Source organism: Toxorhynchites rutilus, chromosome 1 (assembly GCF_029784135.1).
Source record: "Toxorhynchites rutilus septentrionalis strain SRP chromosome 1, ASM2978413v1, whole genome shotgun sequence".
NCBI lineage: Eukaryota > Metazoa > Arthropoda > Insecta > Diptera > Culicidae > Toxorhynchites > Toxorhynchites rutilus.
The window spans coordinates 73,382,891-73,527,069 of NC_073744.1; the positions used below are offsets into that span (position 1 = coordinate 73,382,891).

Here is a 144,179-nt window from a genome sequence, read left to right on the forward strand (position 1 = left end):
ATCCCGGCGCAGAATTGTTACATGAAAGGAGAGCAAGAGAGAATTCTACCATCGAAAACTCGGAATCAAGATCGCACCTATCTTGTGAAATATCTCGAACAATTTTTTGTACAGGAACGGAATCGGGACAAACCTTCCGTGCAAAATTTAAAATCCATCGATGTGAATATTCCTCGCTTTCATTCGTTGAAGAGCGATTTCTCATGTTTCGAGCCACTTTCCATAATTTTTTCATTGACGTTTCTCGTGACAGACCTCCCACGAAATTTCGCCAATAAGCACGTTTTTTCCCTTTGATCAAGTTTTTAAATTGATTTTCAAGGGATAAATACGTTTGAAAATTCTCAATGGTTCCACTTTTCCGAAAAGCTTTAAATGCATTCGATTTATCCTGATAAAGCTTGGAACATTGGCTATCCCACCATGGATTGGGAGGCCTTCGACGAATAGTGGAACCTGGGATGGGTTTCGTTTGAGCGCGAACCGCGCTGTCATAGATCAAACGAGAAAGGAAGTTATACTCCTCCAATGGAGGTAAACCATCTTTGGAATTGATGGCTAGAGCAATCGCGTCCGCATATTTTTTCCAGTCAATGTGTCTTGTGAGGTCATATGCCATGTTTATAGATTCAGAAGAATTCGACCCAATGGTGATGGAAATTTCGATTGGCAAGTGATCACTACCGTTGGGATCCTGGATTACATTCCACTTGCAATCTAACGATAGTGAATTCGAGCAAAGCGAGAGGTCAAGAGCACTTGGGTTAGCAGGAGGTTTAGGTACACGTGTTGTTTCCCCAGTGTTCAAAACGGTCATATTGAAGCTGTTACAAAGGTCATATATCAACGATGAACGATTGTCGTCGTACTGTTCCCCCCAGGCAGTTCCGTGAGAGTTGAAGTCTCCCAAGATCAATCGTGGCTCAGGAAGGAGTGAGCACATGTCAACAAGTTGCTTGCGGCTAACCGCAGATCTCGGAGGCCAATACAAGCTGACTATACAAAGGTCTTTGCCTCTGATGTTTGCATGACAGGCAACAGCTTCGATCCCTCCAATAGGTGGAAGGTCAATTCTAAAAAAAGAGTGACACTTATTGATCCCCAATAGTACCCCTCCGTATCTGTCATCGCGGTCCAAGCGTATTGTATTAAAATCGTGGAAAGAGAGATCATTTTGAGAAGAGAGCCAGGTTTCGGACAGTGCAAAAACATCACAATTGACTTTATGAATTAGAAATTTGAATGTATCCAATTTAGGGGTAAGACTACGACAATTCCACTGTAAAACAGTGATATCTCCGACCTCTCTATTTAAATTAGACATCAAGAGAGATAATCATTGCAAGGAGGGGCCATGTTTGCATCAATTGTTGCAAAATTGTCTTTAATACTGGAAGCATTGAGATGACAATGGTTCTGATGGAGTCGGAAACATTAAAACACTTGAAGATTTGATCCAAAAGGTCAGACAACTTTATAAATCCCGATTGGGAAGTTGAGCTGGACGGAAAAATAGGGACAGTTGGGGTTTTTGATGTCCCCTCATTTTTTTTTTTAGGATAATGTTTAGCATTATTTAACAATTAAGGGTTGTAGGTCAACGGAATTATCGATCACGATGATACTGCAGATGTTTTGTTTTAACTAGGTTCATCAGAGCCATCAGGCACTACCGAACCTGTGAAAACGAAAGTCATTGATGTTTAGACGAGAAAATTTTGTTTTCAAACAAAGTGCTTGATTTCATTGTCTGATTTTTTGAAAACTCAAACAGCCAGCCAGCTTTAATAAAAATAATCGAGAATGAAATCACAATCGATATTTTAAAATGGATATGGAGATAACGTAAATGAAATTCGGAAGAAAATAATGAACTCCCGGACAATGTTAAAAAAAATCGATGATTTCAAGACAAATCATTACCATTGGTAAGACTATAATTTTTATCAATAAAAATATGGAATAGAAAATAGAAATAAACTTGAAATGAAATTTAAGCGAACAAAATAGAATTTCTTGATTTTTTTCCTCAAAACCGGAGGAATGTCCACGTGGACAATAGGGGGAGGGGTATAAGGAATGTCCACGCTTGTCTGGGTGTCTAAAATCATGCTTTTTCTGTCCACATGGTATGTGGACAGCCCCGTAGAGGAACGACTCGATGTGTTCGTGTTTGGGCCGTGCTGTTGGAAATGAAATCGTACGACAAGGGGTTAATCATTCATGGTTCTGGATTCTTTCTGCCACTATAACTCTTACAATCCGTTGGACTTCTGTTGAGTTCGTAAAACAAACGATTTTTTCCAAGGAGTTGGAGTATTTAAAAGCCCCGGCCGGATTCGATGCAAACGTGATGTTTGCGAGGCTGTTGCCCGGCAACATGTAGTCACGTCTTGCCGTATGCTGGGTCCGCCGTAGAGTTTTATTTTATTTTTACAAACATCAACAGGCTTAACATGTTTGCCCTAATGACCGATAATTAATTATAAAATGAAAACTAATAATAAAACTATATAACTAAATATTAAACCTATAACCTTCTAACTACTTAAGAACAACAGAATATAGCCCTTTGAGGGACGAACGGGAAAGGTGGTAATCAAAACACGAACTACAAAGATTGAACAAACGACACAGACTGGTTACGGGTTCATTGTAGCCGTAATTTGTTCGAGATGGTGGAAGGTACAAGTAGTTACTGGTACGCAAATTGCGACGGCTAATGTTAAAATTAATTAGGTATAGCAATTCAGGGCAATCGATATTTGATAAAATAATATCAGATACAAAGAGCGCTTTGGCAACATTCCCATATCATGGTTCTCCTTCTCCATACTCCGTTTTCTTATACACTGCCGTATAATGTAATGCGAGTGGCCATGCTTCATATTTATAGAGGACTACCAGCTTTATCAGAGATGTGTACATGATACACTACGTACGGGGTTTGTTGGACCCGTACGTACACTGTCGGACAAAACATTAAGACCACTGCTCAAGCAAATGAAGAAAGTGACAAAACTTTGAGAAAAAAATAATCCAATCCAGTGCTTCAATCCATTTATAATAATTTATTTGCATTGTTCGAAGAAATTCATAACATATGTAGTTAAAACAATAGTCATTTTAAAAAAAATAACATCCCTTAGAATTTGGATTAATTGGTCCTAAATCACTACAAATTTTCTGATCGCATGGAAAAGACAAGAAAATATAACGCACTGCTATTCGGCAGTAGACTTTATTTGGGTTTCGGATCAATCTTAAAGACCTAAATATGTAGATGGAAAACAAATAATTCTAGTAAACATATTCATGCCTAATATTCCGTCGCTCACGAGTTCGAATTTCTGCTAAATTTTCGCAGTAATGCCGTAATGTTCTCAACTGTACCGTTATGACCCCGGCAATGTTTAGAGCAACATCAATTCAAGCATCACCCGGATTGTACGCAGTGATCATTCCATTCTCTCTCTCCCTCTTTTTCTCTCTCTCTCTCTTTCTCTCTCTCTATTTCTGAGTATTAATCATTTATAATGTAACCGATTCGCACGAATCCTTGAGCACAATATAAACAAGTGTGAAGGGTCACTGCGTCTTACTCCGGAATACGTGCCACATTGGGAATATCTGCTGTTTCATAGTGTGTCTCACCACTGGTACTGGATCAAAATAGATCGTGTCAAGAACCTGATTGAAGTCTTCCGATTCAGCTGATTCTACATAGATCATTTTCCAGTGAGTTCCTCTTCCAACATAGGTAGGAGCAACTTTTTCGATTTAACCTAGCATGTTGAGTCGCGCGCGATATTTGCGATATGTGCAATATAAACCATATATAAAATTATTTATCAAAATAAAAAATACTTATACTTCGTTCTTATTTTTATAAACTGGACAAATCGTGAAAACAATGTTTGTTATTACAACTGACAGATATTGAAACTCAACGAACGCAGACATCAAGGGTGGCATTGCGCATTTCGAAACGAGTAACGAGTCGAGAAAATTCGAACTCAAATCGAAATGGTTTCAGTATTATGTATATTTTTCAAGTTCATATTTTCGATGTACTAGATTTAGAGCAAAATTTGTATCGTAGAGAATTGTTAAATTTTTGGATTCGTAAACAAAGCTGGTCAAAGGCATGTAAAAATGGTCGAAACGAACGAAAATTACTCGTTTCGAAATGCGCAATGTCACCCCAAATTTTCAACAGAAATTGAACGGAAAAGTTGCCAACATATATCGCGCGCGACTCGACATGCTAGGTTGAATCGAAGAAGTTGGTCCGACCCAAGTTGCCAGTTGCCTAATGTGTATGCTACCATTTGATTAAACTCTAAACTAAGCTCTCAACTTTTTTGCGATCTTCGTTAAGTTAGTTTCCAACCCAGGTTACCTAGTGTGTATATGAATTTTATATACACACGATACATACATCGATCGATATTTTATATGATTATGATTTGGTACGAATTTAAATGCGACCTAAAATCGTATAACTTTGGACGTGCTAGGTCGCATATAAATTCGTATCATAGTACAATCGTATAAAATATCGATATTTTGCGGGAGTAAACTAAAAGGGACCATTATGATATTAAGAAAAGATCACATGAAACCTTACCTGCAATAAAAATCCGATATACTATCGTATTTGTCGTTAAATTAGCTTTAAGTGTGTCACTTTTCCTTAATTTTCAAACAAGCAATAAAGCACAATATTTGAAAAGCTTTTCGACGTCGAACAAACTGGGATTTTTTGTTTAAATTAGCTTCTTTTTCTTCTTTGACACAGGCGATGTAACATACCTGGTATTCTATTTATATATTTATTTTACACTAGCTGACCCGGCAAACTTCGTCCCGCCCAAAATTCGTTTTTTGTTATCAATACCTTCACACTTTCACGTTTCCTTACTATGAGCAAGGGTCCAATCGCAGAACTTTTCATTGATTGATTTTCTAATCGAGCCCGTTGCATTTACCTTTGGTTGAAATATTTTTGGTTGAAATATGTGTAATATTTTTATGGGACCCCTCTCCAATCTAGAGGAGGGAGGGGGTGGAGTGTTTAACCACCATAGAAACATTAATTGCACCCTAAAACCTCAATATGCCTAATTTGGTTTCAGTTGCTTGATTAATTCTCGAGTAATGCAGAAATTCGTGTTTCATTTATATGGCAGCTCCCACTTAGAGAGGGGAGGTGGAGAGTCTACCCACCATAGAAACATTTATTGCACCCTATAACCTCAATATGCCAAATTCGGTTTCATTTGCTTGATTAATTCTCGATTAATGCAGAAATTTGTGTTTCATTTGTATGGCAGCCCCTCCTTAGAGAGGGGGTGGAGAGTCTAACCATCATAAAAACATTTATTGCACCCTAAACCCTCAGTGTGCCAAATTTGGTTTCATTTGCTTGATTAATTCTCGAGAAATGCAGAAATTTGTGTTTCATTTGTATGGCAGCCCCCCCTTAGAGAGGAGAGCCTTACCATCATAGAAATATTTATAGCACTCTAAAACCTCAATATGCCTAATTTGGTTTTATTTGCTTGATTAATTCTCGAGTAATGCAGAAATTTGTGTTTCATTTGTATGGCAGCCCCCCTTTAGAGAGGGGTGTGGAGAGTCTAACCACCATAAAAACATTTATTGCACCCTAAAACCTTCATATACCAAATTTGGTTTCATTTGTATGATTCATTCTCGAGTAATGTAGAAATTTGTGTTTAATTTGTATGGCAGCCCCCCCTTAGCGAGGGGGGAGGGGTCTCAAACTATCACTAAAACCTTCCCCGGCCCCAAAAACCCCTACATATCAATTTTCATGTTGATCGGTTCAGTAGTTTCCGAGTCCATAAGAATCAGACAGACAGACAGAAATCAATTTATATATATATATATATATATATATATATATATATATATATATATATATATATATATATATATATATATATATATATATATATATATATATATAAGTTAAAGACCCGATCCGGGCTTTCGGATTTAAAGAGTACTCTACTCTACGACATTAGGACTAAGACTGATTTATTTACAGATTTGCTACAACGTTCAACCTTTTCTTCTCTTGCCACGCCAACATGCTTATCTCCGTCTCCTCCGTTGTTGTGGTATTGCGCTTCGGTTTGTGTTCCTCCAGTTTCCATCTTCATCGGTTTGTTTAGGATTCCTGCATTCTCGCTTTCGTCGTGGGAGTCCTTATCGCTGCTGCTTAGATTGTTGTTGGCTATTTGCAATCTTTGGCCTATCTCATGATCCTTGTCATGAATGCGTTGAGAGCATGCATCTTCTAATGTTCCCATTCTTTGTTAACAGCCAGTTGCACAGATGTTTCCTTAACTTCTCCCTTCTCCGAGTCTGAAACGTTCCGTTTCAGTAGGGTTTTGACTGCGTTTTCATCATTTTTTGACTGCGAAGTGTTATGCCTCTTTAATACAAACAAGTTCAAGTCGGACTCAATATAAATCCATGGCAGAATGTCCGGTACAATCATCGGCTCTAGTTGATGAGTTAGGGAAACACTCGTTCTTGGTGAAATCTTCCAGACGGTTCTTATCGGATATGCGGCTACACTTCTTAGTGGGAAAATTCGTCCGGTTTTGTTGATGATGGCGATGGTGGCGGGCATTTTTAGTGTTGTGTTTCTCACTTGTAAAGGTTTAACAAAAAATATATAATAACTCGTACTATCTAATTGTAGAATCGATACAATGCGAAAAATTTCCATATGATCGTGAAATGCTGATGGATTTAGATTTGATCTAAATTTGTTAGAAAAAAATTATTTTTTTTTACTTTACTTGTTACGAAATTCAGTTTTTTTATGGGAAAAATTGTCAGGTAAATCGAAGTTTAACTAATTATATGTTTGGAAGATATGCTGTACGACTCTAGGAATACTCAATTGAAAATAATTTAAATAATTCAGTCAAATTTAATAATTCAAATTCGGCAAAAAAAAATCAGCCCTTTTTCTGCTTCTTTTTGTTTCATGCTTATAGGAATAATTTTAAACCTAACTTACTCATTGTTTTTCAGAAGACTACTTTCAGTCTGTTAGACTATTTATGATTTCGCTAAAATTATTGTTATCTAGATGTTTTATTATTTCTTCAGTTTATGATCTTATACAATTCGGTGATTTTGATCTTGTTCTATATTTGGCAATAGAATGTGAATTGAAACATGAATTTTTTTTTTTAAATTTGCCGTTCTATTTTTATTTTATAAGGTACTAGAAGAGTTTTTTTAGTCGATTTTAGGGCACATTTTATTGACTTATATCGCTGGGGCTTTTTTATGATTAGTAGAACAGAATTTCTACTAGAATCATTGGATTGTATGGATATAGTTGATAGAAGCGGGCAGAAAGAATTTTAGAATTTCCTGGAAAGGGAAAGAATATGATTATTGTTATGGTAGAAGTAATGTTTGGTTCATTTAACATTTTAGATGTGTTCGGTTCGCATTTATTGTGATGGTTGTTTTACTTTGAGATTTGTCTTATTTTACCACAACATTCATATCGCATTCGTTTCGATATCAAAATAATTTTGCCAAGTTGAATGATTTTTCTTCACTATCCTTGATATCGTAAGGAGCTTCTAGACGCTTGAAATCTGGGGGAGATAATATTGTATTATTATGAAATATAGATGATTTTAAAAACATTTCATTAGTTGTCAAGTTTCCGAATTTGTGTCTGTAGCAACGAGATATTTCGTTGCTTGTTGAGCGGAACCTTTCAACGGTTCCATCGCTTCCGTTGTTTTTATCAAGTTTATGTGAGGGTTGCTGAGTTCTGGATTTCGTATAAGTAAAATTTTCGATAATTTCTGCGTGATTTTGATTGATTCCCGTTTGTACTGTTCTATTTATTCGCTCTTTCCTATAATTATGCTCTTGTTTGTTTTGGAGATTTGTTCGATTGCTTGAATACATTTTGTTGTGTAAGTCAGTTTCTAGAATAACTGGATTACTACTCGGGTTGAATAATGAAACATTTTTCGTATTAATTATGCTTGGATCGATTTGAACATTGTGATCAGTATAAGAATTTTGTGTTTTGTTCGATATTAGTGTTTTTCCGCCATGAATATTATTGATCTGAAAGTTCGTTTCAGTTCCGTTAAAAGTTTTTCTGTTCATAGGAATTCTCAAACTTCCTATTAGTAGCTCGTTGGATACGGTATCGATGATAGCGCCCAATGATTTTAAAGATTCGTATCCGATTAGACCATCAAAAAATTTATGAAATCGAAATAAAAGAAATTTCTGCCTTGGTAGTGATTTATAGTTGAAGAAAATATTGAGCTCACTAAAATTGTCTATATTATGCGATCCGGAAATGTTTTTAATTAGATGAGGTACGCAATTAATTTTCATTGTGGGGTGAATATGCTCTGGTGAAATATAATTTTTATTAGAGCCAGTGTCGACAAGAAATTTTAGATTTCCAATTTGTGTTTTAATATTCAGATATGGGAGAAAACTGTTTTCTTTATCATATGAAAGAGGTCTGAATCCCTCTGAAAATTTTAGATTTTGCTCTGAGAAATTATGGTTTTGTTTGAGGCCAGATGAAATATATTTGTGGTTGGGGTATGAATCCCACTGAAAATTTAGGTTATCCCTTAATTCAGGAGTGTTTTGAGTAATAGCGGATTTATTTAATGAATACTCGTTATAGTTAATGGCATTACTGTCAGGAGATACTTTACCTACGTGTTCCCTATTCTGGATCTCTTCTTGGTAATGAATTCGATTGTTTTGAAAAGGTTGGAAATTGGGGGTAGAACGTTGATTATAATTTGTTTTTGTGGGTTGTTTTTGATTAATGAATCGCGAAGAACCTAACTGATTAGTATTAATCAATGAAGGCCGATTTTGTTTGTGATCTGTTCTGAAAGGTTTTTTGTGCATGAAATATGATTGCTGCTGTGATTGTTCTCTAAATGAATTGTTTTTCGTAAAAGGGACCATTCTTTGTGGAAAACTTTCACGTCGTCTTTGTATGGCGTTGTATTGATCTAAAGCACTTTCGTAGGCTTTTAAAAGACTATCAGGTGCGAGTAATCATCCGTTTATTAAGCTAGTTCTATTTGTATAAAAAAAAGCATAAAACTTTAAGACTGAATACGCAATAAATGCGGTAAATTGATCACGTTTTTATTGGTCTTAGTAGTAAATAGTAGAAATATATAAAATATTACTTACTTGGTGCTCCGGCGAAGGCGAAAGATGTGTTTTCCTCACTATATCACACTCGTTTTACACGTTTAATGTTTAACACACACCACAGTTCAATCAGTTCTTAAAGTTCATCGGTATTCCCCCGATAAAAAAAAACACTTAACCGTTTCGCGGCCGGAACTACCGACTGCGCCAGTTAAAGACCCGATCCGGGCTTTCGGATTTAAAGAGTACTCTACTCTACGACATTAGGACTAAGACTGATTTATTTACAGATTTGCTACAACGTTCATCCTTTTCTTCTCTTGCCACGCCAACATGCTTATCGCCGTCTCCTCCGTTGTTGTGGTATTGCGCTTCTGTTTGTGTTCCTCCAGTTTCCATCTTCATCGGTTTGTTTAGGATTCCTGCATTCTCGCTTTCGTCGTGGGAGTCCTTATCGCTGCTGCTTATATTGTTGTTGGCTATTTGCAATCTTTGGCCTATCTCATGATCCTTGTCATGAATGCGTTGAGAGCATGCATCTTCTAATGTTCCCATTCTTTGTTAACAGCCAGTTGCACAGATGTTTCCTTAACTTATATATATATATATATATATATATATATATATATATATATATATATATATATATATATATATATATATAGATTGCATCTGGCATAATTTTACATGGTTTTGGTAATATAGTAGCGTCAAAGAATAATTGATTTTCAGGCGGAATGAACACGTTTTTAAAATTGTGAATGAAAATTACCTTTTCCGTTTCAAACTAGTATTCTATTCAAATGAAAAGCACTTTTTTTTTTGCAAGTGACAAAAAAAATCTCATAGGAAAATTGTTTTTGATAACAACTTTATATAATAATTAAAAGCTTCAGTAACAATGTTGGAAAAATATAGACAAATGGTTAAATAATAGACAGAATAGTTAATTACATGATGTAAAAATTTTCATTCAAATTTTAACATTTGAAAACTGGCTTCTTGTCATCTAATCTGATAGAGCTTACACTAACGAGTTTGAGACCCAAGTTATGACCCTTAATTGAAAGTCGCCTCCAGACATCGACAGTGTTCCACTGTCATTGTAAATATTTCGACTTTTAAAGATTTGGTAACTGTATTGATGAATGTTTTCCTCCAGTGTACAGTGTACAGTTTAAACTAACTTCTTTGTATTGAAGAGTGTATGTATCACACAGGCGATGTAATATACCTGGTATTCTAAATACTTTGCACTTTGACAAATTTACACTCAATTGTCATAATAATTAAAAAACAACTTTCGTGTTTTAGAATCTCGGACTCATACCAGACTGTAAACTGTTGCCTTATCATTTTTGATAAGATCATCGACCACTTTTTGTTGTGGCGAGTTGTTGTTATTGTAGTAACGCTTAAGATTCCTTGTGAAAAATATTTCGATACACTAAAATGGACACAGGTAAGCATTGAACCTATGGCGCCATCGAAAGCCATAGACTTTTTTTTTTCTATTCTATGATGATGAAAATCCTTTTATTGTTTTTGTGTGGTCTTATTTTCAATATAACAGCTCGTACGCAGGGCGATGGGATGGAATATGACGGTCTGGTCACAGGAACAGCTGCACAACAGCAAAAGTCTTCCAGTGTTCCCACGACAGTAGGTTTGATTAAATTGCCAAGCGATATAGAACTGCAACGGCTACTACCTCACTCTGGTTCTAATCCAGTGTATCGTCCAACTGAACTAATTACCACAACGAATGCATCTCTCCCACCAACAGTTCCCAAAGGTAAAATCTTCCATTTAGTGCCAAAATTGGTTCAGATTAACAGAGCTGCCGAAAGCTTGAAAAACAAAGAACCAAAATTCGTTCCTTTCGAGCCGTATAAGGGTGCCGTAAATCCGATTATGCCGTACAAGAATAGAGAGAACAAAATTAAAATCAACGCAAGGAATAATTTGGATTTAAGCGTATTGGTATCACAAATGTCGACGATAACGAGCAAAGAATTGAAACAAGAAATTTGTACAAAATCAGAGTTTGATCTCGAGAAGCAACAGTATGAGAAGCAAATTGAGGAACTGAAGAAGGAACGAGATTATTACCAAAGCCAGCTAAAGTTTCAGGCACAAGTTAATTCGGAGTTGAAAAATCTGCTTGTGGCAGCGGTTGGTGAAGATTTGCAGACGAAGGTCAATGTTCTCACTGAAGACAAATTACATTTGGCGAGAAAATTACTGAGCTCTGCTGAAAATTTATCTTCTCACACGGAGCAGATTGAATATCTGATAGGGCAAAGCGAAGTTTGGCGCAGCAAATTTCTAGCTAGCAGCCTGATGGTCGAAGAACTTGCCCGATGGAAAACTAGTCTCCTGCAGAAGAACAAATTACTATCAGCTTCCGCAAAGGAAATGTTGGAAGTGAACTCAAAATTACGTGATATGCAGATTGATATTTTAAGAAACCTAAAATTCCTCTACAGCAAGAAAGATTTTTCCCTTCAGTCCGCTAATATTCTAGATTTGACAGCAGAGAGTGTCAATATCTCACAGCAATTGGTACTTGGTCATTCGGCCCTCGGAATGCCAGAGCCTCTGAACTTGGCGGGATTGGAACCGATGACTGACGCCGAAAAGCTAGCGGTTCAGGCATTGCAAAATACTAACGAACCCCTAATGAGCACCGACGAAGCATTCAGGGCCATTGTGGGTCAGGCATTTCCCTCGATCCGTTCGATGAAAAAATACGTTGAGCAGAACCTGCAGGATAGGGTCGATGATGGGGAACCAACTAGGGAACCTCCTGCTGTGGAAATAACGATGTAAGTAGATAAAGCAATTCAGATCCGTTCTGATCGCAATTTTTGGATTTTTCTAACATGGCAGTTAAACAGATGCCTTTACATAGTACATTGGAAATGCTTTTTTCGAGAAAAATACTTTTATCGTGTGGTTTCTTACTTTGTTATCAAATGTATGATGTTGTTTTGATTTCGGATATTTTATTTCAAAAGAAAGCCTCATATAATGGACCTATTCAGACGGGGGAATAATTTGAAGCATCGAAAAAAAAAGGCTTGGGACGATGGGCGAAATTTAATGTAATCGTAGTAGCATAGTACCGTGATGTACCCACAGCGTAAACTCCACCATCTTGCCCACAGCTAAGACAGACAATATTTGACATTTGTATACTCTAAAAATTAATGCTTACGCGTATATGATGTTTTTAAATGTGCTACTTGCTTGAAATTTATTCCATTACTGATAAACATAGGGATGAGAGCGTTCCTGCATTCATACTTCCTATAATGATGGAAAACATTTTACACCATTTGGTTCTATTTTCAGCCGTCAAAAACATCATTTTCCTAATTCCGTTAATTAGTGTTCCTAATTCCAATAATCAAATTGTTATGACAATGAAAATAGTTTCAAATAGTGGATTTGGCAATGTTTCACGTTGTAAACAAGGTCAGTGAGTTGAAATCAATAATCGAATGAATTACAGTTGTAATAGGTCATTTATTTCTTTTTTTGTGTTTTGGCGACAGGTTGTAGCTCTTTTTTTGCCTTTCATCTCTTTTCTTTTCTTTTTCCTTTTCAATTTTTTTCTTGGCTTCTTCGAGGTTTTCCACATACAAACGATAAGCCTGACTGGTAGCTATGGCAGGTACAGCTGGCGTTGCAAAACCTCGTTTAGTTGGGACTTTTGAAGATACAGAAGGTATACTAAATGAAACATTAAATGCATCATGTTATACGAGATCTTCTTTCTCCGGGTTACTTCCCATCGATGATTCCATCTTTATGGATGTTACATTTTCAGTTTCTGAAAATGTTGATAATCTAGAATACAAAAACGAACTTACAGAAATTTTATACAGTGGAACCCCGATTGTCCGCGGAATAGTCGGGCTAGCTCACCGCGTGTAGAGAAATGTATATAATAGCAGGCCATGTAATATCTTAGGAATAGATAAATAAACGAAAAAAGGTATTCTTTCTCGGACTCTAACGAAGAACGATTGTTCTCCGTTGAAGATTACAATATCTGGATGTAAAACATTACTGGTTTCTACAATCTGGCGACGAGGTGAAACAGAAGGTAATTAGTCAATGTTTTTTGCATCCAATTATTAAGTGAATTCAGATTGCCCGTGTGATTCATCAACGGTTGAAATTGGATGGAGTTTCTACATTGAGTAGCGGTATGGAGATTCTACCTTTCGGTAGCGGTCGGACTTCGAGTCCAATGAATGGAGTTCTTCCACCAGTTTGGTAGCGATGGAGTTTCGGACTCAAATAATGGAGTTTCTACCATTTGGTAGCGTTTGGATTTCGAATCCATACTATGGAGTTTCTACCTATATGGTAGCGATGGGATCTCGGATCCTGTAAAAGGAGATTCTACCTTGGTGGTAGCGATGGTATTCTGAATTCCTAATGTTTCTACCTGCTGGTAGCGAAATTTAATTTTTTATAATTAATTTAAAATTAGAAAAAATAGTTGTTAGGTTAGGTATTTACCACGGGTCAATATGAGCCTTAATAAAAATATATATTTTGGGAAAAAGGGTCAAACTCTTTCACAAATCGAGCCTTTAGAAGTTATGAATGAAAGTGGCGATGAACAAGTTAAGAGTCTGTCTAGCTCTCAACTAAAAGATAAGAGAGAGTATTATGTTGAAGAGCAGAAAATTGGAGGATTGCAGGCCCCAAAATTCGATGAGGCAGTTCACCGGACTGTGAAAAGTTCGATGATCCGCAGCAACCAAAATCCACATGATCGTGTAGCGTGTTTCATTTACGGAAGACACGATCATTTTTCGAATTATCCGCATTGTCCGGCCCTTAATCAAGAATGCAGGATCTATAAAATGCGAGGTCATTTTGAGACGGTGTGTCGTAAAGAAAAGAAACGTATTCCACTTGTTCAGAAATATGAGGCAATTTAAGAAAGTACGGCTTGTTGAATCCGCTGAAACGAAATCTGATACGGAAGTTGAAAATGTTGAATCTGATAAGACCAAGCAAACCATTTGTCATGACAATTGTCATGCGAAAATGCGAAAACAGAATAGAAACTGAGAGAGGTTGGCGTCGACATCATGCCTCATACCGTATGTTTCTATTCTGTTTTCGCTTTACGCATGACAATTGTCATGACAAATGGTTTGCTTGGATAAGACGTATTATGCTTTTTTACTCCGGAAACAAGTCTAATTTGGTTTCATGCTGCATTGGTGGCGTTAGTGGATTTTGGAGCCAATCGCAATTTGATTACACCGGAGGCTTGGAACCTGTTGAAGGCTGTTGGTATTCGCCAACGAAAGGTTGTGATCGGAAATTGAAAGCTTGTGGAAGCGAAAATTTGTTGTTACACGGAGAAATGGAGCAGACTGTATTTTGAAGTCTATGAAAAAAAAGAGTAGAATATAAGCGTAATGTTGCACATTCGAAGAAAATTGGAGGCGGATATGAAGATAAGGACGAAGAATTGAATGAAATAGAGGATGAAGAAATAGATAATAACCCAAATAAAGGAATGTGTAAAGAACCTCATTACTTCAAGGATTATGAGCTACATTAAATTATTTTCAATAAAAACAAGGAGGGATTGTAGAGAAATGTATGTAATAGCAGGCCATGTAATATCTTAGGAACAGATAAATAAACGAAAAAAAGGTATTCTTTCTCGGACTCTAACGGAGAACGGTTGTTCTCCGTTGAAGATTACAATATCTGGATGTAAAACATTACTGGTTTCTACACCGCGGATCACGAAAATCACGGATAACACAACAAATGACTAAAAATGAGGTGCAAACACAAAAAAAACCGATATTTCACTATGAAAACAATGTTTCATTAATACAGGAATCATTGAACTATCCATCTGTAAGGTCGTGTACACCAGTAGTCAAATAATGTGAAAGGCATGACCAAAACAGAAGAACAAAAACCTACCACTCATTGTCAAATTTAGGGTAGGTTCATAGAATTACTATGGAACTCGCTTTCGCGGATAAACCGCACCGCGCATCATCCGCTCGCGGATAATGGGGGTTCTACTGTAATTATCTCCTTAAAATATGTCATCGAATCCGTAAACTAGTGATTCAACTGAAACTGCTGTGACTCCTTTAGCTTTTGCCCACGCATGACATAGATTTGTATCTACTACAGCCCCTTGCCACTCTCCAATGGAACGACAACTTTCGAAAATACTCAACTGATCTGATGATAAGATCAATTCGAGGCGCTTCACAAACGATTCGTTGTTGCACTCATCATTACCTTCTTCTGTTTCAATCATTTCCATTGTTGGCAACACAGCTTGTGATGAAGACGATTCGCTGGATTTCTCAATAAGACATGATTAATTAACAGCATCAGGATCTAACGGATACAATCCACATCGCCGGAAACCGTTGATCAATGTCGATTGTAGGTTCGCCATTCTATCCACAGCTTGTTTCAAAGAGGTGCAATTTCGTTCATCGGGAGTATTTCACCGTTATTTTCGGTTCTCCATTCTACTAGAACTCGGTTACAAAAGTTTTTGAGTGGTCGGAAAAAGCTGACGTGATTTGAGTGGAACTTGGTGGAAGATTGCGCATTTCGAAACGAGTGATTTTTGTTCGTTTCGACCACTTTTGCCATTATGAATTTCGAAGTGAGCTCGAAACGAGCGAATTGAAAAAGGCAGTAGTAGAGTTTCGAGCAAAGTTTGACATTACGTAACATTGTGTTCGAGCATTTTTTAACTCGAAACGAGAACAAATGTCTCGACAAGAAATGATTGATCGTCGTATGGGAAAATGTTAGTCAAACATTGATTTTAATACTAAACCTTACATCAAAGAAAATTTCAATTGCATTTCCTTTGGTTTTGACGTCTATTTGTACAAGTATGTGAGTATAAATACAATACTTTTATTTCAGCACAATGGAATCACAAAGAAATACAATAAGCGTCACATTTGCATTACATTTGTTCATTTTCCGTAGGCCTTAGAATGGGTATATGAGTACCATCAATACACCGGGTATCTTGAATTTGTCGAAGAAATATTGCTTTGTTCCATTAAACGATGATCCAATCCGATTCATTTTTTGCATAAACTTCTTTCTAGAAGTGACATCATTTCATTGTACACCGATGGTTTTCTCCTTCATTACATTAATTTGGTATGACCAGAAGCCAGAAGATTCAAAACGGCCGCTAATTTCAAAGCTGCAGAAGTAGCAGTGCTTCTGAAAGTTGTTTGGAACACAGTTGTGTCCGAAATATTTTTAAATGCTTCTCGACTAAGTCTAATATACTGCCGAAACTCTATATCGGAAACGTATATAAGACAAACTCACCCACTTTCACTTAGCGAAAGAGTCACTTTTATCCCTCAACTCCCGCCTCTGTGGAATCAAGGCGCCTAGAAGTATATCCTAAGGTGGGCCAACTTGCTAAAATCACTCTTCAGCCATCTTGGGAGTCTACTGTGTTTTGTTGGTAAACAAAGCACAATACGCCTGTGCCCAAGCTCACTCATGATCAGTCTGTCTCTTTCACGCTTCAAGCAAATAATTCCCCTTCTGCTTTCTTCCGTACTGTTTTCATATACCGCTCCCCTAACCAACTTAGTGACGAAACGGCCTCACCTAGTACCATAGACCCATCTTGTGTGGAATAAGCGTACTCTCTTCTTCACTATCGCCATTGTCAAATATCATTTCGCGATCTTTTCTTTTTAATCACAATTCTAATATAATATAATATCAAATTAAATTTGTTTTTCGGCATTGATATTTGCAATAGTCGTGAAGTTCGCTCTGTTTACAAACCCAAAAATTTGACATTTCTCTTCGAGACAAATTTTGCTCGAAATCTAGTACACTGAAAATAATAACTCGAAAAAGATACATAATACTAGAATCAATTCGATTCGAGTTTGAATTATCTCGAAACGCGTTACTCGCGACGCTTGCTCAAAGATGCGAAATGATGGTGAATCGTTGTCCTACATGTTCCCTGAAGGACAAAACGCCGGAAGAGGCGTGGACTGGGGCATCTCATGACTTTTGGTTCAAGAGTTATGACCCTGGTTCTGAAAGTGAAAAGGAAGAAACTCGATCCCAAATCCGAGAAGGGTATTTTCGTTGGTTATTGTGAGGACACGAAAGGCCATCGGGTGTATGATTCTAGGAAGATCTGTTTCCGCATCAGCCGGGACGTCGTAGTTCTTGAGGAAGATGTCGCTATTCGTACGGGGAAACAACCAGTGAAGCTGGTGGAGTTTATGGAGCTTTGTTGGAATGAGTTCGTGACCGTCCTGCGTGTGGTCCAGGCAAGTACAGTGATTTTGTTAGTTACAGTTCATTTCCTGGCGATATCCATTCACCTCAGTTACCTTTAAATACGACGAGCGATGAGGATGTAATGGATGATCCGACGAGCTACGAAGAGGTTCTGAAACGATCCGTCCGAGATCGTTGGATGGTGGCGATGCGCGGAGAGATCGCTTCCCTTAGCGAGAACAGGACATGGGTGCTTGCAGATCTGCCTGAAGGGCGAAAAGCAATCCGGAACAAATGGATGTTTCAAACCATGAAAGGTCTCGACGGAAGGAGATACAAGATAAAAAGATACAAGGCCCGACTCGTTGTGAAGGGCTGCTCTCAACGACCTGGTCTGGATTACAACGAATTATATTCTCCGGACATGCAATACGTGACTGTCCGATACTTGATGGCTCTGGCGGTGCGATACAATTTGGACATCGACCAAATGGATGCAGTCACAGCTTCTCTTCAGGGCGAGCTGAAGAATGAGGAGATTTATATACTTCAACCAGAAGGGTTCGCAGCGGAAAACGGGAAAGTGTGCAGACTCAACAAGGCGCTGTATGGCCTGAAGCAGTCTAGCCACGAATGGAACGCGTAATTGAATGGGGTGTTGCATGAGTTCGGACTGAAGCGGTCGAGTGTAGATCCCTGCTTTTACAAAATAGAACGTGTAATTGAATGGGGTGTTGCATTTCGTGCATGATAGTCTGCAAAATGGTGTCGTGAAACTAAGCTTTACGCCTACAGCTGAATGGACACATGGACAGGTTTGTAATATTTACGTTCGTACGACCAGGGACAAACCAAGTAATCCAAATTAGCGCTGCCGGCGCCAAGCGAATATTTTTTTACGAATCGTGCGGACGCCAAAGTATATTGAATTGTGTAGAATCGGAACGATATATCATCATAAATACGCTCGAAAAATCTTGTAATACAAGGATTGCCGTGACTATCTTCCTCACTGTGATTTGAAAGGTAATCGGGCCGAGTTAAGTTTTTCGGTTTATGACTCTACTCTGTGGGTAGCTAACTGATTCAAGGTTTAAGGTGAACGGTCAGATTCGTCCAAACCGCTGTCGGTAGATCAAACGCTTCTAGTAATCCAAGTTGTATGGCTGCTTTGAATACTTTAAAGAACATCTGATAAAGAAAGGCTTTAGTAATACTTTGCACTACCATTTGTTACCTCAGCCCAGCAGGTGGCCTAGGAATGGTACACCAGGTACATGTTGATAAACTAATTTGAGGACAAAAAATAAAAAAAAATAGAAGCAGCAACTGTTATTATTTATTAATTTATTAGTCTTCGATTGGAACGCACAGACTACTAATTACTTGGAGTATAAAATCTAAAACGGAATCTTATTCCTCCCACGCTTTGCGTTTAAATGATTACACCTTACCCTTACAAATATATCAAATGCACTCTTGGTTGGTTTGCCAGTACTGCTCATAGATTGGATTTCACCTCATCCTCAAATACCAGTTCATCTCCATCGGGCAGCGGTCCGAAAAATCGTTCCACCTGTTGCTCGGATACATCGTTTAATTTTATTGGTTTCCATTTCGGGGCCTGATCGCGATCGATCAGCATCGCTCGGACTCCTTCCTTAAAATCGCTGTCGATTACGCAATGGACCGCCATGCGGAATTCCATCTTGAGGCAGCTTCGAAGATCAAGGGTTCTACCGATGTCTAATTGTTTCATGGATACTTTCAGGGATGTGGGAGACATTTTGGCTAGCGTTTTCAACGTATTTTGTGCCCAGACACTACCATCCGATTCGAGATTGGCGAGAATATCTTCAACGGTAGAACCAGCAAAGCATTTATTTATTTGTTTAATATGCTTTTGTAGCACAAATTCCGAACTATCTGTCACGTTGAATCTATTAAGCACGTCATTAACATCCGCACTGTTCCTGGTTGTACAAAGTTCCTTTTCGAGAGCATCTAGATTCTTGCTCTCCACATAATGGGTAGCAATCCCGGCTTTCGTAACATCCTGTCCTTTCAATCGAAATCCAGTAAGTCCCAGATACAACCCTAGCTTACCTTCTAGCCTAGGTAAGAAAAAGCCACCTCCGACATCGGGAAACAAACCGATCGCTGTCTCGGGCATGGCAAACATGGTGCGTTCGGTTGCCACGCGGTATTTCCCGTGAACGGATAGTCCTACACCTCCGCCCATAGTAATTCCATCTACAATTGCTACATAATCCGGTTTGTAGGATCCAATCAAAGCATTCAATCTGTACTCTTCTCGGAAAAAGTTTTTAGAAGATTGTGTCAGACCATTTTCAACTAAAGCGCGCACATCTCCTCCCGCACAGAATGCCTTCTCACCAGCACCTTTGATGATCACTAGACTTTTGTTGTCTTGCCAACTTTTCAACGCTCCATAAATTTGTCGGACCATGTCAAGATTGATGGCATTCAATGCTTTTTGTCGGTTAAGAGTAATAATCCCTTTGTCTTTGCCCACTTCTTCGCAAATAACCGTACGCTCGGCCATTGAAGACATTGCCCTATGAACAAGTGATAGATTCCTCTGCATCAGCTGCAATGCGAAGAGAAGGGAGAAAACATCAGTTTACACCTGTTGAATATGTTTTTGGATTATTGCTACCATATTTTCTAGTTCTTCTACAACTTTTATAGAATCAAAACGATTGATTATGCAATCAATTAATCTCACAACGTAAAATATATACAGACTTTAGCTGCTTAGAATAGTAAAAACGTGTGTAATGAAATTAGTGCAAATATTATGATAGAAAAACAACTTTTGAATTCGTATTTATCAATAGTGAAAGTGATTTTTCAAAGCATCAGTTTAGGGGTCAACCGATTGATCGTGAGAATTGACCTAACAAATACACTGAGAAAAAATGATTTGCATATATTATAATGGCTAAGAAGTTGAAGTCTTTTCAGAGCACATTTGAAACAAATCCAAAGATTTTGCTGAGTAACATTGTTCTCGTTACAGGAAGAAAAGTTTTAGAAGGAGCAAAAGTAAAACTTAAATAGATTCAGTACTTATATCACTACTGTGAGCTTGCTAATACCAGGGACAGACATATAGCTGTACTTGCGTTGTAAGAGTACAGCGTTGTACAGGTACTATCGTACCATGACAGACATACTTTGGTTGTACATTGTACCGTACGTCAAACTGAAAATCAGAATTTTTCCAATTTTCAAAACATATTTCAATGAAAAAGGTTTTTATATAGCGTCTAAACTATCAAACACAACAAATGTTTCCAATCTGAGTAATTGACTCAAGAGAAAGTCAGTGAAAAGAATGTTTGCCAAGTGTTTTGATTCGATTTGTTCGTGCTACCCACCACTAACCGTCTATGGCGCTGCGCACAGTACAACTGTAGCCATGTACAGCGGTAAAATAGGTCGGTACAGGTACAGCGATTGTACCTTGCATGGTTCTAGCGCTGTACATAGTGACAGACATACAATTTTCGAAGTACAACGCTAGTACAGTTGTATGTCTGTCATAAGTATAAGCTAAACAAGATCCATACATACACAGTACAACGGATTCTTTTTTACGCGATTTTTATTTTCGTGTTTTTTTAAGCAATGTTTTTACGCGATTTCCCCAAAATTATGCGATTTTTTCGAAATTACGAAATTTCGAATTATTCATATCCTAGCCTTGATTTTTTTTTCCAAAATATATATTTTTATCAAGGCTCATATGGCGTTAGCCTCACGGGGCCGTGAGTTAAATACCTTGACAATTTTTCTTATTATCTATGTTAGTAATATGTAACCGATTACTCGCGGTTGGCTCGAGGTTAGTATTACAAGTGTTAGCGTAATCCTAGCCTTGATATCGTTGGATATTTTTTGATTGTATGGAATTTATATTTTTGGAATCACGGGGGAAATAAAAGGAATTTTTTTCAATGGCGCAAACTTTATGTGAAAATATGTTTACCAGCCGGAAATAGTATTTGTATATGTAGTTTGATTCGTTAAAAATATGTTCAATTTTCCATATTTTCTGTTGGGACGAGACATAGATTCTATGAAAGATCATGTTACATAATGGTTCCATTAGAGAAAAAATCTAGTAACGACCTTTTTTCTATTTTCACAAACATTCAATCAACACACGAAACACGATACACGTACACGCAATAGGCCAAACAATGGATTGAAAGCAACAAATATTTTTGTTTTCCCATTAGACTATTTATGTTTACCTAATTCATGAATTGACCCAAAAAAAGCGTTTGAATGACACCAAGACAAAAGTCTCCATTTATTACTAAGAACGGAAGTAAATAAGTGACACTGATAAAAAGGCAAAAGGATGGCACTGAGGTCAAAGACTTACTTTTTTGACGACATTTTCGGCCAATAGTAGGGATTTTATGGAAATAATATCTCCCAAAAATCCACACACAATATCATACTGAAATGTCTTCATATACTTCATAATGATTTCAAAATCAAATGTATGCACAGTTAATCATATGCAGCATCAGAGCATCCATATACTAATATACATAGTGATCCCCGATAATCGTTCGATTAATCGATTAATCGAATACTTCCTACAGAAATCGATTATTAATCGAACGAATGCTACACAACCAATAATCGAAGCGAACGAATAATTTACGTCGAATAATCAATTCAAACCCAGACAGAAAAAAAGGTACGGCCGCTTCAGTTTTATCATGAAAACCAATCATTATCTTTGACGCTCCCCTAAGTTCGTAAACGAAGCTCAATGCCGTCAACGCGAATTCAGCTTAGTTTACGACTTTAGGGGAGCGTAAAAGATAATAATTGATTTTCAGGCGGAATGAACACTTTTTTGATTCCATATGGCTTTCTAGCAAATGAGAAATATTAGTCTAACTAATCATTTCTTTCAGTGTGACGATTAAACGATTATTTGGGTCGCCCCAAAATTAATCGTATCGAATAATAAACTGCTGAAAACTATTCGATTAGCTGTTTAACGATTAATTTCAAAATTCGGGGATCATTAAATATACAGCATGTGACAGCGTCAAAATGCAATTTGCGACCACTGTCACATTTTAGACTGTCACTCGCGAGAACTGCCAAAATCAAGGCTCTTAAAAACATACTACAAGGTGGGTTAATATATCAAAACCAACCTGGTGCTATGATTGATGCTAAGATCGTTAGGGAAATCTAAAGCAGAATTGTCAGTGAGGAACCCACTTCAGGACAAAATAAAGGGAAAATGTCAGTGGGAAACTCGATATGTTGGCCTCTGTCAGTTCAATAGGGATTCAATTTGGACTTCACCGACGTGATCAAAACCATCTGCAGCAATCTTAGAATTTTCATATTTTTGTACACAAAACAACAAAATTATATACGGTTTTGCGAACTATATTCAATACGGCATTTTGTGTTGCACACGTTTCGTTGTCTAAACGTAAAACGTCTATCTTTGAATAAAGCTTGCTTCTGTACTGCCTTCGTACACCGCTCCCCTAACCCACCTATCAGCCAAACGGTCGCACAATGAACCATAAAATCGTCTTGACTTCACCGATTAGTTTGGCGATGACAGCTAAATTGACGACACAATCTTGAATCGCGAATCATATTTTTTTATGGGCACTTTACGCGATCAAAATTATTGACAACTAGCTGACCCGACGAACTTCGTCCCGTCCAAAATAGATTTTTTGATTTGAATACTTTCAAACACCCACGTTTTCTTACTAAGTAAACTTTAGTGAGTCCAATCACGGAACTCTTCATTGATTGATTACCCTTTGACTCTTTACAATTTACTTTTACTATAAATTGTCTAGTACTTCTACAAAAACTCGTCCTTATAATATAAAATTAGTTTCAGACAGAATTCTCGTTCAAGATTCAAGCATTTGGAAATAACATGTTTCTCCGTTGCATGGAATTCATGTTTGATACAGAGAATATTACAAAATAAAGACAGCTCAAATCGGACCATTCCTTCCTCGGGTTTAGGGCATACCAACACATTTGGCCTTCCATTTTTGTTTATATAGATAAAAGATATAGGAATGCGTTATTCCGTTTGAAAATCCTTTTCCAGTTTCGAACAAAAATCATTTTCGTTAGCGCCAACATCAAATGGACTAACAACGCTTAGCTAATTGTAGAACGTATGGGAATTCAATTTTCCGAATTTTCCGATTTTTCTTTCCGCTATATTGATCTACGGGAAGAGACGAATACAACGAAATATAGATAACTCAAATTGAACCATTCCTTCCTCGGGTTTTGCGCTTACCAACACATTTGGCCTTCCATTTTTATTTATAGATATAAGAAATGGAAATGCGTTATTTCGCCTGAAAATCCATTTCCACTTACGAACAAAGATCAATTTCGATAGCGCAAATATCGAATGAACTAACAACGCTTATTATGATGTAATTTTCGAACATGTGGGAATTCAATTTTCCGAATTTTCCGACCTTCCTCCAGGATTTTCCGATTTTTCTCTCCACTATATTGATCTACGGGAAGAGACGAATACAACAAAATACAGGAGGCTAAAAGCGGACCATCCCTTCTTCGGGTTTTCCGCTGACCAACAGATTTTGCCTTACATTTTTATTTATATAAATAAGTGTCTTCAATATCGTGACAACCAGGCTTTCGACATCCGATCGATCCGACAATCAATATTTTGCCATCACGATCAATACGGCCATCAACCTGGGAGTACGAAAGTATCCGCAATGACTAGTGGTGACATTCGAGTTTGGGATCAAAACTTTTCTCCATCAGATTATGAGACTCTAAAGCAATATTAAATTGCTCAGATTTGAATGAAAATTCCTACTTAGCGTTATTTAATTACTTGAAGCAAGAAGTCTTGACGCTAACTTAACCTATTTCCTCTAAATTTTCCGATGTTCCTACTAAAACTTATTATTATAATATAAAATCAATTTCAGACACAATTTTTGTATGAGATTTCCTCACCACTTGTAGAAAAAAAGTAATTTGCGTTCACATAGAATACTAGTTTGATTCGTAAAAGTTAATTTTCATTCATAATTTACACTTTAAATCCGTTTTTCCTTCTCAAAAATACATCATAATACTCGCTTCACAAATACAGGCTGATCCTTTCAGTTCCAGAGATGCCAGCTTTTTTATTTTGCAAAAATATATGCAAGTTATATTGTCTGCAAATAAATATTTTTATTCTATGAATAAGATTATATGAGGGACCGTATGTAACATGTTCACTTACACCTCTTTCCTTTTGAGCCCCTCATATATAATTTATAGATCATATTCACTCTATACCTTGAATTAAGGCCCTTTTTTCCGCCTGCGATTTTCCCAGATCTTCTCATTCTCCGAATTTCAGAGCGGAATATGAAGTAACACACAACTTAGGCTAAAGTGGATGCCCCGTTTGCTAGCGCAAAAAAAAATATGACCGAGTCTAGAACGAAAAGAAAACTCCTAAAGTGCGATTCACATACAACATCCACGTCACGTTCACGTTCCGACTCGTCACGTTGCGTTCATTATTCTTCTAAGCAGTTCTTATGCAAACATTCACATACACCGGCAACGGCAACTACGACTTGCCGTTGCTGGTGTATGTGAATGCTTCAATAGGAATTGCATGGAAGAATAACTGACGCAACGTGACGTGACGGACCGTGAACGTGACGTGGATGCTGTATGTGAATCGCGCTTAAAACGCTGTTAAGTTTCATCCACTCTCTCAACATCATATTGTCAGTTTACTTTGAGGTTTTCATTTGTATTGCGAAAAATACCGTATTTTGCTATTAAAAGTATCAGTTTTCCAAGCCAAATGCTTTCATTTATGCTTCCTAGAATTTCTGAAGTTTATAAAGTTCAATTGCAATCGCAAAAAAAAAAACAAAATGTCTTTGAATCTACAGGCACGCTTGCAAATCTGGCAACTCAGTCTCCAAGTCCGTATGGTAAAACGTCAACATCATGGATTTATATCAAATGCCACGATATTGATGATCGAATATAAAGCGGACCTTACACGTTCAAATTTATTGACAATATGATTTGAGAGCATAATGACAGCTGAACATGGCCGACAACGCAGAAATCCGGATTTTCTGATTTTCGGGCATCAATATCGTGACATTTCATATGGATGCATGATGATGACGTTTTACCTTACGGACTTCCAGACTGAGTTGCCAGATTTGCAAGCGGACATTTAATGTTTGTTAGTATTTTTTGCGATTGTAATTAAAATTTATAAACTTCTGAAATTGTAGGAATCATAAATGAAAGCTTTTGTTTTTGGAAAACTGATACAGTAATTTACATTTAATGCGACATGCCGAGGAACCACTCAGTGTCGCATTGGAGGCGATTTGACCTGTAATTGGACAGTGAAGATGAGAGTGGTACAGCGTCGACTACTGGCGGCGAATTTCAATGTGGGGCCATAATTTGGGCCCGAACTCGATGTTTACAAAAATGTCTAACTAAACGTGTCGCATACAGGTCTGTCCAATTAGAAAAATGTCGCATTAAATGTAAATTACTGTACCTAAAATAGCAAAATACAGTACTTTTCGCGATACAAATCAAAACCTCAAAGTAAACTGACAATGTGATGGTGAGAGAGCGAATGAAAATTAACAACGTCTTAGGAATTTTTTAACATTGAACTCGGTCATTCTTTGCGCTAGCGAGCGGGGCAGCCACTTTAGTCTAAGTTGTGTGTTTCTTCACAGTCCGCTATAAAATTTGGAGAATGAGAAGATCTGGGAAAATCACAGGTGAAAAAACATCACGTGTTAATTCAAGTTACAGTAGAATCCCGATTATCCGCGAATAGTCGGGATGATGTTTAAACATAGAAACTATGTTTTATCAATATAGAATTAGATACAGATACAGATAATCGGGGTTCTACTGTCATAGTCTCATTTATCGAATAAAAACATTTGCTTGCAGATAATATAATTTGCATATACTTTCGCAATCTAAAATAATCTGGCATCCCTGAAACTGAAAGGATCAGTCTGTATTTGTGAAGCGAGTATTATGATGTGTTTTTGAGGAGGAAAAACGAGTTTTAAAGTGTAAATTATGAATGAAAATTAACTTTTCCAAATCAAATTAGTATTCTATGTGAATGCAAATCACTTTTTTCCTGCAAGTGGTGAGAAAATCCCATACAAAAATTGTATCTAAAAAACGTTATATAATAATAATTAATTTTAGTAGGAATATCTGAAGATTCTTAGAAAATAGGTTAAGTTAGAGTTAGGACTACGCGCTTCAACTAATTAAATATTACTAAGTAGATATTTTCATTCAAATTTTACCAATTGAAAATTGCCTTTTAGCCTTCTAATCTGATGGAGAATAGTTTGGATCCCAAACTCGAATGTCACCACTAGCCATCGCGGATATTTTCGTTGTCTCGGGTTGAGGGCGATATTGACCGTGTAAGGTGGCAAAATATTGATTGAGGTTAGATCGGATGTCGAAAGCTTGTCATTATACTCTCAAATGTCATCATATTGTCAATAATATTGACCGTGTAAGGTCCGCTTTAGCCGGGGCCTGATCAAATCTCGCGTAACTTTTGAAAAGGTCCAATGTAACATGTTCGCCAACTCGAGAAAAACGTAGTTGAAGACCCGAACATTATTTCGCGAATTGTCTTAAAAGCTATCAATCTCTATCACTGTTTTCACCACTAGCTGTCAAGAATAACTTCGTAAAACCAATCGTAACTATTGTTCCGTGATTTGAGATTAAGGTTGAAGCCTCGGAGCGAAAAATGTTACAGTGGACGTTTTGACTGCCCGCGTTTGCACATTGGACATATTATTTTTTTTTTATCCCTTTTATTTATTTTAGGCTCATTAGCATTTTGGCTGTAACAGAGCCGAATTTTAATCGTGTACATGTCACATGTGTATCATATCTATAATTAGCACATTACACAGTTGCCATTTTTCGGCGTTAGACTATTCCCTACTATACCATTGCATATGGTACACATTTACACAGTAGCCATTCAGGCGTAAGAGTTTTCTATCTGTTCTTCCATTATCCAGTTAGACCGAACAGCGGAGACAGTTGATTGATCATTGTTGAGTTATTTATAGAACAGCAGCCCGATGTTTCTTGCAGAGCAGAGCAGTTGTATGGACGAATCGATCTTTATTCGACCGTGGATCGATCTCCATCGCTGATGATTGTTGCGTAGACGTAGCTATTCTGTAACAACACAAAGATGGTCAATGAGGGCCCTGAGTTTTGAACTCACGATCGATCGCTTACTAAGCGAACGCGCAACAAATGTGGCTACGGAGACCCCCTATTGGACATATTACGTTGCACTATAAAAATTTGAAACTAACTAATAAACAACAATCCAAATATCAGCATTTCGTTCTAAAGACTGATTATTATTGTTATCACTCGTTGAATTGCACTGAAATCGATAACAACACCTGTAAGAAACAAATTCCAAAACGACCGAAGTACGACTGCGAGTTGTTTTGACTGCTTTGTTACTTCGGACGTTTCGGCCGTCGGAGGAAAGTGGCATCCGAAGTAACAGCCGGGTGCTTAAAATTCGAATCTGTACATTGGATATTTTTTGTATCGGCGACAAAAAGATGGAGAAGATAGATACGTGAACGATTGTTTTTGTAATACATTCAATGATTGAAAACTAATAGCGTGCAACCATTAACTCGATTTGTTTACATTTGTTACATAGGACCTTTTCAAAAGTTACGCGAGAAATGTCTTCATGAAGACATGTCTTCAAACCTGGCATCTCTGGATACGAGACTTCCTGACATTGAGAAACCACCAACCCATGTGTTTACGTTTTTGTTTACATGTTTGTTTTTCATTATGCTTCAAACGTTTACCAGACGCTGTCGGTCGTGTGCGCTATTATTTCAGTGATTTTTACCGGTTGTAAAACCAATAAGTTTTTAGAACTTATTTAAACCAGCATAATGTCCGACGAGGAGGAATTAGTTTATGCGAAGCGATCGAAAACGATCCACTATGGATCACTCGAGGATTCGGAGCGTATGCGTCAGCTGAAGGAATCCATTCAAGAATCGTTCGGCGGATCGGGAGACACTGGGCAGATTTACACATCCAGCGAATATTTTGATCTGGAGAATGAAGTCACTAAGGATAAAGCAGCGCTTTTAGAGGAATTCGAGCGGAAGAAAAAAGCCAGGCAGATTCACGTCAGTACAGATGATGTGGAAGTGAAAAGGAATTTGCGGTCGTTGAACGAACCGATTTGTTATTTTGGAGAGGGGCCGGCAGAACGTCGAATTCGTTTGAAGGAACTGCTTTCTGCTTTGGGTGAGAATGCTATCCCACAGAGAAGTGCCAAAGATGATGAGAAGAAGCAGCAATCACAGAAAGAGCAGGAATCTACGTGGTACCACGAAGGTCCAGAGTCCCTTCGAATTGCCCGTGTTTGGCTTGCAAATTATTCGCTTCCACGAGCGAAGGAACGGTTGGAACAGGCCGCTGAGCAGCTCAAGCTTCCGAGTTCGACAAAAGCTGGGAGAATGGTTGAGCTGCAGAAACGAATTCAATCTCTCGCGCCATTATGTAGTCAAGTGGGAGACGTTCGACCTATCACCAATTGCTGCTTCAATTATGATTCCTCATTGCTGCTCACTTCAAGCTTGAGCTCACTTTGTAAGGTTTGGTCTGTACCTAATTGCACAGAAGTCCAAACGCTGAGAGGTCATCAATTTTACGTGAGTGCTATAGCGTTTCGGGGCGGCATTCCTACCGATTCGAAAGGAATTGTCGCTATGGCATCGGGATGTCACGATGGAGCCGTAAAGTTATGGTCTTTCGATAGTGAGGAATCTATAGCGGACATTAACGGTCACGTACCGCATCGAGTTTCGAAGCTTGCGTTCCATCCATCGGGTCGGTTTTTGGGAACTGCATGCTACGATGCGTCCTGGCGCCTGTGGGATCTGGAACAGAAGCAGGAAGTGTTGCATCAGGAAGGTCACGCTAAAGCTGTTCACTGTATTGCTTTTCAGATCGATGGGAGCGTTTGTGTCACCGGTGGTTTGGATGCATTTGGCCGCGTTTGGGACCTACGAACGGGCCGTTGCATAATGTTCCTCGAGGGACACCTCAGCGCCATTTATGGGGTGGATTTCTCCCCAAACGGGTACCACATTGTGACCGGTAGCCAGGACAATTCTTGTAAAATTTGGGATCTGAGGAGACGACACCCGGTGTATACGATTCCAGCCCACACGAACTTGATTTCGGACGTGAAGTATCAGAAAAATGGAGGACACTTCCTGGTGACGGCTAGCTATGACAACACGGCAAAAATTTGGTCCAACAAAACGTGGCAACCACTGAAGACGCTGTCTGGTCATGACAGCAAGGTAATTAGTGTGGACATTTCCCCAAATTCACAGCATATTGCAACGACTTCTTACGATCGTACTTTTAAACTGTGGAGTCCAGAGTGAATGAGAGATAATAAATGTTGCAATGAGGTTTGCTTTTGGTATATATAATATGGACTCTTGATGAATTATCCGAACTTTGACCATCCACCGATTCTTTCTGAAACATGAACTTTAGAATATACAGCAATCCATTTATTTTTCCCATAAATAAAATAAAATTTAATAACATGCGTTCAACCGTCAGGCCATCAGATTCTGTACAGTTGTACAGATTTTCTGTTCGCCGCAGAACCCTATTTTGGCTAAAACCGGGACTCGGTAAAGTCGCATTCAACTGAGGATAGTCAGGGGACTATGAGAAAAATACTATGGACTGAATTCAGGTGGAATGAAGAGGAGATTTGTATTCATCAGTCACGTCAACTAGTATAACCATTTGCTAGAATAGTTCATCGGACATTTTCGCTCGTCAATTCAAGGTATGTTGACGGCGAACGTCGAGGTAGTCCTAGTCGAAGCGAAGCTACTGAGAGGAGAGTCGAGCTTCATTTTTCATCTTCGAAGATTTCGGGCTCTGGCTAAAATTACTGATCACTGATAGCGACTATGTACAACGAGCGGAGATAGCGGCCCGAAGTTGGGACCCAAAAATATGTATTATTTCAAACAAACATCATCAAATAATGGAGAGGAGAATGCGTTCGCGAGAAACGGAAAATTGAACAGGTCACCGGCTCGTGCGGCCGCAACGAGTGCCAGCAGTAATAAACTACAAGAAGAGCAGCAAGCGCTCCAGGAGGAACTTGTACCAATCTCAACCAACACCACATCCCAGAAAGGGTTCCAACTTTGGAGATCCAATCTAACGGATGTCGAAAGAAAGGTGAACGAGCTATATGATTTTGTGAAAGATAAGAACGACGTCCATCTAAAAATCTAGCAGCTAGTGACAAGCATTAGATCCGCTGTTATGTCCGCCGCGAACGAGAGCAGAAGGAGCTGCAGCTGAGAACAGAGGCTGCTGAAAAGGCACTGCTCGTGCCTTGGCCAGAAAATCGTAGAGGTACTGGAGGGTTCTCTGAGTCCGCGATCGGACAAGAGAAGGAGGGACACACCAGGAGAGGAAGAAGACCTGAAAAAGACCAAGAGCGACAATCTGGGAAATAAAAAAGAAGGTGAAAGCAGCGGTAAAAGTATAAAACAGAGGGAAAGGAAAAAAAAGCGGAACAGGAGGAGAGGAAATCCGTACCTCGAGTGGAGCAAAGCAAGGGCGATGCCCTGATCGTTGAAGTGACAGCTGGGGTGTCGTACGCAGCAATCGTTCGGAAAGTGAGAGACGATCCGGAGTTGCAGGGGCGAGAACGTCATGAAAACTAGGTGCACGCAGAAATGCGAGATGTTCTTCGAGCTTAAAAAAGATCCAGCGGTTAAGAGCTCTGCTTTCAAACATTTCATAGAAAATTCATTAGGCGAGGAGGCGAAAGAGAGAGCTTTCACCCAGGAGTCAACCATCGAGTGCCGGTATCTGGACGAGATCACGACCGTGGAGGAACTGAAGTGCGTCGCAGTCAAAATGTGACCTTGGTGGTGTGCCGATGACAATCCGGTTGAGAAAAGCGTACGCTGGGAAACAAAAGCTGCGAACAAATTGGTGGAGGAGGGTAAAATAAAAGTGGGGTGGTCCGTGTGCCCGTTGAGAGCTACCCCTCGTGTGACCGAGCAAATGGAGAGATGCTTTCAATGTGGTTCTGACAGATCCAAACTGTGCAGGAAGTGCGGCGAGGAGGGTCACGTTGCTAGATACTGCACAATAATGGAATACGCAGTATTATAATGACAGCAGAGCTCAAGCTGTGTTCCAAATTTCAGATCAATTAGTCAAAATTGCATTTAATGTGGAACAACCCTACAGACATACAAATAGGACTAGTTAAATGAAACCGTTTAAAACAGTGATTGGTTATTTTGTTACTGCGACCATCTTGGGTTTTAAGTTTCTATAAATAGCCGTGTTCTACTGGTCAAGCCCCTTAATTTGATACCCATTTTGATGGAGTTAGGAAAAAAATATATATGACGCCATTTTGTGGTGGCTGTCATTTTGGATTTGCATTTTTCATAATAACTGTGTTCTACTAATTAATCCCTTTCATTTGATATCCATATTGATGGGATTTCGATAAAATATGCAATCCGCCATTTTGGCTTTGGATTTTTCATAAATTACTGTTCTACTAATCAATCTCTTTCATTTGATACCCATATTGATGGGGGTTTCGTAAAAAATTATAAGGGGTTGTATCCAGGACACGACCGCATATTTTCGACGTTGAACTACGCAATTATATTATGCAATCCACTTGTTTACCATTTCGAATATTATTTTAGAATGCATCGAAATTTTTGTAATAGATTATGTTCGTCGTTACAAATAAATTTGATGAATGTCCTTTTACGTTTGATATGATGCCTAGGACTACCAAAATATGTGAACGGAAGAATTGTCAAACGATTATCCCTCTGAAATTATTGCACATCTCATGTTTACATAGTTCTCGAACCGCGAAAGTTCATTCACCTCTAGTATCTGAAATGACGATTTTCCCAGGCTTCTCGGTTTAAATGTACGTTTTAGGGAAACATATTTCGGTCTGCACAACGACAAGCGAGTACAAAAGTATTCCCCGACTTGCATGTATTTGCAAAGCGGATTCCCCCAGGCAGCATCATAGTTTTGAAGTCCGTGTTAGGGAGCACAGCTCAGTGGGAAAAAATATCCCCGATTTGCTTTTTTTTGACAAAACAATTCCCCCAGGCACATTTATTTTGAAATCCGTGTGAGGGAAACACAGTTCGGTGGGAACAAAAATACCCCCGAATTGCATGTATATTTGCAAAGCGGATTTCCACAGGTACGTCGATTTTGAAGTCTGTGTTGGGGAAACCGTAAGTCGGGCCAATAAAAACTTGGCAGTTAATGCGTTTAGATAACGCTTGACATTTTACAGATATTCAATTGTTCAGCTCATGAAAAATAACATTTTATTAGTTGTGGTAGACGCGTAGAAATATTTCCTATCAATTGATGCAAACATCTTTTCGATCTGTTAAGAAATGTTCGAGTTATAAGGATTCGAAATATGGGTAGGTTAGCACACAAATCGGCAGAACAAATGCATGGGAAAAGGAAGTTCTTCCAGTTTTCATGAATGTATAGCATATAAAACATGTATCTTAGAGAATTTTCGATTCGTTTAGTATGCAAATCATTGGAATGCGTACACAGTGAAAATAGTTATTAACGTTAACTTTATTTCATAAAAACGTGACCTGTTTTCTGATTTGGCACCCTTCCTGAAAGACGTAGTTCTACGTCAAAAAATATATTAGGTTGTCAAAAAAGTCCTGCGGTATTTCCGCGAGGTGTCGTTGTAAGCGCGTAGTTCTAGTTGTATTCATTGACAGTGTTTTGTTTGGTTAAGTCGTTCGTGAGTTATAGTGTCGCAAATATGGAGCAAAATAAAGAGAAAATCCGACATATTTTACAGTACTACTATGACAAAGGCAAAAATGCATCTCAAGCTGCTAATAAAATTTGTACAGTTTATGGACCCGATACAGTTTCCATTTCCACCGCACAACGATGGTTTCAACGTTTTCGTTCTGGTTTAGAGGTCGTCGAAGATGCGCCACGCTCCGGAAGGCCTGTCGTTGAAAATTGCGACAAAATCGCTGAATTAGCCGAGAAAGACCGGCATAGTAGCAGCCGTAGCATCGGCCAAGAGCTGGGGATAAGTCATCAAACCGTTATTAACCATTTGAAGAAGCTTGGATTCACAAAGAAGTTCGATGTATGGGTGCCACACACGTTGACGCAAAAACATATTTGACCGTATCGACGCGTGTGAATCGCTGCTGAATCGCAACAAAATCGACCCGTTTCTGAAGCGGATGGTGACTGGCGATGAAGAATGGGTCACTTACGACAACGTGAAGCGCAAACGGTCGTGGTCGAAGCCCGCTGAAGCGGCTCAGACGGTGGCCAAGCCCTCATTAACGGCCAGGAAGGTTCTGCTGTGTGTTTGGTGGGATTGTCAAGGAATAATCTATTATGAGCTGCTTCCCTATGGCCAAACGCTCAATTTGGACCTGTACTGCCAACAACTGGACCGCTTGAAGGTAGCACTCATGAAGAAGAGGCCATCTTTGATAAACAGAGGCCGCATTGTCTTCCATCAGGACAACGCCAGGTCACACACTTCTTTGGTGACGCGCCAGAAGCTCCGGAAGCTCGGATGGGAGGTTCTTTTTGCATCCGCCGTATAGTCCGGTCCTTGCACCAAGTGACTACCACCTGTTTTTGTCCATGGCGAACGAGCTAGGTAGTCAGAAGTTAGCCACAAAAGAGGCCTGTGAAAATTGGCTATCCGAGTTTTTTGCCAATAAGGAAGCGAGCTTCTATAACAGGGGTATTATGAAGTTGGCATCTCGTTGGGAACAAGTCATCGAACAAAACGGCGCATATTTGACTTAAAACAGATGATTGTAACTAATTTTATGAACAAATGAAAATTAAAAAAAAATACCGCAGGACTTTTTTGACAGCCTAATATACATATATCGTAATTTTGTGGTGGCAGCCATTTTGGATTTGCATTCCTCATGAATAATTGTATTCTACTAGTCAAGTCCTTCATTTGATACCCATATTGATGGGGTTTTGAGAAAATATGCAATCCGCCATTTTGTAGCGGCCGCCATCTTGGATTCTCAAGATCATGAAATACGCAGTTTTATAATGACTGCAGAGATAAAGGTGTGTTCCAAATTGCAGATCAATCGGTCAATAGGAAGGGGGGCAAATTTCTATTAATGTGGTACAGCGCTATAGACAAATATGTTACACACAAACATGTTACAGCTGAATAAAAGCGTTCAAAAACTCCAGCATTCTATCAAATCGAGGGCGATTAGTCTCTCCTTCACCCGGCGCAACGTTTCCACCGCTTTTAACACACTTCGATAAGCGATTAGGCTCTCCTGCTCCACATCCCACAGAAACTCCCGTCTCTTCTACACCGCACACATCGCCTGCAAATGCATCGATATCTTTTATATTTATGTTCAGCTCGTCCAGCAACGATGTTGTCCAGTCGATGTCCACACAAAGAATGTGGCCAAGCACCACCATCGTTCTCGTTATATAGCCATATAGTTAACGTTGTAGCGACCGCCTATATTTATTTATAATCTCTCTTTTGTCCCCCGCCTTCACCTCGTCCATACGTTTTGCCCGTACCCGTTGTTGCTTGTAATGGATAGCTGTTTGCTGCGGGAGCGTAGACAGAATGTATGGGAAAGTAGGGATTTCTTCCTTCCAATTTTTCATCAAAGTTCAAACTTTATATGAGCTGAAAAACCGTAATGTATAGCATATAAATGATTGCTGAGGATATTTCCTATTAATGTGTGTATTTGGAATCAAAATCCGTTCATTAATTGAAGAGGTATTAACGTTCAAAAACTGAACACTTTTTCACACCGAAATATTTTTATTGAACGGTTAGACGTAGTCCTACGCCAAAACTATGGATGGGTTAAACTTATGATATGACCGCAAGGTTGACGTAGGACTGCCGTTGGCTTAGTAATCATTTGTGTTTTTTCAATTACGATATACTGATACGATACGAGCTATCTTTTGTTTGTATTGATTAAACTAGTGAATGAATGAAACAATTTACGAATTCAATTGCAAACAAATCCCATTTCAGGTCAATTCATGCATTATGGTAGTGGTTATCGCAGCAAATAGTTATCAACATTTTGCCTATTCATCAAACGGTATGCGTAGAAGATCAGTGAGTTGGCGACATGAAGGGATATGCAGTCTTAGGCGGCTCGCACACCGGAGCAATGAGCAACTAGCAACTGTCAACATGCAATAAGCAATATTATCACCAATGGATTTTTCCATTTAATCTTTGTTGATCTCGCACACCGACGCAATACGATATCGCTGTCGCCTTTACAGAGCAACACATGTCGCTAGCAACACGGCGTGTCGGTTGAATAGCAACTTATCGCTCATATTTTGACAAGTTTCGTACATTAAGGCGATTGTTTGCATAATGTCAGGGGTTTTTATTGCTCTGGTATGCGAAGAACAACAAAATATGTTTCCTGTTGCATATTGTGTACTGCAGTTTGCTAGTTGCTTATTGCTGCGGTGTGCGAGCCGCCTTAAATAACCGAGCCAAAGCGTTGCATTTGTACCCGCTTTTGTAGACCGTGTTAGCAAAACGAATTCCGGAGTGTAAAAACGCATGGGGGTATAAAAGTTCCCGTTGATTGCATCTAATTTGCAATACCAGTTTCTTCAGGCTCCATAGTTTTGAAATCTGTGTTAGGGAAGCATTCCAGTTTGCAAAAACGCAAACGAGTACAAAAGTACCCGCTGCTGCATATATTTTGCAATGTCGATTTCTCCAGGCTCCATGGTTTTGAAATCTGTGTTAGGGAAACATCAATCCATTCCAGCGATCGTACCTCAATCATAACTGAGTGGATTTCTTCTTCTTTTTATTTGGCTTTGAGCGGGTTTAAACTTTTCAGTTCATTCGCTTCTAGACTGAGTGGATTTCCGAGCAGCACTCGCTTATATACCGATTGGTGTGATTTCAATAGCCTGTTTTGCAAGCAATTTTAGGGCTATTGAAACAAGTTTTTTGATAAAAACGTAACGAGCATATAACGCGTAGACATTTTATCTTTCGAATGAAGTATTTATCATACCATTTCGTTCAGTTGTTTAGGAGCTATTAACGCTTGAAATCTCGTTCTCCAGCGTAACGCTTTCGTTTTCGAAACTTTGAACTTACACCCCAGTATAGATATGAATACATAGAATTGTATCAGTGTGGTTACATTGCTTCCCTCTCGTATGGTTAAAATTCATCTGCTTGGAGCGAACAAAATTGTTTTTGACGTAGGACTACGTCTTTCATTTCTATACCGGGGTGTAAAATCAAAGTTTCAAAAACGAAAGCGTTACGCCGGAGACCGAGATTTTGAGTGTTAATAGCTCCTAAACAACTGAACGAAATGGTATGATAAACACTTCATTCGAAAGATAAAATGTCTACGCGTTCTATACTTGTTACTTTCTGATCCAAAAACTTGTTTCAATAGTCTTAAATTTGCTTTCAAAATAGGCTATTGAAATCACCAATCGGTATATAAGCGAGCGCCGCTCGGAAATCCACTCAGTTCTAATTGAACAGCGATTGGAGCATGTTGTCGCTGTTGTGGTGAAGCTCTTCATTTATCATGAAAGCGCGGATGAACGGTGTCACCAAGAGCCTGTTCGTGCACCTTGGGCCAGAAGGGAATCCATCAGGAGGAGAGTGATGCTACAAACGGTTCCCCGGGAAGATCTCGAAGCAGCCGCTACACACACACACATACACGCACGGAATTCTTTCCGTTTGGATCGAGAAAGATCCGGAAAATAATCTGCCAGTTCCTCTAGGAATTTAAAAATACATTCATGTGAAAGAGTTTATTTGAATGTTTTCTATCCATGTTACACTGTGACCAAATATGTTTCAATCAAGTGCTATTAACAGATGGTTATCGATTTAGCATTAACCACTGGTGGGCTTCCAGTATCGAGGAAAATGTGGAAATATCTAATCGTTACTGAAAATAATCTGCTAGTTCCTCTGGGAATTTAAAATTACATTCATATGAAAGAGTTTATTTTAATGGTTTCTATCCATGTAACACTGTGACCAAATACATTAGGTTTTGTGATTTTTCAATCAATCGCAATCAACAGGATAGCTTCTGAAGATTATTCTTCCCCATCAGTAGGATATTTCCGTATCCAATATTGGATGCATAAAACCTTGTGCCTCCAACGTAACGCTCTCGTTTTCGAAGTTCTCCAAATATTCATTCATTCAGAATGAATTCAGATTCAACTTCATACAAATGATCTCTAAATCAACGATAGTCCTACGTCACCCTTGCGGTTATACCATAGATATAACCCACTTCCAGTTTTTTTCTCTTCGTCAGTTACCCTACAAGTAAATTTTCGTAAGAACTCTTATCCACTGTCACCGTAACCTAAGTTCTACCAGAATTCGCTGTCGCGACATACGGATTTCGAACATTGAACCAATTGCAGTATTATATTTAAAAATTGTGGAGGATTTTGTTTATTGATCGGTAGATAATATTCCGGTTTGCCTGATTATTTGTCTTCAAATTTTGTGGTTTGTTCTGACCCTTTCTTCCGACACACCCTCTTCCCCGCTGGTTGCGCGCGATAGTCTGTCTTTTTCTTTCAGAATGCGTTGTGTTGAATGTAAACTAAATGCTATTTTTTTAACACAGAACGTGGAAGATAGTACAGAAAAAACAGTACAAGTTGAACAGATGATGAACATACAAACGATAAAAGGTTTCATTGCTCTATAAGCTATGGTTTCTGTTTGTTTCCAGTTTAGATTTAGACGTCTTCAACATGTCAAAAAAAAGTTGTCTAAAGATGTGTTTTTATCACGCAGATTTGCTGTTGTGATTCAGTGATGATGCTTAAATTGGTTTCAACTATTAGTATTAAATATCACGCTCCCCTAAATACTTCTTTATCCCAACGCCTGAAACATTCTCTTTTTTTTCTAAACTCCGCCAAAGCACCGCTGATGCTGCTGCCGTTGCATTTTGAAGATGTTACGGTGCTTATCCCCACATCCGCCTCGTTCATTTGCACAATCGTTGTTGCCTGTTTTGCTGCTATTGTTTTTGAATTTGTTTAGTTCCAACTAAGTGTGCAAATCTAGCTTCCCAGTATTAATCGATGTACTGAGCGAGCCAACGGAATCCCTCTCCGTATCCTTGCCTTTTCAGCACAGAACACATGAACAGCTCTAGTGGGCGTCCAGGCAGCTCATTGCGTGGTACTTTGCCCTACAATATAGCAAGTGTTAGCAGTGAATCAGCGAGTGGCATGCGTGGCATGTGTAACTTACCTTGCCAGTGGTCAGTTGATACAGGGCAAAGTGATTCCTCAACTCGTCTTCGCTAGCCGCGCCAGGTTTGTCGATTTTGTTCCCGAGGATCAGCACCGGGCAATTCGAAAGGGCCTCGTCGGTTAGCAGCGAGTCCAGCTCGTTCTTGCTCTCTGTGAACCGGCTGCGATCCCAGGCATCGATCAGGAAAACGATCGCATCCACCGCCGGGAAATAATCCTTCCAGACACGACGAGCTGGTGTACGAGAAAATTAGTACCAACTGTATCACCTCAGCGTATTGACACTTACCCTGTGTGTGACCACCTAGATCGAATGTGGTGAATCTCATGTTCCCGATGGAAAGCTCTTCCGACGCTGGAAGAGAACGATAGGTCAATATGATTGTTACACCGACAATTATTGAGGGGAAGTGAAAAATGAGCCATCTTACTGGGATGTAACGTTGGTACGTGCTGTGCTAGTCTGTCGTCTTTGAGCATATGCAGCAGCGTCGTTTTACCAGCATTGTCCAGGCCTAGGAATAGTAATTTGCCCGATTTCTTCCATAAACCTGCGAAAGAGAGCCACAGCGTTATCAAAATATGCCTGAAATCCACCGCTTCAGCACTACCGCTTACCTAGATAACCCAAAACGCCAGTGAACCAGTCCCAGATGAACATTGTTACGTTGGTTAGATTTCAGTTTATAGTGTTGAGCAGTACTATCGAAAGCGGGTTAAGGCGTGCGTGGAGCAAGTAACTGTGCCATGGAAAGAAATTAAAATTGAAAAAAGACGTAAATGGGCGTTTCACGATATAAACATAGTTACGGTACTTGTGGACCTTGGGTATGAGCTATTTTTTCTTCGAACGGATTTTGATGATTTGCATTTGCATTGGGATATTTTTAAAGATTTCTTTGATATGCTACAATTTCCCAGTTCCTCAACCCTTTCCCGTACAACATCTAGTCTTACTCGTGGTGTACTTGCATAACAAAAGGCGCTAGAGCAGAGTAGTGAAATCACTTGATGTGTGAAGTATTAAATAATACGGGAAGGGGTTAATAGATTAAATAGACGAAAATTTGAAGCATTCCCGTTTTGCTATACATTGGTCACAAGACACAATTCAACAAGCCAACAACTAGTCAAAAGGTGTTCTAAAAATTTTGCAATTGATCTTTCTTGACACGTTGAGTTCCGTGTCGGTTTGTAAGAACACATTGCACAATGGTCCAGAAGGGGCATTTAAGTGGAAATTATCAATAAGAGCTCGACAGTTATTCTCTAGACAAAAGCTGTCTTCGACAAAGTTGTTACATATAATAGAGCGCTCATTTTTATGTTATCGAACATAGGGTGACCAAAATTTCCGATGAAATAAAAAATCTAACTTTATTATCTTTATAGATAGAGGTAAACATAGTTCTACAATGTTGTAGTCCCTGTTATTCGACACATCTTTGGAGAACAAAGTTTTTTTCTATCTCTTGAAATAATCAATATAGCGCTTTTTTGTATGTTGCGTTAGGGTCACCTAAAAACTTTTTTTTGCTCTAACTTTTATATTTCAAATTCTACATGCAAACTGTCTTCGAACCTAAGAGCTTACTAATACAGACACTTTGCGATACAGAACTTGTCAATATCTCAACTTCACTCAAAGTTAGTAATATTTCTTTCCAAAAAATACGCTGTCTTCAATTGTTTGTCATTCATAACATAAACAAAGTTTATAGGCGTTATTTGAAAGAGCATATTTCACTGTACATGATGTGTAATTTTAGAAACTATGTTATTTTGGGTAAAAACCATCAATAACTTTGAGTAGCATTAAGAAATTAACAAGTTCTGCATAGCAAATTGTTGGGCTTGGTAAGAGAATTTCGATGTAGAATTTGACTCACTATGTAAGTTAACGCCCGTATGTAGGCAACCAAATTGCTCGTTGTATTATGGGGGGAAATGAGTGTCTAGTAGAATCGGAATAACATACCCATTTAATCGTCAAATTGTTTAATTTTGAACTATATTCGCTGTTTGTTTTAAGCTGCAAGAATTTTCTGACTAATGATATACAACATAGCATATATCACAATAACAATTTTGCGTAATATACGTTTGAAAACTCTTAATGAATCGTTATATTTTTCGTGACCCCCCTATATAGAAATCAAAGACATGGTTCTATGTCAAAAAAAAAAACGGTTTTTTCATGGTCACCCTAATGCAACTTAAAAAAAAAGCACTAAATCGATTAAAAGATAGAAAAAAGCTTTAGAACATAAAGTTGTTTAAAATTATTGGGTCTACAACATTGTCGAACTACATTTATCTCTATCTATAAAGATAAAAAAATTAGATTTTTCATTTCATCGACAATTTTGGTCACCCTATTTTTGATAACATAAAAATGAGCGCTCTATTATATGTAACAACTTTGTCGGAGACAGTTTCTGTCTTAAAAATAAATATCACCCACAAAATTGTTTTTAGTGCTTTTTATCTTAGTTGCATTAGGGTAACCATGAAAAAACGGGTTTTTTGCTAACTTTTTTTTATTTAAAATTCTACATTAAAATTATCTTCGTACGACTTTTAGAGCATATCAATATCAACATTTTGCGGAACACCCTGGAGCATAAATATTGGATATTCCTGAGGCAAATTTTCAGGATCGTTCTATATACGAAGTAAAGAACATCGTTTGTTCTTCCTTGTTTTGCGTCATCACATGTCTTCTTTTCGGATTGAGCTGTGGACGCGACCAAATTACATACCCGCTGATGTATCTGGCATTGCAATCATTACATAAAACTGACGCCATCTTATTAAAGTTTTGAACTACACAATTGTGTGGAGAATCATCAAACTAGGCTACCATCGGCTTACCAAGAAAATAATTGTTCAGGAATTTTGTATGTCATGACAGTAGCGAAACTATCTCCACCAAGGATGACAGCTAAACTAATTGAGACCGGAAATATTAATAGAAAGGCTTCTGTTGAGTAGAGCGCAAAGCGGAAATAAGTGTGTGTGTGTGTAAAATAATATCCAAAGTTATTAACAAGCGACTTGAACAAAATAACAGCGTAGATCTACTTAAACAAAGTGGTTGTGTCTTGGACATAACTTCCCATAAGTTTTTCTCATCCTAAGACTTCTAAAAGTTTCTGGCAATACTCCAATTTTTTAGGGCTGCTAAAAATGTACGATATTAATTTGGGAGTTATTTTTATGTAAATAAACGCGATTTCAGAGCGCCGGCAAAAAATTCTGTTCAATTTTGTTGAACATGCAACAAGTTGATTAGTTTTTCACTGTAATTGTTTTATTTAGAATCTGCTACGTAAGTTCATGCAGGGGCAACTATATTGCCATCAACTATTTCGATAGTTTATTTTTATCAATGATAATGTGTTCTTCCTCATGTAAAGATTATGTTCTCTGAAGTTTGAGTCGATTCCTTGCCTAGTTTCCACCGCTTTATAAAGGGTTAAGTCAGGGTTGCCAGGTGTATTCAACAGAAATCTGGATGTTGGAAAATCAAAAGTCAGGATTCGTCTGGATTTTGTCGACATTTTTTATACAGTACAATCCCAATTATCCGCGGTATAGTCGGGCAAGCTCACGGCACATAACGAAAAAAAAACGAAACCATGAAAAAAGATGTTTCAGCATGAAAACTATGTTTTATCCATACAGGAATCATTAAACTATCCATCTATTAGGTCGTATACACCAATCGCCAAAAAACGTCTAAGTCGTGACCAAAATAATAAGACTATGAACATTCCACACACTGACAAATTCCGGGAAGGCCTATTGATTTGCTATGGAACTCGCTGTCGCGAATAATCCGCACCGCGGATCATCCGCTTGCGGATAATCGGGGTTCTACTGTATTTTATTGCGAATTCCATTAAACATTTTCACGAGAACGTCGTTTGATGTTTGTGGAAGCGGACACGGTTTGCTGACGAGCAATGACAATATAGTGTCTTTCTCAAGGCAGGTGAAGGAGTTTGGATTGAGTTTGTCCACAAAGGCCCTTCTCAGGACTAGTACTGCAAAAGTTTAAAGTCTCTATAATTGAACACAATCAACACAAACTTTTACTTCTGATGTGTAGAACATGGTTTAACAGTTATTCCCATTCCCATATTCGAGGCAATATACTTAAACTTGATGGTTGCAGACATGTGCACCAAACCACTTTCTTCGGTGTTCAATAATTTTTTGGAATAAATTTTCTTAATTGCGTTAATGCCATTTCATCACCACGGGTAGCTGTAGCTAGAACATTACCCCAAAACATGATCTCATTGGTTCGTTCATCCAGAGAATATTCTGAAAATCAACATTGCGCAGCTCTCTGAATTTGAATTGGCTGAATCATTTCTCTGAGAACCAGATTAGGAAAATTTTCAGTAAGCAGTAGAATGGTTTGATGTTTTTATTCTGTTGAATAGCGGCCCAATTCTATGTTTTAATAAGTTTACCGCAAAGTCATTGGAATAGCTTTGCTGTTGCACTCAAACAGACTCTCGCAACAACGCAGACGCACACACTCTCTCACACAAAAAACGCATCGCAGCTGCTCACTGCTCACTCTCTCACTATGTTTGTGTTTACGTCAAGAATACGAACATTTACGACCGTTTACGACTGTTCACGACGACCGCGCTTTATTTTTTAGCGATTTTATTTATAGTAAGAATCCAATACCGTGCGGAAAAGTCGTGAAATGCTTGAATGAAGAATCGGTAGGACTCTCGCTTCGAAATAGCTTGTTCGTGTTGTTAATCATTTTGAGTATGTATGACAACAATGTCAAATAAATATTAGTCTACCACTTTGGCGTTCTCAACATGATTAATATGTTTCACAAATCCAAAGTAGATTCGGAGTGGTTCGTATCTCTCAAGCACTCTTTGAACCCTTGCCTTCAGTGAAAGCCATCTAGTCGCGAATGGATGCAGCAATTTCAAGGGTTTTGACGTAGGACTACGTCTTTCATTTCTATACCAGGGTGTAAAACTAAAGTTTCGAGAACGAAAGCGTTACGCTGGAGACCGAGATTTTGAGCGTTAATAGCTCTTAAACAACTGAACGAAATGGTATGATAAACACTTCATTTGAAAGATAAAATGTCTACGCGTCATATACTTGTTACTTTTTCATCCAAAAACTTGTTTCAATAGTCTTAAAATTGCTTTCAAAACAGGCTATTGAAATCAAAAATCGGTATATAAGCGAGCGCCGCTCGTAAACCCACTCAGTTATGATTGAACAGCGATTGGAGCATGTTGTCGCTGTTGTTGTGAAGCTAATTTCGTTTATCATGAATGCGCTGATGAACGGTGTCACCAAGAGCCTGTTTGTGCACCTAAGGCCAAAAGGGAATCCATCAGAAGGAGAGTGATGCCACGGTTCCGCTTGAAACATCGGAGCAGCCGCCACACACACACACATACACGCGCGGAATTCTCGTTGCTATCATCTTTGCTGAAAAATAATCTGCCAGTTCCCCTGGGAATAGGCAGATAGTTTATTTTTATGTTTTCTATCCATATAACACTGCAACCAAATACATTTGGTTTTGTTATTTTTCAATCAATCGCAATTAACAGGAAAGCTTCTGAATATTTTTTTCCCCATCAGTGGAAATTTTCGTATCCAATATTGGATGCATAACATGAAAAACGGAAAATGTTTCACATCGCGAAAATCAAGTCATTTTCGAGCGATTATTTGCTTTCTACTCATATAATGCTTCGACCAAATACATTTCGTTTTGGATTTTTTCAATCAAGTGCGATCAACGTAAGACCACGTCTTTCGGCAATTTATTGGAGGTGCAATGAATCTTTAAGAATTCCCGCTCTACGCGCACTGGCAAACAATGTTTACTCAACAATTTCTCAAACTAGAAATGGGTGTTGTGAGAGAGGATTAGCGAACGCGAAAACGACAAACGGGAGAAAGATACGTTTGGAGGTTGAAGGAAATTGGCAGAAAACTTCTTCATTCTATCATTCAAATAATGTGATTCATACCACATCGTTTTGCCAGAAAGAGATTATTAATGCTCAAAGGAGGAATCGAGTCCTCCGAGGAAATTACCCAGCGCAAATTAGAGTCGACTATCGATTGCGGCATTCGTACACAAATAATTTTATAATGCAGTTTCACCAAAGTGATTTCTTCGGATATATTCACTACATCATGTCATGTATTTCATATTCTTCATAAGGAAATCCATATCCATGGCACCTATCGGTAACGAATTATTATCGAAACCACGATTTTCGCTAAATGCTCCTTTCAGTTCGGCCTGTAAAAAACTTTTCTGTACTCTAATCCATCAAATTTGGAGCCCTGAAAAGGGCCGTTGATTATATGCTAAGCTAATATAGCACGCTCTTCTCGGATACGATGGGCCAGCTGGATGTCCTTGGGCATGATGTGACGCGTTTTGCATGGATAGCACACAAATTGGTATCTTCGAATAAGCCTCCTGCAGCGTCATAACCGCGGAACTTTGGAAGCGCAAGTCGGTTTTGAAGTCCTGAGCAATTCCACGAACCAAATGCTGCAAAGGTAGCTTGCGGATCAGCAATTCGGTCGATATCTGATAGCGACGAATTTCATGCGAAGTTCCCGGTCGATAGCGATGTGACTTCTCCACCTATCCTGCTACTGGTGCGCTTATCCGAGCTGACTTCGTGTGCCTTACCACCGAAAGACTAACGAGCTGTCTGCGAAAGACTAACGAGCTCGAGTCCTCACGGTGCGAGAGTAGAGTAAGAAATGAACGAAAGCAAAGGAAGCGTCATTTTATAAACCATAAAAGTATAGAATCTAAATCCCACCCTTATTATATTCGTGAGTATACAGTAAGCTTATACAATAAAGAGGGTGGGGTTTACATTCGATTCTTTTATGTTTTATAAAATGACACTTCCCTTGCTTTCGTTCATTTCTTACTCTACTCTCGCACCGTGAGGACTCGTTTCATCGGGACTAAGCAGACAGCTCGTTAGTCTTTCGGTGGTAAGGCACCACGAAAGCAGCTCGGATAAGCGCATCAGCCGCAGGAAGCGTGAAGAAGCCACATCGCTATCGACCGGGAACTTCGCATGAAATTCGTCGCTATCAGAAGTCGACCGAATTGCTGATCCGCAAGCTACCTTTGCAGAATTTGGTTCGTGGAATTGCTCAGGACTTCAAAACCGACTTGCGCTTCCAAAGTTCCGCGGTTATGACGCTACAGGAGGCTTATTAGAAGATACCAATTTGTGTGCTATCCATGCAAAACGCGTCACATCATGCCCAAGGACATCCAGCTGGCCCATCGTATCCGAGGAGAGCGTGCTATATTAGCTTAGCATATAATCAACAGCCCTTTTCAGGGCTCCAAATTTGATGGATTAGAGTTCAGAAAAGTTTTTTACAGGCCGAACTGAAACGAGAATTTTCGTTTGGATGCCATACAGCATCGAGAAAATTCCGGAAAGATTTAATCGTTGCTGAAAAATAATCTGCCAGTTCCCTGGGAATTGAAGAATACATCCATGCGAAAGAGTTTATTCTAATGTTTTCTAATTATATGGCGAACACAGCGACCAAATACATTTGATTTCGTAATTTTTCAATCAAGTGTAATTAGCTGGAAAGCTTCTGAAGATTATTCTTTCCCATCAGTAGGATATTTTCGTATCCAATATTGGATGCATAACATGAAAAACGGAAAATGTTTCGTATCGCGAAAATTATATAATTTTCAATCGATTATTGCTCAGTCGCCGAAATTTTCATACTCAGAGAGTTCATTCTCCTCTAGTTTGCCTTCCAAATTGCCATCGTAAACCACAACTTCTCTCGATTCAATCACGCACGAAAAGCATACTGAAATAATATTCTGGTGGTGAAACCGATTCATTTTTCGTGAGGCGTCGTGCACAAATTACGTAACGCGATAAGGGGGGGGGGGGGGGGGGGTAGATGTTGCGTTACTTTCTGTTTATTAGAGATAGGAAATTGCGTTACGAAAGGTGGTGGTGGAGAGGTGGTTCAAAATTCGGATTTTTAGCGTTACGTAATTTGTGCACGACGCCTGAGGACATCGACAAGACAACATCGTTACTCAACGAGCTGAACGGCGAGGGATCGAGGGATTCATTACCTGGCCTGACCTGACCTGAAATGCAATCAGTTTGTTTTAACTGTGAGGGAGCGCAGAAAAGCCGATGCTGATACTCTCGTGACCAAGAGAGTATCAGCATCGAAATACGGTTCCTCGGGAAGACATAGAAGCAGCCGCCACACACACACACGCGCGCAACTCTTTTCGTTTGCTGGTTATCGAGAGGAAACCTGGAAAGAAATGATCGTTGCTGAAAAATAATCTGCCAGTTCCCCTTGGAATTGAAAATTACATTCAAGCGAGTTTATTTTTATGTTTTCTATCCATATAATACTGCGACCACATACATTTGGTTTTGTGATTTGTCAATCAAGTGCAGTTAGCAGGAAAGCTTCTGAAGATTATTCTTCAGAACAAGGTTTTTTGTATCCAATATTGGATGCATAAAACCTTGAGTCTCCAACGTAACACTCTCGTTTTTGAAGTCACCCAAATATTTATTTATTCATTCATTCAGGATGGATTTAGATTCAACTTCAAACAAATGATCTCTAAATCAACGATAGTCCTACGTCACCCTTGCGGTTATACCATAGATATAACCCACTTCCTGTTTTAATTCAAGAATTTCCTGAATCTCATCAAACTTACTAGTAGGCAAGGAACTGCAGCTAAGACAGTTATTGGTTTGTTCAATTTCATCTGGAATATGCTTACTCGCATACGAAGAGCATTAGGCAGAATTATAGCAAATACACTTCATAATGAAGAGCGATGGACAATCCCTTGCAAAGCGCCAAGTTGCCTGGTGAAGTCATGGTCCTTGCTCCATCAGCCCCATATCCAATCAAATAAGTTTGGTATGCAATTTTGTCCCTCTTGAATAACGAAACCATCTCGTCATACAACGTTCTAGAATCCGTTTTGGTAACCTGTATGAGGTCATTAAAACAATCATGAACGAACAGTATACCATCTTTCCAATAGCTAGTTCTGGCTAAGGGTGCCCATACACTGTTTGACCGAAGCCAAATATTTGACTCTTTTTGACAGATAAAATTTGATCGACGTGTACTTATCAAATCTATTCGACACCGAGATATTTGATAAATTTGCGTTACATTATTTTGGTTTGATTCGATGTCTGAAAGTGGAGTTACTGATCAAGTATAATATAAATCCTATGTTATTCTACTTTCGCATGCACTTCCCGTTATCTGATCGAGATTGGAACAGTTTGGGACAGGGTCAAAAACGATCAAGCATATATTGTTGATCATAATTTAATAAATAATACTGGATAAAGAAATTTTCTCTCATCGTTATGCGGTGTTAGATTCATCAGAGCTACAAAACTTTTACAGTGAGTAATATGCAATGTGCAATAGCCACAATAGAAATATGTTCAAAAACTTTTCCTCACCCAAACAGTAGAGTTACTAAATCTGCACTAAGGTGAGGCGGTGATTACAAAAGTTCGCTATTGCAAAAGGCATTTACTTACAACAGAACATCACTCCTATAGAACGGGTATTTTCTGTAGCCAGCTACAAAATGAATGAACAAAGTAGATTTGTTTACGTTCTCTCTACTATAAGCGTTCAAAATTAAATAACGGAAAAACAAACGATTTTGCTTTCTTTTACTGTAAATCGTTAGCACTTTTTGAGGAGAAACCTTCATCCACACAATGTTCAACGTAAGGTTTAATCACACAAAAAATTATAACTTAGTGTTGTTTCGACATACATTCAGCGTAGACTTGCAACTCATCCTCTTCCTAGATTGAATCGTAATTAAATGCTTTTTGATAAGTCTTCTACACAAAGAAACACAAGGGCACGTTTACTACATGTATAAGCATCTCTTAATTTATTTGGGGCACGATTATGAATTAATTTGTTTCGAGTATCTCTCTAAAAACTCGTCGCGATTTATACAAAAATAGAAAGAAACTCTTCCTCCAACGCTCATTCAAGGGATGGTCCTGCTTTCGAATCCATTAAATCGGAGCTGTTTGCCAGCTAGCAACCACTGTCAACTGGGAGCAAATCAGGCTCTCACACACAACACATTCGTGGTGGAAATTCTACTTACCTGAGAACAAAATTATGCTCGACGAGGCTAGTTCCAGTGGCAAATGGATAATCCTTTCCTGGGAGATAAATTAACAAGCGCTTCCGTGGTAAGATATTTACACCCCGAACACTTTTTGATGAGGATAAACGACACTCAACGCACACTTTTTCCGCTTTTCGACTGGACGACTTCGTCGTCGTCTTCAGTTTTCTCGCTCTCTCGATGGCAAATTTGACGTTTCTGGTGTAATTGAGAGATGGATCGCGCGTGAGAGAGTTTGACGTGGAACTCGCGTAGAAAGTGTCGCCATCGTGTGATGAGCGATAAAAATTGCTCGGACCGGGGGTTCACAGGAAGAGTATGAATTTTCAAAAGAACGGTTGGGAATAAGTACCGTTTTGTCTCATATTCCAAACAGTCTTAAATTCCGAACACTTTATTTTTAAATGTAAATTACTAAACGTTCATGTTATAAACCATTGAATAATGAAAACACAGACATTCTTTGAGATATAGGCTTTATTTTGACATCATTTATAGGTATCGATACAGCCTATAATTTATAATATTATACATTTGCATAAAAGTGACAGTCAAAAACAATGATAAAATGTTTGCGTTAGCAAATTCCGTAAAAAACGAACATCGTCCAATTTTCAGTTTTTGTAGTTGTTTCAACTATTTTGTTTGTTGTTTTCATGTTAAGTGCTAGAGAATCTATGAACCTACAATAAATGGGTGAAAAAAATTATATTTTATGCAGAAATCTTCTTTAAAATTAATGCTGAAGTAGTGTTCGGAATATGAATTAAGTTTTGACGTGTGATTCAAATTCCGAACACTTCATTTTCAAATGTTATAAATAAATGAATAATCAAGACCCTAAAATTTGGGTTTTAGCATTCATTTTAACATCATTTACAGATATCGATAGAGCCTATAATTTTTATTTTCAAGCATTTGCAAAAAAGTGACAATCAAAACCAATGATACAATGATTGCGTTAGCAAATTCTGCAAAAAAAAAAGCATCGTCAATTTTCCAGTTTCTGTAGTTGTTTCAACTATTTTGTTTGTTGTTTACATGTTAAGTGCTAGAAATGGTAAAAATCTACAATAAATGGATGCAATAAAATGATATTTTATGCAGAAATGTTCATTAAAATTAGTATTCGGAATATGAATCAAGTTTCTACGTATGATTCAAATTGCGAACACTCCATTTTTAAATGTGAATTTACTGAACTTTAATTTTACAGATAATTTCCCCTGACATTCTTTGGGTTATAGACTTGAAATGAAGTTATCATCATTTACAAGTATCGAAACCGATATAGCGCCCTTGGTTCCGAAACCATGTAAACTATAAGAAACAAATACAATGAATTTTGAATGATTTTTTTCTAGTGAATATGTTAGTTTAAAGTGACCAGATGGTCAAAGGTCTAACGCGGGACACAAAAAACAAAACGTTATGTGAAAATAAACCATAGTTTAGCGAGTCTCATTTATTCGTGAAACACTTAACATGTGTCCTTGCAATTAAATCTGATCTGTATTATTTCTTTCTAAGTATCGTCATTCAGTTGTGATTTTTCAGTGGTTTAGATTTTATTTACGCCTGAAAATCACTCGCTCAGTTAGAGCATTAACGCCTGGCAAGCACGATTCAAATTCAACAATTTTCTTCAAATTACCGGATGGAATGCTCGAAAATTTCAATCCAATTTAGTGTTAACGTATGCATTAAAAAAAGGACTATTTTCGGATGGCGATGAAAAAAAAACCACAAAAAATAATTTATTAGAACAAATTTCCCTTAAATATTACGTTTATTAAGGCTACAACAAAAAATTATTCAAGGCTGTTGATAAGCAGCAGCAGCACTGTCAACCAACTTCATGATTTTCTCATACTATCAGCTTCACCCCACAGCAAAGGAGTTGGACATCCTGAGACACTTTGTGTCCGCCAGACATAGCCGATCTGGTATTTACAACATCCTCTCTCTGTCGCTCCTTAAGCCGGGAGATCGAAACAACCGGCCAAACGGTGAAGAAGAATCTGGCCAAAATGGACATTTTCAAGCGGAAGCGTCAGACGAGACCGACAGTATCTGAGCAGCAGGCAATCACCCAGAAGGAGTAGCTTCAGGTGCTGGTGAAAAACTTCTTTCCGGCGAAAGAAGTGAAAAACTTTACGTTACCTAGGTAAGCGATGACGTCGAATATAGCATCCACATGAAGTTCTCGAAGAAGGTACTTCTCTGACAGACGAGAGGGGAATGTCCAAGCCGTTCTTTTTTCGAGTCATATGATGCACGAGGAACGAGTACGAAGTGCTTGCCGAAACTTGCGAGGGTAATGTGGTCCTTATGCCGAAACGGGGATCAGCCCATTATGCCAAAAGATGACTGTAGAATGGATAATGGATCGGCTGGAAATAAACATTGTCGCGTAGACCGCCAACCTTCCCAACATACCTCAGCTGCGGCCTATAGAAAACTTTTAAGCGAATGGCCAAAATGGAGAGATAGCTGACTACCAAACCCACGGAAAGTTAAAAGAACATGTCGACATACATTTTTTCATTAAGGTTCCGGCGAACATTTGTTTCATTTGCGATACTTCATCAAACAACCCTGCCTCTTCCTGTCCAGCATACACTTGTTCTTGCGGCATATTTAACACGTTAAGCCCTGAGTGAGCTAGAGGACCAAAGATGAACTTTTCGTTTGATTCACGTTGGTCTCTCGAGATCAATAGGGGACTTTTATAAAAATCATTATAAATCTTTATAAAAATCTTAAAAATAAATCTTTATAAAAATCAATTTTCCCATTTTGTTACTGTCGTTTCCTGTTGACGCTCTCTAAACAAAAAGTCCACTGTCGGTGCGATGAAACCAGCTCAACGTATTAATCGTTGAATGCATTGGAAGCGCTCTTGAACAGTCTGACAAATAATAGTTTTATTTTGAAGTTCATCCATTTAAGAAAATCAACATGATCAAATTGTAATACTGAAATATATTGATATCGCGGGACATTTTCGTTCCTTTTGTCAAACGGGACGTTTCGCGGGAAGTAATCCTACGCGGGACATTTTGTTGAAATGCGGGACTGTCCCGCGTAACGCAGGACGTCTGGTCCAAGATGATGGACTATAGGTGTTTCGTTCTTGACACTTTCAGGACATGACGTGAGACGAGTAGCGAGACGTAACTTTCAGAATTATTTACTTTTTGTTTGGGTGTGTGGTTATGATTTCAATGTCAACTCGCTAAGGAAAATAATTGAAGGAAAAAATAAGCAAATATATATTCGTGGAATATAGTGCAAACCTCCTTTTGCTCTAGCCAATTACTTGTAACGGCCCTTTCCGGATCTCCTTCCCGGTATATGCACAGCATTCTCCTCCTTCCTGAGCGAAATCAGTGGAGCCACAATCAGCGTTATTTTTGTCACCATCGCCGTAAGCTGATAGTACTCTTTTCCCCGCCGATGGGAGCCAAACAGAAGTACATTTTGCTTGGAAAGATAGGCGAAAAGATATATCAAAACATCCTTCTGCACTGTTATGATTCGACAATAAAGCGCGAGCAGCTATTTTGCCAACGAATGCATTTGTCACCAAAAGATACGGCTTGTTTTGTAAACAAGTTTTTGTTTTTTCACGAGCAATGGCCGAACAGCAAATTTGACATTGCGGTCCACCTATAGTACAACGCCTTGGTCTGGTCAGTTCATGTTAGTTGATAAAAAAAAGTCACAGGAGGGTTGTGTTCAAGACACGATCGCATAGTTGACGTAGGATTCCACTAGGCTATCTGTTACATGCTGGTTTTGGATATGTTTGTAAAATGACATTGTTAAACTCATCGATAGTGATTTGGTGGCCCTGAAAAGGGCCGTTTGTCTGGTTGCTAGATATTGTTTGTTCACTCCTCCAGTGTCCATAACCGAGTGATAATGATAGAAAGATGGTGATTAGTAATTTGATGGGGCGTATCACGAAAGAAGATGCCTAAGTGAAATGAGATGATGAAAGCCGCCCTCTGTGGTCCTGGACGAGGTGGCTCCTGTGTTATGCATGGATGAAATAAAGATAAAAAACCTCATCAATGTGATATAAAATAATTATCATTATCGAACACAATTATCAAGTTTTCTCACCAGAAAAAAAGTGTTATTTTTTTATAGAGAAAATATATTTGAAATGAAAAAGGTAATTTCATTCATAATTTTTACTTTTTGAGTGTTTACTCAACCCATTTCCATTTTCGTTTTAAACCCAACGGAAAACAATACTACATGCATCAATGCGAATTTCAATTGGACATTGATATCGGTCATTGATATTCGGTGGGAACAAAAGTTCCCTCTACTTTGATGTGCCGATTTCTCCGTATCTTCAATTTCGATCAATCAGAACGAGGTATTTCCGTTTGGAGATTTTTTGATTGTTTGCTAGTTAGTTTCATATGATATTAATATATTATCAATTGTGATGAATTGTTATGGGGTGCTCAGATCGATTGATGCAAATGTCTCGTAAATCCATCAGAAAATAACTGACCAATAATTGTAAGTACATGAGCCGCCGCATGTGTCGTCAATTTCGACCAATCAGAAGTGGGTATTTCCGTTAGGATAGGGGTTGAGATTTTCCAATTTTTCGATGGTTAGTTTCATGACATATATAATTTTGTTCAATGTAAAAAATTGTTATGGAGTGGCGGAATAGATTGACACAAAAATCTCAACAATCCATCATGAAATGACTGAGCAACAAGCGTTTGAAATTGGACAACTTTCACAATGTGCTCTATTTTGGATTTTCAATTTGTCAATATGTTCCCGAAAGACGTAATCCTACGTCAAAATATGAATAAAGACAAGTTCAAACAGTTTTTTCGAAGTTCAACTTAGAAGTTATCTTAAAAAATCACAAAATCATTAAATTGAAATCTGTTTGCAGCATATGATGACTATGGCAGATGGTTTTCGAAAAAGATCAAATTTCAAAAATTTTAGTTTTCATATGCATTGCATACACATGCATACACATGGGATATGGGGGAGAATTCTGATACACGCAAAATGGACACTACATATTAGGCATTAATATACGGTAAAATCAAGAATACTATTATAGATGCTTTCATGTCAATTTAAAAAATTAACAAATTCGACTTGTTCATGTCGTACAACATACTGACCTGGCAAACATTAAATCGTATAACTAGCGTATATACATCATCATATAACCAATATTTTGGGTGGTATATGATGCGCTTAACTAGCATATACATGCAAAAGTGGAAGAGATATACATACTTGGCAAATGCTTGTGAATTAGTTTGGATAGATAAATTATTTATATTCGCATCTTATACGACAATTGTCATACAAAAAATACGATTTCTTACAGACAGAGAAAAAACAAGTGTCGGAAAATATTTGTGAGGTTATATAATTAAATTTATACCCTCACGAAACGCCATAGGAATAGAAACTATTCAATCGGTTTCTAGTTGAGAGGAATATAAGCACATGTTCTCACTGCAGCGGGGCGTCAACGTGGCGTGAGCGGGGCGTGTTCATTTCTCGCAACGATATTTTAATTCACTCACATTGCACCGTGCCAGCGGAGTGTCTTCGGCGTGTTTCATATAAATTGTCAATGTGTGTTTTTGAATGAAAGAATGAAAATTGGTTTATTTTTAAATATTCCAACGTATCCGGGACAAAAATCGGACGGTGAAAAACGTTAAAATTTAAAAATGCGCGAAAAATTAAAATTATGTCGCTACTACAAACAACCATATGCAAGAGAGAAGCGGAGAAGTACAAATATCGCCGGCGTGGAGTGTTTTCGTTTGCACGCCAGCCACACGCCAAAACTACGCTCACGACACGTCAGCCTGGTGTGAACACATCGGTAAGAACACACACGATTAATCGTAAGCATCACATGCCCCGCACAAGCCACGCTGACGCCCCGCTGCAGTGAAAACAAGACCTAAATGTTTCATATGAGTGATGGTAATGATGATTGAGAAAATTGCTCCGATGGGGTTCGAACTCCGGTAGTTGGATTGTCAAGCGGCAGCTACCTCGCACGGCTATCTGTAATATAATACTTGAGCAGATAAAACTCGTACATATGAATCGAAAGAGATGCTATCGGATACGTCATTCCTGGTTGCCGATTTCGCTTATTTTACTGTGTATTGGAAGCCATCCCAATAAAATAAAACAAATTCGTTAATCTGAAATAATAACTCACGAAATACATATGAACGATTTCAATTCTAAATAATTTTCGTTCATTCATTATTCTGAGAACAATTTGTTGTCTCAATCAGAACGTAGTTCTACATAATTGGATACTATTTGTAAACTAACTTGGCCACCTTGTAAAACAAAATAAACCAAGTTCAACGAGGGTCGTTAAAAAAATAAGTTTTAGTGCCTCAGAAATCGCGGAAAAATAGAGTTAGGACAAAAACAAAGGTGATTTTAGTAATCTACGATTTATTTTCTATTTTTCTACATAATCGCCATAACGTTCGAGGCATTTTTCATAGCGTGGCACGAGTTTTTATATTCCGAGTGTGAAGTGCGTAGCGTCCAACTTTTTGAAGTACGATGTAACTGCGTCACGAATTTTTCCAGTGTTATCGAATCGTTGACCGCCGAACGCCTGTTTCATAACCGGAAATAAGTAATAAGAGTAAGAAGGATGCTCGAACACAGTCCATTTGAATTTTTTCAATTTCTTTTGAGTTACGCGAGCAGAATAGGGCCGCGCATTATCGTGGATGAGGAACACTCCTTTCGTCAATAAACCTGGCCTTTTGTTTTTAATCGGTCCAAAACATCACAATAGTACGGTGATGAAACAGGCGTTCAGCGGTCAACGATTCGATACCACTGAAGAAATTCGTGACGCAGTTACATCGTACTTCAAAAAGTTGGACGCTACGCACTTCATGCATTTTTTGCCCTAACTTTATTTTTCCGCGATTTCTGAGGCACTGAAACACATTTTTTGAACGACCCTCGTATATTACCAGGTTAGTCAATATGACAAAACCACTCTTGAAACTCCAGTGTGTTTTGTTTTGAAAATAAAGTACAAATCTTAGTAACAGCTGAACACCACTGAACGTAATGAGAGAATGCAGAATTTCGCTGCTTCAGGTAAACAATTTATTTCGTACTGTTTTCATATACCGCTCCCCTATTCATCTTAGTGACCAAGCGACCGCACATTGTACGGTAGTTCCGTCTTGAAATTAACATCAACAATCTTTAAGTGTCAACTTCATAATATGATGTAATGTGTCCTCAATTGCGATCTAATATGATTTACCGTTGAATGGTATTCCACAGCATGTAACACGATTTTTCCCAGTACTACATTGATTCAAATTATATGTTTATGTGACTTTCGAACTGCATCTGCCTAATAAGCATATATGATATCGATTAATCCTATTTTATGATAGAGTATATCATAAAACCGATGCTTGTTATACCCAATTACGACTTAAATTGTTTTGAGAAATTAAATCAGGTTTTTCGAATTTTATACGATTTTAGATATACGCGTATCCTTTGATCGAGTTGAGTTATTAACCAAAGAAAAAGTTTATGAAGAGAGATCAATCAAGTCACTTCCACCCCTTTCATTCTGAGCCCCTCATGTAATTGTGATTCGATTGCACTTTTATACGACTTACAATATACAGTAGCACCCCGATAGTCCGCGAAAATGTCTGGCTAGCTCACCGCGAATAACGAAAATCGCGGATAACGCAATAAAGGACTAAAAATATGTTCCAAACACAATAAAAAAGATATTTCAGCATGAAAACTTTGTTTTATCAATACAGAAATCATTAAACTATCCATCTACAGCAGGGGTTCTCAAAGTGGTCGATATCGACATGAACGAAAATTGATTTTGGGGGTCAACCAGGTCTAAGAATTGACCCCCATTAATCAACACAAGTTCTTGTTTGAAACTTTCAAGATACAGTATAAGTTGTGTTACTTAATCCAACTTGATTTCTAGTGGAAAATATTATTGTTGTTCTTTTCAAAAACTCAATAAATAGACGAGCGCGCATAAGTTCGCATAAAATGAAAAATTTGGCAAGTTCATTTGGCCTTTGCGTTCTGAATTTGTTGGAACTTGAATATACTCATTTACTAATTTAATACAAGAGATTACTTTAGTAGAAATAGAAACCAGGTTCATCTCATAACACAGTTAAAAAAAATCATTAAGGTGCGATTTTTATATTTTTTTCAAAAATTTATTGCCTACTCTAGTATTTGTGAGTAATCAACATATTTACAATTAAATGAATATTTATATAATTATACATCTATCTATTTTGTTGAATTTTGATGAGAAAATAATGTTGCCATACTTCCATTTTTGTCTGGAATCTTCCAGATTTTGTTAAAGCATCCAGATATTCAGAATGTGCTTTGTCTAGTAAAGGCTTTCCGCATTTTGCCCAGATTTTTCCAGATTAAAAAAAAATCTGCAATCACATTTGACTTTATTCAGTTGGTTTAGAAAGCTAGTTTGTGCTAGTTTTATTGAAACAGTTATTCAAAATGGCATTACTGATTTCACCAAAGAGATTGGGAGGCCAGATTAAGCTGGCTTTCTCAGAGCACCGATAAACATGTTGGGATCTGCAAAGTATGTAGTAAAGACATAAAGTGTCTTGGAGGATTGAAGGATTTCTTGAAGCATGTTACGACTGAGAAGCACAAACCGATTGCTGTAATTACGAATGTTCTTGGAGATGGTCAACACGTGAAGCATATTATTCATCTGCGAAGCAATCCGTTCAGTTTGATTGCCGACGAATCGAAGGGTCTGTCGAAGAAATAGTCACTAGCCTTGAGGTAGCCGTACACTCTTTGTTCGGAGGTAAAATAATTGACACATTTTGACAGATAAAGTTTGGTTTAAAATTTGTACAAACACTATTTTTTCCACTCTTCAATTACCAACAGTGGCAAACAATATCAAACATCAAGCATGGAAAATATTCGACTGAAATATTTAAGGTAACCATTTACCATTTACCGATAGGTTCGAAGAACAAACCAAAAAAAATATATTTTATCTTTCAAAAGAATCAAATAGTTGGCTTCGGTAAAACAGTGTATGAGAACTCTTAAGGTACACTGTTTGTCCGGAGGTCAAATATTTGACACTTTTTGACAGAAAAAATTTAGTCAAAATTTAGTACAAATTTCATGTTTGACAAAAATATTTTACAACCATAATTACACCAATTTGTTTTTGTCAAAAATTTGACATAAAACTATTTGGCGAAATACAGCTATTTGGAATGAATGACAAACACGGTTATCACATAGTACACTGTTCGTCGAGTTGGATAATATTTTGTGTGCGTCCGCTGCCATTGACGCATTGTCGTCATGTCGCTGTCAAAATATGTTTAAATGAAAATGGTTACTGCAACTGAAGACGTCATATGGTGCTAGGGCAGTTGTCCTAGCCGCTGCACTTAGGATAATTGCAGAGGATCAGAAAAAAACGAAAGAGGTCCATAACCGCAGCATGTGAATGAACGAGTGGATCAAAAAGCGCGAAACGCGATTTCACTTGAACTGGCCCGAGATCTACGAAATGAGCATGCACAGATATGAAAGAACTTCTTTCGTATGGAGTTTGAAGATTTCGATTATCTTCTTTGGTTACACTCTTAATTGAAAAAGAGAATACGCAAATGCGGAAAGCGATGTGCATTGACATTAAGATTTTTGGCAACTGGAGACAGTTTCACGTCATGACAGTATCTTTTTGAAATCCCGAGAACAATTGTGTCCCATATTGTTCCCGAGGTACCGAAATGCTTTTTTCATAGCCATGAAGAATGAGTCTGTGAAAATATATTTATTTTGTTCTGAGCCCTCTATTTCTGTGTACTTTGTACTAATCATATATCCAAGAAATTTTTATTTTTATTATTTATATTAGTTTTATTCAAATTTAATTTATTACATTGCGTTCTTTCGAATAGAGATGATTATTATAAAAAAAAACTATCGCACACCTATGTACATATATACACATACACATACACATATCGACCCAGGTTTAATTGATAACGGCCGAACGCTTGTCACGGTTCTTCCGGCTGGTGATTGTGCGCATCTTGAAGGCAGCCGCATTCATGAACTTTTTTTTTCGTCTTGCCCATTTTGGTGTTGCCCTGGACGTCGTCCAATCGGATCCCCAGCAGCAGCACATCTCACAGAAAGCCGATCTCCGACAGATGCACGTTCATTCCGAAATCCAGCGCGTTCCGGAGACAGATTTACTTATAGTGGAGAGACTACATGCCCAGCAGCAGTTTTCTTGCCGAACTTGATGCAAATCTCCGGCAAGATGTTTTCCTCCAGATAGCGGTGGACGTCGCGAAAGGTCGCACGCTGCAACTTGCGGCAGATTAAGCGCGATACTTGTGGGCATCGGTGGCCAACTTCCTTGTGGCTTCGATCAAATCGGAGAGTTCCTCGCGAAGGAAGCTGATGGGGTTGAACACTAATGGGGCGGGATTTCTACAACGGGTTAATCACTGGGATTTCTTCGTGCAAATGGGGGACTCCAATCTCGATCGCTAGATGGACCGCAGATGGTTTCGACGGGGAACACTCGGGGAACACTCGGGGGACACTCGGGGGACACTCGGGGAACACCTCTATTACAGCAGTAGCGTTGAACAACGAACGATTCGTTGAACTATTTCGGGATATTCATAAAAAAACTCACGGAGTTTTTAACAAAACTTCAGTCCCTTTAATACGTCTTCCATTCTTGAAGGTTCGATACAAAGCAACAAACTGGGTGAAAAAACGTTGCTATAGGAGCGAAAAACATTGGGTTGCTAGTGTGCACAAATCGCAAGATTACTAGATGGCTAGATTGTTAAACTGCTAGGTTACTAGATTTCTACATTTCTGGAAAATTCTACTTCATATCTAACATTAACCGGCCACCTTGAAAATTCAATTTTCAATAACAACTTAAATCTACGTCCAAATTCAAAATTCTCCTGCTTTGGGTAAAGGACAAATCTTCGATACAGATCGCTTCAGTACACCTCCCGAAGTTTGAATAGTCACCACGCGGACGATGCCATCAGGTCCGGGATGGACTTCTAGGATACGCGCGAGGGGCCAGCGCGTCGGTGGAAGACTGTCGTCCTTCAGAATTACAACACTCCCAACTTCGAGGCTGCATAGTTTCGGGTTTGTTTTGTATTGTATCTGCAGTTCCTTTAGGTACTCTGACCTCCATCGGTGCCAAAACTGTTGGCTGTGGGCTTGAATCCGTTGGTAGTAGTTTAGTCGATTCATCGGTAGATGGCGGATATCTGGTTCGGGGAGTGACCTAATCATATTCCTGACCAGGAAATGAGCCGGAGTAAGCACAGTCAAATCGTTGGGATCATCGGACATAGGCATAAGAGGACGCGAGTTCATGCATCCCTCAATGCGGACGAGAATGGTAAGGAGTTCTTCGTACGAGAGCAAGGAATTGCCTAGTTGCCTGACGAGTTGCTTTTTGGCCACTTTAACCGCGGCCTCCCAGAGGCCGCCGAAGTTTGGGGATCGCGGTGGAATTAGATGCCATTGAATTCCGTCTTGGGCTAAATATTTACTGATTTTATCATTTTCCGGGCCTGTCTGAAGCCTAGAATACAGCTCATGCAGTACATTCTTGGCTCCGATAAAATTTGTTCCGTTATCGGAATATATATGATACGGTTTGTTTCTCCTATACATGAATCGATCCAAAGCCATTAGAAACGTGTTAGTGCTCAAGTCGCCTGCCAACTCGAGATGGACCGCTTTTGTGCTAAAGCACACAAATACACATACGTACACTTTTTGCGATGCTGCTCGTCGGTGCGAGGGCTTAAGATAGAGGGGCCCACAATAGTCCACTCCAGTGCAAGCGAACACCTCGTTGGCCGTAACACGATCATAGGGAAGTTGACCAACAGGTTGTTCAATCGGTTGAGGGTTTGTTCTATAGCAATTTAAACAGGTTCGAAGGACACTTCTTACAGCTCTCCGGCCATGCAATGGCCAGAATTCATCCCTGAGAACTGCGAGGGTTACGTTATTGCCACCATGGGCAAGCTTCTTATGGTGGTGCATAATTAGCAGTTTTGTGAACGGGTGAAAACCTGGGATGACCATTTGATGTTGAATGTTGTAGGATTCAGAAGATAGCTGTAGCCGGCCACCAACTCGAATCACACCTTCAGGATCCAGAAACGGACTGAGGAGCCGAAGTTTGGAATGTTTCGAAACTGGAAGTCCTTTGCGCAGAGCCTTTAACTCATCGGGGAATGATTCTGATTGCACTAGTTTCGTCAGATACAACTTAGTAACGTGTAGTTCCTTGACGAGAAGCACTCGGTCCGGGATTCGAATATTCTTTGAGCGTGTATTTTGGATGAATCGGAATGCCCATCCCACCACATTCAGCAACATATTGTATGATGAGAATCGCAGGAACAATTCGTGGGGAGCAGAAGTTTGGAGAGTCAGCACAGCTGCAGTACGTTGTTCCAATTCTTCCACTGGGAGCTCGGTGCGCGGGAGATTTTGAGTGGGCCACACTTCCTTGGGTCCGTGTAGCCAGCTTGGTCCGTGAAGCCATTTGTCACAGGTGACTAGTTCGTCAGCAGGGAAACCGCGGGACAACAAATCAGCGGGATTTTCGATCCCTGCAACGTGCAGCCAAGGGAATCCATGGGTTGTCGCTTGTATTTCGGAAATACGGTTGGCAACAAAAGTTTTCCAGGTCCGCGGTGGCGCCTTCATCCACTGCAGGACCACTGTTGAGTCTGACCAGAAGTACTTCCTAGAGGAAATCTGATCCAGAGCAGCAACTACTTTTTCAAACAAACGGGTAGCGAGGAGAGCTGCGCACAACTCGAGCCGGGGAATGCTGATTGGTTTCAATGGGGCTACCTTCGATTTGGAAGCCAGCAAACTCACTTTGACGTTGCCATGGGCGTCTTCGGATCGGATGTAAATACATGCTCCATATGCAGCTTTTGATGCGTTTGCAAATGTGTGGTATTCGGCGACTTGATAATTCCGAATGAATGCATTTCGATCAATCCGAAATTTTGAAAGAGTGGGAAGTTGTTGGCAGAATATTTTCCACTTACGGTGAAGATCTGGAGTAATTTCATCATCCCATTCTAAGGACAGAAGCCAGAGTTGTTGCATTAGGATCTTTGCTTGAACGATGACGGGGGACACGAGCCCAAGTGGATCGTACAGCTGGGCAATCGTTGACAACACTTCCCGTTTAGTTGGTACCGGATTTATTACGTTGACGGCAATATTAAAACGCAGTTTGTCGGTCTCTGGTTCCCAGCAGATGCCGAGAGTTTTAACTGTTTCCTCGGGATCGAACTTCATGGGAGATCGGGTGCCTTGGAGTTCTTCAGGAATTTCTGATAACACTTCGAGGGAATTGCTAACCCATTTTCGCAAACGAAATCCACCTCGCTTCAGTAGTTTCATCAAATCATTTTGCAGTTGAATAGCTCGTTCCACAGTGCTTTCGCCGGAAATTAAATCGTCCACGTACACGTCTTTTCTCACTACTCGGCTGGCCTCGGGAAAATGTGCACCTTCATCTTCTGCCAATTGCTGCAGAGTTCGGGTCGCCAAGAACGACGACGGAGCAAGACCGTACGTAACGGTGGAGAGTTCGTAAGCTTTGATGGGTTCAGTGCTGTCGAATCTCCAGAATATTCTCTGGAGTGGGCGATCGGTTGGATGTAGCAAAACCTGGCGGTACATTTTTTCAATGTCCCCCACTAGCGCAATTGGAAACTGTCGGAAACGCAGAACAATAGTGAGCAATTCGTCTTGAACGACTGGTCCGACAAGGAGGGCTTCGTTGAGAGAATGTCCGGAACTCATTTTCGTTGAGCCGTCAAATACGACACGAACTTTTGTCGTCGAACTGTCCTCTTTTACGACTGGATGGTGGGGAAGATAGCAAGCATCTGGGCGATCTACATCTTCATTAGGTACTTCCTTCATGTGCTTAAGAGCTATATATTCCTTGATGAAATCATGATACTGCGGTTTGAGATCTGGCTTTTTCTCTAGCATTCGTTCTAACCAACGGAATCGTTGAAGAGCTGTCAATTTTGAGCTTCCAAACATTTGTTTGAATTGAGGATGTCTGGGCATTCGTACGATGTATCTACCAGACTTTTCCCGAGAAACGGTTTCACGATAAAAATTCTCACAATTCTGCTCATCTACAGAATAGTTCGTTCCGCTTACCTCTTCAAGTTTCCAAAAACGTTCTAACAGATCTTCGATCGACGGGATTTGAGCCACATGACAAGTTACTGTTTCTCTTGAATCGCCGTGCTCCATTTGACCAGTTACGATCCAGCCAAAGACGGTTTCTACCAGCATGGGAAGATTATGGGTCAAATGGATTCGTCCATCACGCAAAAGAGTGTAAAAATGACCTGCGCCAATTATGAGGTCGATTCTTCGGGAAATATTAAATTCAGGATCGGCTAACAAAATTGATTTCGGGATTTTCCAATGGACAGCAGAATATGAAACTGCTGGGGTATGGCTGGTGACTTTTCGTAGGACGAGAAAATCCATTTGCTGCTTGAAATCGTTCACTCTGGATCGAAGCTCAGTAGTCACCTGGTGCTTAGCGCTCGTGAGGGTGCCATCTACACCCGAGATGGGGACGTTGACTGTTGTGCGTGTAAGATGCAACTGCTGACACAACCGTTCACTGATGGCATTTGGCTGCGAACCTGTGTCCAACAAAGCTCGAGCCAAGTGTTCTTGTCCATATGTATCTACGATTATTAGAACCACGGTAGAAAGAAGTACACTTATTTTGTTCCCTTCTACAGCTGCGTTGGATGTTACTATTTGAGTATTATTGTCGGCAGCCAGAGTCTCGGTGGTGGCAATGGCAGTTACTATGCGGGAGGGACCAGGCATGGGCTTGTTTCCCAACAAGATTGTCTCTGACTTAGGTTCCGGATGGGATTGAGTTTCGATATAGCCGGGGTGTATCATCGAGTGGTGCCGCTTAGTACAATGTTTGCACACAAACTTTGAGCGACAAGCACGAGCAAAATGGTCGCTACGAAAACAATTACCACATAACTTTTTGTCGTTTACGACCCTTAGACGATCTTGAACATTCATTTCGTTGAATATGGGACATTTCATTAGCAAATGCCTCTGCTTCTCACAGGCAGGGCACATCGGATAGACTTTGCTGTCAGTTTCACTCATAGCATTGGAACTGACACGGGTAACATTTTTCTTTTTGATTCCAGAATTCGGATTCTCGGTTTTTGATTGAGATGGATTGGGGCGGTTGATCATAATCGTCTCCAGTACTCGAGTCCTTTTCTGCAGGAACTCAACCATTTTTTCGTAGGCCGGATTTTCATCTGATGCGATTGATTCCTCCCATGCGCTGTGGGAGGCGTCATCTAATTTGTCTACCAGCAGCTCTATCAGAATGGAACTAAATTGTTCGACAGGTTCTCCTAATTGCTGCAGTACCTTGGTGTGCCGTTGAAAATCATCAAGAATGCGGTGGAGCGCCTCCACTGAATTATTCGAGATTTTTGGGTATTTCAGGAGCGCTCGTATGTGCTTCTTCCGTAATAGACGCTTATTGGAATAACGCTTGACAAGCGTGTCCCAAGCAACAGAGTAGTTCGCAGCCGTGATGGTGATTGATTGAATGAGATTCGCTGCTTCTCCCTTTAGAGCAGCGCGGAGATAGTGAAACTTCTGCACACTTGATATCTCCGTGGACGAGTGTATCATGGAAAGGAAAGTGTCATGGAAGGTGAGCCAACCATTAAAATCACCATCGAACTCAGGCAGCGTGATCGTCGGCAGTTTAACGTTCGACAGCGGGGTGGGAAATGGTAATCGAGGGGGCATAGCTTGAGTAGAGGTTGATGCCACAGGCGATTCATGAGTGGGGCGCTTCGCCAACAAACCAGCTTTCACTTGAAAATATTTTTCCTCGATATTGGCTCGCATTTCGACATTTTCTAGTGCAAAGTTTTCATCGTCCAGCTCTTCGTACTGTGATTGTACTGTTTCGAAAGACTCCATCAACTTATCGATACGCTCCAAACGTAGTGGAACTTCGTGGCCATGTTCATCAGGATCAAAATTCCGTAAAAATGTCTCCAAACGGGTAATCGAGTCAATAATGTTCTTCCGCTTCAGCTCCTTAGCTTTCATCCTTTTCTCGTTCTGGTTCGACATCTTGACGGTAGCTCCGAATACAAATGGACAGCTAAATCGGTCGAAAAAGACCCAGCAGTACCGAAAAATTGAGTAAATCTTATTGGAACGGTACTCACCTTGTACCTCTTCCAAAGAGGCCTTGTATGATTAATTCTATCAGCAACTAACGGGAAATAACAGGTTGAGATAACTGGACAATGGGCAGTTATACACGGGTAATGTGGGTGGCAGCATTAACGAATTTTTCCAATTTCGTTAGAAGTTCGGGCAACGGGGTTTATCTCTGTTAATCTTCTTGATATCGTGCGGATACCGGATGCTCTGGGTAGTGTCGGTTTTCAGGTTATGTGACCGTACGTCTTCTTGTTTGCGGGGCGAATTGTGTGACCTTTATCCTGGTCACGGCACCAAAATGATGGGGTTGAACACTAATGGGGCGGGATTTCTACAACGGGTTAATCACTGGGATTTCTTCGTGCAAATGGGGGACTCCAATCTCGATCGCTAGATGGACCGCAGATGGTTTCGACGGGGAACACTCGGGGAACACTCGGGGGACACTCGGGGGACACTCGGGGAACACCTCTATTAAAGCAGTAGCGTTGAACAACGAACGATTCGTTGAACTATTTCGGGATATTCATAAAAAAACTCACGGAGTTTTTAACAAAACTTCAGTCCCTTTAATACGTCTTCCATTCTTGAAGGTTCGATACAAAGCAACAAACTGGGTGAAAAAACGTTGCTATAGGAGCGAAAAACATTGGGTTGCTAGGGTGCACAAATCGCAAGATTACTAGATGGCTAGATTGTTAAACTGCTAGGTTACTAGATTTCTACATTTCTGGAAAATTCTACTTCATATCTAACAGAAGCCGTCATCGTGAAAGCTGCTACTATCCATGATGAGTGCGGTGGTTTCCCCGGCAGTCATTCTTACGTCAAACTGGGAACTCTGTAGTAATCCCCCGAGCGAACTAGCGTGAGCAGTAGGACCCGAGCGCTGAGAGCGTAACTGTGAACGGCAGCGGCATTGGAACCGCTCGAACGTCTCTTTTGCAATACCTGATGGATAAGATTCCCTCGAAGCTCTTCACCAGGTACAGCAAGTCTCCAATATCATACGAACCATGGAAATTGAGCAAACCCAAAACCATACAGCACTTGGTTCGCACATCCTGCTAGACGGCGGTATCGTGTGCGACCGCTAATAGAACCGGCTTCAGCACCTTGATCAGCTCGTTAATATCGTTGACTTCCTCGAGCTGGATCACCAACATGATGCGTGCAGTCCACGCTTGTTCGGTTCCCTTGCCCTTCTTAATGGACTTCTCGATCGCATCCACTAACGAGAAGTTAATCTTGAATAAGATAATAAACTTATAGAGAAAATTACGAACATACCTTCCTGCCATATTGCGAAATATAGAACTAATGTTCACTATCGAGCATGAATGCCAGATATACAGAATAAAATGTGCTGCACCAATTTTAAATACTTCTTAGGCCTAACATTCATTGATTAATTTCAATGGGGTAGATGGAATTAGAGGAATTACAATCTCAGCTGAGTAATTCAGGTAGAAAATACACGATACACAGATTATCACAGATTTTTCAACAATAAGTTAAAATAAAAAGATCTGGCATCGCTTTAGGCAGTTTTATTTGCCACTTACCACTTTGTTTGCCATTTTTCAATTATCAACATTGGCAAACAATGCCAAACATCAAAAATACCAAAAATTTGATTGAAATATTTAACGTACGTCAGTACATTGTTTGACAAATTGGTCTAAAAAAGTTTAAGCAAAGAAGTACTAAATATTTGCTCGTCGTGTTTTGTGTCGAAAATATTTGATCAGTACACGTTGACCAAATTTTATCTGTCAAAAAGAGTCAAATATTTGGCTTCGGTCAAACAGTGTATGAGCACCCTTAAGCCAGCGCTACACGATGCTACGAACACCCTCGAATGTTGGACGCTCGATGATTCGACGCATCGTGTAGTCGACTGACGAGCTATGAACCTCCAATGTCGAGTGTCGAATATTCGCGTTGGAAGGTAATCCGTTCGTTGTGGATAACCTTCCAACGCGAGTGGCACGAGTCAAAGGATTTTTGTCATTCGTTGTCATTCGACACACCGCTACACGCTTCGTCCGAATATATCTTTGACAGATTGGTTTGTTTACAAGTTTTAGATGAGGGAACTATGAAATTGATTCATAAAATTCAAAATATTCGGCAAAATATTGCAGTTTAATAATATTGATTTCAAGCATTTTTAATTTACAGCCCGATATCAGTACAATCGCTACGGCAGCAATTTCAATACTCGCATCGTCATCAAGTTTCCTAACGTTTTTGATGGTAAATAAAATCAATGAACGTTCGATCCAAATACTCGCCGATTGTTTGAACCGATTGCATTGAATCGAACATTCACTTCACCGTGTAGCAGCACATTCGTCACAACATTTGTCGATTCATCGAGTCAAATGTTTGAGTCCAACATTCGAGTAAAACGTTGGACGAATCGTGTAGCGCCCGCATTAGTAGCCAGAACTAACTATTGGAAAGATGGTATTCTGTTCGTGAATGATTGCATACCAAACTTATTTGATTGGCTATGAGGCTGATGGAGCAAAGACCATGACTTCACCAGGTAACTCACTTGGCGCTTCGCTTAAAAGAGATTGTCCATCGTCTTTCATTATGAAGTGTATTTGTTATAGTTCTGCCTTATGCTCGTCGTATGCTTGTAAGCATATTCCAGATGAAATTGAGCATACTAATAACTGTCTTAGCTCAGGCTCGGTGTGATAAGATTCAGGAAATTCTTGAATCTAATTGCTGCATCCTTGCGCGACTAGATGGCTTTCACTGGAAGCAGTGATTCGAAGAGTGCTTGCCAGATATAAACCACTCCGAATCTACTTTGGATTTGTAAAACATGTTAATCATATTTTTTATTATATTTTTTTCACAAATGAGTTTATGTAAACACTAAAAGATCTGAATAAAGTTGCGTTTGATCAACAAAATTACGAGAGCTTGGAGAGCTAACCATGCTGGACCAGTCCAATGCCATCTGAAGAAAACATTAAACCATTCTACCGCTTACTAAAAATTTTCCTAATCTGGTTCCCAGAGAAATGATTCAGCCAATTTATGAAGAAATCAGAAAGCTGCGAATTTTTCAGACTATTCTCCGGGTGACCGAAACAATGTAGTTATGTTGTGGGGTAGAGTTCTAGCCACAACTATCCGTGGTGGTGAAGAAATTGGTTTGGTGCACATGTCTGCAGCCATCAAGTTTAAGTATAATGCGTCGATATATGATAAGAAGAAATAACTGTTTAACCATGTTTTACACATCAGACGTAAAAATGTTATAGAAAGTTCAAACTTTTGCAGTTCTAGTTCTGAGAAGAACCCTTGTGGACAGACTCAATCCAAACTCCTTCTTCACCTGCCTTGAGAAAGACACTTCATTGTAATCGCTCGTCTACAAACCGTGCCCGCTTCCACAAATACCAATCGACGCCCTCGTGAAAATGTTCAATAAATTTCTCAATTAAAAAGAAAAAATGTGGACAAAAATTTAGCAGAATCCAGACTTTTGATTTTCCAACACCCAGATTTCTGTATAATACACCTGGCAACCCTGGTTTAAACCCATATAAGGCCATGGAAACTAGGCAAAGAATCGACTCGAATTTCAGATAACATAATCCTTACATGAGGAAGAACACATTATCTTAGATAAAAAATAAACTTTTTAAACAGTTGAAAAAATTTGTGGCAATATAGTTACCATTGCCCGTTAACCCCAAAAACACTGCCTGTCGCTGCCTTTAGTTGTACAAAAATTGAAACAATATCTCTAGTGCAGCGAAAAGATTCTTTTTTATATAAAATTTCAAAGAAAAAATATAAAATTTGAATTTTTCATCAAATACATCAAAATTACCAACTTGTTGCATGTTCTACGAATTAAAACAGAATACTTTTAGAAGTCTTTGGTTAAACAAATTATTGAAATAATATTCCAAGTGTGCAAAAAAAATATTTCTGTGGGTGGCAATATAGTTGTTACAGCCTTATATCAGATTAACCAAAAGCAAAGTCTTTAAATTAGTAAGATTTGTTTTATCAATAAGACAGAAACGAGAAATAGATTTTTATTTGAAAAATTTGACTAAAGGGGTCTGAGGTATCACTTAATTCTGGAAAAGGGGTCTAATGCCCAAAATAGTTTGAGAACCCCTGATCTACAGGGTCGTGTACACCAGTGGTAGGACAATGTGAAGGTCATGACCAAAACAAAAATGCATGAGCCTGTCACTCACTGACAAATTCCGGGAAGGCCTAAGGGTTTGTTATGAAACTCGCTGTCGCGCATAACCCGCACCGCGGATCATCCGCTCGTGGATAATCGGGGCTCCACTGTACCAAGTTATACCATTTTACTGTTTGCTGTTTATTTTACCTGCAGCGAAGTGTAAAAAAATAGTCGATTTTCACTGCTGTTACCCTAGGGTTGAAGAAACATGAGGTGAGTTGGAATGCTCAGAGCTACACGGAAAAAATAATTTTCAGTTTAGTTTCCAAAACCACTACAGTTGATTATCACTATTTAATTACCTGGCGTGCAATTCTGAAGATTTTAAATCAGTGTTTTCGGACCAATTGAGCCAGCGCGCAAATTGTTTTTTTTTATTTCACGAACGAGTAAAAGTAAACAAACCCACGGATTGTGTTAAAGCATTCCAATATTTTGGTTATGGCAGTCATAAGGAGGATTAACAGCTACTATATACTGAAAAAATATATCACGTAATTCCATCATTCCTAGTAAAAGTTATGGGTTCCGTTTCAACTTGCCACGGTGTATCTTAATTTTTTGTTAGCGCAGAATTCCAAATCTGCCAAAAACAGCAAATTTTAACCCGACCCTCTCCAAACTACCTAAAATCATAATTTTCTTTACCATATGACAAATTTCAATTACGACTAATTTTTAGAAAGGGCGTATTCAAAATCATTGATCACTCTTTAAAAAAATCGTAACTCAAAATCCGGATGTCTGATCAAAATAAGATGTTTGACATAAAAGTTTCAAATATTAAATTCAATTTTCGAGTTAGATTTTTTAACTGAGCATTTCAAATGTTATTTTTACTAGATAGTTCTTTGATTTACCAAAAACTTTGTCGAACATCATATTCCAATCAGACATCTGGATTTTAAGTCACTGTTTTTTTTTAAAGAATTACCAATGATTCTGAATACGATTTTTCAAAAAATTTAAATTGGTCATATGATAATCAAAATTTTGATTTTAGGTAGTTCCTATCAAAATTTCCAAATTTAAAAAAAATCGAGGAGGGTCGGGTCAGCGGCCGGCTGATTTGATGTGGAATTGCTCAAGCGTGTTTTGATGTTTCAACAATTTATAAAATTGATCGAATGTGATAAAATAGAACGAATAAAATGATTTGAATGAAAGTGTGTTTGATGTTTAGGCTCCCGGATATTACGGTACGCATTGTCATTTGATGAACAAACGTAAAATGTTCGTGACTCTTGGGTTTTATTGGGGAGAAAAACCCACTGAACGGCTCATGTACTGTTATCAAAAAATGCACCTACAAAAAAGGTCGCCAGCGTGCAAAACTCAACTCCGATCACTACGCATAATACCACATTTTCATTAGAAACAATCATGTTTTTATTCGGTTTTCACATGTTTTTGAAAAGTCTGTGGATGTCTTCATATATTTTAAAATGTCTTCACAATATTGAATGACTCTACAAAAAGTCAAATGTCTTCAAAATAATGACATATATTCGAATCTGGCATCTTTGGTTCTGATGCAAAAAACGACGCCGCTTTTATAAAGCTTTAAGTAATGATACTGAAATTTATTGGAAATGTTTATTATTGATGTACTACAAGGAAACAAATTATTAGAAATTTCAGGCATCTGTACATGGTGGAGGGTGCTGACTCAAAATCCTTCTGAAGTGTTAGAGTATCATATTTAATGAACAATCCTTCCACGTATATGGTGGTATCTCAACTATGACAGAGTTCTTGAACTTTTCTTGTTTGCACGAGAGTGAACCTCAAGCGCTTCCAAATCGAGCCTGATTCTGGTGGCAGCACCTCTCCGTTGAAACCTATATGAGCACCCATAGGAATCCAAACTTTACCTATCTTGTTCTCTATGAATTAGATATCAGTTTGGATGAAAGTATATGAAAGCTTGATAGAACGCAACAGAAGATGTAGATCCGAAGCATAGCAAAACAATCCTGGTTGATGTAAGCTACTGATATTGAGGCTCACTGAACTGAAACCAGAAACTCACCAAACAATGAAATCCCGTAAACATCAAACAAAAACGAATGACGTTTTCAGCGAACTTTACCCTGTCATATTCTATATTCTATATGAATTTACTTCACTGGATTCAGTATGACCTGGCTCTAGAAAAGCTGATTGTATCCAATTATAACTTAACTAGTCAATCAGTTTAAATAGGAACCCGACCGCTTACGCTTCGTTCCTGTCCCAATCGTTGAGAAATTAGCTAATTCAATCTAAAACCAGCTTCGCGTTGTAATATATTATGGTTTACACGTGTATGCGCTCACAGATTCATATCTCACTCGGTATATGTTGGCAAATATGAGACAACGAGAACCCACAAGAAGCTCTCCAACGCCCCTACCCAATAGGATTTTCGGTCAATTGAAATGATTCATTTTCACTGACTGAGGTCACGTAATAATCGAATCGGGTTCAGTTTTAATTATATATGAACATCTCTTTACTTTCTTCCAATATCCGTCGATGAGCAGAGAACGTTACTCAATTTTATTGGTTGTAATTAATGAAATTGTTGTACCCTTGTGCTTGGTTTCATTGTTGTTTTGCCGTTAGGGTTTATGAGATTCACGTTGCAGCTTCTATCAGAATTGATTCTCATTCGGGGACCGGAATAACTCCTGGCATAACAATCAGCTCTTCGATCTGCAAGCAGAATGAATGTATTTTTGAGTGGATTGAAAAACAAACACATATCGGAAATAGGAAATATAGGAATTCAATTAAATGGGTTCGTTGGCATCTGGCAATGTCTTGTTTGATATGCACAGCAGTAACTAAAATTACAAAGAAGTTACTGAAACGAGTATCTCAAATGCTCATAGCGGAAGTTAGCCTTCATACAAATTAAAACTAACATGTCCATCCACCTGTAATTATAGTTGAATAATGTCAAGTGGCTGTAACAAAATACGTGCACAGCACTTGAAACTCGTTGTAATTCAATCGGACAACCTCGTTGTGCGGTTGAATGATGATTAAAAAAGACACCTTTCTCAGCATAGCTGTCGGTTGCATAATGTCGCGCTTGATTAGTTTAACATCCCTTTTTACTCACATGTACTTCCGTCGGTGCCTTCAAACTGTACAGAACATTAGCCGTTATATCGTTGACCTTCAGTTTTGGGAGTCGTTGCGCCAGGGCGGAATCAAATACCTTTATCATGTCCGTTTGGACCATTCCAGGATGTATGCTCTATAAAATAATGCAACATGCAATCGATTGGCTGTTCTATCCCCTACCATAAATACTTACAGTCAATTTGATGGGAAGTTTGAAAAACATTAGTTCTTTTCGAACAACTTCGGCCAGACCGGTCAGAGCATATTTCGAAGCTGGGTATACTCCAAACATTGGGACTGCAATATCTGGAATTCGTTTTCCGAGTATACTGTTGATTATGAAAATATGTCCTGGGACGGATCGATCCTTCATATCCTTCACGGCTTCACGGATGCAGATGCAAGCGGCAACTACGTTGACGTTGAATGTTTCTCGGAAATCAGAGGAATCGCTTTCTGAAAGTTTTATCGAAAAAAATCAGAAACCTCCCTGAAATTACATATTTTTTTTGACAACAATAACTGTTATAACATATGTTGCTACAATACGACCAACACGATTCAATTCTTCTAACTCTTCGAACACATCTGGTTTTTTTGACACTTACGTGTTATAAAGTTACACCGAAAAACCCCTGCATTGCAAATCAGAACGTCGACTCCGCCCAAATCCTTACGAATCCAATCGAATGTTTCCATTAATTCTGCCTCGATCCCAACGTCACATCTTTTGGCATATATCCGTCCACTTCCGGTGACTTGACTCGCTAGGGCATCAACCAATTCCGCTCGTCTCGCTATTCCCACTACTAACATACCTGCGTTTGCCAAGGCTAGGGCGATATCCTGACCGATGCCTGAACTGGCGCCAGTTACCAGAGCAACTTTACCAGACCACTTTTCCATGTGTGTCGTCTACTGTCCGCTTTATTCTAAATTGCTGATCTGTTTATGGATTCAGTGCTGAATTTGAACTGAATCAACTGTAGGAAGTCATAGGAAATATATAATAAGTTTCGTTTGCTCATGGGTTCACGTTGTTGCCTGTCTGCTGTTGTGTGGTGTTGAGTTACACTTAGCATTGGAGAGTGCAATCGGTGCGTGGTATAGATGCATGTTTTCAATGTGACGCCGTCTTTTCCAAATATCGTAATGCAGTTGAGATTGTTTTCCACTTCGTGGTATATTTTTTCCATCGATTTCTCACTTTTTCAGACATTCAATCACGAATTACTTCACGTAATCAGAATATGGGACTCATCTTCCAAACTGCGAGGCGTGAATGATAATGGCTATTCAGGTGGAATCAATGCACTTTTAGTATAAAAATTATGAATGAAAATTAACTTTTCCGTATCAAATGTGTATTCTATTTAAAAGAGTAATATATTTTTCTGCAAACATTATCGGAATTTGGAACCTAAGAACCTATGAAATCAATAATCTAAACTTCTATAAAGGGTGTTCCATATCAAATTGCATCACGGAAAAAACGCTGTAGAAAATTATCGATAAAATTAGTTCTTTCGATAGTAAGTGTCTTGACCAGAAACAAGACCAGAAGAATTCCATTGATTTTCAGCAACGAAATTTTATCCGAACAATCCTATATTAATACTATTTGAACAGAAGAATTGATTCAAAAATCCGATTTCTAGGTTTAGATGGTAAATTAAGGGTGTCCCACATCAAATTGCATCACGAAAAACGCTGTAAAAATTATCTGGTTGTGCGTTGTCCCGAAAAGCAACGTCGCGAATCGATTCTGTGCAAGCACCTGGATAATCCTCAACTTTCTCATCGGGACATCGGAAAACAATTCGGAATCGTGCAGTCAACGGCGAGTTGTGCGATTAAACGTTACTACGAAACTCTGAGCAACGAGCGGATGGAGAAATGCGGTCAAAATGGATGTTCTATTAGTGATCAGGAAGCAAGCGTCGTGATAGCGTTTAAGCGGAATCCCAATGCTTCGTTCAGGGATTTGATCAAAAAGTTGAATCTGTCCGAGTCTTTCACTCAGAAAGCCAAGGACCGGGAGGTCCTGCATACGTACAAGGTGAAGAAAGCACCAAATCGCGACGAACGACAAAATACGGTGGGAAAGTCACGGGCATCATGGATGATGAAACTTACGTCAAGGTGGACATCCGGCAGCTTCCGGGACTACTGTTCTTCACAGCTCAGCATAAGTTTGATGTTCCGGAGGATGTAAGGAAGCAGGAACTCTCAAAGTTTGCCAAGAAGTACAAGATTTGGCAAGCGATCTGCTCATGTGGCAAACGGAGTGTGCCGTTCCTGACTATCAAGACTATAAAAAGGCAAATCTACCTCTGCAAGTATCTACAGAAGCGTCCTCTGTTGAAGCAACACTAGGGCTCTACGATCCTCTGGCAGGATCTACCTTCGTGTCACTATTCAAAGGATGTCCTGGAATGGTACGAAGCCAACGGGGTCACTTTCGTACCCAAGTACATGAACCCCTCAACGCACCGGAACTAAGGCTCATCGAAAAATACTGGGCTATTATGGAGCAGACACTATGGAAGCATCCCAAGGAGGTCAAATCTGAGGAAGACATGGAAAAAGTGGGTTTCCGTACAGAAGAAGCTGCAGCCAGATGTACAGAACATTATGAGTGGATTCAATCGTAAGCTGCTAGCATAGGTTATGGTATTGAAGTTAAATGAAATAAATATGCCAAAAGCTTACTAATGGATTATATTTTATTGTCTGAAAGTTTGAAAAGGACAACGCACATCCAGATAATTTTTACAGCGTTTTTCGTGATGCAATTTGATGTGGGACACCCTTAATTTACCATCTAAACCTAGAAATCGGATTTTTGAATCAATTCTTCTGTTCAAATAGTATTAATATAGGATTGTTCGGATAAAATTTCGTTGCTGAAAATCAATGGAATTCTTCTGGTCTTGTTTCTGGTCAAGACACTTACTATCGAAAGAACTAATTTTATCGATAAGCTTCTCATCAAGAAAGTCTTGAATTAACCTTTTAATTTGCTACTTATATTGATTTACGGTTTTATCTGCTACTAGCTGACCCGGAAAATTTCGTTCCGCCCAAAATGGATTTTTTTTGTTATCAATACCTTCCAACAATGGGGCCAATCCCAGAGTTGTTCATTGATTGATCTTCTAATTACCCTTTACAATTTCTTTTTACTATAAATTTCTTAGTGCCACTGATCATTCAACAAGAGCTAAAGGTTGTACCGCTCATGACAACTCTACACAACTCTACTTATCGCATCGGGTCATACGGCTATTCAAAGACGACAATCTGTGCTACAAGTGTCGTTTTGACAGTGTTGTGATTATCCTTTTCAGTCTCAAGTTATAGCGCGTCAAAGATGGAGTCCACCAAGCAAGAAATTCGCCATATTTTACGTTTGCTACCTGCGAGGTAAAACTGCAACGAAGGCGGCCGAAAAAATTCGTGTAGTTTATGGACCCGACTGTAACGATTCGCACAGCACATCGTTGGTTTGATCGATTTCGTTCTGGTGTAGTGGGGAGGTGGGGGGGGGGGTTTACCTAGTACTTCTACTAAAACTCGTCATCTCAAATTATTTTCAAATTTTTTTATTCAATTGCAAATAACATGTTTCTCCCTCACATGGAATACATATTTGATACAGAAAATATAATAACATGACGACATCTCAAATCGGATGAGTCCTTCCTGGAGTTTTGCACTTACCCCTTTGCTAGATTAGTTCTCGGGATATGCAGAAATTTGTATTTCATTTGTATGGCAGTTGATTTTTTGGACAGCCCTAAAATGGGAATGTTCACCTTAATGTAAAAATAAAAAAATACGGGTCAAATGTTTTGCGATAAAGAACAAAACTACCATTTTTCACGAAAATCTGAAAACCACTATATCGGTTTGGCATTAGGGATTGTTAACCGGTTTTACCGGTAATACCGGATCATTTTTCATTACCGAATTACCGGTAATTTTACAATCAAGAACCGATAATTTCGGTAATTTTCATGTTTGGGCCATTAAAAATATTTCCTTTTATGCCGCTTTGAAATATTACTCGAGAATCAAAATAAGATTGTAAAACACAACTGGCAATGTTACGCTGATTCTACGATCTCCGAACCTCAGCTCAAAAATCGCTGCCCGATCTGAAAACGAAGCACGGGATAAGCTTCAGCGATAAAGGTTGATGCCCTCAAACCAGTTCTGGTCGCTTTTTGACTATGTCGGAAGAACTGCACCCTTTATGAAGTTGACGTTGGATTACAATTTATGCTAGAACAGCTATCGGAGAAACCATCAGAAATTTAGGAACAGATGTCTGAAGCCTTGATTGAAAGGACTGCAGAGAAACGTTTCGTATATGCAGATTTTTTCGTCTATATGAATAATCATTCTGCTCGTGGTCGGGACACCATTAATGATGACTTCGGCGTCTTCTATTAAAAGTCGGGATGCAATAATTAAGCAGGCATTTTGGGTTCGAAATTTAAAGATTATGGTATTGATTCAGTAGCTAGACAACAGGAGGGAAAAAATCCACTGGACGTTGCCGAGCCTGCGAAACAGTTGAGCATCAAGGAAAAATGTTAACCACGATTGCAGCAATCAAAGGTATCAACATCCAACCCAAGCTCAACGTCTATGAATGGATTGATGAAAACCCTCAGACAAGAGTTTTCGTACAGAGGGCGTCAAAGGCAAATACGTGAAAATGTTATTCGATGCTCTTCCTACTGTACGGCCAACATCATAGGATTCTGAACGTGCGTTTTTCTCTTCTGGAAATTTCGTTAATGATATCCGATCTGGATTAGAAGACGACAAAATTAACACTGTTTGTGTATTACTTCAACCAACAAACTAAGTAGCAAAAGTTTGCAAAATGTTTTCTTGTAAACTAATCCTTATCAATAAAAACCGTTTCATAAAAAAATACTTTATTTTAAAGTATTATTTTTACCGGTGATTTCCCGGTATTACCGGTAATGAAATTTTCATTACTTAATAACCGGTTATTGAAATTTTAGCAACCTTTTTTTCATCGGAGCCACAAACACATGTTAGGCATGGTGTCGCGGGCCGCAAAATAAAAATAAATGTACTACGAAACTATAACCGGCGAGAAACAAACATTATAAAAAATCAAGAATGAAACTCTTTAGTACAAACATTTGGTAGCGCTGACAAGGGTCAATGTATGAATGCTTTAACCGAGTGAGGGACGCGGATTTGCACCAATATTTATAGATTTTTGTGTGTGAATTCCAAACATCATACCTACCAGATTGGCCAACCAGAAGAGCCCACCGGGCCATATGCGGCCGCAGGTTGAGTATCGCTGATATAGACGAACAAATCTGCGTATACGAAACCTTTCTCTGCAGTCCTTTCAATCAGGGCTTCAGACATCTGTTCCTAAATTTCCGATGGTTGCTCCGATAGCTGTTCTAGCATAAATAGTAATCCAACGTCAACTTCATAAAGGGTGCAGTTCTTCCGACATAGTTCAACAGCGACCAGAACTGGTGCTTCGTTTTCAGATCGGGCAGCGATTTTTGAGCTGAGGTTCGGAGATCGTAGAATCAGCGTAACATTGCCAGTTGTGTTTTACGGTCTTATTTTGATTCTCGAGTAATATTTCAAAGCGGCTTAAAGGCAAATATTTTTTATGGTCTAAACATGAAGATTACCGGAATTACCGGTTATTGATTGTAAAATTACCGGTAATTCGGTAATGAAAAATGATCCGGTAAAACCGGTTAACAATCCCTAATTTATATCGTGGGACATTTTCGCTTCTTTTACCAAATGCGGGACGTTTCGCAATCTAATGTAATCTAATGCAAAACACTTTGTTCAAATGCGGCACTGTTCCGCGTAACGCGGGACGTTTGGGTTAGAATTGGACGATCTTGGATCGATATTTATAAGATTTTTGGATTGATTCTTTGTACTTTGCAAAAATCGATCTCTTCTTTTCAATCTTTCCGATCTTTTTGATCGTAGAATTGTTTTTTAAATTTTTGTTTCTCAGAGAACAGCGAAGTTCTGGATGGAAATCAACTGTTGAATTCCCAATAATAATTTTGAATTAATTTATTTAATTAAATTATTGCGTGACGGTAGATGAATGCCCTTTTTTTGTGGGCTTTAAATTGTTTTTATGACCTTCATGCTCAGAATCTTCAGAATCAAAATGAAATACCTTTTATGTTTGAATAGGAATGTGAAACACTTATATAGAATAAACAATAAATTGGAAGAAAAGCATTTGATTTTTCAAAGATCGATTCTTTGGTACCGATTTAATCAGGGAATCGATCCCTACGCCATTTAGAAAATCGATCCATAAAGATCGGTCTTTTCCTAAAGATCGCCCAATCCTAGTCATGTCAGTTTAGACAAACCTGAAGAATAGTAGTTACTTTTTCAAAAATCAAGTATTGTTTCGAACATGATAATTTTTTTTAGTATTCCCACTCCCCAATAATTTTATGAAGTTCATGTCAATGACCATAAATTCTTTGGCGTTACTCACACCTGTTGTGACCTGCTCTAAAACATTCATTCGTGTTATCTCGAAGTGTGCATATCGAGTGTTTTACAATAGGGATGATGTAATAATAATAGCTAGTAGCTTGATTTCGGCTGGCCATTTAATTTAAGATCATCGATTGCAACGAGAGTTTGCCGAGTTGGACTTCGAAAGAGATGTAAAGCGGTCTTATGTTTTTTGATAAGGCGTATTTTTGGTTGAACGGCTATGTCAACAAACAAAATCCTCGTTACTGGTGTGATTCAAACCTTCAAGTGATTGGTGAATGACCATTACATTCATAGAGACTCACGGTTCGGTGGGCTTTGAAAAAAATAAATGTTTAGGATCTCAGGGTAACCGTGAACAGCGAACGCTATTGTACAATGTTAACTGGAGTATTTTCTCTTAATACTCATGAAATCGTTGGTTGTGACATTCTTCTTCGACAATATAATGTAACATGCAACTCAACCATGCCCATTATGTATTTATTGCGCGGGCAGTTCGATCATGTCGCATAACATCGCAAAATAGCCTTCGAAAGTGTCCACCGACCAATCAAATAAAGATACACCCAGTAAAATCCTGGGTGTGTTCCTATTCTTATTTATGGTAATTTCTCAAACTCTTTCATAATCAGCTGTTTGATTATTCATTAATTCGAACGCACACTTCGTTGGAACATCACAACTACAGATTAGATTGTGTTGTTTCTTGTTTCTCATTCGTTTCAAAACCAGAGAGGTTTTTCTGATCTATAAAATTATCATAGTATTGAATGCGAGGGAGCCAAGCCAAGGTATGTATTCCCTCAGATAGTAAACATTCTTGCCGGCTGTATATGTCAGTCACACATTCGATCGGTGATGCCAGAACATTTATTTCTAAATTTATAAGCGTGTGTGTGTTTTGTATCTCGCGATTTTGACCACACAAAGTGGTTGGAATCTGGTGTGCACTACGCCACGTGCACCGAGAAAGTATGACGATACATCGTGAGATCATTTCCTCGTTAATAGTTTGCTTTGCGTAGTTGTTGTGCGAAGAAGAACTCGATCAGTCGAGGCGCACTGTCTAGCGCGAGTTTTCGTTCTACTTGCTCCGACAGCATAATTTAACGATAGAACCTAGCGTCCGATTGATGAAATTCTAACATATGCAGGTGATAAGACTATAAGCTGATAACAGCAGGTATGTTTTATCGCACTTCCTGCTGTCTATTAAACCGTCACCTAGCGGAGGATTTGGATTTGTTTAGTGTATTGTGATGAGGCCGAACGAGCAGGTTGTCGACTGAATAAGGTTTGAAATTAAACATCTCTTCGAAATGGCGGCACCAGATGAGGCATTCGATCGAATCATGGAAAGCGTGGGAGATGATGGACCTTTCCAGAAACGATATAATTTGATCTTCAATGTCATCGCGGTTATTTTCTTCTCCATGACGGTGGTGAATGTGTTACTGATTTTAACGGTACCAGACCACAACTGCTTGGCACCAGGAATGGATATGTACAACATAAGCAATGCAGAACAGTGGAGGAACTTAACTTTGCCTAGGTATGTTAGCATTGATTAAATTATTATAATTCAATACACTCAATTTTTCAGAGAGGTAAACAGCCGTGGAGAGCCAAGTTATAGTTCATGTACAATGTATGACTTGTCGAAGTATCCGGTTGGCACCAAAGCTGAAGAGTTGATTTTTGAATCGAACGAAACAACATCGTGTATTCATGGATATGAGTATGATAAGGAGTATTTCGATAGCATTCCCATCACCGAAGAGGATTGGGTTTGTGACAAGGAGTTGTACGCTACGAATACGTTCGCTTTTATCCGAGTTGCTGAAGTGAGTGGAACTTTTGTGCTTGGACAGCTAGGTGATCGGTATGAATTGATAAACGCAGTTTTTTTTGGAAAATTGTTTTGCCAATAATTTCATTTCTCCCATTCCATTTAAGGATAGGCCGTCTCCCGGTATATCTCATAAGCATTATGACGACGACAATAGGCCGGACATTGGCCGTGTTTGCAGCACCTCATTACTGGATTTTCGCTGGGCTTGCATTTCTTGGGAGTTTTTCCTCGAATACCTCGTTCCAATCACCGCTCATTGTAGCGATGGAGATTTCGAAAGATGAAAATCGAGCCGCCCTCTCGATGTGGCAGCTGTTTGGATGGACAATTGGAGTCTGTATTGCTCCGTTAATTCTCTGGTGGTGTCGCAACTGGGTTTGGTTCATGCTGATTACTTCGATTCCCTGCTTGCTTTTCTATTGTTTGCCTCATTATAACATCGAGTCGCCCCGCTGGTTAGCTGGTCAAGGTCGCTATCGGGATTGTATTCGCGAGTTAGCGAAAATTGCCAAAGTGAATGGTAAACGATTTCTTCTGACCGAAGAAGATCTTAGAAAACAGATTCCGGAGAAGAAAGTCGAACAAACTTATGGTATGGCTTCGCTCTTCAGTGGACTACACATGGCAAAATTAACCTGCCTGTTGATAATAAGCTGGATTTGTAATACCATTCCGTCGTTTACATTATTTTTGCTAAGTATGCAAATGGGAGGAAACCCATTCCTCAACTTCTTCTGGCAGGGTGCCATCGAGTTGCCGGCATATTTCTGTGGTCAGCTGTTGTGCAATCGGATAGGACGACGGTTCACAAGTGGAGGAGCCTTCCTTGGAGTTACGCTTTCTTGTGTTCCCGTCGTGTTCATCATCCATCACCCCGGAACTGAGTTGTACGCTACGATATTCGCCGTGATTATCAAGTTCTTCACTTGTATCACTTATTTTGGACTATCCTTGTTGTCATTCGAGGTCTACCCCACTTCCTTGCGGCAAACAGGCGTATCATTTGGGGTTATCATCGCTAACGTGTTCGGAGCTGCTGGTCCGTATATAGTTTATCTTGGCACCGCCTTCGACATTCGGCTTCCGTTCGTCGCAATGGGGATAATAGCTATGGTTGGGCTTGCTGCATCTATGTGTCTGCCGGAAACACTACACCAGAAACTACCAGATACGATGGAAGATGGCCGGCGGTTTGGTAAAGATCAGCTCTTTTGGAGTTTGCCCCAGAAGAGCGACCGACTGCAGGCTCGTGAAACGGAGAGACTCAACTGCGGTAAAGTGGTAACGGAATTTCGAATAGATCAATAGCTTGAACGAGATGATATGCAGCAGGCAATACAGGGAAATTTATGTTAGAACTATCATCTCGAATTGATAAAAACTGGGTATAAAGGGGATTAAATGTTAGGGGCTATGTAAAACTTTATCAGTCCACCGTTTATGTATAGAGATTAATAAAACGTATATCCAATGAGATTGAGAAATTTTATAGAACTAGCTCCTATCGTGATTTTATTGACTATGCATTCCTGTTGACTATTAATTTAAATTTCGTGTCACATGTGTCACCGTAAACATGGGTCATACTTCTTTTTAATTTTTCACGGAATATACTCAGGGCAATGAAAAAAGCACTAGGGTAAATGATCTTGATTTTTCCGATTTAGGGTGTTTTCACGTACCTAATAAATGCAAATCGGTTTTTCTTCATGAAAACCACATATAATCAATACGAGTTTGGGTTTGTTCAAAACCCCCAAATTTCTAGTTGCTAATACTAATACTGAGGCGTTGAAAATATTCAAATTTCTAGGTTTTTAACGATTTTCCTCAAAGAGAAATTATGATCATGGTTTGTCCATCTCTGATTATGGTTTGTCCAAAAAATGATCATGGTTTGTCCGATTTTAGAAATCACCATTTTTGAATGAAAAAGTTCGAATTTTCAAGTCGATTTTGCATTTTTCATTGCCTGAGTTTACAGTGATCATATTGATCCATTCATAATTTAGGCTTTCTCCAGAATATTGCCTTTTCTTGGGCATTTTAAAAGTGTTCACCTCAACACACTCAACACAGAGAAACTTTGTTTCTGCTATGCGCGAAGGGCACCATAAACAAAACAAACAAACTGCAGCGCGCCTAGCGGTTGCCATAGAAATCATGTGGATAAAACAACATTAGTGAATCGGACAACTCTTGATCAGAATTGAATTCATCTAAATGCGTTTATTACATGGTTTAGCTATGTAAATCTGATACAAATGGTTTGCAAGCATGATGTTTACAATATTTGTAAGTGTTATAATCCAGAAAAGGTCTGATTGATTAATAGTTAGTTCGAGTGAGGAGCGCATTGACACCAATAGAAGGTTGATTTTATAATATTTTAAAACATCTGAATCCGTAAAAATATACTATAAAACGACTGTCAATCATGATAAAGACAATTTCATTTATATGTTGTGAAACATTTGAATACATGAATTAGAGCATTCAAAAAAGTGGACAAACCATGATCATATTTTCGATTGGACAAACTAAAATCATTTACCTTATATGTATTTCTTGAAAATTTCTTCCAATTGAATATATAACAAGGTGCAGTCTAAAGAAGACAGTAGCCGTTGTGCGAGGTTACTTTTGCAGCTGTTTTTTTTTCTTCAAGATAAAGTTCAAGATAAAGTTGGTTATACGAGGGTCGTTCAAAAAATAAGTTTCAGTGCCTCAGAAATCACGGAAAAATATAGTTAAGACAAAAAACGAGGTGATTTTCGTAATCTACGTTTTATTTTCTATTTTTCTACATAATCGCCGTAACGTTCGATACATTTTTCATAGCGTGGCACGAGTTATCGAATCGTTGATCGCCGAACGCCTATTTCATCACCGTACTATTGTGAAGTTTTGGACCGATGAGGAACAAAGAGTCGGGTTTATTGACGAAAGGAGTGTTCCTCATCCACAATAATGCGCGGCCCCATTCTGCTCGCGTAACTCAGGAGCAATTGAAAAATTCAAATGGACTGTGTTCGAGCATCCTCCTTACTCCCCAGAACTCGCCCTAGCGACTATCACTTATTCCCGGTGATGAAACAGGCGTTCGGCGATCAACGATTTGATAACACTGAAGAAATTCGTGACGCAGTTAGAATAGAAAAACTCGTGCCAAGCTATGAAAAATGCATCGAACGTTACGGCGATTATGTAGAAAAATAGAAAATAAAGGGTAGATTACGAAAATCACCTTGTTTTTTGTCCACACTTTATTTTTCCGCGATTTTTAAGGCACTGAAACTTATTTTTTGAACGACCCTCGTAGAAACGAACTTTTACGATCAGCACGAAGAGATTTTTTTCGTTTGAAGATGTCTGCCATTTTACCCTTTCCCATCGCTGTGAAAAATTCCTGTCCTGGAACCTGCTTGAAGTCCGATTTCGTCAACTTCTCAATTTAAATGAACAAACTTTATTAAGATACAGTAATCATTCGATTGTGCTCCCGTGGCCGAGTGGTTAGCGTCATAACTAACATGCCGGGTGTTCGGGTTCGATTCCCGTTCTGGTCGGGGGAATTTTTCGTCAAAGAAATTTCCTCCGACTTGCACTGTGATCACGAGTATTCTAGAGCTTGCCACTCAGAATGCATTCAAGGCGTGTTATTTGGCATAGAAATCTCAACTAAGTACTAATAAAAATGACGCAAGTAATACTACGTTGAGACGGTGAAGTTCCTCTAGGAACGTTAGTGCCATTGAAGAAGAAGAAGAATCATTCGATAACTGGGCGGGAAGGGAAGACATTCACTTTTTAACTGGAACGGTATGTAAAACAAATAAAATCGAGGAGAAGATCATGAAATTGGATAAACAAAAGGTTTCCACTGAATGTTTTGCATTGAGTGCGACAACAAGTATGATATATAATTTTGGGGAAATTTTTTTTCTGTAAGTTTATCAATGTTTTGTCATGCGAAAATAATTTTTATTTTTATAACATCTCAAATTACATTCCAATGTCTCTCACAGCAAATCTTCAAATTGAAAATGGTGTCAATTGTTTACGAAATTCTGCTTTTTAACTGGTCCAAAGACCACCTCCACTGTGTATTTTTATCTACTTTCTTACTACTTACTTTTGTAACTCTCCAACTAGGAGTAGGAGTGGGAGGAGACTCTGTAGGTCGAGCAGTGTTTCGTCCCAAACCCTATTGGGACCGATAACACAGTCAGTAAGTTGGAACGCACAATGACAAAACACGAGTCCACAAGTCAGAACTCTTCGTGGGTAGATTTCCCAATTCCGTGGGGATTACTTGAGGTTTCTCTGTTGACCAGTAATTCTGTCGATTGTCTCTCTTCAGGGCCTTTCCCTGTGCGTCCATATGAAACGTCCCCTGGCGAGCCTATAGGGAGGAGCCAAGACATAAAGGCCCGTTGGTCGGTTCTGACCAACAAGTATCATTAGTACATGTGATGTCAGCATTTCATTTTATCGACCATTATATAATATCTAGACCAGTTTACTACCGCGTACTTCTATTCTTGGGGACAGTCGAGGACAGAAAGAACTAGCACAGTTTAAACCGAGAATAAATAAGTGGCTGTCCACATAGCACGATATTAGACACCCCCTCCCCCTCCGTGAACAAACGTGGACATTATCTATACCCCTCCCCCAGTAGTGCACGTAGACATTTCACCATTTAAAAAAAAAATCGGAAAATAATTGAATTGCGCTTAAATTTCTATTTCAGTTGAGTTTCTATTTTCTATAGATGGTTTGATATTGATAAACATGTTAAATCTATAAATAGCAGCGGGTTGTTCTTAATTCTTTGATTTGTTCCCCATCATTTCCCGTGAAGTTATTTGTATGACTAACTGTTTTTTTTTTCTAAATTCCATTCACGATGTTGTTACGTTATATTACGTTATTTATTCTTAATTTTTTTAGACTTTCAGTTATCCTCTCCTCTTCTGAGACTCCTGGGCTGGCAAAAACGACCCGCGATCCGTGAAGTGTGTTTACAATGAACTAATTACCAACATGAATTGATTTTACATACATATACGAATAAACATTTTAAAATGTATATATCACGAGAATTTCAACACATTTAAACATTGGTTTCTTTTCCTTGGTCGTTTGATGAAAATATTCGATTGCTAAGATTCCTGGCCAAAGGTGGTGAATCCCCTCCGTTCGAAGATGCCGACTTTTCTTTTTCCCCTTATCGCGAAGGGGAAGAAACAAGGGTCTTTGGATTACAATTCCTTATTAAAATTTTAAAATACAAGTTGGCATCTTTTAAAAAACAAAGCAGTGTAGCAGTTTATGACCAACGATAACCACAAATCCTCCCACTGATCTCGTAAAAGCTCTTCTATTGAAGTTGTGTGATATTTTGCAGAAACGGATTCTTAGTATGTACAGAATTCGCTGCTCCCTCATCGCTTTTACGTCTTCGAACCTGGTTATGGAGCTTCTGATTCTCCGCAGGATCATCCTCACTTCAACGGACCATTTTCGTGGTATCCTAGTGAGACTAATTCGACAAAAGCTGGAAGTTGTTGCATCCTCCATTGGTCCCAAAATAAAGTTGTTTAGCTATCGGTGGGAGGACTCATCTGTTGTAACATGTTTTTGTTAAGACAGTCAGGTGCGTCTCCTCATCTCCGTTGGTTTAAGCGAGGAAGCTCGCCGTTCTGGAGACTATCGCTACGTCCGTCAAAATCTTCGATGTCAAACGGAGGTTCCAATACTTCAGCGCATACCGAGACTTCTGGTATTGATAATAGCAGGTCGAAGGTAATCCGCAGTGCATTTTGTAGGAGTTTATCTCTGGCCAGGCACGTCAGTTAGAGACCACCTTTAGCCAATCGTAAACGGGTCATTCGGTTATTACTCCAGTGAGGTTTGGTATGGGAAAAAAGATTAAACCGGTAGGCAGAGCTCTTCCTCACCTCGTCGACATGGTGCTGGAAATTCAGATTGCAATGGATCTCCACCATATTTTCAACGTTCTACGGCGAAAGATGCGTTCGTTGTTAATTTGGGCTCCCGGACGCATCCCCGTTGTAAATTTTGACTACCATGTGACCACTCTATTACCTTTACAGCCGGAAACCTCGTTCGAAAATTCATTTATTTTGCTACGATAATTAAGTAAATTTAAATTATCTTGATATTACTTGATATTATTTTAAATTTTTATTTTTGAACAGCATATAGCGCTCTTTCCTTTCAGTTAAATGACCTTTTCAAGGGTGACGAACCTTTTATCTCCTATTTCTATCTTCATCTTATTTTGCAGCATCTCGAGTAGTCGTTCTGGAGTAGAGAGTGCACGCAGATTGCATTTGTTATCGTGGAGGTCAATGGCAATTCATCTGGAAAATAGAAAAAAAAAATCAATAATGAGGTCTTTCCACTTACTATTTGTATTTGCGGCGCGGCTTCGGTATTGTTCGAGTTTTTCAATTCTCTGGGATGTTAAAGAAAGAGCAAACAAAACTCTATTTCGAGAGCAGTCATAAATTGTACCAGCAAAGAAGTTCAAACAACATTATTGATGTTCTTTCAACCAACTGCTGCATGTTAGAATTCGTTCAAATTTCAACGTTCTTTCAAGATGGTTTTGGTTTGAAGGTTCTGGTACAATCAGTTTTGTAAATAATTCAATTGAGCTCTCATGTATCGTTGGTAAATCAACAAAATTGTGTGGTTCTATAGTTATGCATTATAGTGTATGAACAGATGCTCTAAGATACTGTTAACCCAGCTCGTTAAACCCTTCCAAAGTTAAAACAGAACGTTATTGCTCGCTGTCGATGTTGCTCGATGCTGAAACAAAGACACAATTCCTCGAAGAAAAAATCCACATATTATGCTATGCAGCACCTTTTTTACAACAGCAACAGAAAATCCGAACCGAATCGATGGTGTGGTGGTAGTGGCCGCGACAGCAACCGATGCGGAACACATTTTCTCCTTCAGCTTTCCTACGATGTTCTCACCGCTAAAAAATACTTTCTTCACATTCAGCTTGAAATGCGGTGCACATCAACACCACTTTTACCCGGAAACAAAGAATCATTCAACAAACGATTCATCAGGCATCCAGCTAGCGACCAGCGGCAGTGAGGTTCTCCAAATGGCCTTTCTCAAGGCCATTGTAGTGTAGTTTAGTTTCTCAAATTGACATTTTTCAACGTTAGGGGCATACGAACTGAGAATCCTCTATAATTCAAAGCAACATCATTATTAATAAGTTCGAAAACACTACTGTGAATTTAGCACATGTTATTTTCGGCAGTGTTTGCCGATTGACCGTTTTACTGAATAATCCGCTTTCGTTTGTTCAAATATGATCTTACAGAAATCATTTCCCCCAGTGGCATTCTTTTGCTTTTTCGTGCTACAAACAATGACACAAAAGAGAACAAAACAACTTTGCTTCGGCCCGCACTTCATGATACACAAGTAGGCAAACCAAAACCGTCACAAACGGTTTCGGTGCAAAAAGTTCAAATTCTTCTTTGCCTGTAACTCATTACATGTCGAACCTCTACATGCATCATGAAGCAGCAGGTTCATATGGACTACGTAAAGCGAATGATTCGTATTCAATCAATGATCCTGACCCATAAGTGTCAGAGAGTGCAAACTATGTGAATATTTAGCTAGGTAGATGCTCAGGGAAGGGTAGTCAAATTACATTTTTCATTTCTAATGCTGTTATCCCTTGCAATATATATTCATATAGACCGCAAAGTTATACTAGCAACACCACTCCAGTGAGAAATAAAAACTCTCTCGTTTTAGCTCTTTTCCCATTTGCCGCTTTCCGCAAATGGTGACCAAATGATGACGTAATTTTTCTGTATCATTTTTCGCTCTGCACTGCAGCGGTTATTCGCTATACCTGGAACGGAACGATATATGCTGCTCAAATTTGTATACAGGCATAGAAAGTGGTGTGCGATGTTTGGTACAGCTCGTATATGCAACCAACAGGCTTTGTTCCTCGCTTCGTATATTCATTTGGTGCAACAAAGTGAATACTGTCATTCGGTCAAGCATTTGAATCATCCATCCATGTTAGGTTATACAGTGATAGACATTCGTTTAGCCGCACTTGAAAAAAAAACTTGAAACACTTACAATACAACTAGGAATGTTCTTTTTATCGGGATACTTATTTGCTGTAGTGGTAGTATATTTAAGTTACTTTTATTGAAAGGACGTCGTTTTTCCCGAGACATACGTTTAGCCGCAGGGCATACAAATCGAGTTTTCGCATAATCACCAAGCCTTTATCTGTGTTTTTTGAAAAAATACTTGGGAATGTACAATTTACAAGATAAATATTAGATGTGCAATGTAAGAAGTTGGTCAGATTAGAATTTAAAGGAATGGCGAAAGTATTCTATTGACGGAAGAGGGGCGGAAAATAATAAAGATATTCAGTGAACAAATGTTTTCTAATCGCTCGATCGTAACAAAAATTGGTCTATCTGAGAAAGTGCTACGGAATTTCTTTAAATAGTGCCAGAAATATGGGGTATAACGGCCAACAAATGGGAACACCAAAGTTACTTTGCGTCTTAAAGGTCGAATAAGACACGAAGCAACCAGGAAACGATGTCCTGCTCATATATTAAGGCAGAATCGGTTGTTCCAGGAACGTGCATCTTGAATCCAAACATCATGTGGAAGAAACCTTAAGGGAAGCCGAAACTGACCGCCACCCATAAGCAGAACCATCTCATTTTCGCCCGGCAATACATGGAATGGAAACTAGAATGGAGAAATGTTGTATTTTCCGGCGAAAAAAGTTCAATTTGGATGGTCCGGACTGTTACAGTTGCTATTGGTACAATTTAAGTCAACGGCATGCCGTGAAATCGAAGCGAAATTTTGGGGGCAGAAGTTTGACAGTGTGGGGAGCCGTTTCCTATCACAGCAAGCTTCTCATTTGTTTCATTTTCACCCGAATGAACTCCGAAAAGTATCTTCAATTGTTGGAGGACGTTTTGATTGGCCATATTGAGAATAACGCTACCGAGGATGTCGTTTTTCCAGCAGCATTATGCATAGATCCACGTTTCCAAGCAATCGAAGGCATGGTTTGCCGAGAAGGACATTCCGCTTCTTGAATGACCTGCTGGCAGTCGATTGCAATCCCATAGAGAACCTATGGAGAATCTTGGCCGAGATGGTCTATGCAAACGGATGACAATTTGACAACATTTCCAGTCTCAAGGCAGTAATTCAGGAATGTTGGGCTATAATCAATATGGCAACACTTTAAAAGCTGTCTGACTCAATGCCAAATCGAGTTTTCAAAGTAGCTACCGATTGGACTCGAAATTTGCCGCACAAATATTCTTTTATTGAAATTTTAGGATGGGCCAAACGAATGTCCACCCTGATTCCACATATTTTAATTACTTAGAAAACAAAAAGTGAATTTATACTTTTTTTTAGAATGAATTCGATGAAAATAAACAATAATCGTCTTTTATGAGCAAAACTGTACAAAGAATTGACTTATTTTTAAAAATATTGAGGAAAAATAGGGTGCGGCTAAACGAATGTCTGTATATTCGTGAATGGTTACCTACATGACACATTGTGTATAATTAAATGACGCCCAAAAAAAAAAATGACGCCCAAATTACCATCATTTTTATATTTTAGCAGCTCCAAAAGAAATAAGAATATTGAAATAATATTCCAAGCGCAGTTAAAAAAATATTTTTTGTTGGTGGCTATATAGTTGTATGAAGGGTTAAGATAGTAAAGCCTTCGAACCGGAAGGATAAGCAGGAAATCAATGCATCAACAACAGAGCACGAATGCTATATCACACGAAGCTACAACGTCATAATGCTATATCTCACGCCAACAATGTCATAAACAGAAAACAATTTGTCTTTTCTTTAATAATATTCAAAGTTTATTTTTATGGAACTAATAAAGTAATGGGAATAATTTGAGTAGTCGACAAAAGGGTGATTCCACATTGCTTTTTTCTCGTTTCTACGAAAGTATACAAATTGTACAGTTAATTGTATAGAAATACTTCACGAAGTTCTCCTTCACACAGCTAGCATGACAATGTGTTCATTTGGCGTGTTTTCGTTGGAAGTTTCTCGGTTACTAACTAGCAAAATGCCTTCCGAAACGCCTCCGCAAGGCACGCTGGGGAATAGTTTGCAATTCTGACGCTTCCTTTTACTGTGGTCTTCGGTTGGCGATATAGCTTACATTCCTGTCGTAATAGTAATAAAAATATACCAAAAAAAAACGACTGTGAAGGAAATTTGCTATGAACCAGCAAAAAAGGAACATATATTTGTGGCCCAGTGAGAGAAAAAAGAGAACAGAGAAAGCAATAAAAGAGGTTACCGTGAAAATGTGATGCTGTTTTATTCATCTCTGGAGAATGCTTTTCTCCGACATTCAGATGACACAGTGAGAAATTCCTGTAGGAAGTGGAAAACTCTCATTGGAATACATCAGAAATGGATGTGAACGGTGCTTGATCTCTGAAAAAAACAAACTCTGAAACATGATTCACTGTTTTCACAGTGCCTAGTGTCATTTATCCGCTGAAGGTTAGTATTATTTCCGTTGGCAGAATGTGCTGTTTTCGATGCAGTTATTTTTCCGCGATGAACTTTTATCTTCTTTTATGTTTTTCACACACATTCCACTCACTCTACATACAGCAACTTTTACAATAAACCAAAAACATACGTCACGTCACGTTTGAAATTTTCACTTACTCGACAAGACGGCCGCAGCAAGGGCCCAGCAACAAGAAGGAGAAAGTTCTCCCTTCGCCCGGAATGTAGATTATGCAAAGTTTCAAATATACTTCCTTGTTCTGTGGCACCAAGGAGGAAGAGAAAGCACTCCGTTCGCCAGGACTTAGCATACAACTGAAAATAATTACAAAATAACGGCTAAAATATTCATTCCTCTTGGCGCGAGAAATGCTTCTTCTTGCGATCTAAAGAATGTATTGCGGGGTATTTTACGTTACGCTACGTTACTAATTGTCCCACCGCAGTTTATTTACACCAATAATCACAAATGGAATCTATAACCACAAAGGAATATTCAATAATAATAATATTATTAATATCATATTGTAGCCATTTTGGAGCTTATTAAATCTGAGATAGCTGAATATTTTGGGTTGGAGAAAAAGTACATAGTGTTTTTATATTTCATTTATTTTACAACGAGTAAGTATTCATCCGATATAACTCTTTCTGCTCTACAAAACAATGTTAGTAGTATTTTTGAGTTATTTAATTTATTATTAGTTTTGAGGCTTAGAAATGGAATACCCAAGAGGCAAAAATCAACGTTTTCGCTGTTATGCATTCTACGCAATATAATACGTTTGCTCAACATGCAAACAAACATTTTTTTGTTCGAAAACATTTGAGCAATTCTGAATAATGTCTTCGAAAAATCACTGGTTGTACGCATAAGGGACGTAGTTCCATACAGCTTTCATACATCGTTCGAAAATCAACAATTGTCAGTATTATGTGCTATAAGCTAAATCTACATTTGAATCACATTCATTGTAGAGACCAAACATGCCTTTCATGATAGTGTCTTTTTACTTAGTGTTTACTAATACATGAATATAAGAAACCATTGAAACGCTGCTCATATAATTACTAATTTTCTGTACACTGCACTACGATGGACGAAGCCAAGCAATTGTGTTTTTAATGTTATAATTACCTGAATTTCTGCATTTTAATCTTCAAGTAGATAATGAAACAATCAGATCAGTAGTAAAATTAAAATAATGTTGGTTCTTAGCATTATAACTCCTCGGATTCGACATTGAATTATTCCACGTACGTAGCATTTACTCATACCGTTAGTGTAAGTAAAAAAAATCAAACTTTTAACAACCAGTCAGTTTTATTTGTTTATTTTTATAATAATCAATTATACAAATGAACAGCCCATATTATAGTGCGTTTTCAATATTAACAATGCATTTACAGTCTAAATGGTATGTAGCCGACGATTTAACGATGCTGTATAGAAATGCTGTATAGAAATTTTATTGCAAATTCTGCTGTTTCATTTATTTTGCGAATCCGATGATAGATAAAGCGCATGTGGAGCTTGCTCTCGGTGATAATGTGAGTTCATCGGTGAGTAGAACATAATGTCCTATTTGACAGAACCCCGTAGTGTTCTCTACCGTGCATGTCTTCCACGTTTCTTCATCACTCTACCATCTTTATGTGATTGATCGTGATATTGGTCGTGATATTGGTAATTGCTAAAATTACCAACATTGCATATTGCCTCTACAAATTCAATTTATTGAAAAACACGAACCTGGTGTTCTTATTATATCCCAGAGTATTCAAGAATAAAGTACTATCATAGACTCGCAACAAATCCAGATCCACATTTCACTAAATTTCTTCCAAACCTATTTGATTTTATTCGATAACAACTGAAACTACTGACGAAGGCGTTTTGACTATTAACGCTACAGACAGAGTTACCTGGTGATTACGTCTAGCTATGCGAACAAATGTTCATTGTAACAATTGCAAATTTACATGGTTACGTTAGTAGGCCAAAAAACAACAAAAATGCGTTTTCCCAACACTAATGGTGTTTACGTCTCCCATGCAAACATGGGCAGTGCTCTTCTCTGCCGCAATCTCGCAAAGTGACGCAAGCGCCAAAATTGACATTTTACTGTTTTTGTTATAGATCGATAAAGAATACCAAATGCTTTAAAACAACTGCGGAGTTTTACAGAAATGTAAAAAAATTACCTCGTAAAAGCCTAAAAACGGAGTGGCGCAAGCGCCATTTTCCCAATGGTGTGTCGTAATTTGATTGTGATGCGAAGTAATTTTTTTATCTAATCTGATAGCATAGAATGGATTAGCAGGGACAGCAAACTTCACATAACAACATCTTCCGTAATAAACGTTTAGCATAAAGAAAATCACTTTTCCGAAAAGCTCTTCATGCCAAACATTTTAATTCAAAACAGTCCATCCCCATGCAGTGCTACATTTATAATAGCAATTTTGTTCCAGAACTACAAATCATGTACTTTGCTCTGTTTATAAATCTCGTCAAATATTTAAATTCATAAAATCAAACTCATCTTAAAGGAAAAAATTATCCTTGATCGATCACATATTGAACATAAAAATTGAAACTAATGAGTTTAAACTCATCAATTTCACTGTTGATTATCAGAATTGATGTCTTTCGATGGCAATGATGTCTTCTATCCTCAGGTATCAAGCGATAAAGCTTATTGACGCTGTTTACTTTCTCACCTGCTCATTTCTCTTTCAGATGGATTGAAGCTGAGTGTTGATTGAAGGGTAAATGTCGGATTTGGTGAAAAGCTGCACTTTTCTAAATCCTCCATCGAAACGCATTTTGTAACAAAACTCAAAACATCCTCGCATAAACTGTGTCTACTTTACATCGGATGATTTTGGACGGCATTATTTTATGTTTTCAATGTTTTCAGTTGCATTTTGGATTGGAAAAAAATGGTGCTGTCTATAATTGTTACAATCGGGTTCTCAACTATGTTAGCCTGTTCAACGCATGTTACAAAGTCGGAAAATGTGTAGAACTTTTCTCCCTGATGCCTTCTCATGCTCCGCTCAACGGCGGCATTTTGGAGAAAATAATTGGAAACAGATTCTCGCATTCTTTTATGGATGAATGCCAATCGGTTGTGGAAACAGTGATTAAAATTTGCAGTTTCCACAAGAAACTGGCGTTGGTAACATAGCTTAAATACAACGGCATTTTTTTAAAAATCAAGCCGATGGCAATGTTTTTCCATCAAGTGCACACAATTTGTACAGATCAGATTTTCGTAATGTACGCGTAAGCTGATTATACATGCAATTTTACGAAAAGTCCCGTACTGAAAATTCGTCCCTCTGGCGCTTGCGTCACTTTGCAAGATTACGGCAGTTCTTTGCTTTTCATCGAGGTCGAAATGTTTCCGAAGCAACCCGGGACATTTGCAACTGGAGAAAGTATACAGCATGGAAATGGTTTGCAAAGATCAAAAATGGCAACTTTGACGTTGATGACACGCCCCTTCTGAATTCGATGAAGAAGGTCTCAAATCACTTTCGAAGGAGAACGGTCACCAAGCTAGTCGTGAATTGGTGGAGAAAATGAACTGCGGCGAATATATTACTGACTAGCTGACCCGGCAAACTTCGTCCCGCCCAAAATTTGTTTTTTGTTATCTATACCTTCAAACATTCACATTTTCTCACTTTATAGTGATAATGTGAGTTCAGTGAGGTTATTAGGTTAACTTGCTTATGCAAGTTCATGGGTTCAACCGCAGAACTGTTCATTGATTGATCTTCTAATCGACCTCGTTGAATTTACCTTTTACTGTAAAATTCCTAGTATTTGAAATATGTGTAATATTTTTATGGGACCCCCTCTCCATTCCAGAGGAGGGAGGTGTGTCATACCATCATAGAAACATTTCTCATACCCAAAAACCCTCACATCCCAAGTATAAAAAAAGTTTTCGAAAATGATTTTTTTTTGGAAAATAGACGATTTTCCGAACCACTCGCATTCAATATATTGCACTTTAACCCTCCCATACTCGCGCACACGATCTGACAGTCCGAAAATCAATGAGGTGGCTGAATTAAATGACTATTAAAACTGAATGAAGTTTTTGTTATCCCTTTTGTATATTTTAAGCTCATTAGCATAAAATAAACAAAAGCTATAACAGAGCCGAATTTCAATCGTGTACATGTCACATGTTTATCATATCTATAATTAGCACATTACAACACAGGTACCATTTTCCGGCGTTAGAGTATTCCCTTCTATACCATTGCATATGGTACACATTCACAAAGTAGCCATTTAGGCGTAAGAGTTTCCCTTCTGTTCTTCCATTATCCTGTTAGACCGGACAGCGGAGACAGTTGATTGATCATTGTTGAGTTATTTATAGAACAGCAGCCCGATGTGTCTTGCAGAGCAGAGCAGTGGTATGGATAAGTCGATCTTATTTCGACCGTGGATCGATCTCCATCTCTGATGATTGTTGCGTGGGCGTGGTTATTCTGTAATAACACAAAGATGGTCAATGAGGGCCTTGAGTTTTGAACTCACGATCGATCGCTTACTGGACTGGCGCGCTTATTGATTCACTCGGTAGTATTCTCCTATAGTTGTTTCCAACTTATTTCTATCGAAAAAATCAAATGGACTGTTCGCTTCCAACAAACTTTATTTTCTCCGCGTCTCTCGATAACATCTTCCGCTTGAAATTAGCCACTCTCGAATGAGATTCAGACCCAGAGTTGCATTTCTGTCACTTTTGAGTGTCCCATCGATGGTAAGACTTTTTTTCAAATCATTTCAGGACATCACACACACCATGTATTTGGGATAATTCAAAAGTCCAGTCAACTCACGAGCGTGGATTGTCTGGGATTCATTGCGAGCATGCACAATCGATTATATTTTTTTTTCATGGCGAAGATCAGCATGTATCAGCATGTAAAAATGGATTATCTAAAGCGTCGCATAGCCGTTTTTTTCGATATCTCATTTTTCGATTTTTCATGAGCTTCTAAACCGCGATTTTTCATGAAAAATAACTAATTTTTGTACACAAATGACCGCCATTCTGGCAATTTTTCGAATTTTCAAAAACCCTTATGTAACGCTTTAGGTATTGTCCTAAAGTTTCAAAATATTCATTGGAATTTGTTCTACGACACTCCGTTGCTTCAGAACCGTTACCACCAGTAAGGTACCGATTTTCAGAAGCATCCAGCTGTCAACAGCGTAATAATTATTATTCGTGCACTCAAAAAATGGAAAATACATCTTCAAATATACCTTAAACAATAACCATAATAGCCGAACGCTTCACTTTGTTCGTAACATTCGGAAAAAACCCACGAAAATTCATCATTTTCAGACCTTCAGACAGGGGTCCCCCCTTAACGTACCGTCGATTGGGGCGAGAATGGATCAAAAGAAGTAGTTTTCGAACTTGTTGTTGAATAACTATCGTAAATTAGAGTAAAACGCAATTCTGATTACGTAGATATGTTCTCTGAAGATTGAACTTACGAGTGTTCAGGGAATTGTTGAATAATATTAACTTTTCACTAAACTGCGATTAAATGAAAGTTGACCAAATCCTTCCTCTTAGAGGTGGTGACAATGGGTCAAAGTAGTGCAGCAGTCGTTCTATTGAGAATTATGTTTAGAAATGAATTTCTCAATCATTTCAAGAAAATTTGACATCATGTTTTGGGTTTTGGATTTGAAAGATTATTTGGGTTACGAAAATAGTGTCAATCCATCTAGAAGGGCGATGGAAATGTTTATATAAGAAGATTTTTCTCAAATCTGCCGTCGAAGATGTCTTCTGCCGTGATGCTGGAATGATATCAAACTTCTTTAGTTGCTTTCGTCTTGCTCATGAGGTGAGGTCCCCATGGCATAGTGGTTAGCGTGGCGCTCGCCAAGTTGGAGCGAAACTCCAAATAAGCAATGATAGAGCGTGTGCTTGTACTGTTTTTTAACAAGCAACATTTTCGTAATTGAATATCAGAAAAGTCAGCCCTTAGTCGGAGAATATCCAGTGAACTCTAGTAGGCATCAGGAATCTCTTGACTAATCTGGCGCTTCTAAAAAAGCTGTTGGTGTGGCTTTTGGGAGAGATTTTCGTCCAATTTCAACGGCACGCTTAGCTTTCTAGAGGAGAGGTCACAAGTTTTCGGTATCTAACGAATGAACACTGAATCTGGAGATTCAATGCGCTGCAGGTACACATCAAAGCGTGTTAGTGCAGTCTCAGGTACACTTTAGGTTATCATAAATCCTAATATACAAGTGTGCCACAGTTATGGCGCCATAGTTGCTTGTGTCAGAATAAACAGCTTACATTAAATTCCATCTATTTTTTCTAATGGTAATTTGTTTCATATGTTGCTCCACACACATGCGGCATTCTGCAGAGAATAATAATAAGCATTCGACGGTCACAACTTTGACCTTTTTTATGCTCTCTCATACATTATGCACAACCCATGTCCAAACTTGCGAATTAGGAGATTATGAGGTCCCCTTTTTTAATAAACGTTACAATGAAAAACAGCTGTGGCCAGATGCTTTCTCTTTGTTTGATGTGACGGTAAAAGAGGGAAAAAAAAGCTCAAAACAAATTCATTTGCCCCGTCATTTGAAAAAAGGAATTCAGAAGATTATTCTTTGCACTCGTGTATTTTGCAAACAATGTATCACGATGCTGACTTCGACCCAGTGTTATGCTACATGATTAAAACAAAATGACCGGCGAAACATACTTTACGTTGGGAATAGTTGTGAAGCTAGTAGCTGAGTTCCACATGGCTTTATCGAGAGAACAACTCCAAGAGTAAAATCGATTTTTTTACCGTGGATTGTGAACTTTTCTTCGAATACCAAGTCTTATATTTTGGACACTGTGTCCAAATGACCCACCTGAGCGGTCATTTTACTCCACCATCATTGCATGTTTGCTCCACCCCGAGTCCCTGCTACCCTGCTACTCTTCCTGCGCTTTTGTTAACCTATCGCCCATTTTTCCTTGACTGGGTGAAACTGGGGACAATCGGGTGGGTGGAGGACTTTTTCAATGAAATTCATTCCTTTTCCCCCTTTCTTTTTCCTTGGATAGAACGATACACATAGATTAACTATTTTTTTTTGTAATTTCATGAATCACGGTACGTAGTTGCTCTTCTAGACGGTACAATTTGATGTATATTATTTAGATCAATCATATCGTAGAATTTGACGCCATTTTAAAATGGGCCTGATTCTCGAATACACTACGAATACACTTCACGGTGGAAACGGAATGAAACGTATCCGCGATGACAACGGTACGGTGTCGACATCTGGATACGAGATTAGTTTCCCACTAAACTTATCATTATAATATCAAATTATCTTCAGATGAATTTTTTCCAATTCCAGCTATTCAACATGTCACATGCTACAAGTCAATGCTTCTTGCTTATTGGAGTGTCTCTTCTTACGACATAATTGGTATTGTCGAGCAATGTTGCCCTTATCCAATGACCTGCGGATCGGTGCGGCGTGAGTAGCACGACATGTACAACAATATTGGAGCAATTACGTCATTTATTGACGATTATCATAACTCACGACAATAATGGAACACCAGAAAAATGAAATGCTTGCTGCAAGATTTTTGAGCATGCCAGCGAAACTGCCAAAAGCCCAAAATCTCCAGCTCCTGTGTCAATTTTTCCCCATTTTTTTCGAATATTTGTAATAGAAAAGAGATATCGATAATGAATTTAGGGAGATCCGAAACCTGGATTTTACTGACTTCGCAGTAAACTAACGCAATGATGTTTCATTCTTCCGGTGTAAAATTTTATCACTAGGAGTTAATTAAGCTTTTCCAAAATTGAGGAAAATTATGGAAACGTCGAATGAGTGTTTTCAGAATGCAATTTGAACAAAACAAATTGAGGAAGTGATACAGGAACCAAAACTATGTGAGAAATAATGTAGACATGTATAAATAAAAGTCAGGATTAGTTAGAATGACGCCAAATGTAAAACATAACTATAGTGTTAACATGTATGACCACAAATAGGAAAATTAAAAATTCTTACTGACACTGTCACATCGCATTTTTTATTGCTAATATGAACAGAATTGATAAATAAGAAAAATCGATTCTTCCAGCATTTTCCAGTAGTTTTTTCGAATTTTGTCCAGCTATTTGAAAAAATTGGTTGGAATCTCAGGTATCGATAATGAATTTAGGGAGAACCCTAGTTTTTACTGACATCACTGCAAATGGAAACAAGGATGTGTCTTCCTTTGGAGATAGAATTTTATTACTCAAAAAGGAAAGACAATAATTCAGCGTTTCCCTTATTGAGAAAACATATTACAACGATCCTGTCGCATTTCTCAGCAACAGTTGAATGGGTTTTTTCAGAATACAAAATAGAAAATCTAACAGAAACAAAACCTATGTGAGGAATTCTAGCAAAGTATAAAGTATGAAGTATGAAGTATGAAGTATGAAGTATGAAGTATGAAGTATGAAGTATGAAGTATGAAGTATGAAGTATGAAGTCTGAAGTATGAAGTATGAAGTATGAAGTATGAAGTATGAAGTATGAAGTATGAAGTATGAAGTATGAAGTATGAAGTATGAAGTATGAAGTATGAAGTATGAAGTATGAAGTATGAAGTATGAAGTATGAAGTATGAAGTATGAAGTATGAAGTATGAAGTATGAAGTATGAAGTATGAAGTATGAAGTATTTTTTTTTTTTTTGGCAAGGAGGTGGAGATCTTCAATAGACACCCAATCGCCATGTTGACTGGGTAGTGTGAGATTTCTACTCACTAAAACCACCTCCTTGTACTTCATACCAGACCTTCCCCGGAACAACCAATTGGTATTACTTCGGGGAGGAGGCTGTGCTTATGCACTCATTACTCAATGTTTGTTCTGGTTACTCTTTGATCTTCTCTCCATCTTCGTTGAAGTTCTACCATTATTTTACATATTGCGCGGTTCACTGCATTCCACGTGTTCTCTTCTTTACACATTGCCTGTATTATATTTTCAGCATTCACATCGGGACCGCTCGCTAAGATCATTTCTTGTCTCTCTGTGAAGAATCGAGGACAGTCAAAAACCACATGCTCCGGTGTTTCTCCTATTTGATCGCACAAAGGACAGAACGGTGAACTTGCGTGTCCGAATCTGTGCAAGTACCGTCGGAAACATCCGTGGCCTGACAAAAATTGCGTCAGGTGGAAATTCACTTCACCATGTTTGCGATCAATCCAATTTGCGAGGTTCGGTATCAATCGATGGGTCCATCGACCGTTGGATGTGTTGTTCCATTCCTGCTGCCACTTCTGTATCGAGTCTAAGGCCGATGATATAGTAAACGCGAAGCGAAGCGTTGCGGAAAAGCGAATTGAACAAATGCGAATTACAACGCGAACTATGACATAGTGAAAGCGTTTGCACGCGCGTTCTTGATGTAAACATTGATCGTAGGGGCTTGTTTGTGTTGTTGTTGTTTTGACGTAGGACTACGTCTTTCATTTCTATACCGGGGTGTAAAATCAAAGTTACGAAAACGAAAGCGTTACGCCGGAGACCGAGATTTTGAGCGTCAATAGCTCCTGAACAACGGAACGAAATGGTATGATAAACACTTCATTCGAAACATAAAATGTCTACGCGTTCTATACTTGTTACTTTCTGATCCAAAAACTTGTTTCAATAGTCTTAAAATTGCTTTCAAAACAGGCTATTGAAATCACCAATCGAGCGAGCGAGCGCCGCTCGGAAATCCACTCAGTTCAAATTGAACAGCGATTGGAGCATGTTGTCGCTGTTGTGGTGAAGCCCTTCGTTTATCATGAAAGCGCGGATGAACGGTGTCACCAAGAGCCTGTTTGTGCACCTTAGGCCAGAAGGGAATCCATCAGGAGGAGAGTGATGCCACAAACGGTTACCCGGGAAGATCTCGAAGCAGCCGCTACACACACACACACACACACACACATACACGCGCAGAATTCTTTCCGTTTGGATGCCATTCAGCATCGAGAAAGATCCGGAAAATAATCTGCCATTTCCTATGGGAATTTAAAAATACATTCATGTGAAAGAGTTTATTTGAATGTTTTCTATCCATGTAACACTGTGACTAAATATGTTTCAATCAAGTGCTATTAACAGATGGTTATCGGGTTAGCATTAACCACTGGTGGGCTTCCAGTATCGAGGAAAATGTAGAAATATCTAATCGTTACTGAAAACAATCTGCCAGTACCTCTGGGAATTTAAAATTACATTCATGTGAAAGAGTTTATTTTAATGTTTTCTATCCATGTAACACTGTGACCAAATACATTTGGTTTTGTGATTTTTCAATCAATCGCAATTAACAGGATAGCTTCTGAAGATTATTCTTCCCCATCAGTAGAATATTTCCGTATCCAATATTGTATGCGCCCACAATCGATTATTGCTCAGTCGCCGAATGTTCCGAGCTCAGAGAGTTCATTCCCCTCTAGTTTGCCTTCCAAATTGCCATCGTAAACCACGCCTTCTCTCGATTCAATCACGTACAAAAAGCATACTTTAGCGATATTCTGGTGGTGAGACGCATTCATTTTTCGTGAAGACATCGACAAGACAACATCGTTGCTGAGGGTGCTGGACGGCGAAGGATCGAGATCTGCCCTGAAACGCAAGCAGTTTGTTTGAAACTGTGAGGGAGCACAGAGAAGCCGATCCTTCAGGAGAAGAGAAGGTGACCATCGAAGTAGCCGCTACACACACACATACACGCACGGAATTCTTTCCGTTTGGATGCCATTCAGCATCGAGAAAGATCCGGAAAATAATCTGCCATTTCCTATGGGAATTTAAAAATACATTCATGTGAAAGAGTTTATTTGAATGTTTTCTATCCATGTAACACTGTGACCAAATATGTTTCAATCAAGTGCTATTAACAGATGGTTATCGAGTTAGCATAAACCACTGGTGGGCTTCCAGTATCGAGGAAAATGTGAAAATATCTAATCGTTACTGAAAATAATCTGCCAGTTCCTCTGGGAATTTAAAATTACATTCATGTGAAAAAGTTTATTTTAATGTTTTCTATCCATGTAACACTGTGACCAAATACATTTGGTTTTGTGATTTTTCAATCAATCGCAATTAACAGGATAGCTTCTGAAGATTATTCTTCCCCATCAGTAGGATATTTCCGTATCCAATATTGGATGCATAAAACCTTGTGCCTCCAACGTAACACTCTCGTTTTCGAAGTCCCCCAAATATTCATTTATTCAGAATGAATTCAGATTCAACTTCAAACAAATGATCTCTAAATCAACGATAGTCCTACGTCACCCTTGCGGTTATACCATAGATATAACCCACTTCCTGTTTTTTATTCGCAGTGTTCGAAATGGATTCGTCGGACGAGGAATATATTGCCTCTCCGGGCACTATTGATTTTATTTTTAATAAGGAACGGAAATTCGCTGTGCATCCCATCAACCGGAATAGACGAAGGGATGGGGAATTCTATCGGCTGTATCCGGAGCTAAGGCAGTACCCGGACAAGTTCAAATCTTACACAAGAATGATAATCGAAACCTTTGATATGGTTTTGAGTTTGATTGTAAACGTATTTCTGCACCAGACCTTGCACATCCATCCGAAAGTCCATTTTATCCTCCGGCTTAAGCTTGCGGACATGCGGAAGCAAGCTCTCAAAAAAGGCTGCATCTTCATCGTCGTCGATCGGGCTGGGCTTTCGGCTTGCCTTGCTTTCTAGAAGCTTGAGCTTCCGCGCCTCGATTTCAATGAGCTGCTGCTGAGCAGTTCGCTTAGTGGGTCTGTTCGATGGGTAATGGAAATTGGGCTCACTTATATTGGAGTGATCTGCATACTCCGATGCTCTGGATGCTTCCGGATCCGCAACACCACCAGCAACACTATCCTGTCCCCCAATCTCTTGGCATTCCTGATTATCATCCTCATTTTTGCCGTCTTTATTATTTCCCCCACCAACTGCGAAGAGATTTCCACCAGACTTCCGGGGCCGCATTTGGTGCCTGAGGAACAACATCGACTCGTAGTAGGGCCAGGAAGTGTGGGACACAAAATTTAGTGGGCCTGCGTCACCGGATCTTTCTTCCGGGACCTTCCGCAACTCCTTTCCGAAGGTATCCCGGAGACTTTTCCACTTTTTTTTAGCAGCATCCGCTGAAAAGTAAATACACTGTTTGGATGAGTCATAAAATATTTTTATTTACAACTTACAAGTAACATCTTCTCCCAGCTCAGTGGAAACTTCTCTCCACAGCTTTTCCACAACCGATTTGTTACGATAAAGTTTCGTTGTTTTATCCCATAAGGGCTTCTTCGCAAACACGGAATAAATTAAATTTTCCGCATCGATTTCCATTTCCGAACACTGTCAGCAAAACAAAACAAACAAAACACTGCCCAGTCGAAGCACCTCTAGCCTTTACACGCGTCAAAACACAACTCGAACTGCTTCGCCGCGTCTGACGGCCCGTTCGCAACGCTTCGCGTCGCGTTCGTTATATCAGGTAGACGCGATTCGCATACATTTTCATCAAAAGTGCTTTGACGCAAGCAGACGCAAACCCGTTCGCTCTCGCAAACGCATTCACTATGTCATCAGCCTAATTTTGCTCTTTTCCGCACTTCTCTGTTTCTTTGCACATTCGTCGTTTTTTGTTTGTAGCATACACTGTCTTCGACTAGAATGATGTCGATGGGAATCATTCCCGCTATGACGTATACTGCTTCCGCAGATATCGTCCGATATGCGCTCGCTACTCTCATCGCCATTACTCTAAGTGTTCTGTTTTTTTTAATTGACTCTTGACTCTGTGATTTTTGAATTGACTCTGTAGCCAACATTTCAACTTCCTCTCTTGTCTCGCCAATCACCGTCAGCGAAATATCATCTGCGAAGCCAGTTATCTTCACGCCCTGCGGAAGCTTCAGCGTTAACACTTCGTCGTACATCCAGTTCCACAGCGTTGGACCTAGGATGGATCCTTGTGGGACACCCGCTGTGATATTGTACGTTTTTCGTCCTGTCTCTGTGTCGTAGATAAGAACCCGGTTTTGGAAATAACTTTTCATGATCTTGCACACATAGTCGGGAACTAACAATCTATGCAACGCCTCGGCGATGGCTTCCCAGCTGGCACTGTTGAATGCATTCTTTACATCGATCGTTATCACTGCACAGTAGCGATCTCCACACCTTTTCTTCATCAGTGCTTTTCTGGCTGTCTCAGTGACTGACAGGATAGCATTCACTGTGGATCTATCTTTCCGAAACCCGAACTGCATCTTCGAGAGACCGTGCTCACTCTCTGTGCACCTTGTTATTCTATTGAGAATGATCCTCTCCAACAGTTTCCCTAGAGTGTCCAGAAGGCAAATGGGCCTATAAGAGGATGGCTCACCAGGTGGCTTTCCTGGTTTTGGCAGTAGAACCAATTTCTGCCTCTTCCAGATATCTGGAAAGTTTCCTTCATTCAGGCATTTTTGCAGCGTTTCCCTAAACATTTCGGGGTATGCTTGCACCGCTGTTTTGAGTGCCACGTTGGGAATTCCATCTGGACCTGGGGCTTTGTTCACCTTCAGCTTCTTTGCTGCCGTTATCAGCTCGTCTATTGACACCCTCTCTACGTTTTCTTCATCATGATTGTACGGCGTAGGTGGCCAACTCACCGAATCGTGTTGAGGAAAGAGCACTTCTATGATACGCTTCAATTTATTTGGGCACCCTTCTCTGGGTATCGATGGACCTTTGAGTTTTGACAACACCACTCTATAAGCATTACCCCAGGGGTTCGCTTCTGCGTCCCGGCACAGCTCTTTGAAACAGTTCCGTCTACTGCGACTGATTTCATGCTTAAGTAAGGTTCTTGCCTCTCTGAACGCTACCCTGCACTCTGCTCTGTCAGTTACAGTCTTAGCCCTTTGCATTCTTCTCCTGGCTCGGAGGCAGCTCGTCCGGAGAGAGTTAATTGTTTCATTCCACCAATAGACCGATCGTCGTTCGTTTTTTGGCGTTATTTTTCGTGGCATTGCGATGTCACATGCTCGGACAATACTCTCTGTCAATTCGCTTGCACTTAAATTGGTGACAGGTCGCTCCATTTGGAGTGCTTCCAGAAAGAGATTTTTGTCGAACAATTTTATCTTCCACTTTCGACCTTCTTCTATCATCCCTCGTCTTGTTGATGAGTTCTTATTGCAGATTGTGTAGCGAACCGCTTGGTGATCACTGTGAGTATAGCTATCGCAGACTCCAGTTCATATTTGGTGCCAGTGTCGGGGTGCAAAATGTGACATCTATAATGGATTCCCGACCGTTTCTATGGAAGGTGCTGGTGGATCCTTCATTTACCAGTTTTACATTCAGCTTTGCCAAGGCCTCGAGCAAGCTAAATCCCCTTGCATTGGTAAGTCTGCTCCCCCACTCCACTGCCCAAGCATTAAAATCCCCACCGATAACAACGGGATTCCGTCCGATGAGCTGTTCTGCAAATTAAAGAGCATCCTGTCAAATTGCTCAATCGTCCATCTCGGGGGTGCATAACATCTGCATACGAAGAGTCCGTTAATTTTGGCAAACGAACCCTTCGTATGCGGTGGATACCACTTCTTGTATTGGGTATCTCCCCATCGTCATTAGTGCGGCTATGTTGGCTTTATCGGCCAGCCAATTTCCATTGCTCGAAGGGACTTGGTACGGTTCAGCTATGATCGCCACATCGCATTTTGTTTCTGCTGTAGACTGCCATAGCAGTTGTTGTGCAGTGTCACAGTGGTTTAGGTTTATCTGTGTTATCTCCATTTTGACATTGCCGCCATCGCCTTTTTAAAGATCGGACATCTCGGGCCTCCCGAAGCGTGACCATTTTCAGAGTCTGTTGGGCAGAGCATGCATCTCGGTGGTTTGGTGCAATCCTTTGCCAAGTGCCCCTTATCACCACACCTTATACAGTGGTCGGATCTATCGGGACCCGTGCATCTCTTAGCTCGGTGGCCGAAATCCATGCACTTGAAATATCTTACTAATTGTCGGTCAACTCTCGAGGGGCATACCGTCCAACCGACTTTTATTTTTCCAGTGTCGAGCAGCTTATTTGCTACGTTCGTCGGCAGTCTTATTTTCGCTGTTTGCGTGTCTCCGAACGCTTTTCTCAGTCGGATATTCAGCGATACATCTCCCAAAGTGAACTGCTCGTACAGGGCTTCTCTCAATTCATCTTCTGTCGTGATCTCATCCAGATTCCTGCATTCAATCACTGTCTCTTGAGATAGCGCCTTCACTTGCGCTGTTTCCCCCAGGGATTTCTCAATTAGCTCTTTATAAGCTGAGCTCTTTATCTTTCTTTAATTCGAACAGCATTTCACCGTTCGGGGTGCGTCTTATTTTCGCCACATTTTCTCCGAGATCTTTCAGGGACGGATCACCTTTAACCTTTCGTAGGATATCGGCATAGGTCGTAGTGCCCGCTGTAGACACTATCAGAGCGTCTGATTTCTCCCTCTCCTTCCGGCGTTTCGGCCTGTCTTTCTTTTCCTCCCCTTGTTTTTTGCTTATAACTTTTTGCCACTCATTATGCTCGTTACGGTGTAGATCATTTTCGTCACGTGTTTCTTCACGACCCTCTCTCTATTTTTTCGTTGCCCTTTTTTTTCTGGAGTTTGCCTTCTCCTCTTTGCGGTTAACGGAGTTGAGTCTCCTGTTGGAGTTGAAACCACTTCGTTTGGCTCTCTTTGTACAGCCCCTTTCAGGGCATTTTCCGCCTTTTCTGCTCTTGCCTTCCAAGACTGTTGTTCACGTTCTGCTGCTGCGAGCGCAGACTTGATTCTGATCGTAAGGGTTCGTATCACGGCGTGGACATTGTTACGAGACTTGATGTACTCGTAGAGCTCTTCACTTGCCTTCTTGGCTTCTCCCAACTTGGACTTGTTTTGTTGTAGCACTGGCTGCTCCTTGAGGGGAGTATTATCACTAGTTTTTGATGTTGTTGATTCGGCACCGGTGACCTTAGCACTTGTCCTCTTCTGGCAAAAATGCTCGCCTCTTCTACTTCGTTATCCATTCGTGGTGTGTTTTTGGTATTCTCCATGTTCTATTGGGTCCCAACTCCGGGCCGCTATCTCCACTCGTTGTACATAGTCGCTTTTTAGTGATCCCATGGTTATCTATGCAAGCAGTGAGGCCATGCAAGGGTTGACACGATCCTTCATGGGGACCGTGTTCAGAGCCAGATCAGCGCAAATCAGGAATGTGACATCTGATGCCTAGTACCTAGTGCCTGAGCCTAGACGAGCTTCGAACGTACCCGAAGACATGCCAAGTTATTACCGGGACAGGGGCAACCGCACTATTAACCCACACGCCATTTCAGGAAGGTGTCACCCTTCCTTACTCCGGGAGCAGAATAGCACGACTGTCAGCCTTTAGCGTCACATGTTATCTATTTCCGTGTCATGTCCATTTTCCATTTCCTACCAGTATGTCATAATCAGGATCTTACTGGCGTCGATCCTGATGTGCTTGGCACTCCCTTCGTTGCTCCTGTACACGGTATTTCCCCCGTGCATTCTCCATAGGCTTTACCGCGCCCTTACTTGCGTTATCACCCGATTAGTCGCCTTCTACGACAGGGACAGGGACCTAGACCCGAAGTGCTATTCTAGGCCGGCAGCTCCACGGCACAAGTATGAAGTAAGAAGTATGAAGTATGAAGTATGAAGTATGAAGCATGAAGTATGAAGTATGAAGTATGAAGCATGAAGTATGAAGTATGAAGCATGAAACATGAAGTATGAAGTATGAAGTATGAAGTATGAAGTATGAAGTATGAAGTATGAAGTATGAAGTATGAAGTATGAAGTATGAAGTATGAAGTATGAAGTATGAAGTATGAAGTATGAAGTATGAAGTATGAAGTATGAAGTATGAAGTATGAAGTATGAAGTATGAAGTATGAAGTATGAAGTATGAAGTATGAAGTATGAAGTATGAAGTATGAAGTATGAAGTATGAAGTATGAAGTATGAAGTATGAAGTATGAAGTATGAAGTATGAAGTATGAAGTATGAAGTATGAAGTATGAAGTATGAAGTATGAAGTATGAAGTATGAAGTATGAAGTATGAAGTATGAAGTATGAAGTATGAAGTATGAAGTATGAAGTATGAAGTATGAAGTATGAAGTATGAAGTATGAAGTATGAAGTATGAAGTATGAAGTATGAAGTATGAAGTATGAAGTATGAAGTATGAAGTATGAAGTATGAAGTATGAAGTATGAAGTATGAAGTATGAAGTATGAAGTATGAAGTATGAAGTATGAAGTATGAAGTATGAAGTATGAAGTATGAAGTATGAAGTATGAAGTATGAAGTATGAAGTATGAAGTATGAAGTATGAAGTATGAAGTATGAAGTATGAAGTATGAAGTATGAAGTATGAAGTATGAAGTACGAAGTATGAAGTATAAAGTATAAAGTATAAAGTATAGAGTATAAGGTATAAAGTATAACGTAAAAACTATTAAACAACTTTTGGCATTTTCTTTTTATTCATACTTCGAGCCCAAGCCCGTATGCTCGCACCTTCCTCTTTACCCCGTCCATAAGGTTCTGTACAACGTCAGGTTGTAGTTTTTTTTGAACAGAAATCCATTTTCTCTTGAAGTCCGCCTCCGATTTGACAACTTTTGGGTTCTTCCGGAGGGCCTGCTTCATAATCGCCCAACATTTCTCTATTGGGCGAAGCTCCGGCGCGTTGGGCGGGTTCATTTCCTTTGGCACGAAGGTGACCCCGTTGGCTTCGTACCACTCCAACACGTCCTTTGAATAGTGGCACGAAGCGAGATCCGGCCAGAATATGGTCGGGCCCTCGTGATGCTTCAATAGTGGTAGTAAGCGCTTCTGTAGTCCTTATGGTAAACCTGCCCGTTTACCGTGCCGGTCATCACGAAGGGAGCGCTTCGCTTTCCGCAAGAGCAGATCGCTTGCCACACCATGTACTTATTGGCAAACTTGGATAGTTTCTGCTTGCGAATCTCCTCCGGAACGCTGAATTTGTCCTCTGCGGAGAAGAACAACAGGCCCGGCAGCTGACGAAAGTCCGCTTTGACGTAGGTTTCGTCGTCCATTACCAGGCAATGCGGCTTCGTCAGCATTTCGGTGTACAGCTTCCGGGCTCGCGTCTTCCCCACCATGTTTTGCCTTTCGTCGCGGTTAGGAGCCTTCTGAACCTTGTATGTACGCAGGCCCTCCCGCTGCTTGGTCCGCTGGACGAATGAACTTGACAAATTCAACTTATTGGCGACATCCCGGACCGAACTTCTCGGATCACGTCTAAACTGCTTAACTACGCGCTTGTGATCTTTTTCACTTTTTCACTTTTTCACTTTCACATCCATTTTTGCCGTTCTTCACCTTCCGGTCGATGGTTAGGTTCTCGAAGTATCGTTTTAGTACTCTGCTGACCGTGGATTGGACGATTCCCAGCATCTTACCGATGTCCCGATGTGACAACTCCGGATTCTCGAAATGAGTGCACAGGATTAATTCACGACGCTCTTTTTCGTTCGACGACATTTTTCCAAATTTACGAAAAATTGACAGTGAAGCATGACCAACGTGATCTATACACTCTTATCTGATTATAAGCGAAAGCTGAAGATATAATTCCTAAAAATTAAATTTCTACAGCGTTTTTTCCGTGATGCAATTTGATGTGACACACCCTTTACACTTTGGAAATGTGTACGTTATATCGAGGTAAAATGTACGTTATATCGAGTGACGTTATATCGAGGGTACGTTATAACGAGGGTACGTTATATCGAAGTTTCCCTGTAGTGGAACAATTGCAACACGCAGGAAAAATCATCCCCATTTGGTCCTCACAAGTAATTAAGAATTCTTGCTTGTACTTGCTCATATTTATTAACTTGCTCTACAAGTTTTCCGACTTTATCTAGATCGCGTACCGGAAAACAGCCGGCAGTAAGTCGTTGTTTATTAGCGCAGCCTCTCGGTTTAATTCCACGACCATTAGGAGCTATCTGCCTAGCATTCGGCATCAAGGTTTTTAATCTCTATCGCTGACTTTGATGAGGGTTCCGCTGCCAGCGGGTCCGGGTCCGACAGTCGTGTGGGCTGCAACTGGCATATGAAAATTATATCCCGGAAAATACATTTCCCCGCTGGGACATTGTATATGAGCCCTGTACGGCTCGTTGGGTAAGATGTGTTCTTCAAGGATATCCGTCGTTCGTGCAGCAGCGGGAAACACAACGCTATGTTTTCTGATTTGGTCAAGTTTCATGAACCCATACTATGTATCATATAAAACGGGTTCGTGATTCCTTCTTTGTTAAACGGCATGAAGTTGTAACAATGGTGTTTGATCAAATGATTGCTGATTGTGCTTCGATCGCAATGATCTCTACTCTTAAAAGAAGAAACAGCTTTTTTTCTTTATTCAAGGATTTTATAATCCCATAAATATGTTAATTTTCTAGCGTCGATCGGCGAAGGAAATGTTTTGGATTTTAAGTCGAGAATTTCAGTTTTCCCGTTGGATACTGCGTAAAATAAATTGATAAACTTTTCGCTACTGGACCATGCAAATTTCTTGTAATATTTTACCCCTCTCACTCCATCCGGATATCCGTTTTCTCCTGTATGCAGAAAAACTTACAGCGCTAAGCCGGAAACCCCTTTAACATGTTTCCTCTCGAACCGTCAGCGCCTGTTGTTGGATAGTTTGGAGCAGCGTGAGAAAAAAAACGAGTAAGAACTAAATGAATAAATTTCACTGTTAATCTCCTGACCGACAGTTTCAGCTTCGGCGGAAACTTTCTGACTTTTGAACAGATAGGGGCGAGCGTGACGCAAACAGTGAAAAACTACATCTCACAGTTTCATGTTGCGTAAAGATTCCGGAAGTAGAATGTGGCTGAGCAAGGGAAAGACTTCCAAATTTCACACTCCACATCATGCGGATGGGTGGTGGGAACTCGTCATGTCCCGGAAAAAGCCACTAAACTAGACTGGAAGGACACGGACCGGGAACGACGAAATACAATTATCCAGCAAGGCAAATTGGAGGAGTAGGGATTTGGATGCGATGTTGTGATCCGACGTTATCTCAAGTGTCATTTCGGCACTCTGGATTAGACCTAACATTTCAAAACACAAGAAAAATCGTTGCTTGGTCTGAATATGAGTTTAATGCTTCTGCCACGATAAGCAATGAACCCGTAAATCACTTCGGGAGTTACTGTCATTCATTTCACATCATTATATTTGGGAACATGTTTACGTCCTTATGCAGAGGAAGATGACCTCATTTCATTTATATTACTCTCTTACATATCAATGACGGCAAAATCCGTTTTCTGAGGCACACAATTTTGTAGATCGCACTGTTTATGGTGCCTTTGATTTTTGCCAAATTTTTGGTTTGGATTCGGTCATCCACATCCACATCCTTAAACGCAAAATATTCTTGTCCCGGCAACTGCTTAAAATCCATTTTGATGTAGGTCTCATCATTAATGACGCAGCACCGGGATTTCGTTGACTTCGCTTCGCGTTTTGGCTACACTCTGCTAGCGTTCGTCCCGTTTTGGGAAGTTCTGTACCTTGTACAACCTGGTTCGTTTCATGGTTTCACTCTAAAAAGAAACAAAATTTGAGCGAATTTGTTTAATTTCGGTCAAGTAAGAAAAAATTTAAAATATTACGCAAGTTGGAAAGTGTCACAATAATTATCGACTTCAATGAATGAATCATTACGAAATACAGAAATCTCAAAAGAAAAGAGAAAATTTCCCCGAAAACTGATCAGATAATAATGAATGGTGTGTGGATTGGAATCGGAATCATTTGTGGCCTCACAGGGGACTTAAAAAGGCGGTAGAATCTCCTATCTGCTATTCAATATGTCGCTTCTGCGGTTTTCTGCGGACATTCAACAACGGGTTTCAACCAGGTCCCTGCTATCGTCTATCTCTTCGTATGTGCTCGGATGATGCCAACATCAGAGCTATCAGTGGGGTTCAAAAACTATTAAAGTGCCAACCTCTTAGCTAACGTCAGTAGGGTTCAAAACCAATTAAACCACCTACATCTCAGTTGTATTGGTGCTCGAGATGTTGAGATTAAAAACATGGCAAACCAGTCTTCGGAATGCAACTTTCTTTTTGCACTCAGCTGAACTCTCACTACTTGTATATGCACTCGGGCGACTCAACGCGCGCCGAAACAAAGATGAAATGTTTTGTTGTCAACGCCGTTCGCTTTAAGGTTCGAACATTCTTACTGCACCGTATCCTTACACCGGTTTTTATAGGGTAACAGGGGGTAAAATGCCACCCTTAAGCAAATAAGGCTCAAACATGTATTTTAACTACACTATTCATTGTTTTTATCACATAAAAAACGGAGCCACGCTTTGAAATGCCCTCAGTATGTTTTCACAAAATTAAATCTCTTCGAAACGAAAACATGTCTTCACATCTGACATCTATATTATGTGCTCAGAGAATGTGGGAATAAAAGAGCGCGAACTGGAAAATTAATGCACGAATACTGGGAGAACACGCTCACCGGAGAAACGGTTTCTTCTCTTCGTTGGTGGGCATGAAGGGGATAGATTGATGGAATCTCTCATTCACACAAGCTGTTTCTCTGAGCTTTATAGTCTCTGAGAGAAACAGCTTATGAGCATATTACACTTCTGCCGGGCCATTAAACACCGTATGATTGGAAAATATAGAATTTGGGCGCCTTACACAATACAATTCGTAGTACTTTTGTTATTCAGTATCTAAAATACAGAACGATACAGACGACTGAGGGTTAACTAATCTACGTACTGACGAAGTAGTTACCTTAATTTTTAAGAGTACGGTCAAGATAAATCCACTCCCGCTTATGGGTGCGTATTACACACTTCTCCTATATATGCCCTTTTATGGCTGTTTTAATTCCATTATAAAATCGAATGAAACTTTCAATTGAAGGCAGAGTTCGTCCTTTAACATGTGAAACTGAAAGTGACATATAGCCCAATCAAATGATAATGAATAAGGCAGTTACAATCGTCACGTGGAAGCATCTGCTGCGATGTTTCAGTATGCGTTGTGAATACACACATACGAAATTGAAATTGGCTGAAGAGAAAGGAACATGAAAAAAAGTAATTTTCATCTTCTAGTTTCGAAATTGTCAAGCTCTGTGCAGGACACAGTTCTAAACAAGTTCGGTCAGTAAGTTCCAGTGAATAACGTTTGCATTGAAAAAATTGACTTTTTTCGGATGGTGATAAAAAACTAAGACAGACAATTGAGCAATTATATTAGCTTACTTGCAGAAAAAATTCTACACCCTTGCGAGCGGCCTGTCGGCAGTTAATCGAAACATTCGCCATGGCGGACGACAACATGCGTTTAGGCATGTTTCTGAGTTCTTTCTTCGTTTTATTTATCAATTCCTTCCCAGTTTTCACGACAAAATTGTTGGAGTAGATCTTCCGCTTCAGGTTTACTCAGAAATTCTCGATAAGACGCAGCTGGGGGATGTTGGGCGAGTTCGCCGACTTGGGTACCACATCGATATTCAGCCGCTCCATCTCCTCTAACGATCGCTTCGAGTAGTGGGCCGACGCCATATCCGACCAGAGTCTTCGCCCTTATAGTCTTCCGAGTCTTCGCCCTTATGGTATTTCTTGATGAATGACGCAACTTCCGGTAGACATTCGTACTGTAAATTTCCCCGTTCACGGCCAGTCCGGATCTAAAGAAGAGCGGCTTTGACATCCCCTTCTCGCTGATTGTCAACCAAAGCAGCAACTTCTTGGGGAACTTGTTGTGTGAAATAAACTTCACTTCGGAGCTCACTTCCTTCGTGGGGGAAGTAAAATACGAAGTGCCCTGCCAGTCGTCGCCGTCCAGGGTGAGGTAGGTCTCGTCGTCCATCACTACCGCCACGTCGCGATTCGCCGGGAAAATCGACTTGATTATTCAGCCGTTGCCGCTGCCGCCGTGTCATTGCCTGCAGCTCCGAGACCAGTGGATGGGACTTCCGCTTCCTGACATGTATGTCCATGTTCGCCAGGTACTTTTTCACTGTTTGACCAGTTCTACCGGCCTCCCGGCCAAGTGCACGCATCGATGTAGCCACTTTTCCCTCGATCTTCCTGTTCAGCATCCTTTGGAGCTTCTTGTCGCTCAGGGTCGTCGGCCGCCCGGAACAGGGCTTTCCTTCGATGCTCTGATTGTTGTGCCAAGAAGTTGTAGATGTCGGAACGGGCGTATTCGGTGTCCACAAAGTGCCGCACGATGTCCGTTTTCAACGCGACGGGGTTCCGTTCTTTGAACGCGCACACTTCTGAACGGAGTAGCTTCACTGTTTTCTGTTTTAGTGCGCTCTCATATTCAATATGCCAGCATAGTATGGTCTCCCTACTATCAAAATAGTATCCAGCGAGTTGAAGCGATCCAGCGGAAATTCGTCCGTTCGCCCTACGCAACTTACCCTGGAGTGATCCTTCAAATCTACCCAGCTATGAGGTTCGTTGAAAATTGATCGGACTCGATTTGCTGAGCCTACGCGGAGATATAGCGAAGGCAACTTTCCTATCAGATCTGATCTCCTCGAAAATCGATTGTGCTGATCTTCTTCAGTTGAACAACTGTAACATACGCCTCCGTAACCTGCGTTCTCAGACATTTCTCCACCTTCCTCACTTCGTACAAATTACAGTTATAACGAACTCGTATCGAGTATGTTTCCTGTACCGTTGCTACTTGTCTTATGACTTTCACTTATCTCGCGCAAGTTTAAGAAAGGTATTCTTGACCGCTCTTTCCAGCTAGGCATAGTTTTAAGTAGATTAAGTATTTTGAGTTATTTTTTGAGTTATGTTCAGGCCTGTTGATAGTAATGAATAAAAAAACAAACAGCTATCACGGTTAGAGATCGACTGATAGAGCTGTCATTTTTTTTTCTGCTGACTTATGGGTTTCTATGAATGATGTAAAGCCTGTCCACGTTAAATTTCGGACACTTTTCTTTCAGTGTAGTTTATGAAATTTCACATTTCACTAATCAATAAAATATTTCACTTACATGACAGCTGAAACCCTCCTCTTTATTTCGATGTCCAACATGTATACATTCTTCTTCAGTTTGATAAAATGGCGTCGAATCAAGTGGAAGTACGCAAACGCATTTTGCGCGAACGGCAGCAAAATCCAACATTGTCGGTATGAGATCTCGCCAAAAAGCTAAAACTGCCGAAGAGTACCGTGTTTAGTGTTTGCAAATCGTTTGACCAGCGTTTAACTGTGAATCGGAAGGTTGGATGCGGAACAAATCGAAAAGTATGCTCCCGACAGATGGACCGAAAGGCGGTTGCCATTATTGAGAAACATCCCAACCTTTCAGTTAAAAATGTGGCTCGAAAGGTTGGAAAATAAAAATCATATGTACAAAAAGTGAAGCAGAGGCATGGACTGAAGGCGTACAAAGTGAAAAAGGTGCCCACTCGTGATGATAGGCAAAAGTTCACTGCAAAAAGCTATACAGTGCTATACACCCAGTTTTTGCAAAAATGTTCATGAACCATAATGGACGATGAAACTTATATCCTCGAAGACTTCAAACAGCTTCCGGGTCTCGCTTTTTATAGTGCAATGCGAAGGAATGCCGTAGCCGAGTGTCTCCGGACCAAGAAGCAGTCTAAATTCCCCAGAAAGTACTTGGTTTGGCAGGCCATATGCAGTTGTGGCCGAAAATCCAAATCTTTCGTTTCTATCGGCACTATCAACAAAGATGTCTACGAGAAGAAATGTCTTCAGAAGCGGTTGCCATAAGAAGCCACGACTCTCCAGCGTTGTTTTGGCCAGATTTGGCCTCTTGTCACTATGCAAAATCCATCCTGGAATGGTATAATGTACATGAGGTCAAATATGTGCCAAAACAGCAAATCCACCGAACAGTCCAGAACTTCGCCCAGTGGAAAAGTAGTGGGCTCTGATTAGGCGAAAACTATTCGAAACTAAGAAGAAAGCGAATGGCATTAATGATTTCAAGAGGAGATGGAACTCGCAGATGTTCCCAAGATAGTTCGTGAATTTTACAGACAACGTAATTAACATCGAAGTAACTTTCCTTGTTTTAGATATAAGTCTGTTTCACTGAAATAAACAATCGGTTTTGTTGTATTACGTGAATTTTTGTTCTACTGGCATCATCTTGGTGTCCGAAATTTAACGTGGACAGGCTTTAGAATGGGTAGGGTGCTCCCGTGGCCGAGTGGTTAGCGTCCCACATTATCATGCCGGGTGTTCAGGTTCGATTCCTGTTCTGGCCCGGGGATTTTTCATCAAAGAAATTTCTTCCGACTTGCACTGTGATCGCGCGTAGTTTAGAGCTTGCCACTCCAGAATACATTCAAGGCGTGTTTATCCGGCATAGAAATCTCAACTAGGCACTACTAACAAAAATGACGCAAGTAATACCTATGCTGAGAAGGCTAAAGTTCCACTGGGAACGTTAGTGCCATCTAAGAAGAAGGGTAGTTTCGTCAGTGCGTGTGAAGGTAAACCCATGACAAACCGGCAATCTTTGTTCATTTTTTTAATGCAAGCGTTAGAGCACTTGTTGTTAGAATAAATTCCTTTGTTTATCAAGATGGTGTCATCGGAACAAACGTTTAATTTGGTTTCGGGCTGGATTGAAATGTTTCGAGGCAAAAGTTGTACCGAACCGTATCGAATATCAGAAAATAGTTTTACTAACTGTTTAGTGTTTAGTCAGAATTTTTTGTTTAAATTTAATCGATCAGATCGGGAAAAGTACGTCGAGAAGAACAGGACACCCATTTTCATAAAGCTTTCATGAGGGCTTTATTCAATGGTAAACGTTAAACCATTGAGAACAGAATGGATAAGAAAGTGTCATTTTTTCCGTTCCAACGTTTCAAATCGCGTTCAAAAACATACCCACCGAAAAGTGCAATCGCCGTTCAAAAACATTTCAACTTTTTAAATCATTGCCCAAAAGTCGCGCCAAACAAACTGAACAAACTGTGCATAAATTGAAAAAGCTTTCCCACGACGGGGCCTCATTCGTGCCAGATATTTATTTGTCATGATTTCAAAGCCCTCCTATTTGTTTACTGGGGCATCAAACCGCAGTTGGGAAAACACCCGCCAACCTCTGCCGCGCCCACCAGCAAACATGTTTGGGGCTAACCGAACTGCAAACTACACTCTGCACGTCGTCGACACTAACCATTCAAATCACCAATAACTCACTCACTTTAGTGCAATAAATCCGCTTAGTTCTGCACGTTTTCAAGGCAGCAATAAATCGCTACGGAAAGAGAGTGGAAAAGAAGGACCAAACACGGGATCGGTGGCACACGGGAAGAAAACAGAGCGCATTTGCTGATATTTATTGGCGCTTTTCTAGAAAATTTTCCGTTTCGTCGTTCCGTTGAGTTAGCGTTCGAGTATCCTTCGGAATTCCTTCGCATGTTGTATATTGTACATCTATGGGCCACACGGCAAGCTCTCTCACAAGTAACAATCAACCATTCGTTTCTACTACGGTTTGCTATCCACCATCGAGATGCCAAATCAAGTTTTATATGCTTCTTTCGCGAATGCAAATCAAAGCCGTTAACGATGCATTTATTCTCCTAGTGGGATACTTTGGGGTGGCTTTATTGGTAAAGAGCTTGACATCGATCAGGTTGTCTAATGGGATGCGGGTCGGTTGACGTTTTTTGTACTTGCGACCTGTTCGAATTTAGAAACAATAAATAAAATGTGGCTTAATCCCAAAATGCAGACATATTCCATCGATGCTTATCAAAACGTGGCCAATCCCATTAATGCATACAAGCATATGGTCATACGGTGTCGGTAATAACGCGATTACGATTGTCAACCGGAATTCAGCGCTACTTCAAAGGTGTATGAACATCGATCGAAGGGGACCCCGTTTGTGTGTAATGAAATCCATAGAAGCAAGAAAGCGGCCAAACCGATGGCTCAATATTTCAGTGCCCACCCATGCCGTGAACGGGGCCATACATCATGCACCACATATCATAAATTATTTGCCAGTTTAAAATTTATCGAGTTGGAAAACCTGCCCAAAAATAAATACACAAAAAATCAATGACCAGAAAAAGGTTGAGCTTTTACAGTTTTTACCCCATCACGGTGCGCTTGCGTTCGGTTAAGGTTGCACTTGGGATGGAATGAATCATCGAACTACTAAATTTTGAGACAGACCTTCACAATGTGACATTCTATTTCTATTTTCACAAAATAATTTGATTGAATGATGGATTATCTTAGAAAATATCTGTTTTCTACACCGTTTCGTATCTTTGATTGTGGCCGCAGCCAAAATAAACGAGCGAAAGCGAAAATCAGACAACGAAATGATAATGTTGAACTCGAATCGTTTTATAAATATGTGTATCGTATCCAGAACCGTTTTTTCAGATTATATTATCGGTGTTATATGGGGTTTGCGTTTTTTGTTGTTGTTGCGTTGTTCTTTCGTTGCCATTATTTATGAGCCCGAATAAACTCGTTATATTTTTTCGGTTGATATTATTCGTATTTTGTAGTGGGCGATGAAGTGGCTAACTTATTTGTAGTGCTCTGAGAAGTATGTCATACAGGCGGAAGTTTTTCGAAGTTGTTTCTTTCCCACGCTTCAGCACGAAAGCACGTGAAAGTTTCCCTCTTGAAAGCATTGCTTGGGACTCAGAAAAGCCCTTCTCGGTGGATTTGCCTTCAGTGACAAAGAGCACGATTTTACATGGGTTACTGGTGTACTTTTTTTCTCGTGCGATGAACTCTTCAAGTCCTTTTTTGTCAGTGTACTGTATTATCTTTTTTTTCGCCTGACGAGGGTGGATAACCGACTTTATGGGGGTTCATGGTTGAATGTATCTTGTTTTCGTGTTTCCCTTACCAAAGTATCAGTCGCTTTTTCGAGTAGGATTCTTCCAATGGAGACGTTCGATTGTTTTTGTCTTCGCTCATTTTGCCTAGATTCATGTTAAAATTGTTTCGACCATGTTCGATAGCGAATTATTTAAATAAAAAAACGAGCATCAGGTTCAAATTCAATTTGTATATAAGCAACGTAGTTCTTCATATGACAGATAAAATGGCAACACGAAGCATCTCAGGTGTTGGAATTTCATCTGTCTTATGAAGAAAAAATGAGCATGCTGTTTATTTAGATTACGATTAAAGTAGCTCTAAGTTGAGGCTCGCTCGTGAGTTGTCGATTGCACTAGTGTGGAAATTTATTGATTCATAATGTCAAATTTATTTGAATTAGGACGGGTTTCAGTTCGTAGTTGAATTTCCACTCCGGTTCGGTCATCCGGACCATCGAGATCAACCTTTTGTTTTGCCTGTTGAAAAAATGAAATTGGTGTAAAAAACGTGCAAAAAAGCAATTTCTGTTTTCAAACCGCCGATATTTTGTCAAAAAAAATGTTTCGGCTTGTACTGTTGAGTTATTATCGTATTGTTCAAAAATAAATGAACAAACAATTAAATAATGGATATCAAAAATATTCTTTGTTTTTTTTTGTTTTGTCAGAGATCGGAAAAACGTTCCGTGCCTCCTATACTATAATATTCCTTACGTGATCCAAATTTATGTAAGCTTGAAGGGTGAAACGATCAAAATTTGGTCAACTAAAATTTGGGTATTTCTTTCGGGTGCCTTCTAAATAAAAGAAAACCCAGACATCCTTTATTTTGTAGATGTGTAGAGCGGAAGGCATGGCTGTTTGGATTTGGTAAAACAGAAGCCTTAATGAACATTTTTTTTGTGTAAAATTGATTGAATTGCTAAAAGAAAAAATATATATTTTCAAAACAAAAACATTTAATAGATTGTAGTCAAACGTTTTGGGTGTGAAGTTATTGGTCATTTAAGCCATTTGCATTCTTGAACTATTCGAAAAACAATCAGGCTACTATTTGAGAAGGGTCAAACAATTTTTCTAATTTTTTTTTCAAAAATTTCTATCTCAAAAACTATAAGACTTACAAAATTTTAGTCAGAATGAGAAATATAGGAAATCGTATAAATTTGTATAAAAAAATATTTGAAGATTTTTTTTAAATTTACACTGGATTTTTTTTTTCAAGAATTGAAATTCAATTTTCTCATAAGGGCAAAATTTTCTCAATTTTCTCAAAAATATGTTTTACTCGTTACATTTTTGTGTGAGAATTATCGCGAACTATTGCACATACTGAGCCAGTATTTCATTAACAAAAACTATACTACACTGCGTTTTTTTTTCTCTATTATAGTGACTTTCAACACGTTTCGGCTGGTTCGTCACTATTACTTCCATTTTTGGAAGAGTGTCGGGAGTGAGAATTGAACTCGTGATCTCTGCGTGAGAGGTATGAATGCTATCACTACGCATATCAAACAAATCTAAGCGAATTTCCGATTCAATTGGTGTAGTTGATTTGATGTTATACACTGCGTTTCACAACTGTAGAACCACTCATTTTTTCTGATTTTTCAGAGATCTGTAAGAAGCCGGTTGAATTGAAGTATATAGTGTAGAATACTAGAGCTATCATCATTTAAAAGACTGGCCATTGGAACTTTATTGTTGTGTTCAGACGCGAAATATTCAAAAAAATAAAATTCCAGTGTTTCATAACTATAGAACTAGATGGAAAAACTCTCACTCCTTTACAAAACTAACTAAGCAGAGGGTACAACTCGTTTAAGCTCTTCAAATCACTCATACTACTTGTAAGCTGCATCTACTACTCGTACGATCAGTCCTCATAAGTTCCTTACAGGGTTTTGATCTGGTAAACAAGCTGATCAGTCCAGAATCTGAAGCCCCTATTCAATAAACCATGCCTTGACTTTCCGGATGTTATGAACCCTCGTGATAAGGTACCCTCTCATAGAACGTCACTCGATATAACGTACATTTTACCTCGATATAAGGTACACATTTACAATGGACGAATTTCATGCCAACCCGTCTTAGGAATTGGCAGCACCATATCAGATTGCTGTGAAACAGTGTGGGTGTAAAGAAATTGGCCATTTAAGCAACTGTGCATACTCGAAATCTCTAAAAAACTACTTTTTCTTAATATTTTACAAAAAAATCTTACTTAAAAACTATAATACCTACAAAATGTAGGTGAAATGTAGGAAATTGTTCAAATTCTTTTCATAAAAATACATTTTTTTTCTAAAAAACACTGAAAAAACATATTTTTAAAATTGAAACTCATTTTTCTAAAAAAATTACCAAACGTACAGTGTGCAAGCGCCCCGCGAGGTTTGGGCACTAGGTTTTTCTTTTAAAATAACATCACAACTTTTTCCTTTTTTGCAGGAGACACGACTGTCCTCCTGCGTGGCTGACGATCGACTCCTCTTTATTTTCCTCTCTTATCCTCATCCTTCGCTGAGGATGTACATCTCTCGAAACTGAAATTATGGTGTTTGCTACCTCCTGCATATATGGAATTTTCCATTAGTATGGAAAATTCCAACAATCCTATTGGAAGATCCTTGATTGGATTCTCTAGTAGGAATCTTAACCAAGAATTCTTATTAAAATATTGGTTATGGGACGCGTGAAAAGGGTCACTACAAATGTATAGAAGACTTTTTTTTTTTATCCCATCCGTTTATTAGGCTCATTTAGCAATTCAGCTGTCACAGAGCCGAATTTATTAGCTCATGATCGTTCGCTTAGTAGCGGACACGCAACCAATTAGGCTACGAAGACCCCCTGTATAGAAGACTTGTTGATAGCTGTATAGACTAATCATATAAAAATAAAAATATGTTTTTGAGAAAATCGAATTTAAACATTTGAAATATTTTTCTTTTTTGAAAACATGTTTGACACTTTTTTTTAATAAACTCTTGAACAATTTCCTATATTTCATTGTCTGACAAAAATTCTATAGATCTTATAGTTTTTGAGTTGTTTTTTTTTCAATTTCAAGTTTTAAAAACTTTTTCCAACAAAAATTAACATGAGAGAATGAAACATAGTAAATAATTAGATTTTTCATAAAAACTACACTTAAAAATAAAATTATTTAAAAAACCAAAATAATTTTTTCTCGAAAATATTTTTTTTAAATTCAAAACGAAAATTACATGAATAGTCCATACAATTACCAAGAAGTCTCTCATACATCTTTTATCTGTTTAACCTCAATCGACAGTCCGTTTCCCTTCGGACTGTCGATTGAGGTTAAACAGATAAAATATATCCTATATCTTCTAATTGGATTTTTGTCAAGATTATTTACTAACTCTACCCAAACTGCATCATAATAAAGTAATACTAGCTATGCTCTTGAGTTCTTTGTTATGCTTTGTTATATAACGTACTATTCGATAGAACGTACAGTTTTGAATGTGAAATATACTTTATATCGAAGTGTTCCCTTTCCTTGAGGTGACTTCATACTTTTTGCTGTAACTTTTCAGCGAAATCAAATATCGAAAAATCCTTTTAGGACAACATGACAACATTACAACATTATGAGGGCATAAACTTCCAAAAAAACTAAAATTAGGATTTATCAATTTTCCAGACCGGGGTCCCCCCTTAAGGCCTATACTTGACAGTGAACAGCTACTGACCGGATGAACTCACTGGACAATCGGTTGATTCGCTTTGTCTGTTCACACAGTGTAAGTAGGAAGAAGGTTGAAAGATTTTTGAAATAACAGGTTTCAAATTTGACTGGAAATTTACTTAGTTTTAACTACTCAAAATACTCAGGATGAATCAGACGTACAGTTAAGCAAGAAGTTTGTTAAATGCTCTTTCCGTAAGCAAAAATAATCGATTTCAAGTCTACTTTTTGGAGAACTTGTCGAACGAATCTCGAAACGAAGGTTCCTGTATACAGACACTTTTTTTACTAACAAACCAGGCTCACTAAAAACCTGAAGCCTGAAAATATTTGGAATATCTGTCCATAAACGCGAACAATCAACTTAATCACCAATCCCAACAATTTTCATCGCTGATGATTGAGATAAATAAACTTGCAATGATTCCGGTTCTCATACATTGATACTTCCGCCAGATGAATGCAAACCTCACGCGGTAAAAAGTTGCTACGCATGATTTTGACGTCCGCCTCCATTGAAAAATCCCCAATCACCCAAATGCGATGGTGTCCATGGCAGGATTGGAAGTGGCATACACGCACATGGGTAAATTTTCCCGTTGGACTTTTCTTCCGAGCCGTTATTAATAAATCATCCACTTTGGGAGCATTTTTTTCATTTATTCGTTAGTCGGTACTTTGCCAATCCATCGCCACCACACGCATTTGTGTGATGCTTCGACATTTATTCGAGCATAAATTAGGGCACTCTTCCCTGTTTATGTGCATATGTGTGTGTGTATGTGTGTTTGGGCGCGTTTGTGTACATGCGTGGGCGTCAATCGGCCCTATTTCATTCCATTCACTCGAATAGATTGAATACAATAAAAATTTAAATGCCGAATAAATTTCCGAATTGCATTCAAGTGTGTGAAAAACCACTCTGCCGGCGGACTCGAATTGGTTCTCATTAGGGTTTGCTTTTTTGCGAATCTGATATTTTTGTCTAGTTGATCTGCAATCTCTGGTGATAAATCAGTGCGTATATAAAACGGTGTGAAATTATTTAAATTGAGAGATATCGATGTCATTGAGATATGGTTTTGTTGAAAATTGGGCTAGAAATATTTCGTTAGCTGCATTACAATGTGAAAAAGTTCATACCTGACCCGGGTAAAATTCGGCGAGATTCAATCATGAAATTTTTATTTTTGATCCAATTCTCAATGCACCGCCAGTATTCAACTTATTCAGTGGCAGGGGTATAGTGGTGTGGATTTCATTACCTTCCCACAACGGCTTATTCAAAATTTCCAATTGCTACGGGTGTGCCAGTAAGTGATATTTATTGGCACCATATGTGAAGAGGTTTATCCTGTGCTGCTGCATGATAACGACAATAACGAGGTCCTTCAGCGGGGCTTTTTCCCTCCTCCGTGTAGCGGTTGGGCTTCTCTCGCATAATCAGTGTTGCGATGGCCAATGTCAACACCATTGAAACCTCGGTCAGAAGATGTCTGGACGGTCGTCGAAGAAGGGTGCTTCTAGAAGAGTGGATAAAAAGACGAAAGTGAATTGGGTATTTCACGAGAAGTCAGAATTCAATTTCACGCTTCTTGAATATTTAAAATTCATGAAATATGTCGGAGTGGAGCGAATCCTTTTTTTTACTGAAGCGACCACAGAAAAAAAATGATATACCCAGTCGTTTCCAGTAAGCAATCATTTCGTTTTTTGCATATGGTGCCGTTTGTTGGTTTTGTCATAATATTTTCGCTATGCAAGATAGCGGATCGAGACGGGTTTATTCGCATAAAATCTAGGAAAGCTTAATGAACGAACTCATTTCGTCCAAATTATGTCAAATCATTTTCGTAGATCTATGTGGAATTGGGGAACTGGTTTAGAATTCAAAAATAAGAGAATGATACACAGATTCATTTTGTACTGCAAAACTATCGGAGACGGCTTCAATTGTTAATGAACACGTACGGTAGAGGGAGAATAGAAAAGTGTAAATTTATTTTCGTTTTTCTTGGTACAGATTCTGAACGGAACAAATAAACGATTTTTGATATATAGTACAGATTTTATGAGTGCAAACGCCTCGCCTTGGAAATTTCAGTATATGTGACAATCTACAAAGATTCAATGACTGAATCTCTGTTGCATTTTTTGTGTATATTTTGCCCCAAATCAACAGCATAAATCGTTTGTTCCAGACTGAAACCCCTGAATTTACAATGCTTCATGAAGTGCTAAAAGAATTTTATCTGATGAATCTCACTATTTACGAGGAATCTAACGTAGGTCAAATGTCCAATGTAAATGCTGCAGAAATTGAAAATCACTTCAAAGCCGGCAAGGATATCAGCGGCGGAAGAAACGATTAGAACAATGATCGGCAATGGGTACGTAATTTTCAAGGGTATCTGTCGCAATTTTTTCGTGGACCTGGTGGCCAGGTGACCTCAAAAAATCTTTTCATCTTAGTTTTCTTCTCAGAAAATCTGTATTGAATTTATAAGTCCAATTCTGAAGCATAATCTTAGATTTAGTATCATTAAATTTATCGCAAGTCGTAATTCGTTCTATAATGAATTCGACAATGTTAATGGTATCCAAGTAGAGCCAGAATTATAATAAAAATATGTTTTAATGAGGTGTAATGGATGTTTACACAGTTACCAAGGCATGTTTGTTTACATTGCGCTATATAAGTAGTTTTGTTATAATGATTACAATAATAAGTTAACAATTATAAAAAAGGAACAAGGTCATGGTCATATATGCTTTGAAGCCATATGTTCAGGATACGCACAGGTTCTGATGGAATTTCCTCATTCTAATAAATTAATCGGGCATGTTATTATGTTGATTCATCTTTTTTCTCTGCACCCAGTTCAGCATCTTCAGTTTCTACAGCTTCGAAGACGACGTGTAGCTCTTCAGATGTTGTTAAAAATCTTCAAAATCATTCGGCCGTTTGTACCTCTACGCGTTTAACCTCGAACTCCAGTAAGCCATCTTAAACATCATCAGTCATCATCAGCATTTTCAATGGAATGAGCTCCAATATTTCCTGAATTGAGTCGATCTCATTTGTCCACCTCGAGCTCTTCGAGCTTATAGATAACTATGAACGTGAAGACCACAATGCGTTTTCCTAATACGGACTAGACCGATTTTGTTTATTTTCAACGCTTTTTTAACATTTAACTTTTGGTAATTTTATAATTATACTAGCTGACCAGGCAAACGTTGTTCTGCCAAATAAATTATTTCTAGTGAATATTTTGGGTGTTGATTAAAACACACTAATGTATTGTAAGTGTGTTTGTATATTTTAAGATCTTTAAAATAAATCGAATGTGACCGATAAAAAAAACGAATTAAATGATTTGAACGAAAGGTTATATGATGTTTCTTGGTGCATTTCATTAACGTAACTGACATGTTTGATCTCTTAAAAGTTAAACGTCAACTGAAAAAAGTAATATAAGTTTGTCGTAAAGCAGTGAAATATAGATAATCGATATTTATTGCTGTCTCCTTGTTAGAAAATACGTGCCTGTGATTTTCAACATAGCTTAGTTTATAACAGCTTGGTCTCGTTCATAAATTGGAAAACAGCGATACGCCAGCTAACTTTGTAACCGTTCGAAGTCCCGACACGCGAGTTTAGCTAAATCAGGTGGCTTTAGCGCCACTCCCAAAGGGAGACCACTTGTCGTGTTATTTGCCCGACTAATTATTTCTCTCAGGGTCAAGCTAGCCTCGAACGACCACGCACGATATAGGGAAAAGGTCACGAAACCTACGTGAACTTTCCTGCAAAAAATGCGATAACCTAAAACTCCGATTTCCGCGAATACCTGAATTTTCAGGAACCTTCGCAATTCGATTAGGTAGCTTTAGGAGATGGAATCAACCAGAAAAGATTCCGAATAAAAATTAACCGAAACGAAATATTATTTCGTGAAAGAAAAACAACTCATTTACATTCCTATTTACAATTTATTTCCTTCTCCCTTCATCTTTCTCTATTTCCCTACTCAAATCCTAAACTCTCAACGAAGGCTCTCTTTTCCCAATACTCTCAATAAAACTTGAAATTAAGTAGCGTTACGTTTCTACGCTATGGCAATGCGTTCACTTTCGTCACCTACCTGCGCGCAGGGTTTTTACCGGACTGATAGCGTGCGATGCAAATGAGCTGGATACAGTCGCAGCTGAATTTGCTGACGGTAAGCCACCGTTGTTGCTCGTTGCTACCGACCAGGATTCCGCGGTCAGGAAACTCAAAAACGCAGTGTATGGACGGACGCTGCGGGACACTGCGAAACACGCCGAGTGCCGGTCGGGCGATCCTCGATTACTCACACCCGTTCGTTGCGAATAAAGAATCCTCAGCTCTGTTTATTCCGGTTAAATGGGATATCCAGAATCCCGGATATGCTGCCTGTTGAACAGGCAATCTGTTCAACGGAAACGCTTGATTGATTACAGTGTTGGGTTAGGTTGGGAAGAAATGGAATTTACCTTTGTTTCTCAAAATCAACGTAAAAATAGCGAAACTGAAACTGTATTCACACTTTACTAACTGTTGTCTCTAATAAAAATTAAAATGAAATTATAATACTACTTTTCTCTTCCAAAACAATATTTCACAAAAGTACCTTTTTGTACTTTTCACACTTTACACAAAATCGTTCCGTTCTCCGACCGCTCCGCAAACGAAATGGCCGAGAGTTCCAAAAAATCACAGGTCCTAACTGTAGTATGCCAAGTGGCCATCAATTTCCGCCCGTAACTTTCTTGCAAAGAAATTCGCCGTATATTCCCTTCTCGTTTACAATCATTTAAGAGAAGCTGGACCCCAAAAAAGTAGTTGAGAACTACGACGCCTAGATGGCATTGCGTATAATTAATTCTACACTTGTTGCTATAATTTATTATAGATATGTTTTTGTTCATTTTTATTTGTAATAACGGAAAAACGTTACAACTTCAAAGGAGCTGATCAATCGGCCTGTTTGGAATCGTGTTATTTTATCGTTGTCATTCAATCGAGGAGTATTCACATCGGTAATCTAAGTTTGAAACACAGCCATATTGCTTCCTTTATTCATGGATGTTTTTATTACTCTTCACCGATTTGTAGAACTCAATATTCATATATGCATATGAGTGATCGGATTTTACAATTCGATCGAAATCGACTTTTACACTCTTAAATTCGTTCGCCTTGTCGCGAAACAATGGTCAAAATAAGTCATCCGTATTTGTGGTTCAATTTACTCTCTATCTGATCGGCATAATTCCGGAAATAATTCTAAATTGTTGAAATTTGAATGAAAATTATTATTCGATTTCGTTTGGATGCTAAATTTGTTTTGAATATGTTTGAATGCTAAATTTTGCGTGTTTATTCCACCCGAAAAACCATTACTATTTTTGCTTCATAGAAATGAAACATGGAGACCAATGTTGTTTACGTCGAATTGCGTGGCAAGGTTGTAACATTTGCTCAACTCGATTGGACTTGAGCTTGAACAGAATGCAAAATTGCGCTTTTTCCATTCAACAGAATACAACCAACAATATGTGGGGATGAATACGATCGAACTTCATTTTGTGTTTGAACACACGCGCAATGTCATGACAATGCATTGCGCTTTGGCCTGGCTATAACTAAAGCTGTGTCGGCGTTGCTCATGATAGTGTCTCGCAAGTGAATGTATTATTCCTCGCACCGCTTTTGTTGATTGTGTAGTAAGAATTGCAGTCGTTCAATCTCTACCTTCGCGTATATATCGACCATAAATTGTTGGCACAGCTTACGATATCTTGAATTGGCGTTTCTTGACCATGTCAAATCACCATATGATAAACATAAAAATCCTTCGAGCGCGTCCTCTTTTTGTTTCGTCGCATGTTCATAAATATTAAATCAAAATGAGAAATGATGTTCATAATGAATTAAGTATCTGTGACGGGGTCTCGTTGGTCTAATGTTTATGCAAGAGATTTTTCGTTAAAGAAACCCTTCTGACTTGCACTGTAGTCACGCGTATTCTTGAGCTTGCAACTCCAGAATACATTCAAGGCGTATTGTTCGTCATAGAAATCTCAACTATTTACTAATAAAAATGACGCAGTACTACGTTGAGAAGGCAAACCTTGGGAACGTTAGTGCCATTGAAGAAGAACATAGCGAGGGTCGTATGAACGGTGTGTGTCAAATTCCAGATTATTGTTTTTTCTTCGCATTAAATTTCTCGTGTCACCGTGCTATCATGATTTCAGCAGCGCTTGTGCTTTGAATCTACACACGTGCTCTCCAGCTGATGTTTTATCAGGGTTGATGGCAATAGCGTGATTGTCATTTTATAAGCCGAGCAAATGTGATTTGAAGAATTTCGATAACTCATTGTGCTCATTCAAAAAGGCTTCCAGCTCGTCGGAGATGCTCCCTGCTTTAGATGAATTGATGTTACTTGTGTATTTGTTGATGTTCAATGAAGCGGGCGTTACTGTATCAGTCATTGAACAACTTAAATGAATTCGTTCTGTTGAAAAAACGAACAACGGTTAAATTATTAGAATATTTTTGACACAAAAATAATGAAATCGCAATTAAAAATAGGGAATTGGGGTCAAAATTTAAGGTTTTATGTATGGTATGAAGTCAAATTTTTGAAAAAAAATATCCAGATCTTTTTTTCTGCATAGAGCCACCCTATTCGGTATTAAATGTATGGTTATCGGTATCCTACCGGTATCTTATATAGTTTACAACCTATTCTCATACCTACCAAGTATTTTGAGTATAATTTCATCAAAATCGGTCGAGCCGTTTCGGAGGAGTTCGATGACAAACACCGTGACACGAGATTTTTATATATATAGACTAGATAGATTGTAATATATTGTTGGGAAGTGTCCAAACCGCTTGGTACCAAAATATTATGAAACCCTCATAATTGGCGCATAATCCTACGTCAAAACGTATCGTGGAATATTTACAAGAACATTGAAGGCAAAATGGATGTTGATGACAGTATAAGCATACTTTTGAAACTTTCATTCACTGTGCTTTAGTAAGAGATTCATTGTAACGCTAGCCAATGACACATTGGCACTTTTGCATCTTTTTGCCTTAGATTGAATATGAAAAAACATGACATCACTCTACATATGAATGCCAAAGTGACTCTCATTCAGACTGATTCAAATGCTACAGGTCGGACTCGATTATATACAGTTTGAAAAAAAATATTTTTTTTTTCATAGTTCAAATATGACTTATTTCAAGAGATAATGTAACCTTTCAACGTACGAATTGTAGAGTGGCTTGAGAGCTTTAAATTTGATTGATAGAAACAATCAAGTTTATTATGATTTTTTGGGATAAAATTAATAACTACGCATTAAAAATTACTAACTTTTGAATTTCCAAAATCACTTCCAAAATGTTTTTTGAATACACTAATTTAAATGTTCCACTACTATATCCTGTACTAAATTTTACCATCTTTCAAACGAAAGCAAAAGAATTGGGTTACGTAGCATACTTTTTAGTGAGGAGCCAGTTTGAGGCAACAGAGTCCGGTTGAAATTCGAACACATGTGTAGAAAGATTTTTTCCATCAAATATGATCATCTATTACATCCTGAGAGATTCTGGAAAAAAATTCATATGAGAAAGGTGTTTTCTGACTTTAAGGGGATGAAGCAAAAATTAAATTCTTCTTTTATTTTCAATAAACGAAAAATATGTGCATAAAAACAAATAAAAAAATATAATTTTTGACTCGATTATATACAGGATTCGATTATATACAGTGAAAAGAAATCGGTGACTGTATATAATCGGGTCTGCGCTGTATATGAATAAAATTGGTGATTTGGGAAAAAATAATATTATCATTAAGTCATTACTGATATTGGAACGTTATTTTGGAAAATCTGTAAATTCTGTATGAAACCCAAAAAATTTGTAATCTGTAAATACAGATTCTTGGTTTCAAATAATCGGAAAAATCTGTATACATACAGATTGTTCTGTAGATATGGTAACCCTGCTGGTGGCTGCTCCAATGTTGAATTCCATAAACTTTCTTAATCTAACAAGCGTCAATGTAGTATTGGAAGTGTTTCCAGTTTTCTACGATGGGGGTTCACAAGAGCTGGAGAATAAATCTCGTACCCCAAAAATGTCACAAATTAGCATGCCTGAAAAAATTTACGGATTAAAGGTTGAGCACAAAAAACCCGGACTCATTAAAAACGCTACCATTAGGACATTTTTTGAGTATTTTAGTAAATTAGGCATTGACTGTCAGGATAAGTTCATTTGTCTGCTCGATCTTTTCGAGAGATAGCAAATATTTAGAAATTTTTATGTATTTATTATTTCAATAATGGTTAAAACAAATTTGGACAAGAAACAACACATAAATCTATCCCTTTTAGCATGATATGTGCGAGTGATTACATTACTGACCATGTGACCACTAGGGTGCCAATGAATGCATGGGAAAAAATCGACCCTAAAATTTCGAAAAGTTACCCTATACAAAATGTTTACCACCTCGAAAAAACACCCTATGCAGAATATCAGCTCAATCGGACTGAAGGGAGAGTGTCAAAGTTTGAGTTTTTTGAAAATTGAAAAATCACCCAAGGGTAAAAGGAAATCGGGGTTTTGGAAAAAAAATTGATGCCAAATGTCATAAAATTGCATGAAACGTCGAGATCTAGTGTCATCTCTAAAAAAATTTTTGTCAAAAATCGACACTCTGGGACTTAGTTTTTTTCATTTCTTATGGGGTAACTTTTTGAATTTCGAGATGACCATTTTTATTGGCACCCCAGCTGACCACTTTACTGATCGCTTTACCTCCACCCTAAAAAATGTTCGATTTTAATTTTTTTTTCGAATGATGAAAAATGTACTATTTTCAATATTTATTATAAACACCGTTTACTGTATTGAACAACAATAAGTTGAGCTGCAATATTTTTCGAAAAACGGGAATTGTAGCGTTATGTGGACGCAGTAAATGGGCATATTCCTTAGGGTGACCACTTTGCCCCCACTTGCCCCATTCCTTTTTAGTGTGCGTTGAAAACCCCTGAATACTCCTCATTTTGCAGGTGTATGCATGTTGAATGATTGACTTTTTTATTTCGGAGTTCGTTCCTCAGTTCTTTGTCCAAGCAAAAGGAGTAACGTTTGTAAATTTTGCTCGGGTAAGTGAAAAGCCAACCTTCTCGCACGCGAAGATGACAAAATCGGAAAATCAGAAACAGCTTCCGGGACAATAGTTTTACACGAAGGCGGGAAGGAGAAACGCGGACATCGTTAAAATCAAAAACTATATAAATACTCCAAAAATACCTGATTTGGCAGGCCATCTGCATATGCGAAAAAATGCGAAAATGCGAAAAGTGATATTTTCTTCATCTTCAGGACCGTCAACCAAAATATATACGTCAGGGAATGTCTGAAGAAACGTATGCTGTCTTTCTTGAACAAAATACGATAATTTCGTTCTGCTTTGGCCTTCTGCCATTATGGGGAAATGGCCATAATGACCAGTTGGTGAGGATAACATGATGGTGGTGCTCAATGATCACAACCAGAGATGCCAACCTTCCTGATTTCTCAGGATTTCCCAGACTTTTTGGCACGTTTCCTGATGTCCTAGCAAACACCTAATTTGCATGTTTTTTTTTCAAATTATCCTGATTTTCCTAATTTTAATACTTTTTACTTTATCTGCATGAAAATTATCTGTGATAAATGTACATCGTTTTCCTGGTTGGAAATGACATCTCTCGTAATAACTTGAATAATTTACAATCATTCTTTCGCTTATTATCTATCTATCCCGAAGCAATTTGCGTTTTCGAAGATACACTGTCGACATTTATTAAACCTTGCTTTAGGCGTGGAAGAACGATACTCTATCAGATTAGCTTACTCGAAGACACTCACTAATCATTAAATTTTGAATGAAAAATGCTTGATGTTTTTCATTGCCTTAAACTCGTAAGCTTAAATGTTACTTAACCATTTGTCTTTGCATTTTCTGCCATTTTCATAAAAAACTCATCATTATAATATAAAATCACTATTGGATACAGTTTTTGTTCAGTACTTGTCACCATTTGCGAAAAAAGGTGTTCCTCTATAAGGTAGAATAGAATACACAAGTAGAATACATAGAATACACAAAAGTGCATGCAACCTGCAAATCCAATAACATATTCGCCCCACAATATTCGAAATAAATTAATAAAATTCATGCAATATTTGAAAAAAAAAATCTGGTGTCCCTCCATAATCTTTCGCAATTGATTTCGAAGATGATTCCATTTATTATTCTCGGATCACAGGGAATCATCCAATCCAGTCGCTTGTGGAAGAAGAGCTCATTCTAATGAAAAAATGAAGCGACAGGAGCCAGTGATTGCAACACAACGCAATAAACGCAACGAAAATTTCTTGAATCTGGCTGAGATGTGCTATCCCATCAGCAAAACAAACTGGATATGCCACCTACAGATTATTACAGTTTCAGGTCCCTGCAATATTCACTTAAGGGAAAAGGAACATTGAACAGTTTTCGACGAGAAAGCAAACGTATTCTGGGAGGATAGAATTTTTAAGCTGCGTGAAAGATGGCGAATGATTGCGAAATAAAACTGTACATACATACAAATTCGAATAAATGATTTGCTTTTGTTTTCCCAAAAACCGGCATTCATTCTTTTTGATGATGATGATGATGATGACCCACCTCATACCCCTACAAATGTTTGAACTGGCCGATTTATCTAATAGATAATATTTATATTTAACCAAATTAAGATATGAGTATTATAAAACAAAACAGCGAACTGACTCTGTTGCAGGCATGAATTTCTATTTTTCGAACATCATAAATAGGCAAAAACTTTAAAAGAAAAACAATGGTCCTATCCTTATCAACATTATCATAATGATAATCCCAACTTCAGACCCAAAGTTTTTTTAAGGCATGTCAAGAAAATTTCCAACCCGGGAAGATCCTTGACAGATTGGGAATCGAACCCAATGTCTAAAAGTGTCTACTTAGAACATGATAGAGATCTGCCACATTCAGAAATACTCGATATAACCATCTTATGAAAGATAGTTTACGACAATTCTGAATGAGCTATCCCCATTCCAGTTTCCACTTCAGACCCACATGAAAATTTCATTATGTATCAGTGTTCTGCCAGTGTTCCATTAACATAGTCCAGGCCCACCAAACGCGCGCGAGGCTCAAACTCTCGTAGACAACGCTTATTACTTTTTTTTATTAACAAAACAACAAAAAAAAAACATCATCATCAGTACGAACATGGTAGTTTAACCTGTAAATAAATTTTATTAATTTTTATCAATTGAAAATATGAATGAATGATTTAGAAAAAAAAAAATTATAAAACCTGTTTACAAAACAGATTTTACGTGTGAAATACACATTTTCTTGAACTCTGCCATTGTTGCCGCACGTTTAATTTCTCTGGGCATCGAATTGAAGAAATTTATACCTTTATATAACAACGAGTTCTGCGACCTACTAAACATAAAGATGGGTGTTCTTGCATCATTCGCGTTTCTTGTATTGTATCTATGAACATCACTTCCTCTTTTAATTCGATCACACAAATATCGAGGCAGCATATCGTTCAAAATTTTGAAGATGAACACCATTGTCATGTAATAAATTCTCTGCTTCACAGATAGTCACTGTAGCGTGTCCAACATCAAACTAGAGGAAGTGTACATCTTAAAATCAAACGCATTACTTTATTTTGTAAACGCTGCAATCTTGTGTATTATTTGCAAGGAATAGGATCGACGAGCAAAAATCTATGTGCGGTGAAATCAATGATTTATACAATTTAATTTTACTGTTTATTGTCAACTCTTTCTTCAAACGACACAAAACGCCGTACTTCTTGGCAATCTTTTTGATGACATTATTGATGTGAGACTTGAAAGTTAACGTGTCATCAATAATAACTCCTAAGTATTTGATTTCTTTCACGCGTTCTAATGTCTCACCATCTATTTCAAAATTTACGTCAATACTGGAGTTTGCTGCAGAAATGAGCATGTATTTTGTTTTGCCAACATTTAACTTTAATTGTTTAAATTTAAGCCACTGAGCCAGAGAATGCAAATCTTCGTCTATGTGTACCGCGGTTTCTTTTATATCCTTAGCTGCGATGAACAGGACAGTCCGCGAACAAATTAATGTCACAGTATCGTAAAACTCGTCGCAGTTCATTTATGTATAAAATAAACAAAATGGGCCCTAAAACACTTCCCTGTGGCACCCCGAGTGAGTTGCCAATGGGATCGGAAACAGAATCGTTGAAACGAGTCTTTTGAGTTCTATCGCACAAATAGCTTTCAAACCATTTGTACGCCATCCCTACAATTCCGCGCTTCAGTGTTTGTAACAATAAGGGCCTTGAAATTGTTTCAAAAGCGCGTTTAAGATCCAGAAATACCGCAAATATAGTCTCTTTCGCCTCGATATTTTCTTTCCATTTTGCTAGTACCAGATTCAGCGCGGTTTCACAAGAGTGTCCCTCTCGATATCCCGACTGTTCTGGTATTAGCAAACTGTTATTATCTATAAAATGTATGAGCTGACCTTTCACAGCAAGTTCTCACAGTTTCTCTAATATGTGCAGCATGTTAATAGGGCGGTACTCTTCGCCTTTATCCGTCCCATTAACTTTGGGGATTGGAATCACAAGGGATTCCTTCCAAACCTTTGGCACGTGCCCAGTTCGTAAAGTTCGTAAAGTGTCATTTATCAGGTCCAGCAGATCGTGTCCAATGATGTGAAAGCAATCTTGAATCACTTTCGCGTTGACATTATCGATACCAGCCGATTTTTGCAATGAAAAACAGATACCTTTCAACTCAACAAAAGTGATAGGTGAAAAACAATCTAGTCTGTTATTGATCGTAATCGGCATGTATTATTTCGTCAGGTTCTCTGACCAACGCAATACTTTGGTTGATCAGCAGAACACTATTAACGAAATAACTGTTAAATTTCTCTGCAATAATTTGGTCTGACTGTTCTTCTGACCCTCCGAAAACTATGGAACGCGGTATACTATTTTTCGAATTTAATAATGTTTTTAATATTCTCCATAGCCCTTTACTATTATTTTGATGTTCATCGATTTTCCTCTGTATATATTCACATCTAGGCTTTTTCAAGGCCCGTGAATATATGTTCCGCGCCAAGGGGTACATGTTTCAATGGTTTTCTGAATTAGTTCTCAAAAACTTTTTGTACTTTTTGTCTCTTTTGCGTTTGAGGCGCATCAGATCCAAAGAGTACCAGCTGTTCGAATTGCTCAAATCAATATGTTTTTCAACTACTAATTTGTTCGTACACTCTCTCAAAATATTAGTTAGAACAGCTGCTTTATCATTCAGATGTCCAGTCATTGCCACAAAATCCAGGCTTGCCGACACAAGCTGAGACATGGCTTCTTTAGAATATCGTTTCCAACATTTGATCTTTACTTTATTTCCATCACTGTCATGCTGTCCATTCTCAATGTGAACAAAAATTGTCTCATGGTCAATTATTTTAAATTTGGCCTCGGTCAAAGAATGAACAGTAGCAAAATTTGAAAAGACGTGATCAATCAGAGTTCTACTATGTTTAGAAATTCTAGTAGCTTCGAGAACCGTTTGTTTCAAGTTGAAATAATGCGATAATTGTTTCAATTGATTCGAATTTCGTACATTGAGCCAGTCAATATTAAAATCACCAGCAATTACATTTAATTTACTGCAATCAATGATATTTTCCCACCAGTTCTCCAAAATTTCAATAAATTGCTGGTCACTGGAACTAGGGGAATGGTATACAATTCCATAATTTCCTATCTGCATGCCTCTTTCAACTGAAATAGCCAAGAACCAATTTTTTTCAACAGCTTCGTTTAACCGAATGTTGAAATTAACTGATTCTTTTGCATAAATTGCAACACCCCCTGTGTGTTTAGAGTGCGACAAACAAAAAACAACTTTGTAACCCGGTATGTTGTACTGGTCAAATGATTCTTCATTAACTATGTGAGTTTCAGAAAGAAAAACCATCTGAGGACGCACGTTTTCTACAAGTAATCGCATTTCTGCGTAATTTGTACAAAGCCCAGCTATATTCAAATAGATTATTGCTAACTTACTTTCACATGTAGTTCTCCGAAATTGCTATTTAGATTAAAAAATGTTGCTTTTTTGCTTCGCCAGCAATCTCCGATACACAGGACACTGTGTACTATAAGTTGGATGATTTTCATCCAAATTAATTTTTTGTTCCTTTTTAACTTTCAAGCAATTTATACATTTCCATTCTGTTGATGAACACTCAGATGTTTTATGTTTTCCATTACATCTTTAACATGTTTGTTCTTTTTTGCATTCGGTGCTCTTATGTCCAAATTCTCCACATTAAAGGCTTCAATCACATTACATTTATCCCACCCAACACTTACTTTACCAGCAGTCATCAGGTGGCCATAAGTGTCATGATCAACTTCAATAATCGTGTTATATTTATTATATTTCAAGCGTGGATTTTCATACTTCGCAACAACTTTAACATCAGTGATAGAAATGTCTTTTTGACTTTTTAAATAATCGATAAAAACCTCAGAGGAATATTGATCACTCATCCCAATAATTTTCAATTTTGGTTTAATTGGTTTTGGTATAAACGTATTAAACCTCTCTCCAAGATTGCTTTCAATTCTTTGTTTTACATTTTCTACATTATCCCATTCCGCACATTCAACAATAATCGAGCCATCTTTCCCGTTCTTGAAATTGGCTATTTTGTGTATTTTGGGATGTAATTTAGTTTTTAAAATTTTTCTTGTTTCTTCACTCCTTTTATTAGACTCAACTGGTTTCACCACAATCACCGGACGAGCTTTACGAGCAACGACATTCGCATAACTTATAATGTTCTTGCTATTATTATTCAGCATCACCCTTTCTTTCAAATTACCTTTTTGCATCAAATCATTATTGTTATTCATCAACATAATTTTTCGTGATTCGTGATTTCTGAAAATTATGGTTGGCAACCTTGATCATAACCCCCCCCCCAACCATGGATGCCAGGTGATTTTTTCAGATGTCTTCACATAGTATGAAAAAATGTCTTCAAATATCTTCACAATCATATTGAAGGAAACTAAAACTCATAGCTTAATTTTGAACAATGTTTGATAAATTATTCAAAGTTTATTCTAATTATTATTGTTATCAAGCGCGTTTCAATGAACTTACCTTGAGGTTTTTAAGGTTATTTCAATAAATGTGAACAAAGGATATATTGCGCAAGTGAGAACTAAATTTTGTAGGTTTAGAAATGATAATTGACTTGATAAACAGTTGATTGAGTGAATATCGCCCCAATTCTTCCACAAAAAACGGAACTGTGAAAAGTGTTCTATTAGGGTGGGCTGCACGAAGATTCAAATGTCAAAAAATAGAATGGATGACTCTCACTTTTCAAATAATTTCTATAAATAACTCAATTGGTTTATTGCAGCTTTCAAGTTTTAGTTGTAACTCAAACCATATTAAAATTAATTGTTGAAACGGTATGTAACCAACAAACTTTCGGTTTGTGAAGTGGTCGTGAAAAAAAAGCGAGTGAATAACACCGAGACAAAAGTCTCCATTGATCTCTAAGGACAAAAATAAACAAGTGACATTGATGAAAAGCAAGCGAATGATACTGAGACAAATACCTTACTTCATTAAACGATATTTTCGGCCAATATTGGTCGTACTCGATTATATACAGACTCGATTATATATGATTCGATTATATACAATTTTAGACTCGATTATATACAGTTCTATTATTTTTTATATTTGAAATATGACTTTTTTCAAGCGAAAATAAAATATTTCAATGTTGAATTGAAAGCTAATTGGCTATTATGAGTACAGAGAGTAAAAATCGTGATTTTGGTAGATTTTAGTTGAAGATTCACCAGAATTTTTTTAAAATGATGGTACAGCGAAATTAAAAAAAGGATAGAAATTGGATGTTGGAACGAATTGTAGAACAATTAGAGAGCTTTAATTTGTTTGATAGAAATAATCAAGTTTATTATGTACTTTTTGGATAAAACTAAGAATAACACCTTGAAACCATAAATTTTTTAGTTTTTACTTCTAAAATGTTATTTCAATCCATTAATATGGATGGTTCACAACAGTATTCTGTATTACATTTTCTCATCCTTCAAATGGAAGCAAGAGAATTGTCCTACGAAGCGTAATTTTTGAATTAGAGCCAGTTTAAGGCACATAAAGCACGAAACAGAGAAAAGGTTCAAGAACTCTGTTTTTGTTCGAATTTGAACATATGCATGAAAGGGTTTTTTCATCAAATATGATTCACTATCACCTCCTGAATGAATTCGGATTTTTTATGTGAGAAAGGTGTTTCCTGACTTTGAGGGGATGAATAATGAATCAAAATCTTCTCTTATATTCAAAAAACCAAAAATATATGCATAAAAAACAAATAACAAAAAAAATTTTTTTTGACTCGATTATATACAGGATTCGGTTATATACAGCGAAAAAAATCCGAGACTGTATTTAATCGAGTCCGCTCTGTAGTAGGAATTTTATGGGAATAATTTCTCTCAAAAATCCACATACACGATCATACTGAAATGACTTCACATACTTCATAATGTTTTCAAAATGTCTTCACAAATCAAATGTCTTCAAAATGAAAATCTGGCATCATTGCTCAAAGAGAGATATTGCTTTGACGCCATTCCGAGAACTGAAAAGCAAACGCCATAATATAAATAGATGAATTATTTTGAGCACATACAAAATAAAACGTGCTCGTTTTTTAAATGTGCCCTCAAAAGAAATACACCAATCTTAAGTTGATCAAATATTGATCATTTCACTTCTTTGGGATGCAAACAAAACCAAACGAGTCGCCAACCATGCTAACTGGAATGCAACAGGCAATCCAAACATCTCGAAACATTATGACAGTTGCACCGATAGGATTCACTAGGTCGATTCGGGCGATGCGACTTACGAACTGTCCGACTCGAATTACATAATATGAACCCATTATGGGATATTTGAACCGAACAAAAAATCATTCTTGACTTTACAAATATATTCTTCCATATTCCGGAGTCCGATCGGATTTGAAGTTCGCAATCCGAACGAGATTCAAGTCCAGTTGATTTGTGCGAATATGGCAATCTTGCATTGACGCAAAACAAACGTCAAAATATTTTATCTCTCAAATTAGCAGGTTCGAAGGCAGTTCTGAATTGTGGTTATTTGAACGAAAACTATTTCTTGATGTTATTTGAATACTTAGAAAACGTAGTCCTCTAAGTATCCGGAATATAAGGTTCTTAGTATTTCCGCTAAATTTTATTATTAAAATATGAAATCACTATCAGATACAATTTCAGTTCAATATTTTTTCAAGATTTGCAGAAAATGTGATGACCTATTACATAAACACATATTTGATACGAAAAAAAGTTAATTTTCATTCATAGTTTATATTCTGAGAGTATGTTCATTCCACCCGAAAACCCTGTACCATTTTCGCTTCACAAAAGTGGAACGCGAGGCTCAATGTCGTCAATATCGAATTGCGTGGTAAGGTTGCCACATTTGCATAACTAGATTGGATTTAAGTCGATTGTGCTAATTTCAAACCCAATCGGATTCCAGAATAGGGGTGATTAGGTCCTCAACTAAGTTTGCGTCGTTTCTTATGGAAAGATTTAATTGTAAAAAATGATTACAAATGAATCTTTCAAAATCGGTAAAAGTTCATCAATAAACACAACTGGTATTTAAGTACTAGGTTTCGACTATTTTCCGGTTTCCTGTAACGGTGAAACCGGTATTTCCAACCCTAATCACACCATAATAACTTTTCTTTTCCTTAACTTTATTTTCCCGTAAATATAATATTCCGTTTCATTTACAACAGTTTGAGGATTCACTCAATGACAATAACCCACTATAAGCTAGGATTGTAGCTACCAGTTAACACGACTAATTGGCTAGCCTTGGAACGCATCTATTCTGTTTTCAGCGTAAGTTTCTTTGTGCTCTAAGTGTCGTGCAATTCAGCCGTTGGCTTCACCATTTGGTGCTGAAGCCCTATTCAAGCAAGAAAAGTAGCTTGATAATTCCCATTTGTACCTTAAATCATAGAGACAGTCAAAAAATTAAAGAATAACAACCTAGCATTTGAATCATGAGAGTTTGTAATGAAATCACCAAAACATCGCTTCAAACATTTTGGGTGAGACAGCAACGTGACAGGCCCGTCAATGTCTGACGCGACGTAAAAAGTATTGTTTTCAATTTTCGCTTTTTGGCATTTTAAATAACCGCTTCCCCATGGAGGAAAATAAATCTCCACATGTGCCGACTTCCGAAATCAAGCCCACTCGCGGTCACACAATTCTAATTTTTTTTGCAAGCCACTCATTACGTTCTATTCAGTCGAGCAAAGAAAAAGTGAAAAAAATGCTTAAAAGGGTTTACCCATTTCGTCAAGCGGCCACTCCGATGGCAATTTCGCAACGGGGAACCCTTCCCGTGCTATGAAAAGCGACAATGGAACTGTACTCAGGCCAAAAATGTGCTTCAAAAATTGAAACAAATAAAAAACACTCGCCGGTCATCAGCGCCGGAAATCGCCAGAAAACGAGCAATGAATGAATCATACATACGTGAAATTCTTCCTGGTTGAAATCGAGTGAAAGAGTTATTTTCCGTGTCGATCGCTTCGGGCGAGGAAGGGGCGTGGGCGTTAAGTACTACTTTGTCATCATTTTTTTGGTATGTCATGCATCTTTCCGTGACTGTTTCATTTTCGGAGGATATGCATACGACATTGATTGCGGTGATTTTCTGTGGAGATACGAGATACAGTTAATGACGAACTGGTGAATATTTTTATGTATATTGTCAATTTAATTTACTGAAATGACATATAATTGGAAACAGCAGAAAACATATTTGGTGTTAACGGATCATCATAAGCAGACATAACAATTTTTTTTACATTATTAACCTTTGCTTTGCTTTTGTAGCTTCACAATATTATGGTTAAGCCTTTTGATACAGATATTTACACTAGTTCTGATAAATATTTTTCTAACACTTCATTTTTAACATCTAATAACCTGTACCAGATTAGCTTATTCGTTATTTCAATTGAAAAATTATAATAATACAAATCGAAAATGAAGTAATTTTACCTGGTATGCTGTTTCTCAATCTGTAGCATAATCCTGAAGCAGTTGGGTGGCCATATAACCCCGTGAGTTTGAGTGAATTGATCCAAAGAAACCCAAGAAGTCATTCTGTTATTATCGATATTTCAAGTTTGAATTAACGTACAGTGAATCAAAAAATTGCCCGTACAGTTACTGTTCTAATAAAAGATAAGCTTAAACAGATATATAATCAATCTACAGAAATGTCATATTTATTTCGTTTTATAGTAAAACACTCCCTTATGCATATGCATAATTGAAAGCATGTTAGACTTATTGAAAAACGATAAAAACAATAAATTGTTTAAAAAAAGACGCCAAAAATTGTCTCCTTCAGCTGGTTCTTGTTCTGAATCGGGTGCTCACGGATCTTCCGCTCCGAATGGACCCACAAATTCTCAATCGGATTGTGATCGGGTGACTGGGGAGGATGGGGAAGTGTTGACTTGACGTTGTAGAGGAGCCATTCCTTGATAAGATGCGACGAATGTTTTGGATCATTATCTTGAACGAACTGAAAATTGGATCCATGACCCAACTATTCCGCGCTTGCTTTCAAATGCGTCTTCAAAATGTCCAAGTAAACGAATCGATCCATAGTAGATTCAATAAACGTCAGGTTTCCAGGACCACTTGCACTAAACGCACCCCATACCATAACATGACCGCCACCATGCTTGACTGTTGGTCGCAAATTTTTTGATTCCAATTCGGTATTCGGTTTACGCCACACTCTAACTTGTCCATCAGACCCAAAAATGTTAAACTTGTTCTCATCCGTGAAAATCAGGTTCTTCCAGAATTCCTCTGGTTTAACCACGTACTTCTGGGCATACTCCA

General features: G+C 38.7%; 6 protein-coding genes across 11 annotated transcripts; 3 read left to right on the plus strand and 3 right to left on the minus strand.

Annotated features, from left to right (window-relative positions):
• The first annotated feature begins 10,490 nt into the window (after positions 1-10,490).
• LOC129765272 (golgin-45) lies at positions 10,491-99,836 on the plus strand. 5 transcript variants are annotated; one of them, XM_055765794.1, is made up of 4 exons: positions 10,491-10,678; positions 10,790-10,878; positions 11,003-12,044; positions 99,610-99,836. In XM_055765794.1, exons 3-4 carry the CDS (start codon positions 11,131-11,133, stop codon positions 99,734-99,736), a joined length of 1,041 nt encoding a protein of 346 aa, XP_055621769.1. In that variant the 5' UTR covers positions 10,491-10,678; positions 10,790-10,878; positions 11,003-11,130; the 3' UTR covers positions 99,737-99,836. The 5 variants fall into 5 exon arrangements, with proteins under 5 accessions (XP_055621769.1, XP_055621425.1, XP_055621507.1 ...); XM_055765450.1 differs by having other exon boundaries at positions 10,493-10,678; positions 10,790-12,044; positions 99,610-99,796; XM_055765532.1 differs by lacking the exon at positions 99,610-99,836 and adding an exon at positions 51,219-51,267 and having other exon boundaries at positions 10,494-10,678; positions 10,790-12,044.
• LOC129765496 (3-hydroxyisobutyryl-CoA hydrolase, mitochondrial) lies at positions 18,851-20,411 on the minus strand. Its single transcript, XM_055765917.1, has 2 exons — positions 20,201-20,411; positions 18,851-20,131 (listed from the first exon to the last, which is right to left on the minus strand). Exons 1-2 carry the CDS (start codon positions 20,201-20,203, stop codon positions 19,022-19,024), a joined length of 1,113 nt encoding a protein of 370 aa, XP_055621892.1. The 5' UTR covers positions 20,204-20,411; the 3' UTR covers positions 18,851-19,021.
• Positions 28,454-30,152, plus strand: LOC129765216 (U4/U6 small nuclear ribonucleoprotein Prp4). Its single transcript, XM_055765318.1, has one exon. The coding sequence runs from the start codon at positions 28,590-28,592 to the stop codon at positions 30,102-30,104; it is 1,515 nt and encodes a 504-aa protein (XP_055621293.1). The 5' UTR covers positions 28,454-28,589; the 3' UTR covers positions 30,105-30,152.
• On the minus strand, positions 38,241-49,528 carry LOC129765632 (GTP-binding protein SAR1). Of its 2 annotated transcripts, none has more exons than XM_055766064.1 (6): positions 49,316-49,528; positions 39,706-39,827; positions 39,519-39,638; positions 39,377-39,442; positions 39,086-39,321; positions 38,241-39,023 (listed from the first exon to the last, which is right to left on the minus strand). In XM_055766064.1, the coding sequence occupies exons 2-6, from the start codon at positions 39,746-39,748 to the stop codon at positions 38,907-38,909; spliced, it is 582 nt and encodes a 193-aa protein (XP_055622039.1). In that variant the 5' UTR covers positions 39,749-39,827; positions 49,316-49,528; the 3' UTR covers positions 38,241-38,906. The 2 variants fall into 2 exon arrangements, with proteins under 2 accessions (XP_055622039.1, XP_055622093.1); XM_055766118.1 differs by lacking the exon at positions 49,316-49,528 and adding an exon at positions 48,968-48,992.
• On the minus strand, positions 72,450-74,107 carry LOC129765561 (farnesol dehydrogenase). Its single transcript, XM_055765997.1, has 4 exons — positions 73,733-74,107; positions 73,318-73,580; positions 73,120-73,257; positions 72,450-72,707 (listed from the first exon to the last, which is right to left on the minus strand). Exons 1-4 carry the CDS (start codon positions 74,028-74,030, stop codon positions 72,660-72,662), a joined length of 747 nt encoding a protein of 248 aa, XP_055621972.1. The 5' UTR covers positions 74,031-74,107; the 3' UTR covers positions 72,450-72,659.
• Positions 80,653-86,614, plus strand: LOC129765180 (solute carrier family 22 member 21-like). Its single transcript, XM_055765184.1, has 4 exons — positions 80,653-80,868; positions 80,936-81,237; positions 81,289-81,567; positions 81,642-86,614. The coding sequence occupies exons 2-4, from the start codon at positions 81,005-81,007 to the stop codon at positions 82,843-82,845; spliced, it is 1,716 nt and encodes a 571-aa protein (XP_055621159.1). The 5' UTR covers positions 80,653-80,868; positions 80,936-81,004; the 3' UTR covers positions 82,846-86,614.
• Positions 99,837-144,179: the final 44,343 nt, after the last annotated feature.

What these genes read in the sequence shown, in the direction of transcription:
- LOC129765632 (XM_055766064.1), bottom strand. Translation starts at nt 39,748, where the DNA reads ATGTTCATCTGGGACTGGTTCACTGGCGTTTTGGGTTATCTAG. An exon ending in TGGCGTTTTGGGTTATCTAG is followed by an intron (nt 39,639 to 39,705) that starts GTAAGCGGTAGT and finishes TCTCTTTCGCAG; the next exon opens with GTTTATGGAAGAAATCGGGC. An exon ending in TCTAGGTGGTCACACACAGG is followed by an intron (nt 39,322 to 39,376) that starts GTAAGTGTCAAT and finishes CTCGTACACCAG; the next exon opens with CTCGTCGTGTCTGGAAGGAT.
- LOC129765561 (XM_055765997.1), bottom strand. Translation starts at nt 74,030, where the DNA reads ATGGAAAAGTGGTCTGGTAAAGTTGCTCTGGTAACTGGCGCCAGTTCA. An exon ending in TCGGTGTAACTTTATAACAC is followed by an intron (nt 73,581 to 73,732) that starts GTAAGTGTCAAA and finishes TAAAACTTTCAG; the next exon opens with AAAGCGATTCCTCTGATTTC. An exon ending in AGGCACCGACGGAAGTACAT is followed by an intron (nt 72,708 to 73,119) that starts GTGAGTAAAAAG and finishes TTCTGCTTGCAG; the next exon opens with ATCGAAGAGCTGATTGTTAT.
- LOC129765216 (XM_055765318.1), top strand. Translation starts at nt 28,590, where the DNA reads ATGTCCGACGAGGAGGAATTAGTTTATGCGAAGCGATCGAAAACGATC.
- LOC129765180 (XM_055765184.1), top strand. Translation starts at nt 81,005, where the DNA reads ATGGCGGCACCAGATGAGGCATTCGATCGAATCATGGAAAGCGTGGGA. An exon ending in AGGAACTTAACTTTGCCTAG is followed by an intron (nt 81,238 to 81,288) that starts GTATGTTAGCAT and finishes TCAATTTTTCAG; the next exon opens with AGAGGTAAACAGCCGTGGAG. An exon ending in CTTGGACAGCTAGGTGATCG is followed by an intron (nt 81,568 to 81,641) that starts GTATGAATTGAT and finishes ATTCCATTTAAG; the next exon opens with GATAGGCCGTCTCCCGGTAT.
- LOC129765272 (XM_055765450.1), top strand. An exon ending in CCTGCTGTGGAAATAACGAT is followed by an intron (nt 12,045 to 99,609) that starts GTAAGTAGATAA and finishes TTCCAATTCCAG; the next exon opens with CTATTCAACATGTCACATGC.